This window comes from Lontra canadensis, unplaced genomic scaffold (assembly GCF_010015895.1).
Source record: "Lontra canadensis isolate GAN:19392208 unplaced genomic scaffold, GSC_riverotter_1.0 scaffold28, whole genome shotgun sequence".
Taxonomy (NCBI): Eukaryota; Metazoa; Chordata; class Mammalia; order Carnivora; family Mustelidae; genus Lontra; species Lontra canadensis.
In genome coordinates this window covers 18,797,851-18,937,554 of record NW_022631022.1, presented here as the reverse complement: position 1 = coordinate 18,937,554, position 139,704 = coordinate 18,797,851, and the positions used below count along the sequence as shown (strand labels likewise).

The window sequence follows — 139,704 nt, the reverse complement described above, 5'->3', positions numbered from 1 at the left end:
GGAGCCACCCAGGCACCCTATGTGTAAATTTTAATGCAAATACCATACTGTTTTGATTACTATAGCTTTGTAGTGTAGTTTAAAATCAGACAGCATATTAGGTTACATGTTTCTAGGAACTTATCCATTTCTTCCAGGTTCTCTGATTTCTTGGCATCTAACTGTTCATAGTTGTCTCTTATGACCCTTTGTATTTCTGTTGTATCAGTTCTAAGTCTCCTCTGGTTTTATTGATTTGAGTCTCTTTTTTTTCTTGGTGAGTCTAGCTAAAAGTTTGTCAGTTTTGTGTAGCTTTTCTTTTCTTTCTGTCTTTCTTTCTTTTTTTTTTTTTTGAAAACACACACACACACACACAAAACCAAACAGTGAGTGGACAGTCTTCTTTGTAGTACTTACCACAATTACTAATTTTCTGTATTTTTTTAACTTGTATGTCGTGTATGTGCATCTGTGTAGTGGTGTGTGTAGATTTCTTTCACTTTGTCTTTGGTGCACCAATCATAGATTTTTTAAAAAGATTTTATTTATTTATTTGACAGACAGAAATCACAAGCAGGCAGAGAGGCAGGCAGAGAGAGAGGAGGAAGAAGGCTCAATGCTGAGCAGAGAGCCCAATGTGGGGCTCGATCCCAGGACACTGGGATCATGACCTAAGGCGAAGGCAGAGGCTTAACCCACTGAGCCTTCCAGGTGCCCCTCATAGATTTTTTTGTAAAGATTGTATTTATTTATTCGACAGAGAGATTGAGAGAGACAGAGAGCACAAGTTGGGGGAATGGCAAAGGGAGAGGGAGAAGCAGGGTTCCTGTTGAGCAGGGAGCTAGATGCAGGGCTGGATCCCAGGACCCTGGGATCATAACCTGAGCCGAAGTCAGATGCTTAATGACTGAGCCACTCAGTCATCAGTCATCACTCTTTTATCCATTTTTGAATTGTTTGTTTTCTTGTTGATTTGTAGGATTTACTTGTATATTCTGGATATCAATCCCTTATCAGATATATGATTTGCAAATATTTTCTCCTATTCTGTGGCTTATGTTTTCAATCTTTTGATAGTGCCCTTTGATGAGACCTGGGCCTTTTGCAGATAACCCAAGCACTTCCTGGGAGCTTCCGCTCCCCTAGCTGTGCATGAACAAATCAAGGTCTTGTGAGAAGTCAGATGTTTTGAAGATGGGACATGAGGGATCCCCATTCCGCCATCTGGGTTTGGCCACAAGGGTGGGTCACTTCCTTCATATTCCCTACAAGTGTTCAAAGACTTGGGTCAAACAGGAAAGGAGAGAAGAGAGAGCAGTGAACAATGTACCCATCAGTGATTGAGGAAACAAACCTGGGCCTTCTTTTAGGACTCAAGAAACCAGGGTTTACTGATACATGCTACAACATGGATGAAGCTTGAAAACATTACACTAAGTGAAGAAACCACTAACAAAAGACCATTTCTTGTATAATTGCATTTGTATGACATGTCCAAAGTAGGCAAATCTATAGAGACAAAAAGTAGTTTTGTAGTTATCTAGAACTAGTGGGTTAAGGGGAAAATAGGGAGTGATTGCTAACTGGTATATGAGATTTATTTTCCAGTGGATGAGAAGGTTCTTAAATTGATTATGGTACGGTAGCACAACTCTGTTTTGATATTGTGATTTATAAGAAATATATATTCGGTCATTCAGATGACCAAACATACTTTTTTCATATATATTTGGTCTTTGCCCACAGATCCTGGCTCCTGGCTCCCCTAACCCTTGGAATTTCCTAAGTGTTGAGAATGATGAGGGGATCTTTTGTTATATTAATGAAGGTAACATTTGGATTGTACTCAGGGGCAGGAGCAGGTTGCCAGGAGATCCAACCATGTGATTTGAGTGTTGGGTCAGTCCTATTCCCTAACCTTCAGGGAGGGGAAAAGAGCTGGAGGATCAGTCAGCCAATGGCCAAAGCCTTAGTCAGTCCTGAGTATGCAATGATGCCGCCATCAAATCCCAAAAGGACTGGGATCAAGAGCTTCAGGTTGGTGAACACACAGAAAATGGGGAGAGTGGGGTGCTTGGAGAGGGCACGGAGGTCCTCTTTCCCCAGACCTCACCCTGTGTATCTCTTCATCTGGCAATTGATTCATATCTTTTGTCATATCCTTTAATAAACTGGTAAACCTAAGTGTTTCCTTGAGTTTCGTGAGCCACTCTAACAAAGTAAAGAACCTAAGGAGGAGGTCGTTGGAACCTCCAATCTGAAATTGGTTGATCAGAAGCACAGGTAACAGCCTGGGGCTTGTGACTGGCAACTGACACCAGGGGTGATGGGCAGTCTTGTAGGACTGAGTTCTTAACCTGTGAAGTGTCATATTATCTCTGGGTAGGTAGTGTCAGAATTGAGTTGAATTCTTGGACACCCTGTTGGGGTCTGAGAATTGCTTGGTGTTGTGTGTGTGTGTGGATCTCCCCCTGATGTTGAAACGGGGTCCAGGAATGCCCAAAGATCTATGCATATACTAAAAGCCATTGGAAGGTGAATTGTACGGTTGTGTATTATACCTCCATAAAGCTTTTATTTAAGAAAAAGGAAAAAAACAAGGGTTGAGGCCCCATGGATGATCCTTACCCCTCCCCCTGCCTTGGCATGCTGGTGCCTTCTTCACTTGGTGGAGAAGCGTGGCCGTGCCTGGACATGCTCACAGTGGGGGTGCTTCATGGTCAGCCCATAGATGGGGGTTAGGTCTACTTTCACACCTGCTGGCACACTGAACTCCAGCCGCTGCAGCAAGATAGCTAGGAAGAGGAAGATCTCTGACTTGGCCATGACCTCTCCTATGCACCGGCGCTTGCCCATGCTGAAGAGTATCACCTTCTCACTCAAGATCTTATTGATTGCCGTGCCATCAGCAGTAAGGAATCTCTCTGGTCGGAACTCGGATGGATCTCCCCACACCTTTCTGCGAGAGGAACAGAGGAGATGGGATTTCTGGCTGGGGTGGGGGGACACCCTAGGAAGAAAAGCCTGGGGGGAGACTTCTGTGGGCGCACAAGTGTTAGAATAGATTGAGAGTACTGAGAAGAGAGTGAGGAGAGGAACCAAACTGTATTTCAGTGCTTATTTCGTTTACAACGCTCTCTCTAAAACGATGGGTCTTGCAAATGGTGCTTTATCATATCTATTTGTAATTTAAAGAAATAACGCTTCAACTAAAAGAAATTAAAAGAAGGAAAACATTATGTCCAGCCTACTCAATATAAAGGGGAATCAGCAGTACATCCTGGTTTACGCTTTATTGTTTTCGAGTCATTGTTGACAGCATCCCTTTTCACGCTCAGAAGTGCCTCAGTTTGGATGGTAAATTATATGGTCCCCCTACCTACAGGCAAAGTGGGATTTTCCAAAGAGAGGTCGCTGGGCCATTGATATCACAATCGCCTGAGGGACTCCAGTTTGCCTACCAAAGTGGAATCCTGGGGGATGAGGTCCCCTAATCTAACTAACCTTCTGGTCATTTCCTGTGTGCAGTGTTTGAAAAACATGGACCTAAGTGTACAACAGAGTCCATATGGCAATTGAGGCCCCATTCCTCTATTTATACCCAGTTCCTAGGGGGACAAAGAGCCTTCCTGTCTGCTGAATCTCATGTAGTTTTCAGTGGGGGAGGTATACTCACGGGTCATGATTGACCTGCCACTGGTTTACAAAGACACAGCGTTCCTTGGGGATGTAGAAGCCTTTCAGTATCGTGTCCCTTGTTGTGCTGAGGAGGGAAGAGGGCTCTGTCAGGATCAGGGCAGGAACACTGGGGCATGTCTCTGGAACCTACTTCTCCTACTAACCACCCCTCCAACACCAATAGCTTGCCCACCACAGTCTCCACAGTCTCCATATCCCACACTGGGAGGAAGTATCAGGAGCAGGGGAGGGTGAAACTGTCCTCCCCCTCCCTCAGCTCCTTTTCTTCAACTTCAGCAAGTGTTTACTAAACTTTCGTTTGTGTCCAGCTGTGCTCTTGGCCATCCTTTGGAGCCGAGAAACAGGCAGCCTGGGCTAGCCCTGGGGAGTTCCCACCCAGGCTGAGGAGTCGGGCCTTTTAGTCTGGGAATAACTAGACCAACATTTGGGTAGAAGTAAATGTTCACTAACTCTCTTGACATTGTTAAAGCCCCAGGACACGATCAAGGACAAATGACTGGAAGTCCTACAGTCTATCAGAGAGTGAAGCTGTGCCAGCTGGATGAGTCAAGAGAGCCTGCCAGTGAAGGGCAGGTTTGTGTCAGGATTGACCTTGGGCAAGGATGGGATTCTGGTAGCAGAAGAGGTAAGGAGGCATTCCAGGCAGAAGGTCCAGCATAAGCAAAATTGGAGGTTGACTGCGTCTTGCCAGCCAGGTCCAGCGAGACCAGTCTGGCTGGGTTGAGAGTACTTGCAGGGAGAGAATGTGTGCAGAGGTGAAGGAGAGCTGAGGTCAGGAGTGTGACTCTCTCCTGACAGCTGGGTGGTTTGATCATGGTTGGACTGCTTAGGGACAGCCTAGAGGCTGAGGGTCTGTAAGGAACCTGGTGACACGGCCAGAACGGAGGCCAAGGTCTGAGCCAGGGCCAGGGCTAAGAAGATGGGAGGAAGAAACATGGCGAGGACTATAAAGGTGGTAGGGCAGGATAAACTGGACTTACCTGTGGGGGATGGTAAAGGGGACGAAGGAGGTATGTCGGAAGATCTCCAGGATGAAGGCCTCCAGGTAGGTCAGCTGGAGTCTGTCAGAGAGCTGGGGTTGCCGGGCCCTGCCAATCACTCTGTCTGCAGAACACAGACCAGACAAGGCTTAGGGATGCCCTGACTGCCCCTATGGCATCAAATTCCCTGTTACGTGGGAGTATGTCTGTTTTATATGTGAGGCCCGCTAACCACCCTGCCTCTAGCACGTTCTAGGCAAGGGTGGGCACCACTGTATGTCCAGCTGTGACCCACAGTAGGCACAAAACAGCCATATGTACATGGGAAAAATGACCTGGGGATCCCAAGACTTCTCTTAGCTCATGCATCTCAACCACCTACCCAACTCCTCCTGGATCTTTCTCTGTATCTCAGGGTTTGTCACAAGATACATGATGCTCCAGGAGATGGCTGTTGTGATGGTGTCAAATCCTGGCCAGCATGGCGCAAGGTGAGGAAGGGAGGAAGACAAGAACAAGAAACCAGCATTTACTAAGCATCCAGAACTTACACACCAACTGTGGTTTTCTCTGCCTCCTTCCCCCTACATTCTCCAACCCCCATGAGTTTCCTGAGGGTAGAGACCCAGTCTCCTCAACACAAATCTGAATCACTAGTTTCAAGATTAGCTGCTGGCATTACAGGGATCTAGACTTACAGGATAAAGAACCCCTTATTGCTCAGGTGGGGAAACTGAGGCCCAGAGGCAGAGAGGGGTTTAGCTGAATTTCCACTGGGAGTTTTTGAGCCCACCTGGACTCGGACCCTGAACATGGGCCAGGGGTCTATATCCCACACCATCTGCTGTGTGGTTAGCCAATGATCAGATGGACTCAGGGGTCTGGCAAGTCTGTGCGTGGACAGCGGGCACTGGTGGATGGAAAAGGCAGGGTCTGGTTCCTACCGGCCCCAAAAATGTCGTTGATAATGTTGACGATCTTCTCATGGGGGATGTGACCAGCACTAATTCTGGAGCCCTTCTCATTGTGCTTCAGGAGGGCGCCTGTGATGTCCTGAATGTTGCTCTGTGGGGACACAAGCTTGGGGCATCCTGGCACTTCCAGGTCAGACCTTGCCCTTCCCCCCATGGCACTCCCACGGGGCCTCCAGGCAGTAAGCTGGGGTTCCAGGGGTAGCTGGTAGCAGCCCTGGGTGCCCTTCCTCCCAATAACCCCGGGGTCAAATTTCAAAGGAGGGCTTTGTAGGGGAGTACTGGGAAGCTGAGTGCCACCTGAGCTGCGGATTAGCTTCTGTCTGGGTTCAGATTCCTGCAGAACAAGAGCCTTCTCCTGATAATAGCCCCCCACATTGCAGGACTCTGCCAGGGCCTCATTCACAGGCAAATATCTTTGGGGCTTTGAACAATCCTGAGAGGGAGGCAGTTGGATGAGGAAACAGAGGCCCCAGAGAGAGAGGCATTGGTGCCAGGTCAAGCAGCTGATCCAATGCATTCCAGAGCCTTCCTGGGCCTTGGCGGCCCCTCAGCTGTACCTGGAGGCTGGGTGAGAGGGGCCACCCCTAGGCCCTGCAGGGTGCCCCCTCACCACCAACACCCTGGGCTCACCTCGTCAAAGTCCCGGTAGTGCTCCTGGACAATATTCTGCAGGAACCGAACGATCTTCTGGTTGAAGGCCTTGAATTTCTGCAGGGAAGGGTTAGGCAGATATCGGAGAATGGGGAAGAAGTCCACGGGGTTCCCAGAGGAGGCCGTCTCCACAAAGTCATTGGTGCTGCTTATAAGGCTGAGCATCTCCTCACTGCTCTGAGGGAAGCGCTTCCCAAAGCACATGGCACCAATGACACTGGCCACGGACAGCATCACCTCGTTGTAGGGGTCAAAGCGCCCAGCCTCTGCCATCCTCTGCTGCAGCCTGCCGACGAGGGCCTCTGCCTCCTTGCTGACATGCTCTTCCAGGTAGCAGGTGCACGAGGAAGCCGGGTCTGATGCGATGGAGAAGCTCTTCAGGGCGTTCTGGGCCAGGCGCCTGCGTGCAGCCCACACTGGTCCAGAGTCCGGGCTAAAGGACATGCTTTGGCCATCAGTAACCAGAGTGAAGCTGTAGAGGTCAGGCCGGCCCTTGAAATCATCCCCCTGCCGCACCAGGGCCTGCCGGATGGTGTCCAGGCCGCTGAGCACCAGCACGGGTGTGGAGCCAATGTGGATTTGCAGCACATCCCCATACCGCTGGCTCAGCCTCGTTAGCGCCAAGTGTGGGGTCTTCCCCAAGGTCAGCACATTCCCCAGCAAGGGCCAGCCCCACGGCCCCGGGGGACTCTTCAGGCCTTTGGGAACCCGAGGCTGCCAGGCCCTGACCACCCAGAGCACCAAGCAGAAGACGGCAGAGACCAGGAGCAGCCCAGTAGCTATCGGGGACCAGGCCATCTGTGCTCACTGCTGGAGAAGACGGAGGAGCCAGGCTGAATGTCAAGACGGAGCCATTCATTCCTTCCTTCATTCACTCACTCAAGCAATAAGCACTGACATATGTTCGGTGCTTGGCTCCCAGATTGACACCAGAAAGGCTAGGTGACACCCACCATGGGTCCTGTGTCATAGAAGCTCACCCCGAGAGCATTGCAGAATCTGAGGCTCGGAAAAAAATCTCGAAATGCCCAACCTGAGTGTCTGCTCTTTGAGTCCTGACCCTCCCCTCTGTCCATGACCGCCGTCTCCAATTCTGAGGCTGGATGGGAGGCAAATGACACTTCAAAACAGAGACGCACACTTGCCAGCCCCTAGCTCAGGCTTATACTGGGTATTATGCCAAAGGGTCCCTGCCAAGGCTGGCTTCATGCCAATACCTCCTCCTACCCAGGGAACAGGTTGCTGCTCCCACCCAGCAACACCAAGGAGGCCAAGGTCCCACCCAGGGCTGATGCAAATGACTGGTGATGGCCCCTCTCCCAAGGCCTTCGTTACTACATCCAAGAAGAGCATCTCCTCCCCAGCCCCTCACAATCTTAGAGGCTGAGGTTGGGCTGCAACCAGAGGCATGGCTGTCCTCGTGCCGGGTGGGGACCCTTCCCCATCTCTCCATTTGAATCACGCTAAGGGTCCTTAGAGATGGCCCTGTCCAGGCTGCCAACTGAAAAATGGAGAAACAGGTCTGGACCTGGGCAGGAAGGACTAGAACTCAGACCTCCTGCACCTAACCCAGGGTCCCTTCATTCCTCCATCCCCACTGGGTCCCAGGATATACTGGGGAGGGGGACGTCCCAGGGACTGGAAAATGAGCCCGAGAAAGGTACCTGTAGAGGCAGGTGCTTGAGATGAGCAGGGTTGTGGAGGCTGATACAGAGCTTCTGGCTTCGGGGGAGGGGACCTTTTATAAATACCACCCTCTGTCAGATTGGCCTGGCCACCCTGGTCACCTGATATGAAAGTCACCAAATGAAACTGGAAGGGTCAGCCCTTGGCCTTGGGCCATGATCCCTCAGCTCCGCCTACTACCCAGGGCCCAGGGCAGCTCTTCAGGGAGAATTGCTATGTCCCTAGGGAGGAATGCCCAGCTCTTTTCAGGGTCCAAGATCAATAGACATTTCTCTCCAGGGCAGACAGGGTGCCAGGAGCAAAAGTCTCCTGGGTTGTTCCAAGCTCCTTTTCCTCTGCCCCCATGAGGAGAGACCCTGTCTGAGCCCTCAGAGCAGGCTGGTCCCCTCCTCTCATGAAGGGTGCTCTGTAGGACCCCTCTGGCCACCTGCAAAACCAGGTAGGGAACGGGCATGCTCCAGACACCTCTGAATTTCAGCCCAAGTCCTTAATCTGAAAACAAGAGATGAAAAGTACCCTGCATTCTAAAGGTGACCCCTCAGCCCTCCTCCCTCTTAGTAAGATATGAAAAGAAACTTAAAATCAAATGAAGATGGCACCTGGGTGGCTCAGTTGGTTAACCCACTGCCTTTGGCTCAGGTCATGATCCCCGAGTCCCGGGATTGAGTCCCGGGAGTCTGCTTCTCCCTCTGACCCTCTCACCTCTCATGCTCTCTCTTATTCCCTCTCTCTCAAATAACAAAAATCTTAAAAAAAAATCAAATGAAGAATATCCATGCTGTGGTCTGTTCCTCATGACAACTGACTTAGATTCTTCAAAACAGTCACTGTCATTAAAAAATAAAAAGTCCTTGGAGCCTGGTGGCTCAGTTGGTTGGGCATCTGCCTTCAGCTTAGGTTGTGCTCTCGGAGTCCCAGGATTGGGTCCCATGACAGAGCTCCCTGCTCCGTGGGGAGCCTGCTTCTCCCTCTGACCCTCCCCCCTTTCGTGTTCTCTCTCTCTCAAATAAATAAATAATAAAATCTTAATAAATAAATAAATAAATAAATAAAGTCCCTTTCTACAATGAAGAGCCTAGAGACAGAACAACCAAATGCTATATGTAAAATTTTGCTAGACCCTAGACTTTAAGAAAAAATGTTTTAAAGCTGTAAAAGACAATTTTGCTAGACCCTAGACTTCAAGAAAAAAATGTTTTAAAGCTGCAAAAGACATTTTGGCACTTGAACATTGGCAGGAGATTAGAAAATATTATGGAATTAATTAATTAATTTCTTTTAAAAAAATATTTAATTTATTTATGTGAGAGAGAGAGAAAGAGAGAGCATGTGCGCAACTGGGGAGAGGGGCAGAGTGAGAGGGAGGAGCAAAGATTGAGGGGGGTGGGTTTCCATCCCAGGACCCTGGGATCATGACCTGAGCCGAAAGGCAGACACCTAACAGGCTGAGCTACCCAGGCTGCCCTCATGTGAATTTTCTTAGGTGTGAACATAGCATTGCTGTTATGTGGGAGGATGTTGTAGGAAATCTTCTTAGGAGATCAATGTTGTAGCATGTAGGGGTAAAGTGTCATGATTTTTGCAATTTACTTTTTTTCTTTATCTGTCAGAGAGAAAGAGAAAGAGAGGGCACACAACACGGGGAGTGGCAGCAGAGGGAGAAGCAGGCTCCCCACTGAGCAGAGAGCCCACTGCCGGGGCTCAATCCCAGGACCCTGGGATCATGACCTGAGCGGAAGGCAGAGGCTTAACCGCTGAGCCACCCAGGCATCCCTCTGCAACTTACCTTTAAGTTATTCTGTTTAAAGATGAAATCAGAGAGGAAGACCAACCATAAGAGACTCTTTTTTTTTTAAAAGATTTTATTTATTTATTTGACAGACAGACATCACAAGTAGGCAGAGAGGCAGGCAGAGAGAGAGGGAAGCAGGCTCCCCGCTGAGCAGGGAGCCCGATGTGGGCTGGATCCCAGGATCCTGGGATCATGACCCGAGCTGAAGGCAGAGGCTTAACCCACTGAGCCACCCAGGCGCCCCAAGAAACTCTTAATCATAGGAGACAAACTGGGGGTTGCTGGAGGGGAAGGGGGTAAAGGGGTGGGGGTAACTGGGTGACGGGCATTAAGGAGGGCACATGATGTAATGAGCACTGGGTGTTATAGAAGACTGATGAATCACTGAACTCCACCTCTGAAACTAATAATACACTATATGTTAATTAATTGAATTTGAATTAAAAATAAATGATTCTGTTTAAAAGTGTACATCCACGTGCGTATGTATATAGAGAGGAGAGAGAGTAGATATGGCAAATGTCATCTGTCAAGGTCCTAGGGGAAGGTACACCAGTGAGCATTCAGTGAAAGTAAAGGAGCTTTAAGGTAGCAAGAGGACTGTTGCTTGGTAAGGAGTTCCATGGTGATTCTCTCTCCTCCCCTGGGGAAAGGCAGGAGGAACTCTTCATCTCAAGGAGCCAAGCGAGGAGAGGCCAGGAGACCCTATAGCTTTGAGAGCAGGATACCTGCAAAAGGGGAGAATGGCCTCCCCCTCCCAGCCAGGAGTCCAGGTGGGTTGGAGAAGGAGGAGGGGAACTGTTCATTTGCATAAATTTGCATATTCATCTCCTACTTTATAGAGCTCGATAGTCATGGGCCCATTGTTTTAAGAGCTTTACAGGTATGATCAAAAAACTTTCTCAGTAATCCTGTGGAATGGAAATTACTACTTTTTTGATATTACAACGGGGCAATAGAAACTCAGAGAAGTTGTTTAGTTTGTTCTAGGTTCCAGAGCCCTGTGTTAGTGCTGAGACCCAGACCTTCAGAAGACTACTCTAGACCAGCACGCTATGCCCCTGTTTGAAAAGCACCCCTGGACTGCGGGGAGGGTCTGACAGGATATGAGTCTCCTGAGAGCCAGGTAGACATCCTGTAGGGATAGGACATAGGACCTCACTGCAGAGAGGAGATACCTTCGGGAGTGAGCTGGGGGGAGGGGGCTGGCAAGATGTCAGCCAGGGTCCATCAGGGGACTTTGTGATGTGGAGGATAGCTGGGACTCTAAGACACTTGATGAAAAGCTGTCAGTGGAACATCTGCTACATAAAGTCATCCTTAACCCAGAGAGAAGATACGCAACATCAGCCAGATAAAAAGAGATTGGCTTTTCCTTCAGCACCCTCCCTGTTCACTCTCCCTTATGGAGAGGCCAGCAAGGTGGTGGGGGCCGTGGAAGGAAGGAGTAGAGAAACAGAGCCAATTCCTCCCCTTCCTACAGGGTCTGGTTGGGTCCCCAGGAGGCTGGGAATGCACCCTAAGTTGGATATGAGCAGCCAATTTTGATTTTGATTGGACTGGGCTCTCTAATTCCGGAAAATGAGAAAGCTGTGGGGTCAAACTAGGCTGAGGTCAAGGGGCAAGGTTGGGAAGTCTGATAGATCTGTGGAGCATGTTTGAAGACCTTGGCTGAGAGAAAGGATAACTGTTTCCTGTCTGTATCTCTACTGGGTTCAGCTCTCACAATAAAATGATTGAGGTCTGAGGCTAGGCTAAGCTTTGTTTACAGAAAACTATTTCTCTCTTTCTGTCTGTGTCTCTCTTCCCCCACCTCCTTCCCGCCCTGCCTCCCTCCTTCCTTTCCTCACCCTCGTCTCTACCTCTGTCTCTTACTCTCTCTTTCTCTCTCTCTTGCTCTCATTCTTCAATGAACTGAAGTCCTACTTTATTCAGATCTCCTTGGCTTTTGCCTGATGTCTTCTTCAGGATCCCATAAAGAAACACACCACAATATAATGAGTGGTCATGTCTCTTTAAGCTCCCCTCGGCTGTGACATTTCTCAGACTATCTTTGTTTTTGATGACCTTGACAGTTTTTAAGAGTACCCATCAAGTATTCTGTAGAATGCCCAGTACAGAATTTGTCTGTTTCTTTCATGATAAGGGTTATTGGGTTATTGGTAGGAAGACCAAGAAGTAAAGTGCCATCTTAGTCACATCATGTCAAGGCTACATATTGTCAGCCTGACTCAGGATGGGTGATGTTGGCATTGGTCACCTGGCTGAAGTAGTTATTTGTCAAGTTTCTGCATGGTGAGTCACTCCTTCCTTTCTATACTGTGCTCTTTGGAAGCAAGTTGCTGTGAGCGGTCCACACCTATGGAGTGGGGACCCCCAAGGAGGGAGGACTGCTTCCCCTCCTTGAGGATGGAGTATCTACATAAAATATTTGAACTTGTGCATGACAGACTATCTTTATTTTTAATAAAAATATTTAAACTTTTGGGGCACCTGGATGACTCAGATGGATGAACATCTGCCTTCAGCTCAGGTCATGATCCCAGGGTCCTGGGATCTAGTCCAATGTTGGGCTCCCTGCTCAGCAGGGAGTCTGCTTCTCCCTCTCCCTCTGCCTGCCGCTCCCCCTGCTTGTGCTCTCTCTCTCTCTCTCTCAAACGAATAAATAAAATCTTTAAACATAAATAAAGAAATAAAACTAATGGATTTAAAAAAATAATAAAAATAAAAATCTTAAAACTTTTAATTAAGTTATAAGATCTATTCAGAAAAGTGCAGCTATCATGCACAGCTCAATGAATTTTTACATATTCAACAAAGCCACATACCTAGCCCTCAGATCAAAACACAGAACATTACCTACACCCTAGACCCTCCCCAAGTGTAACCACAACCCCAATTTCTAATAGTGTAGATGAGTTGTGTCTGTTTCTGGTCTTTATATACATGAAATCATGCTGTGTGTACTCTTTTTTTGGTCAAGGAAATTTTTTTTTTAAGATTTTACTTACTTTTTTGTTAGAGAGAGAGAGCCCAAGCAGGGCAGTGGCAGGTAGAGGGAGAAGCAGACTTCCCATAAAGCAAGGAGCCTGATGTGGCACTCCCTCCCAGGACCCTGGGATCACGACCTGAGCCAAAGGTAGACGCTCAACCACTGAGCCACTCAGGCATCCTGGTCATGGAATATTTTTTTAATTAATAAATTTTTAAAAAAGATTTTATTTATTTATTTGAGAGAAGGAAAGAGAGACTGAGACAGAGAGATTGAGCATGTGGGGGGAGCGGCAGAGGGAGAGGGAGAAATAGGCTCCCTGCTGAGCAGATGCAAGGCTCTATCCCAGGACCCCAAGGTCATGACCTGAGCTAAAGTCAGATGCTTAACCAACTGAGCCACCCAGGCATCCCTTCCACATCTATTTGTATGTATTTCTGCTATGTATAGACCCATGAGTAGGCATGCTAGGTCATAGGCTAGACACATATCCAGTGCTAGTAGATTCTACCATAAGATTTTTCAGCGTTCTTGAATCATAGACACACTCACATATGAGGGTCCATGCCTCCCATGCTCACTACCATGGAATACATATATTTATATGTATGTATATATACATATATATTTTTTTAAGATTTTATTTATTCATGATGGAGAGAGACAGCAAGAGAGTGAACACAGGACAGGGGAGCTGGAGAGGGAGAAGCAGGCTTCCCACTGAGCAGGGAGCCCAATGCAGGGTTCGATCCCAAGACGCTGGGATCATGACCTGAGCTTAACAACTGAGCCACCCAGGCGCCCCACCATGGAATATTTTTAATATTTTTATTTTTTCCATTCTGGAATTTGTACTGACTACTTTCCTTTTTAAAATCCCTCAATGCTTCCCATAGATTTCAGGATAAAAACCAAACTCCTTTGCTTAGCACCCAAAGGCTTCAGCAGTAGCTCTTGCTCCCCTCTCTGGCTCTATTTGCCCCTGTGACCCCCTGCCCCACCCCCCATGGTCTTCTCCATATGTTGATCCCTTTGCTTGAAACTCAGTCCCCCACCGTGCGTTCTCTGGCCTGTCATTCTATACCCTGCTCAACTGTCACCACATGGCTCCTCTGAATTACCCCAGACTCCACACTGCCCTCCTTGACAGTACTGTCATGCTGCCTCCCTCTTTGGACTGTGAGCTTAAAGGTCAAGGTAGCCTCTGCTTCTCTTCTTATCTTGAGTTCCTAGCACTGGGACTGGCACACAGCATGCATTCAGAACAAGATTTGTTGAATAAGTTAGCATGCCCAAGTAAGAATGCTCACCGGCACAAGAGCTTTGTGAAGACTCTGCTTTGGACATTTCCTACGTCAGTTTTATGAAACTTGCAATAGTCCTTATGGTTAAAATTGATTGAGCACTGGCTGTGCCCTAAGCTCTGTGCTGTGTGCTTAAGGTGGGCTGTCTCTGTTTTAGCTTCATAGCAGTCTTGGCCTGAGGAGAGGATCCCAGGGGAAACAAGCAGGGCGTGGCCAAGGTTAAGGTGAGCGGAAGTGTAAAGGGCACTCCTGGGTTACTCCACGAATTTATTCAGAGCATACCCCTTGTCGGCTGCTGTTCAGGCCTCAGTAATTGATAGCCCCTTTTCTGTTCCTTGTGGGGTGAGTCCTTCTTTGTGCCTCTCATCACTCCAGTCTCTCTTCTGCCATGGCTCTGCCACAAGGAGCTTCAGTTTTGGGTTGGTCCATCGTCTAACCCAAACTTCAGCCAAGACTGTGGGCTCCTCGACAGCAGAAGCTGAATCGCATTTGTCTCTGTGCCCAGACCTGGCAGAGAAGGAGGACTTTGGTGGACACAGGTGAGTCATTAAATCTAGAGGATCTTGAATCTACGAGATATGGACCTGGAGCTTCAGTCCTGGACATTCATCCGATCACCTGTTGCATGTGTCCACCCCGAGACCCCCCCTCACAGCATCCTCGTCATGCCCAAATGAAGCACGTCACTTCTCTGCACACACACGTTCCCTCTGATCATCACCCCAGCCAGAAACCTGGGAATCCTGGAAGTCTCTTTCTATCATTCACCACCAGCACCCTTCTCAGGATTCTGTGGTTTAAATACCTCTTGGGTCTCACTCTTTCTCTCCATTGCTGTGGCACGGTCTACGGAACGCTATCAGGAATGCTTCCCACCTGGGCTTTGGCAGGAACCTCCTACTTGATCTCACCACCTGCAGGCCAGTGTTATCTGATAGAGCTTTCTGGGGGCTAGGAATGTTCTCTGTCTGTGCCATCTGATAGGGTAGTCACAAGCCACCTGTCGCTATTGAACACTTGAAATGTGGTTAGTGCAATTGAGAGCCTAAACTTGAATTCCATTTAAGTCTTTTAAAAGATTTTATTTGGGACGCCTGGGTGGCTCAGTTGGTTAAGCAGCTGCCTTCAGCTCAGGTCATGATCCCAGCGTCCTGCGATCGAGTTCCATATTGGGCTCCTTGCTTGGCGGGGAGCCTGCTTCTCCCTCTGCCTCTGTCTGCCTGTGCTTGCTCTCCCTCTCTCTCTCTGATAAATAAATAAAATCTTTAAAAAAAATTGTTTAAAAAAAGAGATTTTATTTATTTATTTGACAGAGAAAGAGAGAGAGAGAGAGAGCACAAGCAGGAAGCCTGGTGTAGGGCTTGATCCCATGACCCTGGGATTATGACCTGAGCCGAAGGCAGACGCCTAACCCAGAGCCGCCCAGGAGCCCCCAGAATTAATCTTAAATTGAAGTGGTCACATGAGGCTCCTGGCTGCCCTGTTGACCAGTGCAGTACTTGGCTCCCTCTCCAGCCCACCCCTCCCGTCCCTGCTCCACACTGCCAACCACGTGAACGTGCAGAACTGAACATCTGAGCACATCTTGGGGCACCTGGGTGCCTCAGTCAGTTCAGTGTCCGTCTTTGGCTCAGGGCACGGTCTCAGGGTCCTGGGATCTGGCCCGCATCAGGCTCTTGGCTCAGTGGGAGGTCTGTTTCTCCTTCTGGGCTCTCCCTCTCTCAAATAAATAAACAAAATAATTTTTAAAAAAATATTTTGTTTATTTATTTGACACAGAGAGAGAGATCACAAGTAGGCAGAGCAGCACACAGAGAGAGAGCGAGGGGGAAGCAGGCTCCCTGCTGAGCAGAAATCCCGATGCGGGGCTCGATCCCAGGACCCTGGGATCATGACCTGAGTTGAAGGCAGAGGCTTAACTCACTGAGCCACCCAGGCGCCCCAACAAAATAATTTTTTTAAAAAATCTGAGCGTGTCCTATCCCTACTTCAAGTCCTCAGTAGTTTCCTAAGGCATTTGAAACAAAGTTCCAACTCAGTTCAGCATGGAAGCCAATTCCTGCTCCCTTCTCTCTACATTTCCTGCCAGCCCCTCCCTCTCACACAGCTTTCCTACCAGTCAAAGAAAGCAGCTTCTCATTCCTCCAGCCTTCTGCCTCTGTGCTTTCACATATGCTGTTCCCTCTGCCTGGAACACCCTACCCTCCTCCCAACCTTCTTCCCCAGCCAACAAACACCCTCCAGGAAATGTACTGCTTCCAGATTAGGAAAGCTAACTTATATTGTGGTATTGGGATGCATTAATGACAAAGGATTCTCATCTCTCCAGGAGAGCAAATCCTCCAAAACTCAGCCCCGGGGTCCCCCTCATCTGAGGCATCCTGAGCCCTTACTCTGGTTCAGTTCCTCTGCTTTGGGGGCATGGCTCTCCCGTGATACCAACACACCAGCATCATATTGCTTGGTTTCCTTCACCCTCTCTAGACTGGACAGATTGAGGCAAACGGTGTTCTCATTCACTCAGTTCTGAGTGCCGTGCCTGTCACTAGCAGATGTTCAGCCGTATTCTTTGAGCAAAGATTGTGATGCCAGCCACTGCTTTAGGAGAAAACTTACAACAGTGAACAAGATAGGCCCTGCCTTCAGGGAGGAGACTGACAACAAGCAGGCAAACAGATGAATGAGATCATTGCTGTCTTACTGAAACTCCTCTTTGTCCTCCAGATCCAACCCTCCTTTTCTCTGTATACCGAGAGACTAACCTCTGCAGACTGTATCAGTGGGCTCCCCCATCTTCTGGCTCCTTGTTGGGTTGCGTCAATGGGAGGCATGAACATGAGACACGAGGGTGGGAAGAGAATGAGACTGGGGTACTTTTTCTCCACAGGTCCCAGCAAAGTCACTATGGTAGGCCACAGCTCCTGTCAGGCAGTCCTCCTCTCCTTAGTCTCTCTCTGGGTCTGGGAAACACTTCCTTCTTCTTGTATGTTCCAGCCTAAGAGAGTGAGGGCTTCTCTCTGTTACTAATTGTATGGTACCACACTGTCCTATGTTGGTTTCCCCAAACCCTGCCCACACCTCTGTAAGTCATCCTTATTAAACTCTCCCCAATGACCCAGTTTGAATGGATCCTGTTTCTTGCAAGGACTCTAAATGATCAGTGGGTTCTTTGTAAATCTGTGGTATACCATCCTTGGAAAACTCAGCTTTTTGCCCCAACCTGGTTCCCTCTGATCATAAGATAGCTGCTGCAGTTCCAGCCATCACATTCAGACATGACAAGGGCCACAGGGACGAGACTGCACCTCTTGCCATGTATCCATTTTCAGAGCGAAGAAGCCTTTCCCAAAAGCTGTCCCAGTTGACCCTGGCTTTCAGAATAGCTTGCCTTGAAGCATTTTTTCATTAAGGGAATTCCCCTGTCCTTCCTATGGCTTTCAGTAAATGACCACAAATGTGCTCCAGAAAGTATTTGGTCCCAGCTGTAATAAAATTGGTCTTAGTAAACAAACAAAAAAACTTTGTCAGCCAAATGTTCTTGGATGTGCTCTCACTATCTCTGCCAAGGAGGTGGTCTCTTTCAGACCTATCGGGGACAGCCTGGCTGCCCCACCAGACACTGACGGGCCACTTGACAAACTTAGGAACTCTATCCCACCTGCCCCATCACTTGTAGACACCCAATGACCATTCCTTATCTTTTAACCTGGAGAATAAAAACTCAAGCAGAATCTCAGTCTCTCTCCACCACACCGCTAGCTCTTGGCTTCTGTTTCCCTGCTGGCCACGAGGCTTTGGTGGGCCTTCTCAGGCTCTTGGGAGCCTCTGTCTTCCTGGCCAGTGCAGGCACTGTCTAGGACCCAACACCCTTAGGAAGAGCAGTGCCTTGACTTTCAGTCCCTCCCAGGCTCCTTGGCAACTGCCTCAGTTGGACCTTGTTTCACACACAAAACAACACAAACAGTCCAAAAAACATTCTTCTTTCTTTCTTTTTTTTTTAATTCTTCTTTCTTTTTGAAGGTTTTGCATGTGTTATTTCCATTAACCAGGCCTTTTTTTTTTTTAAGATTTTATTTGACAGAGAGAGAGATCACAAGTAGGCAGAGAGGCAGGCAGAGAGAGGAGGAAGCAGGCTCCCTGCTGAGCAGAGAGCCTGATGCGGGGCTCGATCCCAGGATCCTGAGATCATGACCTGAGCTGAAGGCAGAGGCTTTAACCCACTGAGCCACCCAGGCACCCCCCCGCTCTTTTCTTTTAAGATTTTATTTATTTGAGAGAGAGAGAGAGATCATGAGCAGGGGGAGAGATAGGGGGAAAAGCAAGCTTCCCGCTTAGTGGGGAGCTCGATGCGGGGCTCAATCCTAGGACCCTGGGATCATGACCTGAGCCAAAGGCAGAGGTTCAACCGAAGGCAGAGGCTTAACCGACTGAGCCACCCAGGCGCCCCTATAAAAGGACATTTCTAACTGGGAATCGGAGCGTTCCCCTGAGCATGCCCAGCACCCCCTTTAGCAGGTCAAACATTTCCCTGTGAGGCTGTTTTCACAATTCCCTGGCTTGGTAAATTTTCCCCCAATAGTAAAGGCAACTGCCAACCTGAGTGGAATTAGTCAAATTGGGACATATACTACGGGTCTAAATTAATCATATCTGTTGCTATTGAAGGAAGAAGAGACAAAGGAAAAAGAAGGTCTGCCTTCGTCTCCATTGCCACTCTCCCTCCCTCCCTAGCCTTCTCTATGCAGTTTCCCAGGTCTGCCCCTTCCCAGCCATTCCCCACCTATCAAAACATGGAGGTCTCTCGTCCCAATCCTGCAGTGCTCCCTCTGTGGAGGGCCACCCCAGAGCCTGCCCTCTGCCGATTATTGTAGAGGACCCAATTGTGGCCCCATTGAAAGGAACCAGGAGACTTTGAAACAGAAAGAAATTGAGAACTTCTGGTGACCATGACTATGTGGCCATGTCACATCTGGTGACCTTGCCCAGATGCTGGCCTTGAAGAGAAATGAAGGAGACCTAAGGTAGGATGTCTGATCTGGGGCAGGCTGAGATGAGCTTCTGAAGGCAGGATGGTGCCTGATGTCCTGTCTGCTGGGAACAGAAGGACTGACAATCCCTTAAAGAAAGGATCTGGGGTGGGAAGATCCATTTAGCTGACTACCTTGGACTTGGTGCCCTGCCTACAAAGGCCCAGAATCTCACTAGGCCTCTGCTGTTGAAAACTAGATGTGTTTTCCTATTTGGGGGTGTCACATGTTTCCATTCCCTTATGTAAGAAATATGCATTTACCATCCACAATGTGTCGGTTTGCTATTGATGAAGCATTGATCAAAACAGACAAGAGGGGGTGCCAGAGTGGCTCCATCAGTTAAGAGTCCTACTCTTGATTTTGGCTCAGGTCATGATCTCAGGATTGTGGGATCGAGGCCCTGCATTGGGCTCTGCGCTCAGCCCGGAGTCTGCTTATCCCTCTTTCTCAATTTCTGCACCTCTCCCTGTTCTCTCTCTCTCTCAAACAAATAAATATACTCTATCTCTCTCTTCTCTCTCTCTCACTCAAATAAATAAATAAAATTATTTAAGTGAGAGAGAGAAGAGACAGAGAGAGCGTACAAAAGCCGGGGGAGTGGCAGGCAGAGGGAGGAAGAGAAGCATGAAGTTTGTAAGTATACAAATTAAAACTCAAGTTGAGAGGAAAGGTAGAGTGGGGTGGGAGTCAGTGTCTAGTCTTACGTAGGATGACTAAGGAAGGTGTATTGAGAAGGTGATATATAAGGAAGTAAGACAGGAAGATTTGGGGAGAAATTTTCCATGGGGAGAGGGGAACAGCAAGTGCAAAGACCCTGAGGTAGAGTTTAGAACTCTGGCCCCTTGCTTCCTGGCCAGGATTCTACCCACCACAGTATCAATCCAGCAAAGCCTCAGGGGCCCAAAAGTGGACAGGCTGAGCCCCTGGGTTAGGGCCCCCCATTTCCCTCTACTCCTGGACAAGAGTCTGGTGCTACTAGGGTTATGGGAGGCATTGTACTTCTCATTGCCATCAGTGCCTCAGTGAACAGTCCACAAGAAAAAGGGGCCTCCGAATCACCAGGCAGAGAAGGAGGGAGGCAGGCAGGAGGTCAGAGGTCCTTGATGTGGAGCTAAACAGCCTATCCTGGGTCAAAGTTTGCATGCCTTTGCGTGAGAAGAACTTTGGCTAGGATTCCCTAGCCATCGATCCATTTGCTACCAGGAACATGGGGACAGTGGGGCAGTGGGGAGGGGAGAGGGCTCTCGGCTGAGGGTCTTGGCCCAACCAACAGTGTTTGGTCAGCACTGCTGAAGGCTGTGGTGGGCAGGAGGCAGATGGAGAGACAGTAAAACCCACAATAAACCCCTCTCCCATGGTGGGGATGGGAAGCACGCCCCAAACACAGCCTGTGCTGAATCTGGAAATGCTCCAGGAGCTGTGGAGCATTTCCAGATTCAGCACAGGCTGTGTTTGGGGCGTGCTTCCCATGTGTCCTGACATCTTGGGGTGGGGGCAGGTAAGGGGTTCTACCAGAGGGGACTCAGAAGAGTGTAAGGGGGGCATTCCAGGCTTGAGGAGAGGACATGGCAATGAAGAGGTGGATTTACCTGCTTAATGGATTATTAATACCTTGCAAAGGCTTAGCTTATCAATCTATTTCCTCCAGGTTGGTGTTTGTTCTGTGTTAGGGCATGGAGGAAGAAATGACAGGTTGGTTTGAGGTCATAGCAAGGATCAGATGCCCTAAGAGTTACTATGGAGGAGTGCTGGAAACATAGATCAGGAGACATTGAACTAGCTGTGGGGAGGACTTGGGGTGGGGTAAGGGCTTCCCAGAAGAAGTGATGTTTTAGCTGAAATTGACTGATTGATTTATTTAAAGATTTTATTTATTTGAGAGAGAGAGCACAAGCAGGGGTTGGGGGGAAAGAGGGCAAAGGGTGCAGGGGAAGCAGACTCCCCACTGATCAGGGAGCCCGATACCAGGCTCCATCCCAGGACCTCAAGATCATGACCTGAGCCAAAGGTCATGACCCTTAACTGACTGAGCCACCATGTACCCCTATTTATTATTTATTATTTTTGTTTATTTCTTTAAAAGGTTTTATTTATTTATTTGACAGAGAGAGATACAGTGAGAGAGGGAACACAAGCAGAGGGAGTGGGAGAGGGAGAAGCAGACTTCCCGCTGAGCAGGGAACCCAATGCAGGGCTCGATCCCAGGACTTTGGGATCATGACCTGAGCCAAAGGCAGATGCTTAACTACTGAGTCACCCAGGCGCGCCCCTATTTTTTTTTTAAGGAAGATTTATTTATTTATTTTAGGGAAAGAGAGAGAGGGAGAGAGAGCAAGGGCATGGGCAGTGGGGGACGAGCAGAGGGAGAGAGCAAATCTCAAGCAGACTCCCCACTCCCTCTCATGACCCTGAGATCATGACTTGAGCCGAAAATGAAGAATTGGATGCTTTAACCAACTGAGCCACCCAGGTGTCCCCTAGATGAGATTTAAAATAGGGGAGATTGGGGCGCCTGGGTGGCTCAGTGGGTTAAAGCCTCTGCCTTCGGCTCAGGTCATGATCTCAGGGTCCTGGGATTGAGCTCCACATTGGGCTCCCTGCTTAGCAGGGAGCCTGCTTCCTCCTCTCTCTCTGCCTGCCTGTCTGCCTACTTGTGATCTCTGTCTGTCAAATAAATACATAAAATATTTAAAATAAAATAAAATAGGGGAGATTAGCAGTAGAGGTGGTGGGGCTCCCTGCTCAGTGGGAAGCCTGCCCTTCACCTATGTGCTCTATCTTTCTAATAAATAAATAAAATTAAAAAAATAATAATAAAAAGTGTGACACCTTAAGATTTAAAAAAAAAAAAAAAGAGGAAGTAGAGGTGGTCAGGCCTGGTAGGTTCTGCCAAAGATTCTGGTTTCCATCTAGATGGGAGCCACTCAAGGGGCATGGTTGTGACAGAATGAGAATTTCGCACTTTTGGAAAGACACCTGTGGACGCCACAGGCTTGAGAAGGAATTGGAGGGAGCAACAGGCAAGTGGGAACCAGGTTTGGAGGCTATTTTTACTCTAGGGAGGGATGATAGGATCCCAGGGGAGGGTTCGGAAGATTTGCAGTGGGATTGGACAGCTGTCAGAGTGGGTAACCTATCCTCTGTGATCTTCCTTGCCTCAGACCCCACAATGTGTCCATCTCACACACAGGAGATGTTTCTCAACGGGGTGCTCTCTGCACCTGGGGATGGGGGCACTCCATGCTAAGAGAAATCCCCAGTCACAAGACCACTGCCATTTCCAGGGCCCCTGGTACTGTTCCTTCCCTCCGCCTCAGCCAATGACTGCCTTTAGGGGCCTTTGAACTTGCTGTCTCTTCTGCTTCCAGATACCCTGTGTGTCTGGGGTCTTGATTCCACACTCTTGCCTCTGCTTACTGTCATTTTCTCAGTGAGGCCTTCTCTAACTACCCTATTTTTTTTTTTAAAGTAGGTTCCAGACCCAACATGGGTCTTGAACTCAGAACCTCCAGATCAGGAGTCCCTCCACCAACTGAGCCAGCCAGGCGCCCCCGACCACCCACCCTATTTTGGAATTGCAATTTTCCCCTGGGGTGATTTCTACCCCTTCTCTCCTGTATTTTTCTCTAAAGCATTTTTCACCCTCTGACATTCTCTATGTGTGATCGGCACCCCGTCCCCGCCCCCCCCCCGCCCCCGTCCCGACCCCAGAGTAAGCTCTATGTGAGCGGGAGCAGGGTCAGTTTTGATCACTTGTGGATCCATCGCCAGCATGCAGAACAGTGCCTGCCACATAGTAGGCATTTGTCCAGTGTTTGAGTGGAGTGGTGAAGGGGCGGGATGAACCTCTGTTTGCCGTTGGGCCAGCGGATGGCGGTGTCGGGAAGCACGGGCGGGTTGGGCGGGTGAAATGGTTAGTTGGGGACAGGATGAGCAAGACACGCAAATGCGACTTTTCCCTCCTGCGCGTTCTACAGCCCGAGGGCTCGGCACGGGCAGCGTCCAAGGCAGCCAGCCAGGCGATCCGTGTGGCGCTGGGGCTGCGTGTCCTGCCACAGGCGTGGACCACAAATATGACACGCGCAGGCTCCTCCTTGCAGGCAAAAGCCTAGCTCCGCACGCAAGCCCGGGGCCTTTGCACCGCCCCCTCCCACCCCTACCCCCACCCCCCAATCGCGCACACGCCAGGCTTCGCGGTTCCTCTCCCTCCACCCTCACCTCCAGGCTCGCCTAGAGACTGGCGCTTTAAGAGCCCCGCCCCGACTCCCCTCCCCCTTCGCGTGACTGTGCCGGGACCCGAGGTGGGGAGTCCCGCAGCTGGGTGGCTGCGCCAGGCTCCAGGCCCTTCTCACGCGACTCCCGGGCACCGCGCGCAGGCCAGGTGGAGCGGGGATGGGCCGCGTGACCTCTGCCCCCTGGAGGGATGTACCAGACAAGTGCACGCTAGCCTGGGGAGGCTTTTGCGCTGGGCGTCCCCCTCCTCGGTCCCTGCGCCCCCTCTCCTCCCCGGTCCGAGGGTCCCCCTCTTCTCGGTCACCTAGAGCTGGCCGCACAGCCCGCTCGATTTCTCCGCCCCGCCACTAAGCTGGCAGCCCCGGAGTCAAGAGGGAACCTCGAAGGCCTGTGGGTCCCCCCTGGAGGTACCCCCAAAGTGGTCCTAGAGCTAGTGAGGGCCAGTGAGCGCTCAGCGAGACTGCGCGTTTCCATCCATTCCCGTCTATCTATCGCCTGTCTATCGGGGAGCTCAGACTTCGGCCAGTCACCCCGGCTCTGGGGGCTCTTGGGGAATGAAGCCAGCCCTTCGGCGCCTCTGGCCTTCCGGCCCCGGTGACCTCAGGGCTGGGGTCGCCGTGCTTCTCACGCGAGCCCGGACTCAGTAACCCGGGGGAAAGAGGTCATCACAAGGCAGCCCCGCCCCGCCTGCCAGGCCCCCGTCAACTAGTAGCAAGAGGGAGGCACTTGCAAGCCCAGTGTCCTGGGGATGCAAAAATTAGGGTGAGGGGTTACCGCACCCGGGTCTGGAGGGCTTCCTATACCGTGTCTTTGGGCGGTTTGGGGACTTCTTCAAATCCCCACCTCAGGTGGGGTCTGCGCTGTCCGTGGGGACCTTGGAACTGGGGTCTCAAGTATCCCCAGCCGTCACTCCTTTTCCTGCTGGCACTTGGATGAGGAGTCCCCATAGTGAGTTCTTACCTGTCCCTGAGTTCCCCCAACCCAGTCTAACCCCCACTTCCCATCTCCCGTTCCTCCCCTCTATCCCCTCTATCCTAGAGCAACCCCCTCTTCAGTCCGCCCCTCCCTCTGCCTAGCTCCAGGGGGTGTGGCCAAGCGCTCCAGCTGTTTATAAAGGTGGAAGTGCTTTTCACCCTCATCCTGAAGGTGACAGTTCCTAGGAGCCTTCCCTGATCTTCTTTGGGGTCTCTGGCTTAAGAGACCACTCGTCCCAGCTCACTTCAGTACCTCCTCACAGCGCAGGTGAGTGCTGGGGACTTCTGGCTTGCCCTTTCCCTCCCAAGAGCAAGAAAATTTTGATGCCTCTTAGGTTTTCCTAGGTGGCCGCTGACCTGGCACCTCAAAAAAGGAGGCTAAGAGCGTCCTTAGTGACCAGGCACTCCATCTCCATAGTGGGAAGACTGAGGCCGGGGGAAGAACAGGAATTAGCCAAGGTCCCACAGCTAGTGTCAGAATTCTAGATTTTCCATGGGCTCCCTTCAAGGACTCCGGGATTCAGCCTTCAGTTCCATTCCCACTGACTCTCTGAAAGCCCTCTGGGCTTCCCCATCAGGGTCACCTGATAGGCTGGAAGATGTATACCATATACCACTGCGGGAGGCAAGAATGATGTGCAGCGCCTTGTTCAAGCTTTGTGAGGAGGGGGGCTTCTCCCTGGGTGGACAGGTTGGATGGAGGGGGCAGGTTGGGCTCTTATCTGTTGTACCTTGCCTTATCTAAAAGCTACCCCTGGCTGTCTCAACCCTCACCTCCAAGGCATCGCTTGTCAGACCCAAGATGTGCTGGCTAGGACAAGAGATGCTGATCTGAACCGAAGTCCTGGGCATTGCCCAGGGCCCCTCCGTATCCCACTAACTGCCTTCTCTGTCCTGTGCTCGGGGGCAGTCTATGGGAGAGCCTACGGAGAGCTGGACTGTCAGTCCCTGAAAACTCACCAGTCACATCTTTCTTGGCCTCTTACTGTCGTACTAAGGCTGGAGGTCATCTGGGCACCCCGTGTGCCAAAGGGAAACCATGGCACCCCAAGACCTGTCCCTACGTCACTCAGGGAGTCAGGGCTTGAAGGATCCAGCTCCTCCAGGAGGCCTCCCTAGATAGATGGCTGTATAAGGTAGGACCCAGGCAATCTCCCCATCTTGGGAAGTTCTGTGGGGAAACCAGGATTCAGATGGGGAGGCTCCCCAGGTCAGATCTGGGTTTTCTCTTCTCTGAGATCTAACTGAGCCTCCTGAATCAAAGATCATATCCCCACCTCCACCCCAAGTGATATAACTGCCAGAAAGGCAAGATGACAAGTCCAAGGCCCGTGGACTTGGAATGGGGAAACCTGGAGCTCCTCATCTCCAGTCCGGGACACGTGGCAGGAGCCCCAGTCAGAAGCCCATGTCTTGAAGAGAATACTCAAGGAATTTGCACACCCTTTCTAGAACAAGCCTAGAGAAAACGTATTGTCTCCACTTCTGTTAAATTTAGATTGATTCCTAATTTCCCAAATTCCAGTCTAGTGTTTTCTTGTAGCCCTTATCTGGTGGGAGTCTTCCATTTATTCTCTGTTCTCTGGTGACTAGGAAATGGGGGAGGCCCAACTGTTCATTCATTTAGAACTGAGCCCAGTGAAAACCCTGGCCTGGATTTCTGTGATCGGGAGCCTCAATGTAGCTTGTCTCTGGTTGCTTTTAAACCCTGGGTCAGTCTGACTCAGAGAGCCTCATGAGGTGGAGTAGTGTGGCTTAGGCAGTGGCCTTGGGGTTCCCTGTCCCTTCCCTATCCTGTCCCAGGGTCTGGTCTGGCAGGATTCCCTAGACCCTGGGATGGAGATATAGAAAATGGAGAGTTCTAGGAGAGAATGTGACCACTCTTCAAAGGGAGGTAGCTGTGACAGGAGCTCCAGAACTTCCTAGGGAACTTTCCCTAAGAGGTCTGAGTCCCAGCTCTGTCACTGAGTGGTGGGTGACTTTAGTCAAGTCAGTGGCTCCTCTGGAGGTCAATGTCCCCAAATGTGAAATGAGCCAAAAGGAGCACATGATCCCTAGTTCTCCTGACATCCTTGTTTTCCCAAGTGAGGTGGATAGTACTCAAGGGGGTTGGTGGTGACGTATGTCGATTATGTGTTTGATAAACATTAGGGGGAAAAAAATCAAACCTGTACTTTGACACAGATATTTTTGTTTGGGATGATGCTATGTGGGTAGATTTAAAGTTGATTATATATATTTTTTAAGATTTTATTTATTTATTTGACAGAGATCACAAGTAGGCAGAGAGGCAGGCAGAGAGAGAAGGAAGCAGGCTCTCTGCTGAGCAGAGATCGATGTGATGTGGGGCTCAATCCCAGGACCCTGGGATCATGACCTGAGCCGAAGGCAGAGGCTTTTAACCCACTGAGCCACCCAGGCGCCCCTAAAATTAATTTTAGAAAAGCATAAAATAAGTGACAGTACAGGTGCTATATGAGAATCACAGACTGATGTGTAGAAAACCCTTTTTTAAAAAATTTATTTTGGGGCACCTGGGTGGCTCAGTTGGTTAAGCAACTGCCTTTGGCTCAGGTCACGGTCCCGGAGTCCTGGGATCGAGTCCCGTATTGGGCTCCCAGCTCCATGGGGAGTCTGCTTCTCCCTCTGACCTTCTGGCCTCTCATGCTCTCTCACTGTTTCTCTCTCAAATAAATAAGTAAAATCTTTTAAAAATTTTTTATTTTATTTTATTTTATTTTATTTTATTTTATTTTATTTCAGTTTAAGGGGGCTCCATGCTGGGCTTGAACTCACAACCCTGAGATCAAGACCTGAGCTGATATCAAGAGTCGGATGCTTAACTGACTGAGCCACCTAGGTGCCCCAAAGAAAAACCCGTTTTAGATAGGTGCAGCAGTATTCTGGAATTGGGCACTTTGGGTTGGGAGTGTGGATCCAACACTGTGTGACCTTGTGCTAGTTACTTAACCTCTCTGAGCCTCACCGTAGTCTACCTTATAGGCTGTGGCCAGGACTGAATGAATGACTGTGAAATTCTTGGCACATGGCGGCATCTCAACAAACACCTTCTCCCATCTTCTCCTCCCCTTCATGTCCAGATAGCTGTTCTGGATAGGAAATTTTCTCCTTTCTTTGACCAGCATGCTGACACTTTAGGACATTGGTTCCTCATATCCCCCCATCTGATATCTTGGTCTTTTCTCCCCACCCTGCCTCTCAGCAGTCATCTGGAGAACTCTACACTGATGATGTCCTCTGTGTCCATACTCTCCATCCCCATCTCGGCCACAGAGTTTCTTCTGGCCTCCTCCGTCTTCTGCCTAGTGCTCTGGGTGGTCAGGGCCTGGCAGCCTCGGGTTCCCAAAGGCCTGAAGAGTCCCCCGGGGCCGTGGGGTTGGCCCCTGCTGGGGAATGTGCTGACCTTGGGGAAGACCCCACACCTGGCACTAACGAGGCTGAGCCAGCGGTATGGGGACGTGCTGCAAATCCACATTGGCTCCACACCTGTGCTAGTGCTCAGCGGCCTGGACACCATCCGGCAGGCCCTGGTGCGGCAGGGGGATGATTTCAAGGGCCGGCCTGACCTCTATAGCTTCACTCTGGTTACTGATGGCCAAAGCATGACCTTCAACCCGGACTCTGGACCAGTGTGGGCTGCACGCAGGCGCCTGGCCCAGAACGCCCTGAAGAGCTTCTCCACTGCATCAGACCCGGCTTCCTCGTGCACCTGCTACCTGGAAGAGCACGTGAGCAAGGAGGCGGAGGCCCTCCTCGGCAGGCTGCAGGAGCAGATGGCAGAGGCTGGGCGCTTTGAACCCTACAGATATTTAGTGGTGTCGGTGGCTAATGTCATCTGTGCCATGTGCTTTGGCAAGCGCTATGACCATGATGACCAAGAGCTACTTAGCTTAGTGAATCTGAGTAATGAGTTTGGGGAGGCGGTTGCCTCTGGGAGCCCCATGGACTTCTTCCCCATCCTTCGTTACTTGCCCAGCCCCGCCCTGGATTCCTTCAAGGACCTGAATAAGAAGTTCTATAGCTTCATGCAAAAGCTGGTCAAGGAACACTACAGAACATTTGAGAAGGTACTGGCTGGGGAGAGGCAGGTGGCTGTGGGGAGCAATAGGGATGGGGCCGGAAGGTCAGATACAACTGGAGGAGTAGGGGGTTTGGTGGGCTCTCAGGGACTTCGCCCTGGGATTTTGAGGCGAGCGGTTGAGTGGACTCCGTCCTTGGCAGGGAAATAGAACTTTTCCTTGATTGGCCTTTCTATCCTTCCATCAGACAGCAATATTTACTGAATACCCAGTCTGTGCAGGACCCAAGGCCAGTGGTTGTGGGCAATAGAGAGTTAAAAAGCTGTTCTCCTGGCCTCATAGATGACACCTCTGTCTCTGGGGTCCCTTGAATTGGGGCTGCCAGCATTCCAAGGCAGGAGAGAGCCTTAAAGAGGCCCGAGAAGCTGGTCTGGCAACCTTGGGGTGGAAGGCTCACCTCTTGAATGAAGGTGCTAGGGATGTGCGGAACCAGGCCTCATGGAAAGGTAGGCCTGGATTTGGGATCTCGTTCACCTGTGGGCCTTCCCTACCCAGGGCCACATTCGGGATATCACAGACAGCCTGATCGAGCACTGCCAGGAGAAGAGGCTAGATGAAAATGCCAACATCCAGCTGTCTGACGAGAAGATTGTTAACGTTGTCTTGGACCTGTTTGGAGCAGGTATGAGCTACCCCTTCGTGCCTTTCCTATGCCCGGCTGCCCAGACCTGCCAACTGCTTGAGCTTTCCCTTTGTTCTTCACGGGGCAGGATTTGACACGGTCACAACTGCCATCTCCTGGAGCCTCCTGTACCTGGTGACGAACCCCAGTGTGCAGAAAAAGATCCAGGAGGAGCTGGGTAGGTGGGGGCTTCCTTTGAAGTGCTCAAGGCAGAAGGCCTGGCCAGGTTCTGGGCAGCCCCTTCATGCACATAGTCCTTTTATTTTGTTTTATTGTAAATATTTTATTTGTTTGAGACAGTGAGTGAGAGAGGAGAGCACAAGCTGGGGGGGGTAAGGGGGAGAGGGAGAGGGAGAAGCGGGCTCCCCGCTGAGCAGGGAGCCTGATGCGGGGCTCGATCCCAGGACCCCAAGATCATGACCTGAGCCGAAGGCAGAGGCTTAGCAGACTGAGCCACCCAGGCGCCCCACATGGTCCTTTATGTTCTGCAGACACAGTAATTGGCAGGGCCCGGCAGCCCCGGCTCTCCGACAGGCCCCAGCTGCCCTACATGGAGGCCTTCATCCTGGAGATATTCCGACACGCTTCCTTCGTCCCCTTTACCATCCCTCATAGGTGAGGCCCCATGGATCGACTGCTGTCCCTCCAGTCCGTGCACCCCATCAGGGCCAGTGGAAGGGACCAGTGTGGGAGGCAAGGGGATGTCCTTGTGGTCCTGAGCCTGACCGGGCTTCCTTCTTCCCCAGCACCACAAGAGACACAAGCCTCAGTGGCTTTTATATCCCTAAGGGACGTTGTGTCTTCGTGAACCAGTGGCAGATCAACCATGACCAGTAAGTTGAGAGGAGGCAAGGGCAACTCTGCCCTCTCCCGAGCTCCAAACCCTGCTGTCCTTGGGCCACTTGGCCATCCCCTGCCCTTCCAGGCCGGAGTTCAACCCACTGGATGCTTCTGAGCCCCTGGGCTACCACTTTAGCTGCTTCTCTCTGATTACAGGAAACTCTGGGGTGACCCGTCTGAGTTCCGACCAGAACGATTTCTCACTCTTGATGGCACCATCAACAAGGCACTGAGTGAGAAGGTGATTCTCTTTGGTATGGGCAAGCGGAAGTGCATCGGTGAGACCATTGCCCGCCTGGAGATCTTTCTCTTCCTGGCCATCCTGCTGCAGCAGGTGGAATTCAGTGTGCCCCAGGGCACAAGGGTGGACATGACCCCCATCTATGGGCTGGCCATGAAGCACGCTCGCTGTGAGCACTTCCAAGTGCGGGAGCGCACTTAGGGGGCTGAGAACCCTGCAGCCTAGACTCTGCCTACCTGGCCTGTCTGGGCAGCCAGGACAGGGGGCTGGCCCAGGTCCAGGGGGTGTTCTAAGCCTCAGCCAGAAACCCACAGATATTGGTCTGGCTGGATTTTGCTGTCTGGGCTGCAGGCAAGGCTGAAGGATCGTGCCTGCCCACCACCCTGTACTTGCTGCTCTGCGTACTGACCATGGACAGTGGGCACAGCAGGAGCCCCAAAGGAGCAGATGGAGCCTTCTGGAATTGTGCTTGAGCCAGGAGGCTTGGTTGGTTTGGGAGGTCCTAAGCCCCTGGAGAGCTTGAGGGAATGCACTAAAAGGCCATAAACCCAGTGGCTGGCTGGCTTTCTGTGGGGGTGGATTGGCTGGAGAAACATTTAGAGCAGGCCACACCGGGGCCTGTCCAATCCCTCTGACACTTGGGAGCTGTCACTAATGAAGGGAAGAAGCATCTTCAGATCTGCTGAGCGATCTGACCACGGGGTTCTGGGCCACTGTGATGCCTTTTGTGTTCTCCCTGTAGGCAGCAACAGGGCTGCCTCCCAGCCTTGGAGGGCCCCTGTTCCTGTCCAGGAGGGGCCGGGGACTTGGACATGTCTAAGAGGAGTAGAGAGCAGAGGGAGGGCCCAGATTCAGACACCAGAGACCAGTTCTCTATGCCCTATATAAAAATGCCTTTTAAAAATCTTTGTACGCAAGAAGCTTTTTTTTTTCGCCTGCATTTATCATACATAAGAACTTAAGAACAACTTACTGAGTGCAATAGAGAAAAAGTCTAACCCAAGTATCCAGAAATGTGTAAGAAACACCTACCTTGGGGCGCCTGGGTGGCTCAGTGGGTTAAAGCCTCTGCCTTCATCTCAGGTCATGATCCCAGGGTCCTGGGATTGAGTCCCGCATCGGGGTCTCTGCTCAGTGGGGAACCTGCTTCCTCCTCTCTCTCTGCCTGCCTCTCTGCCTACTTGTGATCTCTGTCTGTCAAATAAATAAATAAATCTTTAAAAAAAAAAAGAAGAAAGAAACACCTACCTAAGCTAAATAAAGATATTAGCCAGCACTCCTACTGTGGAAATTTTTTGATTCTTGAGTGAATCCGTCACTCCTCTACCTGCCCAGTCTGAGCCCAGTCTCATGGTGGGTTTTACTCAGGGAGGAAGAAGAGGAAGAGGAGGCGGTGAAGAGGTGAAGCCACGGCTTTCAGACGCTCAGCGTCCAGCTGGGGCCCAGGACTACCGCCTCACTGCCTTCCTCTAACTGATCACACACCGATGAAGTACATTCTCTAGACCAGGCACTGGGGGATACACAGCAAATAAGACACGGTCTTGGCCTTCAGAAGTCTCCCAGACTCGTTGGAGGAACCAACTCCTGAACACATCATCCAATTCATCACAATGAATTGGGTGATGCGTTCAGGAGTTGGTTCCAGATGCACGGAAGACGAGACCCTGAGCTGGGGCTGGGTGGCAGGGGGGGAGAGAGAGAGAGTGAGTGTGTGTGGAAGGGGATGCTGCAGATCTTGGGGATATCGATGCAGATTCTTCCTCAAAGAATGAGAGGCAGGGGACGCCTGGGTGGCTCAGTCTGTTGAGCCTCTGACTCTTGATTTTTGGCTCAAGTCATGATCTCAGGGTTGTGAGATCGATCCCTGCCTCAGGCTTTGTGCTCAGTGAGGAGTCTGCTTGAGATTTTCTCTCCCTCTCCTTCTTCCCCTCTCCCCTACTCACATTTTCCCTCTCACTGTCTAAAATAAATAAATAGATCTTAAAAAAAGAAATGAACAATACTAAACTGCAGTGTCTGGGAATACACACTTGGCAACAACTCTTACAATAAGAAGAAGGAAATGATTACTATCAGGATATAGAGAGTGGTCGCTCTGGTGGGGAGGGAGTGTGTTATAATTGAAATGGCCATGTAGAAGGCTTCCAGGATGACCGATAAAGTTCCATTTCTTCTTTTTTTCCCAAAGATTTTATTTACTTATTTGACAGAGACACAACAAGAGAGGGAACACAAGCAGGGGGAGCGGGAAAGGGGGAAGCAGGCTTCCTGCCAAGCAGGGAGCCTGATGCAGGGCTCGATCCCATGACCCTGGGATCACAACCCGAGCTGAAGGCAGACACTTAACAACTGAGCCACCCAAGCGCCCCTAAAGCTCCATTTCTTAACCTGGGTGTGGTCCAAAGATACTTGCTTTATAAAAATAAGAAAAAAAAAACCCCAAAATATCTTGTACTTCTCTTTGCTTTTTAGAAATGTAATGAATATATATGGTCAATCCCCTTCAACCAAAGACCACCAAGAACATACCTGTAGTGACACAAGCTGGGTTTATAATTCATTGCAGGCAGTGAGGGAAAACGGCCACCACAGGGAACTGTGGGGTGTCCCAATAAGAGGATGTTAGAATCTCTTACAAGATTTGGGCTTTGGCTAAGTATTTTAGGGGAAGGTTAGTTCTAGATTGGATGCTGTTAGAAAGTGGAGACAATTCTATGCTTGGGTATCTTGTGGGTAGCAAGCACTGTGACCTGGCTTTTCTCAATGCTTAGACAAAACAAAGAAGTGGCCTTATGTTTTTTTTTTTCCTATATTTTAAAAAATTTTGGTAGAATACATATAACATGAAATTTGCCATCTTGGGGCACCTGGGTGGCTCGGCCGGTTAAGAGTCTGCCTTCAGCTCAGGTCAGGATCCTGAGGTACTGGGACTGAGCTCAGGCTTTGGGCTCCCTGCCCAGAGAGGAGCTTGCCTCTCCCTTTCCCTCTGCTACTCCCACTACTTGTGCTCTCTTGCTCTCTCTCTGTCAAATAAATAAAGAAAATCTTTAAAAAAAAAAAAAGAAATTTACTGGGGGCACCTGGGTGGCTCAGTGGGTTAAAGCCTCTGCCTTCGGCTCAGGTCATGATCCCTGGGTCCTGGGACGGAGCCCTGCATCGGGCTCTCCGTTCAGCGGGTAGCCTGCTTCCTCCTCTCTCTCTCTGCCTGCCTCTCTGCGTACTTGTGATCTGTCTGTCAAATAAATAAATAAAATCTTAAAAAAAAAACAGAAAAAAAGAAATTTACCATCTTAACCATGTTTTTGTTTTTTTAAAAGATTTTCTTTATTTATTTGACAGAGAGAGACAGAGAGAGGGGAAACACAGGCAGGGGGAGTGGGAGAGGGAGAACAGGCTTCCTTACAGTGCAGGGAGCCCAATGCAGGGCTGGAGCCCCACATGGGACTCAATCCCAGTATCCTGAGATCATGACCTGAGCCAAAGGCAGATGCTTAACCCACTAAGCCACCCAGACATTCCCCATCTTTTCCTATTCAATTATTTCTAGTTTTATACCCATGCAGCTGGAAAAGATACTTAGTATTATTTCAGTATTCTTAAATTTGCCATGACTTGTTTTATGACCTATCATATGACCTATCTTGGAGAATGTTCCTTGTGCACTTGAATAAAATATGTTCTCAGCTGCTATTGGATGGAATCTCCTGTGTATCTGTGATAGGTCTATTTGGCAGTATGATTCAAGTCCAATGTTTCCTTGTTGATTTTCTCTCTGGATGATATATCTATTGTTGAAAGTGAGATTTTGAAATCCTTCACTATTATGATATTGCTGCCTACTTTTCCCTTCGGATCTGTTAGTATTTGCTTAATATATATTAGATGTTCTCGTGTTGGGTGATATATATATATATATATATATATATATATATATATATGATTATTATTTCTTGTTGATGAACTGACTCCTTTAGCATTATACAGTGACCTTCTTTGTCTTTTGTTAGTATTTTTGGCTTGAAAACCTTATTTTGTCAAAATACAGCTACTTATGCTATCTTTTTGTTTCCACTTGCATTGAGTATCTTTTTCCATCCTTTCCCTTTGAGCCTCAGTGTGTCCTGAAAACTGAAGTGTTTTTTTTTTGTTTGTTTGTTGTTTTGTTCCTTTTTGTTTGTTTTTTGGAGAGGAAGAGCGGGTGAGGACTTTGTGACCCCAGGAAAGCAGCTGCTAGGGAGCAGCACCTGGAGCCAAATGGGCTTCTGTGGGCAGGTAGGAGACGTGGCCTGGCCCTGGAAGCCCGGCTGGATCCCCGCGGCGCTCCTTCCTGTTCACGTGACCTTCACCAAGTGTTGTAAATCGTAAAAAGTAAATATCCGTCCGCGTCCGCGGAGGAGCAACAGGAGGCCTCCACAGAAGAGCTCACTAAGTGCCCGACTTCGTAAGCACGAGGCTCCCAGCAGCTCAGTTAAGCCTCATCACGGCTGCGCGCGCAGGGACTGTCACCCCCGTGTTCCACTTGAGAAAACGGAGACGCAAAGATGGTAAATACCACGTCCCGCCTGGTCCGTGGGGGCGGGGCCGTCCATACATTATTTCAAATCCTCCTTTACTTCCAGTCGGGGCACGTCGGTAGCGGCACCTGGGAGAAGGTCAGGTCAGGACTGAGGTTGGAGAACTCGGAGCACAGCTTCCTCACGCCTCCCTCTCTCCGGCTGAAACACCTGTTCTCACCCCACCCTTTTGTCACGCCCCCTGCTGGCTGGGTAGCCCCGAAGGACGTGGCCGGGGCTGCATTTCCCCTCCGGCCTCCTTCACGCGGAGAGGCTGAGAGAGGGCGGGAAGCCTGGGGTTAGGGATGAAGCCTGGGTGTGCGCTCCGTGGAGAAGCGACCTTCGTTTCCCAGCTCATGCTTGAGGCCACATGGGCCTGCAGCCTGGAGGCAACAGAGAGGAAGGGACCCGTGGGCCCCGGGGAGGTGAGTGGGGCTGACTTTGCCGGGGTGAAAGGGAAATGGTCTGTCCGGAGGCTCAGTGCAGGGGGCCCACATCAGGCGGCTGTCTGCTGCCTTCAGCCAGGCCTGCTGGGCCGCCGGGGACCTGGGAGGGAAACTGCGCAGGAAGGTGGTATGTGGGGAGCTGGGGCCTGGCTGCGGACCTTCCAGAAGAGACAGTGCTTCGCCTTGAGGAATGTGTAGGCGCTTGCTCCATATGAAAGTAGGGAAGAGCATTCCAGGGAGCGGGAACAGCATGCACAAAAGCTGCGCCACCTCAAACCCTGGCTGTGTTTAGGGAGCTGTGGAAAGCCAGGTGTGGCCGAGGCCTGGAGGGCCTGGGAGTGGGGTAGCTGCAGATGGGCCTGGAAGAGAGGCCGGGCCAGCTCATGGACACCACCGGCCTAGAGCTGGGCCTTTGGGAGTGAAAATGGACAGCAGGGGACTGGCCTGTTGAGGTATGGGCTTTGGAATGCCCTTGTGTCAGAGATTGTGGAGTTGAATGGGAAGGGGGAGATTCTAGAAGGGGGTGGGGGGAGAGGCAGAAGAAGAGCTAGCAGGAGACTGAAATACAGTTTGAACATTTATTTTATTATTTTATTTCTTAAAAAGATTTTATTTATTTATTTGACAGATCAAGGTAGGCAGAGGGGCAGGTGGGAGGCGGGGGTGGCGGGGGGAGCAGGCTCCCCGCTGAGCAGAGAGCCGGATGCAGGGCTCCATCCCAGGACCCTGAGATCATGACCTGAGCAGAAGGCAGAGGCTTAATCCACTGAGCCACCCAGACAGCCCGCAGTTTGAACATTTAGCCATTTCCTCCTCTGCTACAGGCAGTGTTAGTTGGATCTTGGTTTTTTATCCCTTCAACCACTTTATGTCTTTGGATTGGAGAATTCATTTCATTTACATTTAAAATAATTTTGGGGGCGCCTGGGTGGCTCAGTGGGTTAAGCCGCTGCCTTCAGCTCAGGTCATGATCTCAGGGTCCTGGGATAGAGTCCCGCATTGGGCTCTCTGCTCAGCAGGGAGCCTGCTTCCCTCTCTCTCTCTGCCTGCCTCTCCGTCTACTTGTGATCTCTCTCTGTCAAATAAATAAATAAAATCTTTAAAAAAATAAAAAAATAAAATAATTTTGGGAGTGCCTGGATGGCTCAGTTGGTTGAATGTGCTCTGGTCCTGGTCCCAGAGTCCTGGGATTGACCCCCACATGGGGCTCCCTGCTCAGTGGGGAGCCTGCTTCTCCCTCTCCCTCTGCAGCCCCCACTGCTTTTGCTTTCTCTCTCTGTCAAATGAGTAAATAAAATCTTGAAAAGAAAAATAATAAAATAATAATTGAGGGGTGCCTGACAGGCTCAGTTACTAGAGCATGTGACTCTTAATCTCAGGGTGGTGAGTTCAAGCCCCACCTTTGGCATGGAGGCTACCTAAAATTAAAAAAAATAATAAAATATTTAAAATAATTTTTGATAGGCGAGAACTTACTAATGCCATCTTCTTAATTGGTTTACTGGCTATTCTGTAGTTCCCTTGCGTCTTTCTTCCTCTCTCTGCCTTCCTTTGTGAATTGATGGTTTTCCATTGTGGTATGCTTTGACTCCCTTCTCTTCATCTTCTGTGAATCTACTGTAGGTTTTTGCTGTGTGGTTACCACGAGGCTTACATAAAACTTCTTCGAGATATAATCATCTCTTTTACATGGATAGCAATTTAACTTCCAATGGATACATAAACTCCATTCTTTTATGCCCTCCTTTTGTTTTTGATGTCACAATTTACATCTCTTTATATTGTGTATCCATTAATAAATTATTGTAGCTATAGCTATTGTAATCATTTTGGCCTTTAACCTATTTCTTTGTAAAATTCCGGTATAATTAAATGTAATGAGTGTTGTATAGGTTTCAGGTGTATAGTATAGTGATTCAAAAATTTTATACATTACTCAGGGCTCATCACAATAAGTGTCTGTCCTTTAACCTTTATATTAGAGTTAAGTGGTTAACACATCACCATAGAACAGTATTAGAGGGGCGCCTGGGTGGCTCAGTGGGTTAAGCCTCTGCCTTCAGCTCAGGTCATGATCTCAGGGTCCTGGGATCGAGCCCCACATTGAGCCCCACATCGAGCCCCGAATCAGGTGCTTTGCTCAGTAGCGAGCCTGCTCCCACCCCACACCCGATTCTCTGCCTGCCTCTCTGCCTACTTGTGATCTCTGTCTGTCAAATAAATGAATAAAATCTTTTAAAAAAAGAGAACAGTATTAGATTAGATTGTTAGGAACCCCCCCTTTTTTTGAATGATTTTACTTATTTATCTGACAGAAAGAGAGATCAGGAATAGGCAGAGAGGCAGGCAAAGAGAGAGAGGGAAGTAGGCTCCCTGCTGAGCAGAGAGCCCAATGTGGGCCTCGATCCCAGGACCCTGAGATCATGACCTGAGCCTAAGGCAGAAGCTTAACTCACTGAGCCACCCAGGCACCCCACTTGTTAGGAAAAGTCTTTATCTTGTACTGGGTTTAACTTAAAATAGCTGATGAAATATATGTTATTTAATATGTTCATCAAATTAATTACATTTTAAGATTAAGAATTAAAACTTTAAGTACTATTGTCATCCAACATTGTGGTATGACTAAATCTTTACATATATTAAAATAATAATGTCAGTTATCAAAAAATTTAAATATGGTAGGGAAAAAGGGACTTATAGGTAAAGGAATATTATAGGGTAGAATATAAATTTGCTCTGGATATGAAGAAACAAATAATATTCTTTGTCCTCTGTACACTCTACTCAGACCATACAATTATATTTTGCCTCACCTATGTACATATTCTCAATTCTCAAGTCTCATTTCTGTTTCCCAGCTGCTTGTTCCTATACTCCCTGGCTCTTTTATTTATTTTATTTTTTATTTTTTCCTACATTGTTCTAATAAAGCAACAAGGATTCTTTACTTCAGGAAGGATTTAAATTCTTAATGATCATTATGCTAACTTTTATTATGTTATTGTTTTAAATATTGCTATTATTATCCTGATTAATGAGGTAGCCAAGATAACATATTCCTTGCTCTTGAGGCCGGTCTGTTCCAACAATTTTTTTGACACTGCCTTTCCAAAATTCAAAGTAATGAATTTTAAATTTGTAAGTCTTTGGGATAGTGGTAGATGGTTATACAACCTTGCTAATGTACTTAATGCCATTTCATTGAACCCTTAAACATGGTTACAACAGTAAATTTCATGTTATATGCATTTTATTACAATTTTTAAAAGAACAAGAGTCTTTTGTGCCTAAATTGACTTTGAGATTTCCCAGATGGTCAGTGAGGAACCAGAGGATTTGCTGTTTCTTCTTGTCGAAGGAGGAATAATAGGTTTATTTGTTACTTTCTAGATTTTATTTAACTGAAAATATTGGATAATTCTTTTGTTTTCCAAACCCTGGATGAAATTTAATTTAATTGTCAATTAAATATGACATATCAAAAGAGTTCAGTTTTGATATTGATATAAATATGTTTTAGGGACTGTCTTATATGCATTTTAACTTGAGAATAGGCATGCTCGTGTTCACCGACAACAACTGGAACAGTAACTGCACAAAGACTGATGAGTAACTTTTCTTTCTGGGCTTAAATATCCATTTCACTTGGGAACAATCAGAAGAAAAAGTGTGGTGTGTGGCTGGGTGGGACAGTTGGTTAACTGCCTGACTTCATTTCGGCTCAGGTCATGATCTTGGGTCCCGAATTAAGCCCCATGTCAGCTCCACGCTCAGTGCAGAGTCTCTTAGGATTCTCTGGCCCTCCCACCGCGCTTTCTCTCCCTCTTTCCCTCTCTCTTTCTAAAATAAATAATCTTTTTTTTTTAAAGATTTTATTTATTCACTTGACAGACAGAAATCACAAGTAGGCGGAGAGGCAGGCAGAGAGAGGTAGGGAGAGGAACAGGCTCCCTGCTGAGCAGTGAGCCTGATGCGGGGCTTGATCCCAGGACCCTGAGATCATGACCCGAACCAAAGGCAGAGGCTTAACCCATTGAGCCACCCAGGTGCCCCTAATACAAATAATCTTAAAAAAAAAAAAAAAAAAAAAGGAAAACTTTGTGGTATAAGTGGCAGACTGAATGTGTATTATTCTCAAGAAAGCTTTCCACTTTCCTCGTTCTAGTATTGTTGATATTAAAATCGATCAGAGCCATTCAGTCTTATCATGCTCAAGTAGGTTTGTTGTTTTTTGTTTTTTTTTTTTTAAGATTTTATTTATTCGGGGCTCCTGGGTGGCTCAGAGCTTTAAATCTTTAAAAAGATTTTATTTATTCATTTGACAGAGACAGAGAGAGAGAGAGAGATCTCAAGCAGGGAAAGCAGTGGACAGAGGGAGAGAGAGAGAGAGAGAGAGGGAGAAGCAGACTCCCTGCTTCTGGGGCTGGATCCCAGGACCCTAGGATCATGACCTGAGCCCAAGGCAGACAATGGACTGAACCAAACTTTTTTTTTTTTTTTTTAATCAGTCAGAGAGAGAGAAAGAGACCACCAGTAGGGAGAGCAGGGGGAGCAGTAGGCATAGAGAAAGGGAGCCCAATGCAGGATCATGACCCAAGCCAACCATATGCCTTCTTCCTTACACTACCACAAGTTATAGATCAGAAATTGAGTTTTCTAGAAGGAACATCAAAAAGCTTCAACAATGAACCATTATGGACACTCACCAGACTATACTAAATGACCAGGTCAGGACCTTTCCGACCTTTTTAGTCCAGAAACAGGGTCTTCATGAAAGTAGACAGCTCCATCCCAAGACTTTTCAATCAAGATCAATACCCGAAAATAAGGCTAATGATTTACCTTTTAATTCTGCTAAAAGATACATTGTTAACAACTTAAACCTTTCTTTAAAAGGCAAATCTTTTGGGGTACCTGGGTGGCTCAGTTGTTAAGGGTCTGCCCTTAGCTCAGGTCATGATCCCAGGGTCCTAGAATTGAACCGTACATTGGGCTCCTTGCTCAGAGGGAAGCCTGCTTTTCCCTCTCCCACTCCCCCTGCTTGTGTTCCTTCTCTTGCTGTCTGTCCAATAAAGTCTTTAACCAAAAAAATCACAATGAGATTGCTTCATGGTCAATAGAATAACTATAATAATTATCATGTTAAAAAGGAAGATAAAAAGTGTTGTGAGGGTGCGAAAAAATCCGAACCCTTGTATATTGATAATGGGAATACAAAAAAGCAGCCACTGTGGAAAACAGTTTGTTAGTTCCTCAATAAGTTAAACATAGAATTATCATATAACCCAGCATTTGCCCTCCTAGATAGATACCCAAAAGAACTGATAACAGGTGTTTGAACAAAAACTTGTACATAAATGTTCATAGCAGCAATATTTATAGTAGCCAAAAGGAAGAAACAGCCCAAATATCTATCATGTGATAAATAGATAAACAAAATGTGGTTTGTTCATGCCGTGGAATATTATTCAGCCATAAAAAGGGATGAAGTGCTGGTACATATTACAACATGGATGAATCTCAAAAACAATATTCTAATGAAAGAAGATACAAAGTCCCTGTATTGTACTAATCCCATTTAAATGAAATATCCAGAGTCAGCAAATCCTTAGAGACAAAAGACAGATTAGTAATTGACAGGGGTTGTAGGGAGAGAAGAATGGGGAGCGACTGCTTTATGGGTGGGGTTTCCTTTGAGATGATTAAATGTTCTGGAATTAGTGGAGGTGGTTGCACAACATTGTAAATATGCTAAATGTCACTAGTGATAAATTTTATGTCATATGTATTTTACTTAAATTAAAAAAAAATGTTCAGGGGTGCGTGGGTGGCTCAGTCAGTTAAGTGTCTGCCTTTGGCTCAGGTCCTGATCCCAGGGGTTGGGATCAAGTCCTGTGTAGGGCTCCTGGCTCAGCAGGGGGTCGGCTTTTCCCTCGTCCTCTGCCCATCCCCCTCTGCTCATGCTCTGTCTCTTGCTTTCTCTAGCTCTCAAATAAATAAAAATAAAAACTTAAAAAAATTTTTTTTTAATGGAAAGAAAAAAAAACCTCATAGGGAGTGGGACCCTTGTGGAATCTTGAAGTAGCTTAGTTTGGGTCCAAGAACCAGTCAGAATCTTTTCCCGTGTCTGTTAGAGCCAATCAAAATCTCCTGCATTCACTCAGTGTAAAATCTATCAGACCTGCTCAAGCATTGCTGAGACTCTGAATGAACACAGGGCTCCCTTGCCTGGCAAGTTTAATTCATTCCTATCTTTCAGCTGGTCTTGGTATCTTATGAATAGGGCCAGCCTCAGCTATGTGATCTTCAGCAAGTGACTTCAGTTCCCTGGGTCCATGTTTTCTCAACTATGAAATGGGGTAATACTTCCTACCTATTCTATGTTGTGTACATGTTGCATATGGTAGGATGAAGTTGGTGAGGCCACAGGAGGAAACAGGAATGAGGCTTGGATGGAGGACATTTGTATTCACAGGTTCCAGAGAGGGGGTCACCGCACACCACGAAGGGCCACAAGAGAAGGGCCTTGTTACTTGCTTTGGTCAATAGAGAGAATTGCGGGGTGCCTGGGTGGCTCAGTGGGTTAAGCCTCTTTCTTTGGCTCAGGTCATGATCTCGGGGTCCTAGGATCGGGCCCTGTGTAGAGCTCTCTGCTCAGCAGGGAGTCTGCTTTCCCGCCCTCACCCCCCCCCCCCCCCTACTCCCGCTCTCTGCCTACTTGTGATCTCTTTCTGTCAAATAAATAAATAAAATCTTAAAAAACAATAGAAGGAATTGCAAGTGATGGTGTGCTAGTTCTGAGCATCCTATTGTCCTTTCTTGGGCTCCTGACACCACCAAGAGCAAACCCAGGCTAGCCTGCTAGAGAATACAAGACTGTGTGGAACAAAGAGCAGTCAAGGCCACCTTCAACCAGACAGACCCTGGCCAGCCTTCCTTGAGCAAGTCCAGCAAAGATCAGCCACTCCTAGCCCAATCAGCAGAACTATCCAACTAATCCATAATGAACTAATAAATCATTGTGGTTTTTTGTTGTTGTTGTTTTTTAAATATTTTATTTATTTATTTGACAGAGATCACAAGTAGGCAGAGAGGCAGGCTGAGAGAGAGGAGGAAGCAGCTCCCTGCTGAGCAGAGAGCCAGACGGGCTTGATCCCAGGACCCTGGGATCCTGACCTGAGCTGAAGGCAGAGGCTTTGACCCACTGAGCCACCCAGGCGCCCCTCATTGTTTTGTTTTGTTTTGTTTTGTTTTAATATTTATTTGTTTGAGACAGAGAGAGAGAGAGAGAGAGAGAAAACATGAGCGGGGGAGGGGGCAGAGGAAGAAGCAGACTCCTCGATGAGCAGGGAACCCTATCTGGGGCTCGATCCTAAGACCCCAGGATCATGACCTGAGCCAGAGGCAGGCACTTAACCGACTGAGCCACACCAGGTGCCCCAATGGTTGTTAATTTTAAACCACTAAATTGGGGGGGGAGTTTGTTACATAGCAATAAATAACTGATACAGTGTATTAATTTGGTTTCCTTGGTTCAACAATAAGCTTCTTCATGGCAGGCCTTATTTGTTGCCTCCGTCCTAGCTTTTAACACCAGGGATGAGCACAAGGTTGCCATTCCATACATCCTTGTTGATTTCTTCCCTAATAACTTTCTCTGTTGATTGGGTGAGTTGGAGTCCCTTATTTTGCTTGTCTAGGTTTACTTCTCTCTTGTTTACACCTCTGTCTGCTTTTCCACAGGCTTGGGTCATGACTAAGTGAAGATGTATATCGCCCTGTTGGGGCTTTTTCCCTGAGCATTTCTTTCTTTCTTTCTTTTCTTTTCTTTTTTCTTTTTCTTTTTTTCTTTTTTTTTTTTTTTTTTTTAAGAGAATGGAGAGGGAGCAGAGAGGGGGAGAGAATCTTCAGCAAGCTCCATGGCCAGTGCGCAGGGCCTCTCAGGGGGCCCGATCTCATGATCCTGAGATCATGATCTGAGAGGAAATCAGGAGTCTGATGTTCAGTCAGCTGAGCCACCCAGGTGTGCGAGATCCTGAGTGATGCAGGAGAGATGTTAGAGTTTAAGCCCATGGCCAAGAAAGGATTCTTGAGACGTCTTTGGTGAAAAAAGGTGGTTTTATTAAAGCATGGGACAGGACCCACGGGCAGAAAGAGGTGCACTGGGGTCATGAGGAATAGCCTATTATATACTTTCAAGTTGGGAGGGGGTTAAGGATAGCTCAAGCCTCCCAGGTATTTTGGAAACAGGTTTTCAGGATCCTGTGGGGCTAGCTATTATTAGGAAAAGGTCATTTATCACTATTTAGTAAAAACTCAATCATGAGACCCTTCAGATGTATATCAGTGGGTCATATGCTTGGAGGACGATTGCCAAAATGCATCTTGGGGGATGGAGATAAAGGAAATTTCCAAAGGAATTTTTATGTGTTAAGGCAGACTTACAGGATCCTGGGGATTGGGCCTAAGATTGCCTTTTGCCCTTAGCAAAGTATTAACATCAAAACAGCTGAGTTTCTAGAGGAATGTCACTCTGCCTGTTTCAGGGACTTGTCAGTGGGCTGCAAGTAGTAGGGAAAATTAATAATTTTTCTTCTGCCTTTGTTTCCCAAATCACTGAGCAGACTCAATCTATGAGACTCAATCTATTTAAGAAAAATGCAGACTCATGAAACAGGCCATGGAATTCTTGGGTTTATCACAAAATTTGTTTAAAGGCTCTTACCCTGCATGTGAACTATTCGTTGATTTCCCACTTGGCACTTCTCTTAAAGGGGAAATGTCAGTGATCTGAGGATGTGGTACACAGGTGAGTGGTAGTAGACAATAAGGCATCACGGAGATATACAACCTGTAGTCATCACCCATTTGGGCTGTGGGGAGCACCCAGAGGTGTCCTGAACTCAATTATTCTGCACCATGAGTTTACCCCTTGAGGTATGCTGGGGGAGGACAGCTGGCTTCTAGGTCCTCAGGAGCATAATGAAGCCGAAAGGGAGCTCACCGTCTGGGCCATCTGCCAGAATGACCTAGGAGTTTTTTTTTCCATGCAACCCCCTCCCTGCTGACCTCTGAACTTCTACTGGGTCCTGCTCTGTTCCTGTGTAGTGAGATCTTCTCTCCTGAGTACTTTAATAGCAGGCTTGCAGGTTCTGGTGAGGAGAATTGCAAACCTGTGCACCCCTGCACAACCCCTAAGGCTTGCCTGGGAACCTGTGAAGGGAAGCAGGCACCCCTGAAACTGTTTAAAACCCCAAGGCCCAAGCAGGAAATGGTAAGTTAGCAACACCATTTGAAAAGGCCAACTGTAGGGGCGCCTGGGGGACTCATTGGGTTAAGCCTCTGCCTTCAGCTCAGGTCATGATCTCAGGGTCCTGGGATCAAGTCCCACATTGGGCTCTCTGCTCCGCAGGGAGCCTGCTTCTCCCTCTCTCTGCTTGCTTCTCTGCCTACTTGTGATCTCTGTCAAATAAATAAAAAAAATCTTAAGAAAAGAAAAGGCCAACTGTAGGGGAGCCTGGGTGGCTCAGTAGTTGGGCATCTGCCTTGTGCTCAGGTCATGGTCCTGGGATCCTGGGATTGAGCCCCTGCATTGGGATCCCTGCTAAGCGGGAAGCCTGCTTCTCCCTCTCCCACTCCCTCTGCTTGTGTTTCCTCTCTTGCTGTGTGTTTTTATGTCAAATACATAAATAAAATCTTAAAATGAAAGGCAAACTGTTGTTGGGCCGGTGGACCTCCGAGGATGCAGGAGGACAAGGGGAGGGAGGACGGGAAGCTGAGCGGCTGGAGCTGGGAGCCACATCCTGGGTGAGGGGAGTCTGCGGCCTCAGCTGGGACCTTTGTCTATTCTCTTCCTGGACATCCTTTCCAACAGAAAACACACCCTCCCTTATTACCCAGCACTGTTCTACACACCCTCCCCTATTACCCAGCACAGTTCTACCTTCCCCTGGTTCTTTATGCTCATAATCTATCCCTGCCTTATTGAAAAAAAGAAAGCATTCTCTCATTTAGACATTGGGAAAGGGGGCGCCTGGGTGGCTCAGTGGGTTAAAGCCTTTGCCTTCAGCTCAGGTCATGATCTCAGGGTCCCGGGATGGAGCCCCGCATGGAACCCCGCATGGAGCACCCCCGCAGCATCTGGGCTCTCTGCTCAGCAGGGACCCTGCTTCCCTTCCTCTCTCTGCCTACTTGTGATCTCTGTCTGTCAAATAAATAAGTAAAATCTTTAAAATAGAAAAAAAGAAAAAAAAATAGACATCAGGAAAGGAGCTTGACAGAGAAGGCCAAGGAGAAGGTAAGGATCACAGGGTATGGCAAAGAGGTGTAGTGGTGATATAGTTTTGGAATACAGGTGAGGTTCGGTGGGGTGAGGTCTGGAGCCGATGACCAAGAAAGAATTCTTGATCCGTTGTTGGTGCAAAATGGTGGTTTTACGAAAGCACAGGGAGGGGATGCGTGGGCAGAAAGAGCTGCCGCCCCAGGGTGGTGAGGGGTGGCTGGTTTTATACTTGGGAATTGGGGGTGGGTAAGGAAAAGGGAGGTTTCAAAAGAACTTTCATATGCTAAAGAGGACCTACCAGATACTGGAGGCCTTGCTATTAGTCAAGCTAAGGTTGTTCTTCCCTCTAGTAAGACATTAACTTTAAGACAGTTGGGAGCTTCCTGGAGGAACGTCACACAAATCCCACCCAGGAGTGGGGGAAGGAGGTTGCTGGGTGTCAGCCTGTGTCTTGTCCTCAGCTAGCCTTTTGCTCCCTCATCCTGCCTGATTCCCTCCTGCTGTTAGCAAAGTATTGATATTAAGGCAGCTGAGTTCCTAGAGGAATGTCACTTGGCCTGTTTCAAGGACCTGTCAGTGGGCCACAGAAAGTAAGGAAATTTAATAGTTTTTCTTCTGCCTTTGTTTCCCACATCACTAAACTACTTACAGCCCATTGACAAATCCCTGAGTCAGGCAGAGTCTGACCTTCCTCAAGGAATACACAACCGCCTTAAGGTATTTATCAATGGGCTGCAAGTTGTTTTTTTTTTAAGATTTTATTTATTTATTTGACAGAGAGATCACAAGTAGGCAGAGAGGCAGACAGAGAGAGAAGGGGAAGCAGGCTCCCTGCTGAGCAGAGAGCCCGAGGCGATGCTTGATCCCAGGACCCTGGGATCCTGACCTGAGCGGAAGGCAGAGGCTTTAACCCACTGAGCTACCGAGGCTCCCCTGGGCTAATTTTATCTAAATATCTTTAGCATTTGTTCTCATCTTGGAAGCAGCCAGTCACAAAAAAACACATGCTGTGTGATTCCATTAGCGTGTCTGTAAGAGGTGACTCTGTGGAACCCCCCCACCCCTTTATGCATGGCAGCCCTTTCCCCATTTGCCCCTCCCTCCCCCAAGCCCCAGGCAAGCTCTAATTTAATTTCTGTCTCTACATTTATCTGTTCTTCTGTTGATGGACATTTAGGTTGTTTCCATCTGTGGCTATTGGAAATAATGCTACTATGACCATTTGTGTACAAAATTTTGTTCCAACACATGTTTTCAGTTCTCTGGGGTGTATACCCAGAAGTGGAATTGCTGGGTCATGTGGATATCCTGACTTTTTGAAGAACTGCCAAAGTATTTTTCACAGCCCCTGTACCATTTTATGTTCCCACCAGCAAGCTTGAGTACTTTCCTCTCCCTTTACTCTCAGGGACATTTAAAGGAGTCTTTAATTTTTTAAATTTTTAATTTTTAAAGGAGTCTTCTTTAATTTTTAAATTATTTAATAATTAATTAATTTGTGAGAGAGAGTCAAGTTTGAGTCCAAGCTGGGGGGGGGGGGGGTAGGGGCAGAGAAAGAAGCAGACTCCCTGCAGAGCAGGAAGCCTGATGGGGGGCTTGGTCCCAGGATCCCAGGATCATGACCTGAGCCCAAGGCAGAGGCTTACCCCACGGAGCCACCCAGGTGCCCCTAAGGAGTTGGCACAGTCATGTCAGTTGTTCAGGCTGTAATCGTCTAGCCTGTGGCTAATCTATTGGGAGGATTGGAAGTTAGTACCCTGGCCATGGTGGTAATATTGATGAAGTTCTAAGAACACAGGTGGGGTTCGGTGGGGTGAGGTCCGGAGCTGATAACCAAGAAAGAATTCTTGAGACATCTTTGGTACAAAATGGTGGTTTATTAAAGCATGGGGACGGGACCGTAAGCAGAAAGAGCTGCTGCCCCGGGGATGTGAGGAGTGGTCTATTATATACTTGTAAGTTAGGGAGGGGATTAGGGATGATGTAAGTCTCTAAGGAATTTTGGAAGCAAGGTTTCTAGGACCTTGAGGGGCTAGCTATTGTCTGGGGAAAAGGTTATTCTTTACCAGTAATAAAAGCTTTTTGTGAGACCCTTTAGATGTTTATCAGTGGGCCATATGCTTGGGAATAATTGTCGACACTATCTTGGAGGTTTAGAGATAAAGTTTCCAAAAGGAATTGTTAAAGTAGACTTACAGGATCCTGGTTGGGGATAGGGGTTCAGTCAGGCTAGGATTGCCCTTTGCCCTTAGCAAAGGCTTAAGGTGGGGGTAGTTGAGTCCCTAGAGGAGAGTCACTCTGCCTGTTTTAAGGGCTTGTCAGTAGGTAAGGAAATTTAATAATTTTTCTTCTGCTTCTGTTTCCCTCATCAACATGACCCAGAAATTGGTGTCCTTTCTTTATTCCTGTTCTTTTTTTTTTTTTTAAGATTTTATTTATTTATTTGACAGAGAGAGATCACAAGTAGGCAGAGAGGGAGACTGAGAGAGAGGAAGGGAAGCAGGCTCCCTGCCTAGCAGAGAGCCGGATGTGGGGCTCGATCCCAGGACTCTGGGATCATGACCTGAGCCAAATGCAGAGGCTTTAAACCACTGAGCCACCCAGGTGCCCCTATTCCTGTTCTTTTATAAAGTTGTCTTGGGCCCGGGAGAGCCACCTAAATCACCAGGACAGCTGCTAATCCTAAGATTCCTGCGTGAGTTTCCTCCTCATTGGTCTAATGTGATCCTCTCCACATCCCTGGTGTCACCTCTTCCGGCCTTGAGAACGCCACTGTGAGTCGGCTGAAACCAGTACCTGATTGAATTGAAACCCAACTAGGCACCCTTTCCAAGGAAGTTGGCTGTGAAGGCTGCATGTATTGGAATGTCGCTTAGGCCATGATGGAATTCTATCTTTACTGTTTTCTGTCAATGTCCTCTAACTACTTAAGCTACAAAACTGGGTACTTTCCTCTTGAAAAACTTTTTTTTTTTAAGTTGAAAACCTTTTCTAGTGTTTTCCATGGGTTAAAAACAGCGGGTTCTCTGTGTCCTTCACGGTGGGGCCTTCAGCAAGACTAGCCAAGCTGCAGTGCAGCCTTTACAGTAAAGCAAACTTGGTCCATACATCAGCACCCATCATAGTCTAGAATGCAATGGTTAGGGGTGCCTGGGTGACTCAGTTGTTAAGTGTCTGCCTTCGGCTCAGGTCATTATCCCGAGGTCCTGGGACCGAGCCCCACATCGGGCTCCCTGCTCGGCGGGAAGCCTGCTTCTTCCTCTCCCACTCCCCCTGATGTATTCCCTCTCTCACTGTGTCTCTCTGTGTCAAATAAATAAAAATAAAATCTTAGAATGCAATGGCGAAGCTGGGGAGCGGGGTGGGGGGCGGGCGGGGGTAGAGGTGGGCAGGCCTTCATCCTACAGACGTTTATGGCAGGTGGTGATCCCAGCAGTTTCATTTGAGGGATCCCTTGGGTCACTTTGGCACTAGGAATCTCTTGACAGTTTCATTTGAGGGATACCTTGGGTCACTTTGGCACTAGGAATCTCTGACAGAGGTGGGACTCCACCCAGGAGTTGGGAGTTGGAGGTCAAGGGTTGGGGGATGGGAGTTGGGTCGGAGTGGTGCATGTTGGGGGGTGATTTTCTTGGTAATGGACCTTTCTCATCAGTCCCCAAGCACACTCCACTAGGATGCCTATTTAACCCACTGGAAACAATTCAGGTTCCAAAACTTAAGAAGGGTACTACATGGCCTCAGTAGGATCTAGCAGTTAGATCTCTTCTGCAGGAAACAGGGCAAATAGATGGAGGTAGCCTAGGTCCTTCCAGACCTTTGGGGTTCTAAATCATCTAAATCTAAATACGTCTTGCAGAATGTGTTTGGTCATAACCAGACTAGTAAACTCCTTCCTGATATACTGGATGATAATGATCTAAACAGGCCTCTTCTGAATAAACCCAGATCGGAGGAAACACAGGCCATCCCTGACAAAGGGGATGCTGCCTCTCATTGTTCTCCTGGTAGATGTAGGGCTTCTCCCTCATTCATTTCCCGGGTTAATGACTATAATTGGAACCAACTGTCTGTTAGTTTACCCCAGGATGTGGGCTTTAAGGAATATTCCCGGGGCACCTGGGTGGCTCATTCAGTTAAGCGTCTGCCTTTGGCTCAGGTCATGATCCCAGGGTCCTGGGACTGAGCCCCATGTCAGGCTCTCTGCCTATCAGGGAGCCTGCTGCTCCCCCTGTTTGTGCTCTCCCTCTCTCTAATTAATAAATTAAAAAAAATTTTTTTAAAGGAATATTCTCAAGCAGCTGTCAAACTCCCTTTGTTTTGGAATAATTCTGTGTTCCCCAGCCAGATGTGGACTGCCTATTCCTTCTTATTGGCAGGAAAATATGGCATCTGCTCCTCTGTTGAGCTGATCGCCTCTAGAACTGGGAACCCTTTCTCTGCCTCTGGCCATACTTTGCCTCTTCAGTCTCCCCTTTCCCTTTGTGTTTCTGCATCGCCTTGGGTGCAGCCTGCATAAGTGGCTTCTAGACCGTCCTCAGTGCCTTTGGCTCCTCCTCCTCCCCTCCCTGTCCAGGAGCAGAGAGCATACTCTGGATTTAACACCACCCACTTCAATTTCTCCACCAGTGTCTCAGGTAAAAATTAACAATGGGGAGCAAACTCACGACCTTTAAAAGCGAATCCAGGTGGAACAGATTTCGGTATTTAAACTAATTTAAGTTTTTGGTTTAATTAAGGTAGCCCTGTCTTTTAGAGTTACCAGCATTAAATGTGAAACTTTCATTCTACCAAGAATTGAAGGTCAGATAAGCTTGTTATCTCTGTTGCAATTTTATTTTTATTTATTTGAGAGAGTCCGAGCTCAAGTAGGCAGAGTGGCAGGCAGAGGGAGAAGAAATGCAGGCTCCCGGGTGAGCAAAGAACCCGATGGGCTGCTGGAATGGGGGGGGAGGGGAGGGCTACTTATTACGTCCCACATCTGCAACTGATCAAGGATGGGGTCCACGTCACCATCCACTCTCTCCTCTCTAAAGCCCTCCGCTCTTCTTTGGGAATAAGCCCAAGGGGTGTAGAGGGAAAGCGGGAACTTTTCATCAGGACTACGCCAGAGAGTGGAGTCCCCCCAGGTCTCTGGGCCGGAAAGTGGGGCAGGACCCCAGCTCCAACCGAACCTCTACCCGACAATAGTAGGCGGGGCTCACAGAATGGACGCCCATGCGCAGTTTAGGAAGTCCGCAGCGCCTGCCCTCGCCATCGTCTCCCAACCTCTCAAATTTCCCGGGCGCTCCGCCCCCCAACCGTCCGCCCTGTAGTTGCCAAGGCGTCGCGCCGGAAGTGACCTCACGACGGTGGCGTGGAGACGTGGGGCGCTTCCGGCCGCCGCTGTGGGGGTGGGTTGTGGAGAAGCCCCTCAGCCTCCGGGTCTTCTCCTGTTGCGGGGTGGATTTGGCGAGGTGTGCGGAGGAGGCGGCGGCCAGACGGCGTGGAGGTGGGAGCGAGGCGGCGGCTGGGCTGTGGGTACTTGTGGGAGGGGGCTTCCGGGGTTGCTAGGTGGGTTTGTTTTTAGGCTTCGGGGTTCCAGGCCTTGTAGACTTTTATCAAGGCAGGCGCGAGCTGGGGACCAGGTCCTAGGGGTTGCGTCAGGGGGTATGGTTTGAGGTGGGAGACTGAGGGCAGCAGGGTTCTAAATGAGCCGGGAATCGTGTGAATTGTGAGGCATGAGCGGCCTAGGCTCTTGGTTTCGCCTCGTTGATGGCCGCTGCAGCTCGCCCACTGTTTGCTCCCTGCCTCAGTGTCCTTTTGCACAATGGAGTAGGGTGGCATGGAACAGCTCGGGTGCCCCAGCCGTGACCGATAGCCTGAGGACGGAGGTGAACTGGGGTCTGAAAGTGAAGGTAGTTGAGAAATTAATGATACCTGCCAGGGCGCAGCTTCCTGATTCTTTTCAGCTGTAGGTTTAAGTCTGAGCTTCTTCAAGCGTTCTTTGTGTGCTGTTGATTGAATTTATCAGTAGTTGGCTTGTTGAGTGGTTCAAGTGTTTTGGTGTGCAAGGCGTAGTCCTCGCCTGCTTGGCCAGTTTTCAGTGACTCTCCCAATTCCAGAGCTAGGAGGAGTCCTTGACAACTCTCGTGTGGTTACTGATGAGAAATCAGAATGGTTTTTGTTCTCTTCCCTAGCCAGTCTAAACTAATTTCAGTCTGCTGTCAAATAGAGGTCTTTCTACCCCATCAGAACATAAATGACTGTCTCTAAGCAGGTTAGTATTTCAGCTGGAAACCTCAGATGGATTCTAGGCTTTTTTTTTTTTTTTTTAAATGAATGGCAGATTAGGTGTACCGAGTTCAAAATTCCTGTTGGTTTCTCTGTATGAAATGAAGATGGTTACAAACATAACTTTTTGATTACTAAGAATTTCTTTGGTGGAGCTTCCTTGTGGGAGTAGGGCTGTGGGACTAGCAAAGTGTGTTTCAAACTTTTTTGATCTGGGACCCATGGTTAGATACATTTACATTATGACTTAATGTGCTCCCAGCATATGCAGAGTACACACACACAGAACCCAAAAGTTTACCCTTTCTGCATATGATCCCCTTTGACACTTTCTGTTTAATTAAAAGAAAAAAAGTTGATTGCAACTCACTAAATTGACTATATGTCTGACCGCTAAAGACCCATAGTTTGAAAAACAATGGACTAGAAAATGTTTAAGACATTTGTAATTCCTGAGATACTGTAATTAACGCAAAGTGGGAAATGTGTATTTTTCCTGTCCTTTATAGGCAGAGGAGCAAGGGTACTAGAGTTATAAATTCCATCAGAACAACAGGGCAGGACATTCAAATTGGTATCTCAAAGGAATGTAGTGATAGTGTGTCAGAATTTTAGCAAGGCATTTGGTAAGTCTTTTATGAGGACCTGGTGGGTGAGATAGGGGAAGTTGGTAGAGTGGGGTAAAATTTAGATGGAATCCTGGTTTTGAGCATCAGTGTCTGGAGGGGTTTGATTTATGGATACAACTTAATATTGGGATTCTGGTGAGTTGAGGCTGCATCACTTTCTTTATATACAGTATGTATTTAAAGTTTATCTGGAAAGTGTGCTAATTAGATTTGTTGTCTTTATGAAGTGAAGAGAGAAAATATCATCTCGTTAATCTCAAGATTTGTCCAGTGCAGTTTAATGAAATGGAAGGGTCATATACGTGTGAAAAATTCCAGTTGGGTCCAAAAAATGCAGTTATACCAGTTAATGAAGGTAGAGATATGACTTAGGGGCTCGAGTAGTCTCAGTCATCTGAATCAGTCACATGGTTGGAGCTGATGTGCCCTACAGTAGTAGATAACATTAGGAGAATGTAGAATCTAGAAGAAGAAAGGAAGGTTGACCCCAGCACTGGTTGACTCCGTCCTGGAGTATTAGGTGTATGTCTGGGTACTCTACAAAAATAAATTAACTTGGGGGTAGAAGTTAAAAGGATTTGGAATTCGTCAAATTTTCAAAAATTTTTGTGTGTGTGTGTGTGTGAAGATACGATGGAGTTGATTTGGCATGAATGATTCTTTTTCCCTTGTTACTCGGGTCTTAAAACATTTTTTAGTGTTCAGAACATTAGAAAATCTATGTATCTCTCTCACACTAAGTTGGCATTTGAAATTTTTCATCATGAATTTAAGTAGTTTAGGATGTAATTTTTGATGTGTAAATATTGGCTTTTAAAAAATAAATACAAAGGGCGCCTTGGTGGCTCAGTTGGTTAAGCGTCTGCCTTTTTTTGCCTTCTTCCACTCAGGTCATGATCCCAGGGTCCTGGGATGGAGCCCCGTGTTGGGCTCCCTGCTTAGTGGGAAGCTTGCGTCTGCCTCTCCCTCTTCTCCTCCCCCTGCTTGTGCTTGTGCCCTCTTTATCTCTGTCAAGTAAAAAATAAAGTCTCTAGAAAAAAAAAATAAAAAATACAAAGTTATCTAAATACACAATTTGATATTTTTATTTTGCTTTATTTTTTAAAGTAGCTCCATACCCAGTGTGGGGCTTGAACTCACAACCCCCAAATCAAGAGCCACATGCTGTACTGACTGAGTCAGCCAGGAGCCCCTGGATGTTTTAAAAATGTACAAATAGCTTTTTTTAAAAAAGAATTTATTTATTTGACAGAGATCACAAGTAGGCAGAGAGGCAGGCAGAGAGGAAGAGAGGAGGAAGCAAGCTTCCTGTTGAGCAGAGAGCCTGATGCGGGGTTCGATCCCAGGACTCTGGGATCATGATCTGAGCCAAAGGCAGAGGCTTTAACCCACTGAACCACCCAGGCACCCCCAAATAACCTTTTCTATATTAAAAAACTCTTCTAAGATTATGTATAAATGGTGTATTTACTTGAGTTTTGGATATTAAACCAGTCTTGTGTTCCTGGAATGAACCCCACTTAGTCACGGTGTATATATTTTTTATATGTTGCAGAATTTAGTTTGCTAAAATTTTGTTAAGGATTTTTGTGTCTGTGCTCATGAGGGATGTTGAAGTTTTCTTACTATGTCTTTGGCTTTAGTATCAGAGTGATAGTACCTTCATAACGAGTGGTGAAATGTTTCTCTTTTGTTTCCTGAAAGAGTTTGTGTAGCATTTTTTTATTTTTCTATATGTTTGATAGAATTTACCAGTGGACTCTTCGGGGCCTGGGCTTTTTTTTTTTTTTTTTTTTAAGATTTTATTTATTTATTTGACAGAGCACAAGTAAGCAGAGTGGCAAGCAGAGCGAGAGAGAAAAGCAGGCTCTCTGCTGAGCAGGGTGCCCAATGCAGGGCTTCATCCCAGAACCCTGGAATCATGACCTGAGGTGAAGGCAGCCGCTTAACCAGCTGAGCCACCCATGTGCCTTTTTTTTTTTTTTTTTAAAGATTTTATTTATTTATTTGACAGACATGGAACACAAGTAGGGGGAGCAGCAGGCAGAGGGAGAGAGAGAAGCAGGCTCCTTGTGGAGCAGGGGGCCTGATGTGGGGCTCAATCCCAGGACCCTGGGATCACGATCTGAGCCGAAGGTCGATGCTCAACTGACTGAGCCATTCAGGAGCCCCATTTAAAAAAAAAAAAATTGAGAGAGAGAGAGAAAGTAGATGCATAGGGGAAGGGGCCAAGGGAGAGGGAGAGAGAATATCAAGCCGACTCTTCACTGAGTCGGCCCACTGGAAGGGCCCCATCCCTTCACTCTGAGATCATGACTTGAGCTGAAATCAAGAGCCAGAGGCTTAAATGACTGAGCTACCCAGGCGACCCACTTTTTTTTTTTTTTTTTTAAAGATTTTATTTATTTGACTGAGAACAAGCCGGGGGAGCAGCAGGCAGAGGCTCCCCACTGAGCAGGGAGCCCAATGCGGGGCTCGATCCCAGGCCCCTGGGATCATGACCTGAGCTGCCGACAGACTCTTAACTGACTGAGCCACCCAGGTACCCCCTGCTTCTTTTTTAAGTTCGTTTGTTATAACCTCTACACCCAACATGGGGCTCGAGCTCAGGACCTCAAGATCGAGAGTCATATGCTCTACCCACTGACCCAGCCAGGCACCCCACTAATTAAGTTTCTCTACTTGATACAGGTCCATCCAGATTTTCTATTCTTGAGTCATTTTTGGTAATTTATATTATTCTGGGGATTTGTCTGTTTCATAGTTTTCCTTTTTTTCTTCTTTTCTTTTCTTCTTTTTTTTACGATTCATGTATTTTAGAGAGTGTGAGAGTGCAGGAGTGGGTGAGGGAGAGAGAATCTCAAGTGGACTCCACGCTGAGCTCACAACCCCAGCCGAAAGGGAGTCCAGGAGTCCAAGGCTCAACTGACTGAGCCATTGAGGCACTCCAAGTGTGGCTGTGTTCTGATTCACCTTAATTGGTAGTGGGGCCTATTTGGCCCATGGGCTGTAGTTTTCAGACTTGTGTCTGAAAACATATTACTTTAGGAGTAATAAATTTATGGTTAAAAATCTTTTATTGATAATCCAATTGTGTGAGCTGTTTAGGGTTATAAGAGTATGGAAATGGATTCCCTTGCTTGCATATCTTCGTGTACCCCTAAAGATGTGTGTGTTTCAGTTGAAGATTGGAACTTCATTTCCAAGATGTAGAGAATTTGTTTTTGTAGTTGCATTTTTGTAGTTTTGTTTGGGTGAGAATGGAGGTGGCCTTCATACTATGATTTTCTAGGGCCTTAACTCAAGTCCCTTATCCAGTCGATATTTCCACTAAAAGGAGACATTTGAAATAAAATTTACTAATAATAGAATATATTCTATTATATATATGCTATAATATATATCATCTCTGTGTCTCAGAACACATCCTTAATGTGGAAAAAGTGGTAGTTTAGCATTTGAGCAAATAGTCCATAATACTCTAGGACTTCCTGTGTAATATGGCCAGAATAATGGGTATGTTTGTTCCCCACAAAGACAAATACAAAAATGTTTAACTCTTTATTCTTGATAGCCCCCCAAACTGGAAATAACCCAACTGTCTATCAGTAGTAGGATGAGGGGCGCCTGGGTGGCTCAGTGGGTTAAGCCTCTGTCTTTGGCTTGGGTCGTGATCTCAGGGTCCTGGGATCGAGCCCTGCATTGGGCTCCCTGCTCAGCAGGGAGCCTGCTCCCCCCACCCCCCTGCCGCCTGCCTCTCTGCCTACTTGTGATCTCTCTCTCAAACAAATAAAATCTTTAAAAAAACCAACAACAACAACAGTAGGATGGGTTTATACATTGAAGTATACTTACAGAATACTATGTAGCCATGAGAAAGAATGAACTCTTGCTACATGCAACAACAAGGATGAATTTCACAGGTAAATATTGAGCAAAAGAAGCCAAACATTTTAAAAGAGAACCTTTATGATCCCATTTACATGAAGTTCCAAAACTGGGATCGAGCCCCTCATCAAGTTCCCTGCTCAGTAGGGAGTCTGCTTCTCCCTCTCTACTCCCCCTGCTAGTAATGTTCTTCCTCTCGCTATTTCTCTCTGTCAAATAAATAAAATCTTTTTTTTTTTAAGGATTTAATTTATTTGGCGGAGAGAGACACAGTGAGAGAGGGAACAAAAGCAGGGGGAGAGAGAGGAGCAGGCTTCCCGTTCAGCAGGGAGCCGAATGTGGGACTTGATCCCAGGACCGTGGGATCATGACCTGAACCCAAGGCAGAAGCTTAACGACTGAGCCATCCAGGCACCCCCAAATAAATAAAATCTTAAAAAAAAAAATTGTCTGTCTTGATGTAGGTGGTAGTTATATAGGTGAATTAGTATGCAATAATTCATTCAGCTGTACACTTATAATATGTAGACTTTATATATAGTATACCTTGATGGAAAGGTAGAATGTGAAAGGCATCAAAGGCTGGTCTCCTTGTGGCTCCTAAATCTCCTGCTTCAGCTGTTGTTCTTCTTTTAACATAAAGGTGTTAGCCCTATAAATTGATGAAGGCTCTTTCCTTAGTGTGTTCATCTGATTAGGAACCCGGATGGTGACACTTGTTTTAGATTCACGGTTTTCAGTTAATAGAGGAACTAACTTACTTTCTTTCTTTCTTTCTTTCTTCCTTCCTTCCTTCCTTCCTTCCTTCCCTCCTTCCTTTCTTTCTTTCGATTTTATTTATTTATTTGACAGAGATCACAAGTAGGCAGAGAAGCAGGCAGAAAGAGGGGAGGAAGCAGGCTCCCTGCTGAGCAGAGAGCCCAATGTGGGGCTTAATCCCAGGACCCTGGGATCATGACCTGAGCTGAAGGCAGAGGCTTTAATCCACTGAGCCACCCAGGCGCCCAACAGAGGAATTTTCTTTATAGAATAAACCTTTTTGATGAGTTTTGAATAATGCATTAATGTTGTATTTTACATAGAGGGAAGTTTCTGATAGTAACAAGAAAGGGCAGTTTGTTACATGTTGAGTAGTTACTTTTTTTTTTAAAGATTTTATTTATTTATTTGACAGAGATCACAAGTAGGCAGAGAGAGGAAGGTTAAGCAGGCTCCCCGCTGAGCAGAGAGCCCAATGCAGGGCTGGATCCTAGGACCCTGGGATCATGACCTGAGCCGAAGGCAGAGGCTTTAACCCACTGAGCCACCCAGGTGCCCTGAGTAGATACTTTTTAAAAAGTTTCTATTGTAGAACTGGCAATCCACGTGTTGAAGCTATTAAAAATTCTGCTCAATTATTAACAGTATAAACCTGGATGTACAATGTGTCTTTTTTTTAAGATTTAATTTATTTATTTGACAGACAGAGATCATAAGTAGGCAGAGAGGCAGGCAGAGAGAGAGAGGGAGAAGCAGGCTCTCCGCCGAGCAGAGAGCCCGATGTGGGACTTGATTCCAGGACCCTGAGACCATGACCTGAGCCGAAGGCAGAGGCACAACCCACTGAGCCACCCAGGCACCCAACATCAGTGTCTTTTTAAATTATAGTTGACATACAATGTTATATTTGTTTCAGGTATACAACACAATGATTTGACAATTCTGTACATCACACTATGCACACCATGATAAGTATATGTACCATCTGTCACTGTACACTGTTAAAATATTACTATGATTATCTTTGCTTTAAGATTTTATTTATTTTGACAGAAACAGTGAGAGAGGGAACACAAGCAGGGGGAGTAGGAGAGGGAGAAGCAGGCCTCTGTTGAGCAGGGAGCCCGATGTGGGTCTCAATCCCAGGACCCTGGGACCATGACCTGAGCCGAAGGCAGACACTTAACTACTGAGCCACCCAGGCGCCCCCGTTGTTACAATATTATGGACTATATTTCCTGTGCTGTACTTTTCATCTGTTAGTTATTTATTTTGTAAGTGGAATTTTGTAGCTCTTAATCACCTTCACTTATTTTGCCTATCCTCCCAACTCCTACCCCTCTGGCAGCCACCAGTTCTCTGATTCTTTTTCTGTTTGTTATTTGTTTTGTTTTTTAGATTCTACATGCAAGTGAAGTCATATGATACTTGTCTTTATCGGACTTATTTCATTTAGCAGAATAGCCTCTTGTCACAAATGGCAAGTTCACATGCATTTTGATGGCTGAATAATATTCCAGGGTTTGTGGTGTACATTGCATCTTATATCTTAATCTCTCAGTGTGCACTTAGGTTCATTTCCATTTCTTGGCTATTGTAAATAATGCTGCAACGAATATAGGGGTGCATGTGTCTTTCCTTTTTTTTTTTTTTAAGATTTTATTTATTTATTTGACAGAGATCACAAGTAGGCAGGGAGACAGGCAGAGAGAGAGAGAGGGGGAAGCAGGCTCCCTGCCGAGCAGAGAGCCCGATGTGGGGCTCGATCCCAGGACCCTGGGATCATGACCTGAGCCAAAGGCAGAGGCTTTAACCCGCTGAGCCACCCAGGCGCCCCACTTTCCTTTTTAAAAAATATTTATTTGACAGACAGTGAGAAAGGGAAGACAAGAAGGGGTAGAGGGAGAAGCATGCTTCCTAATGAACAGGGAGCCTGTAGTGGGGCTGGATCCCAGAACCCTGGGATCATGACCTGAGCAGAAGGCAGATGTTAACGACTGAGCCACCCAGGTACACCTCTTTTTTTTTTTTTTTTTTAAGATTTTATTTATATATTTTGAGAGAGAGCATGAGCAGGGGAGGGTCAGAGGGAGCAGTATGCTTCCTACTGAGCAGGGATCCTGATGTGGGGCTTGATTCTAGGACCTTGGGACTATGACTTGTGCCAGAGGCAGATGCTTAACTGACTGAGACACTCAGGCACCCTGCGTATATCTTTTCAAGTTGATGTTTTCATTTCTTTGGGTAAGTATCCTGTAATGGAGTTACTGGATTGTATAGTATTTATTTTTTTATCTTTTAATATTTTATTTTTGCATATGCACATGTGTGTATGTGAAAGAGAACAAATGTGTGTGCACATGAGCATTGGAGAGGGACAGAGGGATAAGCAGACTCCCCGCTGAGCAGGGAGACTCCATGCCAGGACGCAGGCAGTTGCTTAACCAACTGAGTCACCCAGGCACCCCCTGATTGTAGTTTTGATTTGTATTTCCCTTGTATTTTGATTAGTGATGTTTCATGTGTTGGCCATCTGTGTCTTCTTTGGAAAAATGTCTGTTCAGGCCCTTTGGCCATCTTTAATCAGATTATTTGTATTTGTTGTGTAAGTTCTTTATAAATTTTGGATATTAAACCTTTATTGGGTATATCATTTGCAAATATATTTTCCCAGTAGTAAGTTGCCTTTTTCTTTTGTTGGTTTCCTTTCCTGTGCAAAAGCTTTTTATTTTGGTTCAACATAAGTGCCCTTTTTTTTTTTTTTTTTTAAGAGAGAGAAAGCACTCACGTATGCAGGGAGGGGCAGAGGGAGAGGGACAAGCAGAATCCTTGCTGAGCGTGGAACATGTCACAGGGCTCGATCCCAGGACTCCAAGATCGTGACTGAGCCAAAGTCACGCTTAACCAATTGAGCTACCTAGGTACCCTTTATCATTAGTCTTGAAGATACATGTTGAATGAGGAAAAAGTAAAAGTCTTTTTCACATCTGATTAATTCTGGTATTCAAAAAAATTCTTGTTATTATGGCTTTCTTCATCTATCTAATACAGGCATCAGAGTAGGATTATGATGGAGTATAAGTGATAGGAAGTGAAATTCATACTTTTGTGATATTAAGTAGACAAAGTCTTGTTAGGACATTGGAAATAAGCCTAAAGTGTATTTTTGCCTTTTACCATCATCAGTATTGTGGAAATTGTGTTGTATTGGAAATTTACCTGATTTCTTAAATTCTTATATTGTTAATTGTAGCAGCTGAGTTATGGGTATGTGGGGCTCATTATGCTGTTCTGTCTACATTTGTATATGTTTGAAATTTTTCATAAAGTGTAAAAAAAGTCATGATTGAGTCTGCTAATGCATTATTTTCTGTTTTGTCGGCGTAGTTTTCTGATATTGCTTAGTTGGATCACTGGAAAACAACCCGAGTTTTCTCTTTAGGTTTTTGTGTTTCTGATGGGTCATACTCTCCCCCCGACAAGAGTGTTTTTTAATTTTTTCTTCATTAGACTATATTTTATGTAGGTATGTTTCTTTTTTTTTTTTATATATTTATTTTTTTGAGAGAGAGCAAGTGAGCAGGACCAGGGGTGGGTGTGTGGAGACACTGCGCTGAGCGCAGAGCCCCATGTGGGTCTCAGTCTCACTACCACAAGATCATGTCCTGAGCCCAAACCCAGAATCAGGAGCTTAACTGACTGAGTCACTCAGGCGCCCCTTATGTAGATATATTTCTGAAATTAATATTTGAAACCAGCTCGAAATGCTATTTTTTATTTTTCATGGAGAACACTAAGCAATATTTCATTTTGTACTTAATACTGTATATTTATATTCATGTGCTATCTCCTGACTTCCTTCTGTGTGTAGGGCAGTGTTTGATTCCATATCTTATATAGGATTTTGCATAAAGGGTATTATGATTTTAGAACCATTTCCAAGAAGGGCCACAACATTTAGATATAAATAGATACTCTAGATTTTCAGCGATTAACTTCTGTCAGATTTTTTTTAATATAATTTTTATTTATTTATTTATTTATTTATTTATTTGACAGAGAGATCACAAGTAGGCAGAGAGGCAGGCAGAGAGAGAGAGGAAGAAGCAGGCTCCCCGCCAAGCAGAGAGCCCGATGCGGGACTTGATCCCAGGACCCTGAGATCCTGAGCCGAAGGTAGAGGCTTAACCCACTGAGCCACACAGGCGCCCAAACTTCTGTCAGATTTATTACGTGTAATTCAGTCATTGATTGGATAAATATTTTAAGTTTTTTCTCATTGTAAGCACTCTGTTGGCTGAACAAGACAAAGTTTCTTGCCCTCATGAATCTTACATTTTAGTGGGGTGATAGAACATAAACCAAAAAGATAATTCATATAGTGACAAATTTTGAGATCATAACAGAAGGTGAGGTGTTGAAGAGTGATGGGGAGTAGTGACATTAGATTAGGGTAGCCAGGGAAGGCCTCTTTGGGGGGTGGTGACATTTTAGATACCAGAAAGACAAGATAGAATTAGCTTTTCATAGAGTTTTGTTGTAGTGTTTTTTATTCCTTTTTGTTGTTGAGTAGCATTCTGTTGTATAATACCATAACTTGTTTATCTCTTCTCCTTGTTCCCAGTTTTCCTGCTCTTATGAATAAAGCTGCTGTGTACATTTGTGTACAAGTTCTTTTGTGAATATGTTTTCATTTTTCTTAGGTAAATCCTGGGGATGAAATTTTGGGTCATAAGCATGTGTTTAATATTAAAAGAAATCACTAAACTCTTTTCCACAGTTGTATCATTTTACATGGTCAGCAGTGTAAGGGGGGGGTCCGGTTGCTCCACATCATCACACATTTGGTGTAACCTACCAGCCCTTTTAATTTTACGCCATTTTAGTGGGTGTAAATGGTATCTTACAGTGTTTTCCCCAACTTCATGGTTTTTTATTGTTGTAAAATACATATAAAAGTTACCATTTTGAGGGCACCTGGGTGGCTTAGTGAGTTAAGCCTCTGCCTTTAGCTCAGGTCATGATCTCGGGGTCCTGGTATCGAGCCCCGCATCGGGCTCTCTGCTCAGCAGGGACCCTGCTTTTCCCTCTGTCTGTGCTTGCCTCTCTGCCTACTTGTGCTCTCTGTCAAATAAATAAATAAATACATCTTTTAAAAAAAAGTTAACCATTTTTAAGTGTATAGTTCATGGCATTGAGTACACTCAAGTTGTTGTGCGACCGTCACCACCACCCATCTCTAGAACTTTTTCAGGCTCTCCCAAACTGAAATTCTGTACCCATTAAACAATAATTTACCATTCCCTGTTCACGCAGCTGTGGCAGCCACCTTCTACTGTCCGTCTCTGATTGAATAATCTCTTGTGATAAGTAGTCTCTTGACTACTCTAGGGACCTCATGCAAGTGGAATCATACACAATTTGTATTTTCGTGTCTGACTTATTTCACTTCTCATAATGTCAGGATTCATCTGTGCTGTAACATATGGTCAGAACTCCTTTTTAAGACTGAATGATACTCCTCTGTATGTGTTTACCACATTTTGTTTTTCCATTCAACCATTGTGGATATTGGAGTTGTTGCATTGTGTTTTAATTTGCATTGCCCTGATAATTAATGATGTTGAGCAGCCCTCCCTGTGTTTATTGGTCATTCAGATAACTTCTTTTGCTCATTTTATTTTTTTTTAATTTTTAAAAAGATTTTATTTATTTGACACACAGAGAGTGACCATGAGTAGGCAGAGATGCACGCAGCGGGGGAGGGGGAAGCAGGCTCCCTGCTGAGCAGAGAGCCCAATGCTGGGCTCAATCCGAGGACCCTGAGATCTTGACCTGAGCCAAAGGAAAAGGCTTAACCCACTGAGCCACCCAGGCGCCCCTGGATATAAGTCCTTTATCAGATGTATCGATTGTGAATGTTTTCTTCTTGACTTGCTCGACACTTTTTTTTCCCTCTCTTGCTTTGGGGTGGTAAGAGAAGAGGGCAGAAGTTTCTTTTTGCTTCTTGAAGTACTTCACTTGGCTGCCTGGGAGGTAGCCTCCATTGAGGTGATTTTGGGATGTGGCTAGGTAATGTAGAATACCTTCCTAAATATTTTATTACATTACTGTTATTTTGTTATTTATTTATTATTTATTTACTTACTTTTTTGTCGGGGGAGAGGGTCTCCCAATGCGGGGCTCAGTCTCACAACACTGAGATCATGACCTGAGCTGAAATCAAGGGACGCTTAACTGACTGAGTCACCCAGGTGTCCCCTTGATGAGTAGAACTTCTAGATTTTGATAAAATCTAATTCATCGGATTTTTTTTCTTTTATGATTAATACTTATTTGTGTTTTCTCTAAGAAAGCTCTCTCCTCTAAGGCCACTAAGATACTCCAATTTTTGTTTTTGTAGTAGCTTTAGTTTTACCTTTTATGTTTAGTTTGTTTCAAATTGATTTTTTGTATCTGGTGTGGGATAGGAATAGGAGGTTATTTTTCCTCATATGTCCAGTTCTAGCACCATTTTATTTTTAAGATTTTTATTTTTTTGATAGGGAGACCCAGGGAACAGCGAGAGAGGGAATGCAAGTAGGGGGAATGAGAGATGGAGAAGCAGGCTTCCGTGCTGAGCAAGGATCCCAATGCCGGGCTCGATCCCAGGACCCTGGGATCATGACCTGAGCCGAAGGCAGCCGCTTCACCACTGAGCCACCCAGGCACCCCTCTCGCACCATTTGTTGAAAAATACTTGGATTTCTTCATTGATTTATCTTGGTGCTTTGATCATTAGTCCATGTGGGTCTGTGTCTGGATACTCTTCTGTTCCATGGATCTATTCACCTATCCTTGCACCAACACCATACTGATTTCTTTCCTTTTTAAGATTTTATTTATTTGTTGGGGGGTGGTCAGGGAGAGGGACAAGCAGACTGTATTGAGCACGGAGCCCAACTTGGGGCTCAACCTCTTGACACAGAGATCCTGACCTCAGCTAAAACCAAGAGTTAGCTGTCCAGCTTAGTCACCCAGGTGCCCCAACACCTCACTGGTTTTCCAGCTTTATAGTATATCTTGAAATAAGGTGGTATAAAACATCTAGCCTTGTTTTATATTTTCATGATTATTTTGGCTAGTCTAAGTATTTTGCATTTCTGTATACAGTTTATTTTATTTTATTTTTTAAAAGATTTTATTCATTTGACAGAGACACAGCAAGAGAGGGAACACAAGCAGGGGTAGTGGGAGAGGGAGAAGCAGGCTTCCCACCAAGCAGGAGCCTGATGTGGGGCTTGATCCCAGAACCCTGGCATCATGACCTGAGCCGCAGGCAGCGGCTTAACCCACTGAGCCACCCAGGTGCCCCTCCAGCTGGAATTTTTATTGATATCTGTGTTTGATCCCTAGATCAATTTGGGGAGAATTGACAACATTATCTCTTCATTTATTTATGTCTTTTAATTTTTCTCAGGGGTCTTTTATAGTTTTCATTATAGCGTTCTGCACATTTTTCATTAGATTTATTCCTAAGTACTTGATGTTTTTAAATACTATTATAAATGATATTTTAAAATTTCATTTTCAGGGCATCTCCATGGCTCAGTTGGTTGGCTTTCTGCCTTCGTCTTCTGTCATGGTCACTGGGTCCTGGGTTTGAATGTTGCATAGGACTTCCTGCTCGGGATCATGACCTGGGCCAAAGGCAACATTGCACTGGGTAGGACGTACAGTATAGTGTTGAATAGAAGTGGAAGTGGTGAAAGTGAACATCCTTGCCATGTCTTAGTCTTTTGGAGTAAATAAGTCCTTATTTCACCATTAATATGATGTTAGCTGGAATTGTTTTGTAGATGCCACTACCCTCCCCTGTTTGATATCACGAGTGGATGTTGAATTTTGTCAGATTATCTTTCTGCATTGTGTGGTTTTTTTTTTTTTAAAGAAACATCTTTTTTTTTTTTTTAAAGATTTTATTTATTCACTTGCCAGAGATCACAAGCAGGCAGAGAGGCAGGCAGAGTGAGAGAGGAAGGGAAGCAGGCTCCCTGCTGAGCAGAGAGCCTGATGCGGGGCTCGATCCCAGGACCCTGAGACTGTGACCTGAGCTGAAGGCAGAGGCTCCAACCCACTGAGCCACCCAGGAGCCCCTGTTTTTTGTGTTTTGTTTTTAGATTTTATTTGAGCGAGATGGAGAGTGAGAGAGCATAAGCAGAGGGAGCTGCAGAGGGAGTGGCAGAGGGAGAGGGAGAAGCATACTTCTCACTGAGCAGGGAGCCTGATGCGGGGCTCTATCCCAGGACCCTGGGATCATGACCTGAACAAGGCAGATGCTTAACCGACTGAGCCACTCAGGCACCCCTATTTATTTATTTATTTATTTATGATTTATTTTTAAGTAATCTCTGCACCTAATGTGGGGCTTGAACTCACAACCCTGAGATTGAGAGTTGCATGCTCTACTGACTGAGCCAGCCAGGCATCCGTATGTTTTCCGCATTTACTGATTTTATACATGATTTCCTCATTTATTTTGTTAACGTGGTAGAAGACATTAATTTTATTTATTTATTTATTTATTTGACAGAGACACAGTGAGAGAGGGAACACAAGCAGGGGGAGTGAGAGAGGGAGAAGAAGTAGGCTTCCCGCTAAGCAGGGAGTCCAGTGCAGTGTTCAGTCCCAGCACCCTGGGGTCGTAACCTGAGCCAGAGGCAGAGGCTTAGCGACCAAGCCCCCAGGCACCTGGCATGGATTTTTTTAGTTAAACTTTTTATTTGAGATACTTGTAGATTCGTATGCACTTGTAAGGAATAATACAGAAAGATTCCATATACCCCTCCTAGTTTTTCTCATTGATAACATCTTCAAAAACTGTAATACAGTGTCACTACCAAGATACTGACATTGATGTGGTCCAGATACAGAATATTCCCATTACTATAAGGATCCCTGGTGTTGTCCTTTTTATAGCCATCCTCATTTCCCTCCTGCCTCACACCCTTCCTAAACCCTGGGAACCACTCATCTCCATGTCTGTAGCTTGTAGTTTCAAGAATGTTAACATAGATTGATTCCTGCAGAATGTAACTTTTTAACTTTTTCTCCATGGTATGGAGGTACCAGTTTGCTTACCCATTCACCCATTGAAGATCATCTGGGTTTCTAGTTTGGAGCTATTTTTGTGAACTTGACTTCCTTTCTCTGGGATGAATGACTAGTAGTACAGTTGCTCAGTCATGTAATGGTTGCATGTTCATGTTTTTTGTTTTTTTTTTGTTTTGTTTTGTTTTAAATAGATGGCCTAATTGTTTACCAAAATGGCCACATCATTTAATAGTCTCATCAGCAATGTATGAGGAATCCAGTTTTTCCACTTTCTTTCCAGGACTTGGTAGTGTCACTGTTTATTTATTTTAGCTATTCTGATGGGTGTGTAGTGATCTTCACGGGAGGAGTTTTAATTTGCCTTCCCCTAATGGTTAATGATGTTGAACATTTTTTCATGTGCTTGCTTGGTGTCTGTTTATTTTCTAGGTTGAAATGTCTTCTTGTGTTTTTTGACCTTTTTAAAAATTGGATTGTTTGGTTTTTTTAACTACCGGGTTTTGAGAGTTCTTTATACTAGATATTAGTTCTTTGTCTTTTTCAGATATGTGGTTTGTAAATGTTTTTTCCCAGCCTGTAGTTTTTGTTTTTATCTTCCTACCAGGGTCTTTACAGAACAAAAGTTTTTAGTTTACAAGAACTCCAGTGTACCAGTTTGTGTTTTTATTGATTATGCTTTTGGTATCTAAGAATCTTTTGCCTCACCCTAGATCTTGAAGGTTTCTCTTATGTTTTCCCTAAAAGTTTTATTGGTTGACATACTACATTTAAGTCTATAATCATTTTTAGTAAATGTGTAAATTATGACACTTAAGTCAAAGTTTATTTTTACTGATGAATATCCATTTGCTCCACCACCATTTGTAAAAGCTGTGTCATCTTTGTTGAATTACTTTTGCACTTTGTCAGAGTCAGTTCAGGGTTTATTTTGTGTGGGTCTATTTCTGGGTTTTCTGTTCTATTCCATTGATTTATATATCTGTCCTCCTACCTGTACCATGTAGTCTTGATTACTATACCTATATAATAAGTCTTGAAATTGAATAGACTGATTCCTCCCATTTTCTTGTCAGAATTGATTTAGCTATAAAATAGTTGCATAGTTTGTATGATTTGATGTCTAGGTAAATTTTATCTTTAGTATTTGTTCTTTAAAGCATTTATAAAATTCAATGTTATTTTTATTCACTAATATGCATGCTACTACTAAAAAAAGTAAAACAAATTTTTTTCAATTCTAGTATAGTTAACGTACAGGGTTATACTAGTTTGAGGTGTACAACATAGTAATTCATCAATTCTATACATAGAGCTTATCAAGATGAGTGTACTCTTGATCCCTTCACCTATGTCACCCATCTCCCACCCACTTCCTATTTGGCAACCGTCTGTTTGTTCTCTATAGTTAAGAGTCTATTTTTTATCTGATCTCTCCCCCCCACACCCTGCTTTCCTTGTTTGTTTTGTTTTTTAAATTGCATATATGGGGGCACCTGGGTTAAAGCCTCTGCCTTCAGCTCAGGTCATGATCCCAGGGTCCTGGGATTGAGCCCCGCATCGGGCTCTCTGCTCAGCGGGGAGCCTGCTTCCTCCTCTCTCTCTGCCTGCTTCTCTGCCTGCTTGTGATCTCTGTCTGTCAAATAAATAAATAAAAATCTTAAAAAAAATAAATTGCATATATGAAATCATATAGTAATTGTCTTTCTCTGACTGGCTTATCTTTTTTTTTTAAGATTTTATTTATTTATTAGCAAGAGAGAGCAATGGGTTAGGGAGGGCAGAGGGAGAGGAACAAGCAGACTCCCTGCTCAGCGAGGAGCCAGACAGGGGCCTCAATCCCAGAACTTTGGGATCGTGATCTGAGCTGAAGGCAGACACTTAACCAGCTGAGCCACCCAGGTGCCCCATGACTGGTTTATTTTGTTTAGCATTATACATTCTAGCTCCATCCATGTTGTTGCAAATGGCATGATTTCAGTTTTTTTTGGTGTGTGTGGCCAAGTAATATTCTGTGTGTGTGTGTGTGTGTGTGTGTAAACACCATACCTACTCTTTGAGTAAATACCCAGTAGTGCAATTACTGGATCATAGATAGGTTAGTTCTGTTTTTAATTTTTTGACGAACCTCCTTGCTGTTTTCCAGTGGCTACACCAGTTTGCATTTTCATCGAAAGTTTTACTTTATTTATTTATCTATTTATTTAAAGATTTTATTTACTTAACAGAGAGAAAGTGCACAGCAGGAGAAGCAGTAGGCAGAGGGAGAGGGAGAAGCAGGCTTGTCTAACGGGGGGGGGGGGCACATGCAGGGCTTGATCTCAGGACCCCAGGATCATGACCTGAGCCGAAGGCAGACGCTTAATGACTTAGCCACCCAGATGCCCCAAAAGTCTTATTTTTTATACTTTACTACTTCAGTTAAGGATGTGACAGAATATGCAGTGGTTTTTTTTGTTTTTTTTTTTAAAGATTTATGTGTTAGGGCACCTGGGTCGCTCAGTCAGTTAAGCATCTGCCTTTGGCTCCGGTCATGATGATCCCAGAACTGGGATCAAGCCCTGTCTCAGGCTCCCTGCTCAGTGGGGAGTCTGCTTCTCCCTCTCCCTCTGCCCCACCCCCCAGTCATGCGTGCGTGTGCATGCCCCCCCAAATCTTTAAAATAAATAAGAAGATTTATGTATTAGCGTGCATGCACACAGAAAGGGGGGCCGGGCGGGGAGGGATAGAGGGGGAAGGAAAGAATCCCAAGCGGACTCCCCACTGAATGCAGGGTCCTATCTCATGACCCTGGGTTCTATCCCACAACCTGAGCCAAAATCAAGAGTCGGATGCCTAATGGACTGAGCCCAGGTGCCCCCAGAATATGTATTATTAAGTTTCAGATCCTGACATAATATTTGCTGAGTTTAATGAAAGGTTTCTCTGTTTCTCAAGATTTGCATGACTCCTTCTCTCTACAGTGGTCTTACATCAGAAACATGGCTACAGATTGGCTGGGCAGTATTGTGTCCATCAACTGCGGAGATAGCTTGGGTGTCTATCAGGGAAGAGTGTCAGCCGTGGATCAGATCAGCCAGACCATTTCTCTCACCCGGCCTTTCCACAATGGAGTGAAGTGCCTCGTGCCAGAAGTCACCTTCAGGTGAGTGTCCTGACTGATTTCTTTAAATCTAGCCTGGTGGTCTGTGGAGCTTGAATCTAGGTCTAGTTGCCCACATTCTCTTAGATAGGGCTGCTTTTGATTAGTGTCTTGTCAGGGGTGAGACTTTGCAGTCTTAAACCTCATAGTCTAGCTGTTGTTTCAGTATAGACTTTGTGTGGTAATTAGCTTTCAGCTACGAATCAGGGTTTGTGAAACCTTTTTCTTAGCTCTGTCAAGCCCTCAATATTCTTATTTAAATGGGTCAAATTTGGAATAAGCTTTCTATTTTCTTTGGCTTTTGTTATTTGTGTTTTCTAAGGCCATATCTAAGGCCTTTACTGATCTCCCCACCCCCACATTAATGTACCTCTCTTTGTAGATTTGTGTCTTAATTTATCTCTAGAAGCACACTGTCACCAATAGCTGATGTCCTTAGTTACAGGAACATGTGTTTTTTAGTGTTTGTCTGCAGGGACGCCTGGGTGGCTTGGTTGGTTAGGCAGCTGCCTTCGGCTCGGGTCATGATCCCAGCGTCCTGGGATCAAATCCCACATCGGGCTCCTTGCTCGGCGGAGAGCCTGCTTCTCCCTCTGCCTCTGCCTGTCATTCTGTCTGCCTGTGCTCGCTCTCTCTCCCTCTCTCTCTGACAAATAAATAAAATCTAAAAAAAAAAAAAAAAAAAATCTCCATTCTTAGGTTAAAATGGCAACAAAAACAACAACAAAACAGTCAGGCAAGAACTTCCTTGACTTTCTGAACAATACCTTCACTTAATCTTTTCTCTAGGAGTATCCATTCTTAATGTCTTAGCCCTTCTGAAGACTCAGTAGAAGGCATGCCCTCTGTGTTTAGGGCTACCCTTATCCCATATGCTTTATATACTTACTATCCTTTTCTGTCTCCTTTGACACTGTTCTCTGTCTCTTTTGTGTCTTCATTTTCAACCTTCATACCTCATTTTCCTCTTTGCATTCTAACGTTCCCAGCCTTCCCCCACAGGTCACACCCTCCTGCACACCCACATCCACTTACACACACGCACACCCACACACCTGCCACATCTTGGTGTTTGCCATTAGGTGCTGCCCTGTCATTTCCCTGCTCTTTATACCCACAGTTCTTTTCAGAGCAAAACAGTCTGCTTTCATTTCCTTTGTGGCCTCATTCTCTAGTCCTTCCTTAACCCCACATTTATCTTTCTTCTAACTTTATCATCTTGCTGAATGAGCTCTTGCCAAGGTTACAAATGACCAAATAGCCAAATTCAGTGGCAGTGTTTTAATGCTAACCTTAGTCAGATGCTCCCTAAGTGTTGAAGTGCCCTCTTTAATTTCTCTGTCACCCCTTTGGGTTTTCTTTCCATGTATTCCTCCATTCCTTTACATCCCCCCGGCACCAGATTCCTTTTCTTCTCACTTTTTAAGATTGGTTTATTCAGTTCGGTTTATTTTTTATTCTTTTCTTAGTCTGTAATCTCCCTAGATCATTTCATGTGTACTTCTTACACATTAATGAAACTCCAGATCTTTTTTTTTTTTTTTTTTGAGAGAGATCACAAGTAGGCAGAGAGGGGGAAGCAGGCTCCCTGCTGGGCAGAGAGCCTGACTCGGGACTCAATCCCAGGACCCTGAAATCATGACCTGAGCCGAAGGCGGAGGCTTAACCCACTGAGCCACCCAGGCATCCGGAGACTCCAGGTCTTTAATTAAGACCCATTATCTGAACTCCAGACACTTACTTTGTCTATTGGCCATTTCTAGGTGGATATCCCAGAGAATATCTTACATTTAAGAATTTCAAAGCTGAGCTCATTATATCACCTACAGGTTTCTTCTTCCAAAGGTCTGCCCTTAATTGGTGGCTAATGACAGCTTTCCAAATTAGAAACTTAGAATCATTGTAAATCCTTCTTTCTCTTTGTTCATCATATTCAATTAGTCACCAAACCCTGTGGATTCCAAATGTCTCTTGGGTTCATCCTCTCCTCTCCCTTTGCACTGTCACTTGTCTTGTTTATCCTCTCTTATTTCTTGCCTGGTCTCCTATTGGGTGCTTTTCCCTCTAGTTTTTCCACCTTTTCTATAGTCACCAGAAAAGTCTAATGTGATTATGATTTGTCCCTGATTACCTCCACAGCTTTACCTCTTGGTGGCTTTCCACAAGCATCTTTCCCGTTAGTAACAACATGATGTTGGCATTTTCTCAGGTGGGCCACATTTTCTCAGTCTCTGATCGCACCCCCCCGCTACACTGCTGGGCCAGCTCTTATATTCCCTCCCTGCTCAGGCTTTGTTTAAATGTTTCATCTATTTCTGCCAGAGTAGCTTACATATTTTGCTTTTGGGTTCTTTGGCCCCCTATACACGCCTCTGTCACAGTATTTAACACTTTTGATTATCTACTTGTTTTTTTCCACTGACCAGACTCTTCGTTTTGGACATGTGTTGGTTTTCGTCTCTATCTAGTTCATTCCTAGCACAGGGCAGACCATATAGTAAGTGCTGTATATACACTTATTGAATGACAAAGTGAGTGAATGAATGAAGAAAACGCTATTAGGCATTCTGAAAATCTAAGATGCTGGTGATAGTTTTGTGATTAATAATAGGTCTCTTTAAAGGCCAGTGCTGTCACTTGACTGTTGTTGCTGAGCCTTGTCTTTAAGTATTCTACTACTTTTCCTCACTTTTGCCTCTGATACTTCAATGAAATGGAGCCCTGGATTAAGAGGTACAGATTTCCAGTTACAAGTAAGTCATAGGAATGTAAAGTACAGCATATAAAATAACTTTATATGGTGACAAATGGTCATTAGGCTTACTGTGGTGATTATTTCATGGTATATATAAATATCAGATCACTATGTTGTACACCTGGAACTAATGCAATATTGTATATTAACTATACTTCAGTTGGGAAAAAAACAAAAACACTGGTCTGCAAAAGTGTAGCTGGTTTCTGTTGATCCCAGTTTCATAATTTTTATTACTGTTAGACTTTGTGTGTGTGTGTGTGTGTGTGTGTGTGTGTGTGTGTTTTACACTGCCTGTATTATTTTTTAATGTGGTAAGGTAGCCACAACATAAAATTTACCATTTTAACCACTTTTCAGTGTACAATTCAGTGGCATTAAGTACATTCACATAATGGGCAACTGTCACCACTCTCCATCTCGAACTTTTCCATCCTCCCACACTGAAACTTCATACCCTGTAAACTAACTACAGTCCCCCTTCCTCTGGCCCTAATAATCACCTTTTTACTTTCTTTCGCTATGACTTTGATGGTTCTAGATATCTCATATAAGTGGGATCATTTAATCACTGTCCTTTTGTGATGGCTTATTTTACTTAGAAATAGTGTCTTCAAGGTTCATCCATATTGTAGCATGTGTCAAAATTTCCCTCCTTTTAAAGGCTGAGTAAATATTTCACTGTGTGTTTGTACCGTATTTTGTTTAGCCATTCATCTTATGGGGGGACTTGGGTTTGTACCTTTTGGTTATTGTGAAGTATGTTCTCATGAACATTGGTTGTGACACCATTACAGTTTTGAGACTTGGATTCTTTTGTGTATTTCAGGGCAGGTGACATTACGGAATTAAAAATTCTGGAGATACCAGGTCCTGGAGAAAACCAACATTTCGGAGACCTTCATCAGACAGAATTAGGCCAGTCTGGTGTTGGGTACCAAGTGGGTATCAATCAGAATGGCACGGGCAAGCTGGTGAAGAAGCCAGCTTCTTCCAGCAGTGCCCCTCAGAATATCCCTAAGAGGACAGACGTGAAGAGTCAGGATGTTGCCATTTCCCCACAGCAGCAACAGTGCTCAAAGAGCTACGTGGACAGGCACACGGAGTCCCTGAGTCAGTCCAAAAGTTTCCGCCGTCGGCACAACTCTTGTAAGTTGGATCAAGCTGATGTTTCTTCTTAACCTTGTGTTTCAGGCCTATAAGCTCTTATCCACTGCTGTTCTTTAAAGAAATTCTTTCTTACCCTCATAAAAAAGGATGCTGGCAGAGCTTCACAAAAATACAGCATGATCAACTTCATGCAGGGCTAGTCCCTCAGAATATTAAGGGAAAGAAAATAAATAAATTAAATAAATAAATAAATAAATAATCCTTTTAAAAAAAAAAAAAGACAGGAAGGGATTGGCCTATGCCTCTCTGTGATCAGACAGTTTCTAACAGACTACAGTTTTAAATTTGCTGTATTCCCTGTCCTTACTGACACATCAAGGAGGAAATGCACAGGTGTATTGATTGCCCAGTTTTGTTTGGCACTAACAAATTGTTGAATGCCATTTAATCACTATGGAACCATAGGTAATTCACTAGAATGTGGTTTGCTCTTTAGCATATTCAGTTATGTTATATGTAATGTTATAAAAAGTGAAGTATAGGGGGACCTGGGTGGGTCAGTCCTTAAGTGTCTGCCTTCGGCTCGGGTCATGATCCCAGGGTCCTGGGATCAAGCCCCGCATTGGGCTATCTGCTTGGCGGGAAGCCTACTTCTCCCTCTCCCACTCCCCCTGCTTGTGTTCCCTTTCTCGCTATGTCTCTCTCTGTCAAATAAATAAATAAAATCTTAAAAAAAAAAAGTGAAGTATAACATTCACCAAAATCTGTATGGCGTCTGTCTTAGGGGCCGACAGTTTCAAGTTTTGAAGATGCCTTGATTTTGTGAACAAGCTATTGAAATTTTGGAAATTAAGGGGCGCCTGGGTGGCTCAGTGGGTTCAGGTCATGATCCCAGGGTACTGGGGATCGAGCCCCACGTCAGGCTCTCTGCTCAGCGGGGAGCCTGCTTTCCTTCCTCTTTCTCTGTCTGCCTCTCTGCCTACTTGTGATCTTTGTGTCAAATAAATAAAAATCTTAAAAAAAAATTTTGGAAATTTAAAAAAAAAAAATTTCTGGACATTTTCCTTCATTGCTTAGGTAACTCTGAATCAGGGCACCTAGGTGGCTTAGTCAGTTACGTGTCTGCAGTTGGCCCAGGTCATGATCCTGGGGTCCTAGGATCAAGCTCCACATGGGCTCCCCACCCAGTGGGGAATCTGCCTCTCCCTTTCCCCCTCCCCACTGCTTTTGCATGTGCTCTCTCGCTCTCACAAATGAATATAATCTTAAAAACAAAACAACTGTCTAAATTGACAATAATTGAAAACCTGAGAGTGAAATTGAATTGTTACTTTGGTATCCTTGGAAAAAACTGTAGAATGCTTGGATAGAAAATTTGTTCTTTCCATTTCAACTTTAACCCTCACTACTTTGCTTTACTCTCCCTTTCTGATTTTTAAAAAACGTGTATTTATTTATTTATTTTAGAGAGTGAGCTTGCACGTGCCACGTGCCTGTGTGTACAGGATGAGAGGAAGGAGGAGCCAGAGGGAGAGAATCTTTTTTTTTTTTTGTAATTTTATTTTTTTCAATGTTCCAAGATTCATTGTTTATGCACCACACCCAGTGCTCCATGCAACACTTGTGCTCCATAATACCCACCACCAGGCTCACCCAACCCCCCACCCCTTCCCCTACAAAACCCTCAGTTTGTTTCTCAGAGTCCACAGTCTCTTATGGTTCGTCTGAGAGGGAGAGAATCTTAAGCAGGCTTCATGCCCAGAATTCGGACTCTGAGATCATGACCTGACCTGAACAGAAACCAAGAGGCGGGTGCTCAACTGACTGAGCCACCTAGGTGCCCCTACTCTCGTTTTAAAAAGCTCTTTTTCTTGGGTTGCCTGGGTGGCTCAGTGGGTTAAAGCCTCTGCCTTCGGTTCAGGTCATGATCTCAGGGTCCTGGGATCGAGCCCCGCATCAGGTTCTCTCTGCTCAGTGGGGAGCCTGCTTCCCCCTCTCTCTCTGCCTGTTGTGATCTCTGATAAATAAATAAAATCTTAAAAAAAAAACAAAACTCTTTTTCTTTACCAAAAACATGGACTGTTTGTTTAAAGTTCAAATATTCAAGCAGTTTATAGTCTCATGTACTTGGAGACAACCTTCATTAGCAATTTTTTCCTAAATATTTTTTCCTCCTGTTATTAACATCTTACATCACTAAGGTAGATTTGTTATAATTAATGAACCAATGTTGATATATTATTATTAATTAAAATCAGTATTTCATTCTTATTACCTGTTCTCATTGTAGACTTCTGTCCCACACACCGCCTTACATTTAGTAGTCAATCTCCTCTTGCTTCTGACGGTTTCTCAGACTCTAGTTGGTTTTGGTGACCTAGACTATTTTGATAAGTACTGGTCAGGTATTTTGTAGAATAGCCCTTCATTGGTATTTGATGTTTTTCTCATGATTAGATTGGGTTATGTGTTTGGGGGAGGAAGACCAAGGTGATAAGTTATAAGTTATTTTCATCACATCGTATTAAGGGCATGTGATATCAGTATGGTTTATGACTTGATGTTGACCTTGATATCCGGGCTGAGGGAATGTGTGTGTCAAATTTCTCCTCTGTAGAGGTTTTCCCACCCCCTACCATATTGAAAGGACGTCTGTGTGTGCAGTCCATACCTAAGGAGTAGAAAGATATGCAGCGTATCTGCATAAATTATTCGGAATTCTTCTACATCAGAGATTTGTCTCTTCTCCCCTGTTTACTCAGTTATGTATTTTTTATCAGTAAGGACTCGTAGTTATCTTCTACCTTGGGTTATAATTCATCACTGCTTTATTTTAGTGCTCAAATTGTTTCTGTTTTTGCAACTGGTAGCTGTTTTAGTTAGCTCCTGTGTTCCTTTGACATTCCCCCATTCTTGTGTGTGTGTGGGGGGTGTTCCCTACTACTTCTCTACTTTCTGGCAGTACAAGATGCTCCAGGTTTATCTTCTTTATTTCCTACCCTACCCTAGAATTAACCATGTCTCCAGGGAGCCCTGTTTCTTTTATTGGAGAATGGTATTACAAGCCACTATCTGGGTGCTAGATGTGCTCATTGCTACTAAGTGTTGCCTTTTGGCTGACAGAGCAAGGAAATAGGTATCTGTATACATGTATAGACGTGTATCTATTATTATTTTCTATATGACTTTCTGTACTATATTAAGTTAATGTGAGTTCATACGGTTGTGTCCAACTCTAACCCATTACCATGTCGCATCATTCTAGCTGCCTCCTTTTTTTATGTGTAATTTCTCGCTCTAGCAATGAGAGACCTGTCTCCTACTATCTGCCATCCATTGGCTTAAGTGATTCCATTCTGCATGGATATAGCACTATCAGAGATAACAATCTGCACCCACACTCCCTTCATTGACTTTTTTTTTTTTTCAAAAGATTTTATTAATTTATTTGACAGAGAGAGATCACAAGTAGGTAGATAGGCAGGCAGAGAGAGAGAGGAGAAAGCAGGCTCCCTGCCAAGCAGAGAGCCCAATGCGGGACTCGATCCCAGGACCCTGAGATCATGACCTGAGCTGAAGTCAGAGGCTCAACTCACTTAGCCATCCAGGTGCGCCCCCTTCATTGACTTTTTTTGCTACAAATGTAGCAGATTGTTTTGTCCCCTTCTGCCGTCTGTCTTGGTATCCTCCCACCGTCTGTCTTGGTATCCTTCCACCTCCTCAATGGTATTTTAAAAATTGCCATACACTAAGGCTAATTCTTTTTTAAAGATTTTATTTATTTGAGAGGGAAAGTGAGAGAGAAAGAGAGCATCAGCTGGGGAAGGAGGAGAGGGAGAAGCAGACTCTGCACTGAGTAGGGAGCCTGGGGAGGGATTTCGCTTAACCAGCTGAGACCCAGGTGCCCCATGGGCTTATTCTTTGTGCTCTTAAGTTCTTTGGGTTTTAACAAATACAGTGCCTTGTATCCATCATTACAGTATTGTACAGGATCCCTGTTTCACCATTTCAGTCCTTTCCCGTTATCCTCCACGACCTCTCCCCGACCTCAGCAACTGCTGATCCTTTCACCATTTCTCCAGTTTTGCCTTTTCCAGAATATCACATAATTAAAATCATGCAGTATGTAGCTTTTTGAGACAGGCTTCTTTCACTTATTATCTGTATAAGATTCATTCATGTTTTTTGGTGGCTGGATAGCTCATTTCCTTTTATTGCTGAACAATATTCCACTGTATGGATGTGTCCAAGTTTGCCTATCTATTTATCTATCAAAGGGCATCTTAGTTGCTTCCAGCTTTTGGTGATTATGAATAAAACTGACATAAACATTTGTGTGTGGGTTTTGTGTGGACTTAAGTTTTCAGATCAGTTGGGTAAATACCTAGGAGTGTGGTTGCTGGATGTTATGGTAAGAGTGTCTTTCTAATTTTCCCCCCTTACCAACAATTATACCAGCTCTCTTGAAAGAGTGCAGTTAAGTTCAAAACAATTTATTTGATCTTTACTAAGTCATTGGTAAAAAAGTGGGATCACTCTCAAAAGCATTCCCTGGTAGATGTTTCTTCTGCTTTTGCTGGTTGGTATTCAAGTGCACATAAATAAGGTAAAGAGGTCATGGCACTAAGATGTTATTCTAATTCAGAGAACTTCTTTTGAATCCAGGTTGGTGTGGAAAATGTCTGTGGCCTGGGAATCTGATGATGAGATGTGGCTCAGAATTGGTTTATTTTGGAAGGTAGAGTTGCCTTTATTTGTTCAGTGAACCCTGAGTTCACTTAGTAGACTGGTCTGCCAGAGACTTTGCATTTTATGTGGCATTTTAAGGATTCCAAGAAAAGAGAGTGGTTTCTTCCCACAGTAGTTGTAATGTAGATTATCAGTGTTTTTCTCATCAATGAGTGAAGGAATGGAGGTTAAGAATTTTTCTCATTAGAGATATGTAAGTAGAATTTTCTCTGGTGTATGTGCATTGATATTGAGACTAGTAGATTGATAAAGTGTAGGAATATAATAATCTCTCTGGTTTTTAGTGTTCTTTCAAGGTTAATGATGGGTTGTGGAGGATTTGTTGGTTCTGGTTACCTAATCCAACATTGATGAGAGATTTAGCCCAAGCAGATATTAATCTCTTCTTTAGGTTGTGTGTATATGTGTGGTGGTTATGGAGGATACTTCCTGTGACCTTGGCCATTGAACTGAGCACTGAGTATATTTGTCATGTAGCTGAATGGAACATGAATGCTGTGGAGTAGAGGGAAAACCATTTGAGACCAGCTAAGGATACAGGTCTGTGTATAGTGTGTTCATTGTTAACAGCGACCACACCATCTGAGGTTAGAAAGTTTTTATGGCCCTACTGAGGTCCTACTGTGACTTGACTCCTTGGGTGTGCTTCATCCAACAGGCTTGAAAACCCTGGTGCTGCTGCTGGAGCCCAAGAAGTTGACTGATTACTAAGGCCTGGAATTTGGGGAGTTGAAAAGAAGGTCCCAGATGCTCTCAGTCACTTCCTCGTGAAGCCTGTTGAGTCTGACATGAAAACATTTGCAGTTTGACCTTCAGGTGCCCTTTAGCGTGCTAACTGCAGGACAAAGTTCTCCTTCACAATATGTGTGTGACAAAAACCAATAAATAAGTGGCAGTGAGGGTTACACAACAATGGGTTTGTTGTTAAGTTATCCTGGCCAAAGGGCTTTTGTGCCAGAGGCTGGCAGCAAAATGGCACAGGAAGGCGGCCAGCCTCTAGTCTTAACACATATTTGGCCCTTGTAATTGAAAGGTAAAGAAATCTGCAAAGCGCTGTTTATCTTTTCCAAGGGAAGTGCTTTTCTCTCTTAGTGGCCAGAGGCCATTTTAAATACAGAGCCAAGACCTTTGGGCTGAGTAACCCAAGTATCGAGACCACTTATTCACCCAGGACTTCCTAATATTTGTATTCACTGTGAGCAAGAGGAAGAATAGGAAGACAACTAAGCATATTGGCCTGCCTTTCGTTTATTTTGTCTTCTCTTTTTCTTGCTGACCTACGATGTCAGTATTTCCTCTTGGAGGTTTTTTTCCACTGTCTGCTTTCCGGACAGTATTTGGAACATAGCTGGTCCTTAGTGTATATTTGTCAAACGAGTGAATGTAAGTTCTGTCTTTAGACAGAGCATGAGGAAAAACACCTGGTACTTTGTAAAGGCACAACTCTGGTTTGGTTGGAAGTGGTGTTTGTAGAGCCTTTAGGCTGAGCCAAAAATGGCTTCCCATTTTGCTGCTTTTACCCTGCCTTCTCTTAAATTGATTGCTTATTTTCATCTGTTGTTGTGATAGATCGGGATAGTTCATCGTCACTTCCTAGTGGGCACAGCTGAACTCCTTTCCTCTGAAGCCCCTGCCTTATGCTCCCTCTTGTATTACTGTTGACAACTTCATCTTCCTGCCCTTTTCAGTCACGCACAGTTTTGATAGATCCCTTTCTTTCCCATAGTTAATCTCAAGATGGCTTTTCTTTTGTGACCTCCTTAGACTCCTAACTTTTGTTGTTTTTTGGGGGTGTTTTTTTGGTTTGTGTGTGTGTGTGTTTTGATATAGCTGTTTTTATTCAGAGATTTGTGTATTTATGGTGGGCTGGGCATAGAATTGTGTGACGGTCTGAAAGACATGGTTCTGCCCTCTGCTGGCTTACGGTGTCCTTGGGGAGTAAGAACACAGATAACTGCAGAATAAAGTAGGTGGTATAAGGCAAGTGCCAGCTGAACGGCACCTGAACCACTGCAGGCGGTCCAGTGGGGATTATCTTTCAGCTGCAGCGATCAGGGTGGTGTGTTTGGGCTGAGTCTGTAACAATATGAGTGAGAAATAGCGTAAAAACTCAGCAGTAGGGATGGTGTAGATCAATAGGGTATAACCTATAAAAAAAACATATAAAAAGATATTTGGAGAAATCTTTCATGAAACAGAACTAAGCTCTTAAGCAAGAAAGCAAGGTATAAAATTTCGTAAGATGGATGCATATTGGGGCACCTGGGTGGCTCAGTGGGTTAAAGCCTCTGCCTTCAGCTCAGGTCATGATCTCAGGGTCCTGGGATCGAGCCCCAAGTCGGGCTCTCTGCTCAGTAGGGAGCCTGCTTCCCTATCTCTCTGCCTGCCTCTCTGTCTACTTGTGATCTCTGTCTGTCAAACAAATAAATAAAATCTTTAAAAAAAAAAAAAGATGGATGCATATTTTTGACTAAAAGGAAACATGTCAAAATGTTAAGTGAGTATCTGGAATTTTCTATATATTTTATGCATTACTGTGAACATTGGTTAACAAAAAGTTATTTTTTTAAAAAAATTTTTAAAAAGGATTTTATTTATTTGACAGATCACAAGTAGGGCAGAGAGGCAGGCAGAGAGAGGGGGGAAACAGGCTTCCCGCTGAGCAGAGAGCCCGATGTGACGCGGGTCTCATCTCGATCCCGGGACCCTGAGACCATGACCTGAGCCGCCGAAGGCAGAGGCTTAACCCATTGAGCCACCCGGGCGCCCCCAAAAAGTTATTTTTAAAAAAGGAATGCTTGTTTCCTGTTCCTTTTGAATTCCTTTTTAGCCTTGTTCTATACTGAAGAAGTTTTTTGCCTTTACCTTATGTGCTCATTTTCTAGACGTGATCGTCTGTTTGTTCTTTTAACTTTGCCGGGGTCTATCAGAGTTTTATGGTTTCCCTACTTGTTTCCACAAATGGCGTGGAATTTGGAATCTGACAGCTCAGAGTTCAAAACCCAACTCAGACATTTATTAGCCCTATCAGTTTGGAGCATCCTTAGTTTCTTCATTTGTCAAATGCTGATTTTAATCAGGTTGTTTGGAAGACAGATTGAGAAAATGTGTCTGTCAAAGCCTAAGATGGTGCCAGGTACTTAGGCTCTGCAAGATGACAAGTGGAGTGAGTCCTTAGTGTCTTCCTCTGCTCTTGGCTAGTAAATAGAGACAGTAATAACCATCTTAACTATTTTCTCGCCTTTCTAATACCTTAACGATACTTTAAGTGTAACAATGAAGTCATCTTTGGGAAAAAGCTCGTGGTAAATGTTCATGTACAGCGGATTATATCAGGGTGCTCTGATTTAGTAATAGAAACCCTACTTCATGGCTCAGATAACAGAGAAATTATGTCATAGGTGAAGTCCAGAGTTGGGACGTTTCCGGGGATGGTATAATCAGGCCTTCAGTCTTGTTTCTCTGAAGCTCTCCTCTGTGTGTTGGCTTTGTCCTCAGACTGAAACTAGCTGGGTCCAGTGGTTGTGTGTGTCTCATCCAGATTCTTTAGAAGGAGAGAAGACACTGTCTCTTCCAGGGTATCCTCTTTAGCAGGGCTTCTTAACCTCAGTACTCTTGATATTTTGGGCCAGATAATTGTTGTTGTTGTTGTGGGAGACTGTCCTGTGCAGTTGTCGAATGTTTAGCAGCATCCGTGGACTCTACCTTCTAGATGCCGGGAGCACTCCCCAACCACCACCAGTTGTCATAACCAAAAATGTCTCTAGACATTGTCAGATATCTCATGGGGGTAATATTGCCCCTGATTGAGAATCAGAAGTTCTTTAGGAGTGAGAAAACCTTTATCGGAAACTGCTGGGATGCTGGGATGCTAAGTCAGTGAAGTGTCTGCGTTCGGCTCAGGTCACGATCGCAGGGCCCTGGGACCCAGCACCCCATCGGGCTCCCTGCTCAGTGGGGAATCTGCTTCTCCCTTCCCATTGCTTGTGCGCTCGCTCTCTCTCTGACATAATAAGTAAAATGTTAAAAAAAAAAAAAAAAAGACAAAACAAAAAACCTGCTGCAAGAGCTACCCTTTGCCCTTCCCCCAATCCTGTCTTCTTGACCAGTATTCTTCTCGTGCCTGTGCTTAAATCAGTTGTTGGCATGAGCACCACATGATTGATTCAGAAACTAATCCATTCCTTCACCTTAGAGGAGGGCATTGTATCTATCTGAACAAAAATGGGTTTTGTTTTGAGGGTAGAGGAGTATGGATGTTGGGTAGACAACAGCAGGGTATGCTTACAGGGCAAAACTCTAAAATTGCTTATCTGTGGCAAGGGCCTACTGAAAGTCCATGGTGGAAGATGTAAGCAGTTTGACTGTCGGGTCTCAGAAGTGATTGGGGGTGATCGTGAGGGGGGTTGAGTGTAACAGGAGAGGACTGGGGTCACATCATATTGTTCACCATAGACTCTCTGGCACTTGGCACAGATCCTGGTGGACAGCAGATGCTTAATGAATATTTTTGAACAAATATAGAAAAATGCTGATCAGAATTTTCTCCTGAGTGAAATTTGGCCCCCCATTAATTAATTAATTAATTAATTAATTTGACAGACTGTGAGAGAGGGAACACAAGTGGGGGAAGTGGGAGAGGGAGAAACAGGCTTCCCGCTGAGCAGGGAGCCCAATGTGGGGCTCAGTCCTAGGACCCTGGGATCGTGACCTGAGCTGAAGGCAGATGCTTAATGACCTAGCCACGCAGGTGCCCCATGAAATGTGTTTTGGATTCAGTAAGCAGTGATATGATTATAGGTGCAGTTCGCTGAAATGAAGATACTCATGGAGACCCCCCCCCCATTTGTGTCTTTCAGATAAACTATATTCAGCTTCAAACAAATTACGCTTTGGCCTATATAGTGCGTTAAAATAAACATGAAGTGGGGACATCTGGGTGGCTCAGTTGGTTAAGTAGCTGCTTTCGGCTCAGGTCATGATTCTAGGGTCCTGGGATTGAGCCCCACATCGGGGTCCCTGCTCAGCAGAGAGCCTGCTTCTCCTTCTCCCTCTGCCTGCTGTTCTGCCTACTTGTGCTCTTTCTCTCTAAATAAATAAAATCTTTAAAAAAAAAAAGCATGAAATATTTGACTCATAATATTATTTCATTAGGTTTCTTGTACTTCCTCTTTTAAAACTAAACATTCCTGTGACATTGACAACTCTTAAGTGGCTCATCAATTTATTGTTTTCGGTCATACATACATACTATATGTATATATCAGATAGAAGACACAAAAGGACAAATTAAAAAGGACTAGATAAACACGGAGTAAACCTTTACAGTGATATTGGTTTAAATTTGGCTCAATGGTTCAAAATGTTTTGCTTATTAAAAAATTAATATTTAGTTAGAACAGTGAATTACTGTGAGTCATTGACTTTTTGGGGGGTGATGGGAGGTGATGGATAGGTTTATTACTGTGATTGCGGGCATGGTATAGCGAGTGTTTGAATTATGTCCAAATTTCTAAAATTGTATACATGAAGTATGTGCAGGTTTTTGTATACTGATTATACTTCGGTAAAGCTGTAAAAATGAAAATCAGTGCTGCACTTCTGAGCAGCTCAAGCCTGGCTGCATCTTTTCTTGGTTCCCAGGGATGAATCCAGAGCCACAGTAGACTCTGACTTTGTGTTTCTTTAGTATTTTCCCCTTTGTCTAATTTTGTGTTTTTCTTCGTTTTTTGTTTGTTTATAACTAAGCTGTTCCCCCTCATTGGTAGCAGCGGTGATCAGGGGTTTGCCTTTATGGTTTGATCACTTGACCTCTGTTAGGGGATTAATGTTTCTAGATATCTACTTTGTTGAATTAGAGACTGTTAACAGAGAATTAGGTTAGTCTTTTTTAATCTTTTCTATTTGTCTATTTGTCTACTTTGAGTTCCAGTCAATTAAGACTTCCTTCCACACTGGGAGAAGATGGGCTCTTTAACCTCTAGACTGGTCTGTGTTAACTCTTGGCCCATGTCTGAGACTTTAGAATTGGAGTTGTAAGTGCTATTTCTCTGTATGTATGTCTGTCTGTAATTCAGAAAGTTCTTTACCTTTACAAATTAAAAAGGATTAAATAATTTTTGAAGTAATATTTTATTAATGGTTCAGAACTTTTTTGCTCATTAAACATTAACATTTGGTTAGAAGAGTAATTAGCTCTGAGTCATTAATTTTTTAGATCTTGATATACCACTAAAGAAAATAGTAACCATGCTAGTTATTTCAGACGAAATTTAATAGAATTGGTTAAGTAGGTGTCAGAAGACCAAAGAAGCAAAAGGAGACATTGAGGGAGAGGAAGCCAGGAAGAGGTTGCTGTTGTCAGAACGTGGACATTCAGAGAACGGGCTTCCCAGAGCCACTGGCGGTTCTTCCAGGGAGTTGCAGTGAAGCTTGTTCTGTCTACACCAGCCGAAAAGAAAAACTGGAGACTGGAACCAGCTGGCAGGGCAGTGCTGGTGCAGATAGCAAGCAAACGAGGAGGAAGTCCTTTCTCATTCCTCCTTCCTTTCTCCTTCCATTCTCTTCAGGTAACTACTGCTGGTAGTGGAAGCTAACCGGCAACCAGCTAAGGAAAGAAAATTGTAGTTTTAGAGTTCCAGTCTGGCACTGTGAAGATTGAGTGTAGAGTTGAAAGACAGTAGTTTAGGGACACTTGGGTGGCTCAGTCGGTTAAGTTTCCAACTCTTGATTGGGTCTCAGGTCATGCTCTCAGGGTTGAGCACCCCACATTGAGGTCCCCACATTGGGCTCTGCATTCAGCTGAGAGTCTGATTGTCCCTCTCCCCGTTCCTCCCCCAGCCTGTGCTCATGCACTGTCTCTCAAATAAAATCTTAACAAAAGACAGTAGTTTAGTGACACACTTACTATTATTATTCTTACTAATTATTATTATTGAAACAGAGGTTCAAAGAACTGATCCTGGGCTCAGTTAATTAAAAAATTTAAAATTTTGATGCCTGAAGAGTCATTAGCTGAAAAAAAGAAACTTATAGTAACCAAAAAGAATACCTCTGAGAGGCATGATGGAGAGCAGGACGAATGAACTTCTGTAAAAGGTCAGATGTTAAACACTTTAGGCTTCGCAGGTCATAAGGTCTCTGTCTTAAGTACTTTTTGTTGCTTTTGTAGCACAGAGGTAGCCTTAGACAATATGTAAACAAATGAGTGTGGCTGTTCCAGTAAAACTTACTTACAGAAGCAGGCAGTGGACTGGATTCGTCAGAGTCCGAATAGTTCGTAGACTCCTGATGTACAATATTCACTTACTGTGAGGTTGGTCAGTGATAGGCCATATGCATTCATGTTTGGAATAACCTTAATACTTTTTAATTTGGGAGACCATCTTCTTTAGATCTGATGAATTTTGTAAGAACTTCATCCTAGCTAAAGAATGCCTGTAAGAGGAACAGGGGAAGTGTTAGCTCTGCCATGCGCTTGTTCAGTTGTGATTGCATTATTAGTATTATTTTAATAACATTGTTTCTTTATAGGAATCTTTTTAAGCTGCTTATTTTATTAAGCTCTAGTAGCTACAAATTAATACAGTTGCACAACAGTGTGCATGTACTTACTGCTGCTGGGCTTCCTGTTATGTATATTTTACCATGATGAAAAGGAATTGATGTTACATCCACTTGCATGGACGTCACTCTTTCCTCTGATACCTTGAATACTGGCAGTGATGAGCTGGCATGAAACCTCATAAGGGTGCCATTTTCTGTCCATACATTAAATTCATAAATCTTAATTTTCCTACTCTTTTTAGTTAAAAACTAAAGAGAAGTCAGCGTCTTTTCCCTGCATCCTGGTGGATCATCTTTTACGCTCCTGGGTTTGCACACACCCACTGGAGAGAGACCACTGGGCTAGAGACTGTTTTCTAATAAGATGCCTTGATTTCGTATTGAGGCAGAACATTCAGCCTATGCACTGGACTTTTTTTCTGGTTGTTCCCCTCCCTGCTTATATTGCTGATGGTTTTATCCTGACCTATGTTTTCCTGCCTGTTCTCCCATTCCTAATTCAGTTCTGCTTTCTCATCCACATTTCTAGGATACTTGATATAAAGTTATAGTATAATTCTTACCATGTTGTATTTCAGTTATTAGCTGATATAGCTCTCCTCCTTCCTTTTTGAGTAGCATGTCTTGGTTTATCCAGCATATTCCTAGCACCTAGCTGTGGCACACAGCATGCTTTCACTAAATGTTTTTGTCAGATTTTTGGAACTAGAACTTAACCCAGATTTTGACAAGCTTGTCATTGTTTCATAATTCAGGCTGTTTCTGGTGGCTCAGCTAGATTTTCCTCTACTTTATAATTTTGGCCAGCCTTAGTTTTTTTCAGAGGTCTAAATCTCATCCTCTAGCTCAGCCCTTTTCTATACCAATATTTGACATTAGGAAGACTGGGATGCGAGTTCTATTTACATGGTACACATCTTTCTTTTTTACTTTCTTTCTTTCTTCCTTTCTCCTCCTCCTCCTCCTCCTCCTCCTCCTCCTCCTCCTCCTCCTCCTCCTCCTCCTCTTCTTCTTCTTCTTCTTCTTCTTCTTCTTCTTCTTCTTCTTCTATTTAAGATTTTATTTATTTGACAGAGTGTAAGCAGTGGGAACAGCAGGTAGAGGGAGAAGCAGACTCCCTGCCTGAGCAGAGAGCCCAATGCGGGACTTGATCCCAGGACCCTGGGATCCTGACCTGAGCCAAAGGCAGATGCTTAACCAGCTAAGCCACCCAGGTGTCCAGTACACATCTTTCAGAATAGTTATTGTAATTAATTTTGTCAATGTTGATGAATTTGTTAAATATTTATTGACTGCTCACTATGTGCTAGGAACTGTGCTGGGGATATAACAGTGAGTATTTTACATACAAGGAGATTGAAAGGTTGAATGACAGGTGTAAGAAAATGTGGTAATGAGAACTGCAGCTAGATCCTAGGTCTCCTGGCTGGTCTCTAGGGCAGAAGGGAGTTGCTGTGAGAAGCTACTATAGTGTAGTTGGAATGATATGAGTGTGGGGGTGAGGGGGTTTGCTCGTGATCATTCTAACCTCTAACCTTAATAATTGAGGAGCTCAGTCTTTCAAAAGGAAGCACATTACATTTATTTAAATCATATTGGAGGTTCCATTTGACCTACCAGTAACCTGGTCTACCCTTTCAGGGTGGTCGTATTGGGTCAGAGCATAAAGTCAGTTCAGGGTTCTCTGGGAATGGATGGTTTGTAGAGTTCTGTGGGGTGGTCTGTCTTGGCTGCCAGAAGACTCGTTAACTGATGTGTGGTGGCCATGTGGAGGGTAGCTGCTTTTGGTGCTGGTGTGCATCTTGGTGTGGTCACGACAGAATCAGGTCAGTGTGGTCCTCGTCATATTTGATGGTTCAGAAATTGCTTACCGACAAGTGTTAAGTTCTGAGAAGAGAGATCACATGAACTAAGAGATCTAAAAACAGGTTTATAAATCAAAATACCAACTTAGAGTGATAGATATATGCTTGGCTCAAGATCTGGAATCTCTTTAAACCAGAGATTGTCTCCGGCTGGTGTCTAGGCTGAGATCAAATTAAAAATCAGAAGGTTGCTTGCTTGGTAAGCAGAGAATTAGGAGTTAGTTGAGTATTCTCTTCCTTTGAGCTTCAGGTTATGAGGAGTTGGCCTTATTTTACAGTGAGGGGGTGGGTATTTCTCTGTTCACTGCTGCTAGACAGTCAAGATCAAACCATCCAGACTTGTGGGAAGCTGCTGTACTCTTGCCCTTCCACTTTTTTGTTATTCAGTTGCCAAAAAAGCCTCTGTCATTACTAATTTCCTTATGAAGGATAGAACTGGTAAGATTTCCAGGAGTTGTACTTATTTTATCTTCACTGTTACTTGATTAATATATGAAATCTATTATTCCATGAGATTTGTGGTAGTTTGTGCTACTTAATATGATCTAGTATAATATGATCTAATATAATCATCTTCACTTTGATTCCTTTAACACTTTCCATAAAAGACTAATGTATTTTCCATTTCTACTGAGTGCTTCCTGTGGGCACATTTACCTTAGTCCCTGTCTTTTCTCTAGGGTCATCTAGTAGCAGACACCCAAATCAGGCAACTCCAAAGAAAAGTGGCTTAAAGAATGGCCAAATGAAGAATAAAGATGACGAGTGCTTTGGGGATGATATTGAAGAGATCCCAGACACAGATTTTGATTTTGAAGGGAATCTGGCCCTCTTTGACAAGGCAGCTGTGTTCGAGGAGATTGATACCTATGAGAGGAGAAGCGGTACCCGTTCCCGGGGCATCCCAAACGAAAGGCCAACTCGGTACCGCCATGATGAGAACATCCTGGAGTCAGAGCCCATTGTCTATCGGCGGATCACAGTGCCCCACAACGTGAGCAAGGAGTTCTGCACGGGTGAGTTGTACCAGCCCATCTCACTGGTTCTCTCTGCTTTCTGTTAATGCTTGAAAGAGAATGACCTAAATTCTGAATCGGAGTGTTGCGGTAGGAATTCACTAAACTCACTAAAGTGGCTTTGTGGTTGGCTATTATTATTGTCTCTTGGGAATTGTGGTTACTATGGCATCCTAGCTACCACGGGGATGTGGGGGTGTGGCGTAGGGGGCTGATTTCATGTCTGTTTGTATCTCATATCTGACAGGTTCTGGTCTGCTCTTTATTTAGTGTGTCATGATTAGCAATGAAAGGCAAAGGAGCCATCTGCCTAGAGTCACATAATCAGATCTTTGGCTTTTCACTGTGGCTTGCCTGTTACGACCTGTACATTTCACCAGAAGTTTCTAGTTGTTCGTTGGGGTAAAAAACAGAGATGGACGGTTGAAACCACTGGCTAAAATTGGGGTTTCCATAAATTGTTTACTACAGTGTCCTCATCTTCTCCTGTCCCTGAGAGGGTTTGGCTAGTCCCATTTCTCACATAACAAAGTAGTGCCTTGGTATTTCCGTCGGCCATTGTATAGGATAGTCTAGTCTATTACCTCAGTGGTTTTTAAGCTTCTTTTTTTAACATTAGGATCTTTTCTTCAAACATGGCATTAGAGGGGCACCTGGGTGGCTAGGTCAATGAAGCATCTACCCTGGGCTCAGGTCATGATCCCAGTGTCCGGGGATGGAGCCCCGCCTTGGGCTCCCTGCTCAGTGGGGAGTCTCCTTCTTTCTCTGACCCTCCCCCCTCTCATGCGCACTCTTTTTCTCACACTCTCTCTCACTCTCTGTCTCTCAAATAAAATCTTAAAAAACAAAAAACCCATGCACAAAAAAAGACATGGCATTAGAGGCAGATAAAACCAGCTATGGGGGGGCACCTGGGTGGCTCAGTGGGTTAAAGCCTCTGTCTTTGGCTCAGGTCATGATCCCAGGGTCCTGGGATCGAGCCCCGCATTGGGCTCTCTGCTCAGCAGGGAGCCTGCTTCCCCCGCCCCCCACCTCTGCCTGCCTCTCTGCCTACTTGTGATCTCTGTCTGTCAAATAAATAAAATCTTAAAAAAAAAACAAAACAGCTATGGGAGAGGTGGCCTACCTCATCCTTGTCCCTGTCCTTTCCCACTAAACCACATTATTACCTGAGCTGCTTCAAATACAGTTTGAAAACAATTCTTACTGAACGATCTTAAAGAGCTGAAGGAGGAATCGTAATCATTTTAATTAAGTAGAAAGGAACTAAGTACAATATTCGTTTTGGTTTGAGGGTTTGAATATAGGGAATATAAATTTAGAACAGTAGTAGCAGTTATAGAAAGTGTTATGGAGATGGCTTAATTACATTTGGAAGAAAATCAGATATGGTGTGGCTTTTTTATAGGCAGCAGTAAGGCTGTTCTGTATTTAGTTTGCTGAATATAGAAGTTTGCACGTGCTTTCCATGTGGAAAAAAAATAAGACTGTCAGGCTAAGAGTACCAAATTATTTTTCCATCGTTCACTGGGGGACTCGTGGGGATACCTCTTTACCAAGGTAGTTTCCCTAAGTGGCACTGACAGTGTGACTTCCTCTGATTTTTACCACCTGTGTGTAGGCAAACAGCCCGACTCAGAGTCAGGCTTCATTTCAGTTGCCAGGTGTTTAGCTTTTCAGAGGCATCCATTGTCCAGCAGGTCTGGTAGCACACTCAGTTCCTGTCATTCATTTGCCCCACAGCTCCCCTCTTTTACTATACTCATTTGCAAAATAAGCTGCTTCTGCGGGAGCTCTTGAGCTGAGGTGGTCCAGTATGCAGCAGTCGTTTCCCTGAAATTCCTCAACTTGGGGAGATACAGCCTGCCTTGGATGTGGCTACAGGGAAGGAAAGAGAAGAGAAGAGAAGAGTAGACTCAAGAAAGAGTCTCAGATCTAAAAGAGCCCGGAGAAAACATTGCTAAAGTAGACAAAGGGGAGGGTGGGAATTTTTTCCTACTACACACTCCACCTCCCCAACTTTTCACACCTTGTTTAATTTAACGACATAAGTAAAAAGTCCCCTTCTCTCGCATGAAACCATTTTTCCAGAATTGCCATTAACAAGCGTACAGCAGACCGCATGAGCTGGTCCTCAGCCAAGCATTCAGGTACGGCGGCTTGTGTGCTGGTGACCAGTTGCACTTCATTGAGGCATGACAGGGGATGGGAGGCCCTGCAGCTTCATGCCATCTGGTTTTCCTCTTTGTCCGCAGAAGTGGTAGGAGTGCAGATGAAGCCCTTTTTCCAAGCAGGGTCTGTGCTGGAAATAGAGCAAGTAATCCGTTGCCTTGCTGAGTAACTTCTCCTACATCGTTTTTATCTCTGCTCCAGCAACAAGACACAAGCCTCAAAGTCGGTTTCTACTCCTACCTAGAGAGTGTCTGGCTGGGGACACTTTTCCACTTGGATCTTCTATGCAGATGTTACAGTCAGAGTAAGGCAAACTATCTAGAATACGGGGGGAAACAACCTAAGACCATCAAATGTTAGTGTTAGGTTACTCGATCACTTAGTATGATTTTTCTCGTTCTGCAGATGAGGACATTGAAGCCCAGAGAGATAATGACTCTCACAAACCTTCTTTATCACATTTCCTTCCACCTTCGGAAGGTGGCTAAGTTGAAGAGGAGGAAGGACGTAGGATCAGAGGAGAAGGATAGTGTAATGGCACAACAGACCACAGTCATTTCTCTTTAGTGTCCTCAGAAACGGATCAGCTTAGATCAGCACTTGTGGAGGCTAGCTTGGATAGCTTCCCAGCTTGCTTTTTGGCATTCATGTCCTAGAACCCCAAAACCTTATTTTCTCCTAATCCCCAGGGTAGCAAAAGAACAACATGTTTACTACCCATGTGGTGTGATGGCTTGGGTCTCAGGATTCTGACAGCTTGCTGCTGCTATCCAGCACGTCGACTGCATGCTAAGTGGTGTCAACAGTTTCTAAGCCAATATGCTGTAATTGCTCACACTCCTCTTGGCAGTACTCTACCAACTTTGTGTGTGTGTGTGTGTGTGTGTTATGGGGGCAGTCTTATAAAAGGTCTTTTGATTGGGAAAACACATTCAGGAAGCAACTAAATTCAGCTCTTTGTTTAACACAAATCTTTTCTCTCTGGAAAGCCTTTTTGAGTCCTTTGACAGTGCTGCTGTCTCCAACAATTGTGGATTGTCAGACATTCCTCCAGCTTGGATTTAGCCTGCTGAATAATATCCAGTGGTCACATACTTGTTTATTAAGTTTGGCTGTAAAATGTGAGATGTGTGTGAGCACTCCATTCAGTGGGTAAGAGCTTCTCAAAGAACACTGGTTAGGAGAGAGGTAAGGCTTCAAAGAAGAATCTTTGTTCAACATTCATATTCTTCTAAAACAAATAGGTTAGTCTAAATACTGTTGCTTATTTTGTGTAAGTCACTCTAAGATCTTGTATTTGTTATTCAGGTGTATTAGGAAGGGGTGCCTGGGTGACTCAGGTAAGCATCTGAGTCTTGATTTTGGCTCTGATCTTAGGATTGAGCCTTACATGGCGCTCTGTGCTCAGCGGGGCATCTGCTTGAGGACCCCCCCACCGCCTGCCATGCGCATGTGCACAGGTGCGCTCTCTCTCAAATAAATAATTTTTTTTTTAAAGTCTTAAAAAGATGTATTAGGAAGCGGCATATATGTACCATATATGCCTGGAGTCCAGTGAGTGTGAACATTATTTGCACTGAATGTTGAGAGGCAGAAGAGGTCCTGAAGGCTGGACTGATCAGGAACGGCTTCACAAAGGGAGCAGGACAGAAGCCTTGAAGCATGGGCAGGATTTCACCAGACAGAGAGGAAGAGGGAATATGTGGATAGGCTGGTAGGTGCTGGTGAATAGTGAGAGTAAAGGGCCTTGTGGGAAATTGGCCATCAGCCGGTTTGGCCAGGCTAGAGTGTTTGTTTGGGGGAGTAGCAGGAATTAAATAAGCTTTGGACCACAAGAACGCAGAGCCTTGTGTGTGTATGTTATCCTTGTCCTGTGCCATAGGGAACAACTGAAGAATTCTGAAAATGACATGATCCCAATCTCATTTAGGAAGACTTAGAGACTTTTTTTTTTTTTAATAAAGATTCTATCTATGCATTTGACAGAAAGAGAAAAAAAACACAAGAAAGGGGAGTGGCAGGCAGAGTGAGGGAGAAGCAGCCTGATGTAGGGCTTGATCCCAGGATCCTGGGATCACGACCTGAGCCGAAGGCAGACACTTAACCGACTGAGCCACCCAAGTGCCCCAGGAAGATTTAGAGTCTCTCTCTCTTTTTTTTAAATTAACATATAATGTATTATTTGCTTCAGGGGTACAGGTCTGTGAATCATCAGTCTTACACAATTCACAGCGCTCACCATATCACAGACCCTCCACAATGTCCATCACCCAGCCATCCTGTCCCTCCCCGCCCCAGATTTAGAGTCTTGAGGAAGACTGGCCTCATGATAGATTTCAGGGTGGAATGAGAGGAGAGAGACCGGAGTAGGAAGACTAGGTTCATGACGTAACTAATGTACCAGAGGTTTGGACTGCTGAATGGAAAGGAAGAAAAGGTGTTGAAGGAAATGACAAAGGGAATTGATAGTTGAGAGCAGTTGGAAAAGGGTTGAGTGAGCGGAGGACTCAAAGGCATTGAACCTGTGGGGCAGGAAGAATGGCGGTGAGAGTCTGGTTGTCATTAGATTGCCTGAGTCTGTAGTGGGCCAAGTCTGCATGGTTTTGTGATTTCCCTCCTGTGGTGCTCTGCGGTTAAGCTCGGAGAAAGCAAATAGTAGAGTTACCACACTGAGAGAGAGGTCAGGGAGCTATTAAAAGGTTCAATGAGGAAGCTTCTGTAGAATCAGAGAATGGAGTTATATATATAGCCAAATGAGGGCTACTGAGCCTGTTTCCTTATCTGTAAAGTGGGATAAAATTGTAAATTAAATGAGATCATGTGGAAAAGCAGCTAGTGCAATGCCCAGTTTATGATTGTTAGTTTTTGAGTTCAAATATGAATTGCAGAATCGGCCTCAGTAAGGTTATTTCAAAGCATCTACATTTGTAAAATGTCTACTGTGTGTGAGGTAGCATTCTAGATCCTCTGGATAAGTCATTGTCATCCCAGGAGCCTTACAGAGGAGCCAGATGTTACAGAGTAATTTTACAGAGTACTCTGTAACCAAATTATAGCAGTGTGTACAGGGTTTGGAGGTGGCAGCAAGGGGATGGTGGGAGCCTGGTTCAGGAGAAGCAACATTATCACGATTAGTGTCATAGCATTGAAAGTTCTTTGGATATTTACTGTGTCACGGGCACCATTCTAAGCACTTCACGTTTGTCAGTTTTCATGGTACATCTATGAGATTGCACTGTTCTCCCCATTTTGTTATTATCCCTGTTTTGTTGGCATTAAGTGATCCAGACCAGGAGTGACTTTAAAAAGTGTCTCAAATTGTTCGTTTCCTGAATGCTAATAAATTCTTCTTAGGTATATTTATTCAAGAACCCTTCCTATTGGGTTGAATGCTTATTTAACTTTTGCCATTTATGTTCCACTGTGTAGCCTCCTTCTGCCTCCAAGTGTTCAAAAGCCCAGATGGGAGGCAGCAGGGTGCTGTTGATGTAGACAGTGAGTGTCTGCGGTTGTCCCATTTGCTTTGCCCGAAGGCTGTTCTTTTGCCCCCATACTGTCTGCCTGCTGAGATTTGGGGAGCAGCAAGTATATGAGGAGGATGAGCTGAGGTAGAGTTACTGTTTACTGTCTTGCCAAAGGGTCAAGTCCGGGTTTGAGTGAGGCACTCTGGTCTGAGCTCCCTTTGAGTCTGGCATCACTTAAACATGCCCATTTCTCTTGGTAAGAGCAGTCATGGTTCCTTCTCTGGAGGGAGTTGCTGGTGAAGCCACGGTTGGTTTATTCCTGCTGCTTTATGGCTTCCCTCTTTACTCTTCCCACCTTGGCTAGCTAAAATTTTGAGCTTCAGTGGGGATGTGTCTTGCCCTCAGGACAAGCTTGACCTTCATTCACATTTGAGGCTGGCAGTTGTCTTCCACAGCTAGTGTTCCATTTCTTCAGATTATGAGACTGACGTGCTGCCTACTGCGCTAAGAAGGCACTTAGTGTTCCATTTCTGCCTCTGAACTCTGGCTGCCTTCTTTTGCTTCTTGTCAAGAGTCCCTTAAGAAGTATTCAGATGCTTTTAAGACCAGCAATGTTCGTATCTCTTGAAGAACAGATAATCAGGAAATCTGCTTTGGGTTTGTATGTATGTTCAACAGGAATTCAGGAAGAAATAAATCTTTGAGTTTAGAAGTGGCCAATGAAGAATTTTACCCTCAGGTGGTGAGACCTCCTTCAGCAGTCGTGCTCCTGAGAGCCACAGGGATGCATCAGGAGGTAAATTCTAGGAGATGGTCTGGATCAGAACATCTGCCCTGTCACACTTGTGCTGGAGCAGGTTCCGATGTAACTTTTCACAGAACAGAGGTAAAGAACCGAGTTTCTGAAATGGTGTCTTTAGGCAAAATTCCTTGACAGTGACTTGGTTGATTTGAGGAACCTCAGGTTCTAAGCAGATCTCCCAGTGCCAGGAGTTGAGGGAGTAGACAGTCCCTTTAATGTGGTGTCCTTTGGAGTTTCTGGGCCTGGATAATCAGATGGATACTTGTAGACCTGAAGGTCTTGGTTGAACTCATTGGCAGTCTTATGAGGTTTTAGAGCTGCATTGGTAAGACAGGTGTCTTGGGAGGTGCCTGGGTGGCTCAGTGGGTTAAGCCTCTGCCTTCAGCTCAGGTCATAATCCCAGGGTCCTGGGATCAAGCCCCGCATCAGGCTCTCTGCTCGGCAGGGAACCTGCTTCCCCCTCTCTCTCTGCCTGACTCTCTGCCTACTTGTGATCTCTGCCTGTCAAATAAATAAATAAAATCTTAAAAAAAAAAAAAAGAAGATAGGTGCCTTGGGTAGGCTCTTGCCCTAGCAATGAATGTTTGTGCTTCCTCCAGTCTTTGCATGGGACAAGGTCTCATGGCAACGTGTTGTTAGAGATTTAATTTAAGAATTTAAATTCAGGGGCGCCTGGGTGGCTCAGTGGGTTAAAGCCTCTGCCTTCGGCTCAGGTCATGATCTCAGGGTCCTGGGATTGAGCCCCGCATCGGGCTCTCAGCTTGGTGGGGAGCCTGCTTCCCCCTCTCTCTCTCTGCCTGCCTCTCTGCCTACTTGTGATCTCTGTCTGTCAAATAAATAAATAAAATCTTTAAAAAAAATGTTTTTTAAAGATTTAAAAAAATATTTAAAAAAAAATTTAAATTCAAATTAAGGGCAGGAGGGTGTGGAGCCTTGGTACATTATGGCCTGACACCTGAGAGAGAGAGAGAGAGAGAGAGAGTGTTTTCTTTTTAAAGAGAGGACACTCGAAGGGCAGAGTGAAGGGCAGAGGGAGAGGGAGAAAGAGAATTTCAGCAGGCTCCTTGCTCGGGCTCAGTGCTGCTGAACCCGATGCAGGGCTCGATCTCATAACCCTGAGGTCATGACCTGAGCCGAAATTAAGAGTCAGACATTTAATTGTCTGAGCCACCCAGGTGCTGCCTCCCCCACCTGAGTTTTTGATAAAACTCTAAATGGGACCACTTTGCCCTTATGTATCATCTTGCCATTTCAGAACCACAGGTGTCTAGCCAGGGTGAGGATGAGGAAAGAGTTTGATTTCAGTGTACTCACCATCCTCCTTAAATTCGACACACTGCAGCTAAGTCAGTCAGCACCCCACCCCCCGCCCCGCCAATTCTAGCAGTGTTCTTGCCTCTTTGCATTCTTGTTTCTTTCAGTGCAGTCACCATTGTTAAGGTGTCTGGCGTAAAGCTTTGCAGCCACCTTACCTTTTCCTTCTCATATAAATTCATGCCATGTGCAGAGCCTCACTTTCGATGTGACCGGAGCTTTGGAAGCTTGGCCTACCCTATGTCCTCCTAAACTGGACCTTTTGAGGCTTGTGTAGAGTTCCTAGCAGGGGAGTGCAGCTACTCGTGTACCCTTGACAGAAGAACAGTCCTCCTCTATTGGGGACGGTTTCCTCTTTGACCAGCAGGCAGCTTTAGGAGGGACACCCACGGAATGGTGAGGGAGGAAGGCGACACCCACTTGGCCAGTCAGACCAGCCGAATGAACCCTGGTGATCAGTGGGGTGACAGATGCCACAGCCAGATTGCCCTGACCTCCTTTTTTTCTAATTTCATAGCAGATATGTGATTCCTTCTGTAACAGCCCTGGCAAGGAGTTTCCTTTATCCTCTGTTCATTCTGGCTTGGGGCTCTCTAACTCCTTACTTGGTCACCATTGAAATACTCATGATTTTTTAGTTTCTCCTGCTACCCTATGGGTTCCCTATGTCCCTTGACATCCGTTCTACCTAATCTTTTTGTCTTCATTTTCTAGCCCAGTCAGCATAGCCTTCACGTCAGCCTCCGGGCTCCAGCAGGGAATTTGCATCTGCACAGTCACCCAGATTCTAGCCTGTGGAACTTTGTTCATTGTTCCTCCCACCCCCACCTGGAGGGCTCTCTCTCCCTCCTGTCCTTCTGACTACAGTCCTGCCTGTCTTTCCAAGCACCATTCAGTTTGAGAATTTGAACACTGCTTCGAGCTCCTGGGGATAACAGTTTACTGTGTGTATTTTCTGGTATTTGCACATATATATTTTCTGTTTTCAGCTAGATTGTAAGACTGTGGGAAACAGGGTCGGGTTTTGTATTTTTTTTTTTTAAGATTTTATTTATTTGACGGAAAGAGACATAGAGAGGGAACACAAGCAGGGCAAGTGGGAGAGGGAGAGGGAAGAGCAGGCTTCCCAATAAGCGGGAGCCCAGTGAGGGGCTTGATCCCAGGATCCCGGGATATGACCTGAGACAAAGGCAGATGCTTAATGACTGAGCCACCCAGGTGCCCCCCCCTTTTTTTTATATCGAAGACAATTTTACACTTTAAGTTGCTAGAATAGTATAATGAATACCATGCACTCTCCACTTAGATTCATCTATTAATATTTTGCCACATTTACTTTTAAATACACACAGGAGCACACCTGAGGCACCTGAGGGTTCATTGCTCTCGTCACGTTCCTGTACAGGCCGCAGGGTGTTGCTCTTACAGCCACGCAGTAAGACTGCCCTCAGGAGATGTACAGCTAGCACAAAGTGTTATCTAACACACACTCCGTATCCATGGCTCTCCGGTTGTTCCAGCTGTGTCCTTTATAGCTGTATTTTTAGTCGACAGTTGTGTATCACATCGAATGAGATGTAGTCGAGACAGCTGTCTCTCTTTTGTTCCTTTAACCAGGAGAGTTCCCACAACTTCTGTCATCTCTTGTGACAAATTTATGAAGAGTCTAGGCCAGTTGATTTGCAGAATGCGCCTTAGTTTTATTTACTGATTGTTCCTTTTGATTCATGTGATTCATGTTCCAGGTGATTCATGCTAAACATGTTTCCCAAGATTTTGGTGGGGGCTCTCTGTCTCAGGGTATCACATCATAAAAATATACAGTGTCGTTTTGCCTCACCATTGGGGCTGAGTTAATCACTTGGTAAGGCTTTGTCCACTGGGTTTCTCCTTTGTAAAGATGCTTCTCCCTTTCATAATTAGTAAGTCTTCTTGTCAGCAGGTCCTTCACCCCTTGAGTCCACAGCTTGTTCCAGTGGAGCTTTAACCTGAAGGAATAAAGTTCAGGGTGGACAGGGGCTTTGTCTAGTTGTCACAAACAGGGGAAGGAAAAGGTGGGAAAGCATTCTGAAACCTCTCCCTCACCGTTACCTCTGGGTGTAGCAGGCCTTTTACCCAGCGGCCGAATGGAGCGCGCTGAGGCAGTTTTATCCGTTTTCTTCCCATTCGTTCACTAATTGCACCTGTACTTATGTAGACCACCCAGGCCCTTCGCTGACACTGAAGGCACCGTGGTGAAGCACGGGGAGAGCCGTGAACAAGACAGACACGGTCACTACCTTTGTGGAGTTTGCAGTCTGGCAAAGTAGATAGTCCAAAAAGAAAAACCGTTATTTACAAGTTGTGTTCAGTACAGTGAAGAAAATCATCAGCGTGCTAAGACTGAGGAGTATTTAAGAAGAGGGACAGAAGAAGAATGAGGGACCAGCCGTGAGTGTGGGTAGAGCACTGGAAGAGAGAAGAGAGTCCCAGGAGAGGGGACATGCTTCCTGAGGCCAGCAGGGACTTGGAGTGTTTAGGAACCAGGAGGCAGCCAAGGTCCCTTAGAGCATGGTGGGATTTGGGGTTCAAGGTAAAGGGGGAGAAGTAAACAGGGGCCAGATCATGGGGGCCTTGTAGGCCCTAATAAAGAGTATTGAGTATTTAGGCTTCTTGTAACAAATCCTTCTTTCAGAGATAGACTTGACACCAAATTTCATTTTGTGTAGCTTTCATGTAAATCTACAGTGTGGATCTGAGGATATGAACTGGGATCTGATTAACCTCAGGGTATCAATGTGTTTAACTATAGAGAGCAAACTGATGGTTACCAAAGGGGAGTAGGGCGGGGGGGGGGGGGGGGGAGGAGGGGAGGGGAAATTAAGGAGGGTAAGGGCCCGTTCGGTTACGCGCCAGGTAATTAAAAAAAATAAAAAAAAAAAAAAGAGTGTGATATCTCCCTGCAATGGTGTGACTCTCCACAGAATAGAATTGGAATTCATAGCCCTAGAGAACTCAACATGCCCTCATTGAGGCATTGAGCCTTCAGTGAGCTATGCTCCTTGTTGGGGTGCGCACAGCCTTTCTAACTAAAGGGCTATGTCTGTGTGAGGATTGAGTTTAGATCTGAGCTGACGCTTTGTTGTGGGAGTCTTTTTTTTTTTTTTTTTTAATTTGACACAGAGAGAGGCAGAGACAGTGAGAGAGGGAACACAAGCAGGGGGAATGGGAGAGGGAGAAGCAGGCTTCCCGCTGAGCAGGGAGCCCGATGCGGTGGTGGGAGGGTGGGGCTGGATACTAGGACCATGGGATCATGACCTGAGCTGAAGGCAGATGCTTAACAACTGAGCCCACCCAGGCACCCCAAATTCCATTGTGGGAGTCTTGTCACACAACCAAAAGGCTGGGAGGTTTAAGGGACAGGGAGGGATATACACTCAGAGACTGCCAGAGAAGGTTTGGACATAGTGCTGCTTGAGGGTGTGAGAACGTGTATAAATGTCCATACGAGAGGTGGAGTCCTTAAGTCGTATGTGCTGGAAGGAGCTGTGTGGCCCTGAGAAAGATTAGAGAGGTCGAAGCCGCAGCAGGCACTGTGGTGGCTGGCCTGTGAGCTTGCCTGGCCACGGCCTCCTGCTGTGGAGTGCACTGTGTGGGGAGGAGTCTTACCTCCCAGCCCATACAGAGTGTGCTTAAGCTGTTTTCCTGGATACCCTGAGGTTAATCAGATCCCAAGATGTGCTCTGCTTGTCACGAACTGACTGGAATTCTATCTTCCTTTCTTGTTCCACTGACAGCTGTAAAATACATACTGAGAGAAACCCTACCGACTGATTTTACTGCCTTGGATCCAGAACAATAAAGATCTACCTTCCAGCTCAAACATAATTAAGCTTGGCTCATGTTCAGGCTTTGGCAATGTTATTGTTTGCCATTTACACGCTATGTTCTTGGTTCCCTTCCTTTGGGGTTTATTTTATCCCCTCTGCCTGTTTCTGATAAGCAGTCTGACTGGTGGAACTTTGTGTGTAAATGTTGAAAAGGAACATTTTGTGGTGCTTGCACATTCCTTCCAGAGAAACTGAGTAGGTGCAGTGGAGTCCTGTAGCTGTCAGGCTGGGAAGAAAGGGTGCAGCCTTGTCTGGCCTTGGGCTGTAGAGTGTGCGGGTTCATCAGCGTGCCCCTGCCACCAGTGAGGGGCTGGTGACAGATACCCAGCTCCCAGATGTAGCAGCCCGCCAGCCAGGGTGTGGGGTCTGCTCTCCTCTCCCTGTACTGCGAGTTTTGTACCCTGCAGGACTGTGAGGAGAAAGGTAGCAGAAAACGCTCAGCCTGCCTCCAGAGAGCTGTCCGAATGGGAGAGGGGCGTGCCTCTACCTACAGCACAAGATGTAGACCCACAAAGAATGCTTGCTTTGTAGGGTGGTATGCTCAGGACTCCCTGCCTGGATTTGTTTCAGATTCAACAGAAAGCAGATAAATGGGTGAAGAAATGCACAGGGTCAAGGGAACGCGCTCTGTCGCGTGACTCTGCAGAGAAAGAGGGTTTGGAAGTAGGCATGACTTGTCTGACAGGTTTAGGGTTGTTAGTGGCTTAGGACTCCTGAGAATTCCTTTGGCCTTTTCACACTGCTATCAATGATTCCTAATTAGTTCTGATGATATGTGCGTGTCTGGAGCAGGCCATAAAAATGGCTGTGTGAATCAGCCGTTGACATGCAAGGTCAGGCTGCAGCCTCCAGCGTCGGCGCCTAGGACTGGCATTTCAGAAAGAGAGAGGAGACCTTGTTCCTGATGGCACTGTTTGTGCCAGGGTGGGACTAGGACTCTGGTAGGTAGAAGGCTTCAGTTAAGCAACAAGATAGTGTTAATTTTGATGTGTAGACGTCTTTTATTGTCATTGTTACAGTAAGTCCTTACTTCGCCTTCCTTTGAGAGGATGTGTACCTTGGTGTTTTCGGTTCAGTCTTTGTGCTTGGATTTCTGTTGTTCAGATGTACTACCGTAGCCTTGTTCTGTGTGGTTTTAAGAGTCCGTGTAGGCGGGACTGGATATCTGATAGAACTTCAAGAAATTATTCCTGAAATGATAAAAGAGGAAGACAGGTTTTTCTAGACAGGGCTTTACAAACACTAGGATAAATGAGGAACTTCTGAAAACTTCTGCCACAGAGTCAGGCCAGACCAGAAATAGCACCAGGTTTGCATCATTTATGTGTTTGAGGACTTGGTGAGAGCTCACCTCTGTTGATAAATGTAGTTGAAGCAGGTTGAGGAGATGGGGGCCAAAGGACTAAAAGGTTTACTTCCCTGCTCAGAGGAGTGTACAGTCCAGTATAGACGAAGACGCAGGATCTGAGAAGGTGTCGGATCCAACCTGACAAAACCCGTTAGGTGCGGTCCCGCGCCAGCTTGCTGATTGGAGTCTGTGTGCGTTGGTCTGTCAGCCAGTGAGGCCAGGTGGGGCTCATGCATAAAGGTCTCTCTTGGGGCCAGTCCAGTGGCTTCTGATATTTGTAAGATGGCATTGGTTGTCAAGACGAGCTGCTCGTTACAGATCACAATTTTTTACTTTGGCATTTCTTTCCTGTCCTGGTTTTCTGGCCCTGAAATGGCCCCGGTGTGTTGGTGCTGATGCGTATGAGAGTCTTGCCTGTGTCCCAGCTGCTGCAGACTTTGGCCTTACGAAACCCAAGTATTTTCCATGCTGTACTTTCAGCAACTGGCTCTCCCTAACCTTTACAGAGTTCCTTTCTCTATGGCAAATAAAATATTCAAGATTCTTCTGAGCGGGCTGCTTTCCATGTGCTCTTGCCCTGAGGTTTGAGTATTAGGTTACATTCACCCCCGATGTGGGGAGAAGATGATAAATTATTTGAGAAAACAAGTTGCTAATTAAATTTTTTAAGCACAGAGGAAGGGCTGAGTAGAAGAGAAGAGGAAAAAGAGGAAGCGGGGAGCAGACGGGATCAACACGTCATCCAGCCAGGACCTGAGGGTCAGGAGGCTTAGTCAGCGTCTGTTCCACTTGCAGGGAAGGCAGAGGAGTCTGCTCCTGAGGACGGTGCCACTGCCAGGGATGTAATTTCCCCCACTTTGGGAAAAGCATGGTCTCTTCTGACATGGCCCACAAGTTGCTGTTCCACGCTGTGCCGGCCCTCTCTCTGTAATAACCAAATAGATCTTGGTAGATTTGGCTTTTGTGGTCTAGAGCTGAACTGTTAGGAGAGTAGCGCCTGGGTGGTTGAGTCAGTTAAGTGACTTCATTCAGCTCGGGGCATGATCCCAGGGTCCTGGGATTGAGCTGTGTGTTTGGCTCCCTGCTCAGCGGGGATTCTGTTCATCCCTTTCCCTCTGCCCCCTACCCCACTCCTGCTCGTGGGTGCCTGCGCTCATATAAAGAAAACCTGAAAGAATAAAGTGCTCAGAGAGCTTAAGCTAGCCCCTGCTCTTTGGTAATGAGCACAAGGTGTTACTTCCTCAGCTGCTACTGTGGAGGGCTCCATGGTACACCTCCATCCCACCGTAGGCAGCTAGGCCAGGGGAGGGCCAGTCTTAGAGTCTTGGCTGTCACAGAATCCCGGATCGAGTATGTCCATTTGTTGGTCTGGTTTCCTGTCACCTCTTTCCCTTTCTCTCTTGACCTCCTTTTGAACTGCAGACTCTGGCCTGGTTGTCCCAAGTGTTTCCTATGAACTGCACAAAAAGCTCTTATCTGTGGCTGAGAAGCACGGGTTGACTCTGGAGCGGAGACTGGAGATGACAGGAGTGTGCGCCAGCCAGATGGCCCTGACCCTGCTCGGAGGACCCAACAGGTAAACGCCTCTGGACTGGCGGGGGCTGTGGGTAGGGAGGTGCTGCCCTGCCGAGGCGCCACCGCGCCCCCACCAGAGGAGTCTGTCAGTGTGAAGTCCCTTCCCGGGGTGCTCTGAGGGTATTGTTTGCCCCTCTTACCCTCTCCCAGAAGTCCTCATTCTTCTCTAGGCAAGCTGCCCTTTCACCCTTTCTTTCCTGATAAAAGCTGGCTTTGACCTTCCTGCTGGGTCCCAGAGGCCTGCCTTCTAAGAGCCTTCAGAGACTCAGCCTTTGGCACTTGTCCTTCACTCTGAGGGGCTGGGATACAGATCAGCCAAAGTTCCATACCCGAGCACTGCTAGAACCACCCTGACAACTGGGTTGGGAGAGCTGGAGGTCGGTGCGTTCCTACCTTCCTTCTGGGTCCCTGTGTCAAGAGCAGTGCTTAATTTTATTTGTGGTCACTTGTGTCATGTGCCAGTCCATGTGCTAGAACTAGGCACACAAAGAAGAGTAGAATACTGCGCCTGCCCTCTGGAAGGCTAGTGAAGTGTCCAGAAGGTACACCGTGGCGGGAGAGGAAGCAGGATCGCCCAGGAGGCCGCAGTAGCATCCACATGGTGTCCTGCGGGGGCTGCTGAGGGGGCATTAACAGGCCAGCGGGCAGGGCGGGGAGTCCAGGTCTGGGGAGTAGCCTGCGCTGAGGGCGGACAGAACCGAGAGCGTGGTCGTGGCTGGGATCTGTGATGTCCTTCTGTGGGGCTGGGAAGTCGGGCTTTGCAGCAGCTGCGCAGTAGGGAGCTGAGCTGACAATGGGATTTCAGAAACAGCCTTGTGGGGGCAGAATGTGAATGTCCTCACCCCATCACAGCGCCCTCTAGCCGGCTTCCTGGGGCCAGCTGTCCATGGGCCTGGCTTTTCTTGCCGCCTCTGACCTCTCCAAAGGGCCATCTCCTGCAGCCCCTTTGAGAAGGGTTGCCACAGCTAGTAATCTTCCTCATGTGTGTCCGGTCCCGTGCAGTTCTCACTGTGCTCACAGCCGTGTTCAGTTTGAGCCTCATGGCTTCACCTTGAAGGTGAATAGTAGCCTGATGTTTGAGGATGAGCCCGCTGAGGCTCTGAGAGCGGAAAGGCTTGCCCAACTTGGTGCCGCCGCTATGTGGTGGAGCCAGGTCTCCCGTCCAGACAGGAGTGTTTCCAGTGTCTGGTCCCTGCCCCTTGCTGTCGGCTGTGTGATGCCAGGGTCTGTATCCTCCGACCGCGGTGCCTCTGTGAGAGCAGGAGTCTTCAGGAGCAGCCGTGGGTGAGGCAGCCGCCACGACGCAGCAGCGTCTGTGTGAGGGGAGAGGCGCTGATCGTATTTCCTTCAGATGCACACGTAGTGGGGGAAATGAGTGGTTTGGTATATATGCAGAGTACATTGCTAAAGGCCCCCAAATTTACTTGGAGCATAGGGGCTTCCTCTCTGACTGGAACAGCATCTGTCATCTGCCTCCTTTTGGGAGACTAGTAAGTGACTGTCACTGCTAGGGACGGACCTAAGCCCGTTTCTTGCTGTCCATCTCCCCCTGCCTTCTGCCCCTGAGGCAGGCCGTAGCGCCTGTGAGTTGGGAACAGCTCCAGAGTCAATCCGGACCTCCTGTGGCTCAGCTTTGAAGGACAGGAGCTGGAAGTGACTTCATCAGGACGTGGGTAGCCAAGGAAGCTGCCGGCGTAGGAGCCCAGGAAGGCCTGCCTGCTGCCTCCTTGACCTGCGATGTAGTCCTGTTCTGAGTGCTGTCCGTGCGTGGACACACAGCATCCTGTGGAAAAGGTCTTGTTCATATCTGGTGTTGCCCTTATCCCACTTATTGGCGGCTCAGTGAGGAGCACTTGGCCTGGCACCTGATTGAGGACGATTTAGAACGGTCCTGTTTGCTGCTGCTGCTGAGTTTCTTAGGAGCTGAGCCAGAGTAACCCTGGAAGAGGTGAGGCTTGAGCTGGATTCCAGAGAAAGGGTGGGTCAGAGTTTGCCAAGTGAAGGGCTTTCTGAGCAGGGGACCTCATCTGAGGAGAAGCAAGGAAGAGCCTTTCGGAAAGAGTTCTGTGTTTCTGGTCGGAGAGCAGTGTTCTGGCAGCAGTGTTGTATGGCTCAAGATGTGGGTGAGCTGCCTTGTGAGAGGACCCAGTAGATGAAGTGACACCGGGGTGTGGGACCATGGGAATGCCACCCTGTAGCCCTGGGGTGCATGGCTTTTCACCCCCTCTGGGACCTGGGACTGTCAAGAACTCAGCACTCATCTGGTTTATGGTGCGAGGGATTGGCAGGTCTGCAGCTGATGATGCTTATTTGCCTTCTGTTCCAGGTTGAATCCCAAAAATGTTCACCAGAGGCCCACAGTGGCCCTGCTGTGTGGCCCCCATGTGAAAGGGGCTCAGGGGATCAGCTGTGGAAGGCACCTGGCTAACCATGATGTCCAGGTCATTCTCTTCCTGCCCAACTTTGTCAAGATGCTGGAGTCCATCACCAACGAGCTATCTCTCTTCAGCAAGACCCAAGGCCAACAAGTATCTAACCTCAAAGGTGAGCACTTGCCTAGGGCAGGCCTGCGCCCTCCTCCTGTAGTTCTATGGTCCGGTGCTGCCGCCCAGTGGCGACAGGTGGAACATCACAGATGTAAGGCGTGCTCTGCCTGCTGGAGTCTTTGTACACAGAGGAAATATTTTGGGCGTTGACTTGCTTACTTCCCACCCCTTCACTGTTCTCCCTCTCTGATTACTCAGACGGAGAGCTGGGGGCCCACTTGTTCACTTTACAAACGTTTACAGAACAGGCACCACTGCTGACACTGAGAATGTGGCAGTAGATTGTTTTTTTGATCCGTACTTCCATGGAGCTTACACTCTATTTAGGACAGAGAAGAGACAGAAAAGTAACCTTTCTGTTAGGCCAGATGGTGATGTTATGAGACAAAGGAGGGAAGGGCGCTAGAGAGGTTCAGAGGGGGTTGTGTTGGGGAGGTGCAGGTGGTACAGTGCCTGCGGGTCGCTGTAAGGGTTTGACTTTCACACCCGCTGTGATGGAGAGTCATTGGGGGAAGAAGCAAAGGAAGGCAGAGGCCAGCTCAGATTCCTGATGATCCCCTGGCTGCTGCTTGGGAGTAAACTAGAGATTTACAAAGAGAAGTGTTAAGAGGCTGTTGTGCTGGGGCGCCTGGGTGGCTCAGTGGGTTAAGCCTCTGCCTTCGGCTCAGGTCATGATCTCAGGGTCCTGGGATGGAGTCCCGCATCGGGCTCTCTACTTGGTGGGGAGCCTGCTTCACCCTTTCTCTCTGCCTGCCTCTCTGCCTACTTGTCATCTCTCTCTCTTCAAATAAATGAAATCTTAAAAAAAAAAAAAAAAAGGCTGTTGCGTGACATTGGAAGGGGATGTTGGTGGCTGAGACAGTGATAGTGGTAGAGGAGGTAAAGAGGGGGTTAGGTTTTTTATTTTTTAAGATTTTATTTACTTATTTGACAGAGGTCACAGGCAGGCAGAGAGGCAGGCAGAGAGATTGACGTGGGGAAGCAGGCTCCCCACCGAGCAGAGAGCCCCATGCAGGGCTCTATCCCAGGACTCTGAGATCATGACCTGAGCTGATGGCAGAGGCTTAACCCACTAGGCCACCCAGGTGCCCCAGGGAGTTAGTTTCTAAGTAGTTTTGGAGCTAGAGGCTGCAGAGTGGATATAAGGGATGTGACAGGGAAAGGTTAAGAACAACTCCAAGGTGTTTGGCCTGAGTGACCAGAAGGATGAAGGTGCCATCCTGAGCTGGGAAGACTTGCGGGAGGATGTTTGGGGAGGAAGGTGCCTGTTGAATATGCACGTAGAAATGTTGACTGATGCAGATGAGTCTGCAGGTAGGGGAAGGGGTCTGGTCTGGGTGCTGAGGGTGTAGGTGGGAATGAGCCCTAATAAACCTGGATAAGTTATCTTCTAGGAAGAGGTAGGGAAGTTGTTAAGTCTAAGTTCTTTGTTTAAAAGTCAGGGAGTTGAGAGAGCAGCTCAGGAGACGGGGTGGGAGAAGGAGAAGCAGGGGAGCCTGGCACCTGGAAGGCAAGTGAAGAGGGAGGTATGGTGTGGTCAGCTCTGCCAGCAAGCCGCTCTGAGTTAGGCTCAGATGAAGGCTGAGAATCGACCACTGGATCTGTGTGGGTGCCCTGTGATGATCTCAACCAGAGCAGTTTCAGTGGGGATGTATGGAGGGGGGCAGTACGAAGTGATTAGAGTGGGTTTTAGTGAGAGCAGGGGAGAAGAGAGAAGAAATATGAAGGAAGGGTCTTGCCAGGGGTCAGATGGCAAGTTGGGGCCAGATCCTGGGCCAGAACCTCAGGCTCCTGTGTATGTGTAGAAGCTAAGACCCCATTCTTACTCTTGAGAGCCTACTGGCCCCCAGCAACACCCCCCAACCCCCTCGTCATGGTGGTCAGATCTAAGTACGGAAGCCCTGAGTCCCTAATTGAGAACTAGCAGTACTGGAGCTGGGAGGCAGGCCTGTTCTGGGTTCCCCTGCTTGAGATCTGTAACATGATGCTCTGTTTTAGGCAGTTCTTCCTCTGGCTACCTAAAAGCCTTCCAATTTCAACTCCAGGAGCCAAGTCTGAGGATGCTGACCTTGAATTTGGTCTGATTTCTCCTATTCTCAAGTTACTTTCTTAGGCTGGTCAAGGCTTACGTAGCTGTTGAGACATCTGTTCTTCTGCTGTCCCAGAGGCTTGGTTTGAACAGAAAAACTTTTTAAAGTGTCTGAAGAAGTGATCAGTTCCCTCTCCATCCTTCAGATTGGGCTGTAAGGAGAGCCTGTTTTCATGAGATGGATGTGGGGCAGGATGCAGCAAGGCCAGGCTGGCTCAGGTCGGGTGAGGAGGCTAGCCCAAGGTTCTGGCCAGCTTGCTGCTGTTGGGCTAGTCGCACGTGGCCGTCAGCCCGTTTCTGCTGGGGTGTGGGCAGAGCTCCCTGTGAGGGCTAACTCAGTGGCAGTCAGCTCCCCCTTCTCAGATCTCCTAGTGTACCCCGTGTGTTAGTTGGATGTGTGTCTGCTGTCCCTGGAGACAGCCTGTACCGTCCGCAGCACAGGGCTTCGGCCTCGGGGACTCCATGAGGACATTGGTCCATCGGGCTGACATGCCCTTTTTCTCTGGTGCCCAGCCCAGCCTGGCCTTGGAAGTACTGGGACTGGTGCTGCCTTGAGAAAGCCAGCCTGTGGTGAGGCCACAGAGTGGTGTCAGAACAAGACCCCCCTTGGGGCCATCTGGGTCCTAGTCCCCACCTGGGCTGCTCTCTCCTTATAGTGATTCCCATGTGGCGATCTTCCCACCTGCAGATCTGCCCTCTAGTCCTGTGGACCTGGTGATCAACTGCCTGGACTGCCCCGAGAATGCCTTCCTGCGGGACCAGCCCTGGTACAAGGCAGCCGTGGCCTGGGCCAACCGGAACCGGGCGCCGGTGCTCAGCATTGACCCTCCCGTGCATGAAGGCGAACAGGGTATCGACGCCAAGTGGTCGCTGGCTCTGGGCCTGCCTCTGCCCCTGGGGGAGCGCGCGGGCCGCGTCTACTTGTGCGACATCGGCCTCCCCCAGCAGGTATTCCAGGAGGTAGGAATCAGCTACCACTCACCCTTTGGCTGCAAGTTTGTCATTCCATTACACTCTGCCTAGAGGGGCTCTGGGCGAGTTGGACTCTGCAGTCCCCTGCTGCTCTGGACACACTGAACTTGACAACGAACGCCTTAAGGATGTGAAGCTTCATGGACCTTCAGTTTTTTCACTTTTGGATTTGTTACTTCTGTGAGAGAACAGATCATATTTAAAAATGACCTGTCACCTGCCAGTAGCCAGGGAAGGCTTTCCCACTGGGTGTCCTGGGTGGGCGGCAGGCCAAGTGGCTCTAGGCATCTCTACACTTGGCCCCTGTGTGGCTGGGTGGGGCTTTGTTTACAGACTTAGGCAGCTCACAGACTGTGTTTCAGGTTTACAGTCACTGGGGCCTGGGCAAGCACCTTGCGGGGTGGGGCGGGTCCTGTTTGGGGGCCTGTACTTGCTTTGGCTCCGTGTCCTCTGCTCTCCACACCCCCAGCCCTTCTGATCATGTCGAACTGGCTGTGCTGCAGCCGCCCGCCAGAGGGCAGACTCGCACTCTGTTCCTTGCCAGAGCTCTGAGGAGGCCTTCCCAGAGCCCCACCACAAGTTGGTTTGGGGGCTTTTGACCCTTTCTCCTGAGCTGATGCAAACTGTATGCTGGGATTTTTCTCAAGGGTCCTTCTTCCTTTCCACTCCATCATTCTGAGAGGCAGGGAAGGGGGCGGCATCAGGATGGTTTTACTGTATGGGGATTTTATATTGTTTTTCTGTTTTCAGCATAGGTAGTATAAGGTCACGTTACTGTAGAACCACAGTGCCCATCTTGCCAGCAGTGCCCCCTGCCCCATACCCTCTCCAGCTGGGGCCGGAGCCCTCAGGGTGCAGCTTTAATGTTCAGTATTGGGAAGGTCCCTGAGGGAGCCTGGTGCTGAGCCAGAAGAGGCTCCCTGGTGCTTCTGTCTTAGGCCACTACCATCCCGTTCCTGCCTCCTTGCCTGCCCATGTACCCTCCTTTCTTCTGTCCCCGCCCTTCCCGCTCCAACGGTCCTCTGCAGCTGTCGTCCCAGAGCAGGGCGCATGTCCCTCCCCTGTCTGGGCTCCACCCCAGTTCTTACAGTGTCTGGGCTTTGAACCCTTTATGGTTGTCCACTCGAGATGAGTAGGCTTGGGGTCAGCGCCCGATCTCAGAAGATGCCAAAATGCGGCTAGTTCTAGATGAGCTGCTGTCAGGGCTCAGCCACGGGAGCACGAGGCTGCTCAGACCCTACGGCGGAAAGTCCTCAGGCCTCACAGGCTTGGCCTTGGAGGCTGCTTTCAGAGCAGGAGCCAAGCCCTGGGGTCCTTCACAGGGACTCTTGCAGAAAGTTCATGCTTTAAAGCCTTTTTCAGGCCTTTAGGCTTAGCTTCTGCTCTCTGCGCACCCACTCTGGTTAAGGGGGTGAGTGTGACGGCTTGCCAGGGATCATGGACACAGGATAGGCCCTGCTGCCATGGGTTTCAGGCTGCTTATTGCTTTTCTTATAGGAACATAGCCAGGAGAAGAGGGAGGCAGAGGGCTGGTCCCTCCTTCCCTCCCATCCTCCCTGAAGGTCTGATCGTCTCCAGCAGTGGGAGGAGGCCAGAGGCCCAGGGCCTTGTGTGTATCCTCCCTGAGCTTCTGCTCACTCAGGGCCGTAGTCTGAGGAGCAGTGCTGGGTCGTAGGCATTTTAATAAGCAACCACTGCATAGTTTCTGGGTACCTGCCTGGCCACGCAGTAAGGCCCCCCCCCAGTTGGGTACGGTAGGGGAGCAGCTTTCGGAGCCCTGGCGCCACAGACTGCTGGCTTGGGTGAGCTGCAGCTGCCCTGGGGGTGAGGGCCTTGTGGAGGGGCACTGGGAGCTTGTGCCTGAGCCTGGCTTCTCCCCGAAGGGGGCTCTGGAGCAGCTTCCTGCCCTCAGCATGGGCCTTCCCTGGGTGGTATTCACATCAGCATGATTCCTCTGCCTTCAGCTCCTTCCAGAGGCATCCTGTCCTCAGGGGGCCCCAGTCAGGGGGTCGGGACTGTCACTCATGCAGCTCTTGGGGAACCAAAAACCAGCACTTAAAATAAAGCTGAATGACAGAGTCCTGGGCTCTGTGGTAAATGTAAATCGCTCTGTAGGCTGCACAGTGAGGTGCCCCCCACCCTGCCCCAGGAGCCTAGCAGAGTCTGCTCACAGTTGCCCACCTAGTCAGGTGGTTGGGCAGGTGCGGCCTGAAGTGGCAGGTGGTGATGGGGCCAGAGGCAGAGGTCTACTCAGCTGCTGACTGGCCAGGGATTCCATGGGCGCCAAGGGAAACTTGCATTCTCAGGCCTGCCACCTGTGGGCTCTTCTCTGTGGCCCAGAGGGACACGTGGCTTCTGTCTGGTCACTGGCTAGCCCTTCCGTGCCAGCCCAGTTCACACTTAGCTCTCCACAAGCTGAACTGCTAAGAAAGTCTTTATTAATAAGGTGGGAAGGGAAGGCAAGGAGCCTGGAGACGGACACACCGGTACCAGGGGTTACAAACAGTAAGAAACACTTTATTATAACTTTACAACATATAAATAGCTTGGGTCAAATCTGTGCTTTCTGGCAGCTGGGCATCCAGTCTTGTCCCCCGCAGGCTTGGGCCTTCCTTCACATTGCACTGTTCGCTGGGTGGCTCTGGCCCTGGGGCCTGGTGGTGGAGGGTGGAGAGAAAGCTGGGCAGCCCCGCACCACTGTCCAGCTCCCAGAGGGGGCGCCCCGCCTGTCATCTGCTTGGGTTGCGGCTGGTGTGGAAGGACCGCTCCTCAGGGGTCAGGCCAGCAAAGAAGGGGTGCAGCAGGGCCTCCGCCAGTGTGATGCGCTGGGCAGGGTCGAATTCTAACATCTTCCTCATCAGGTCAAACAGCTGCACGTGCTCCAAGGCATCCTCGAGCATGTAGCTCTGCTCAGGGACACAAGGTGCCGCAGTGTGACGGCGGGGCCGGGGGGCCACCGCGGGTCCCCGAGCCTCTGGGAGGCCTTGCTGCAGGGCTCGAGGAGCCAGTGCTTGCCCCCCGGAGGACCACTTCTGCCCTCCTGGACCGCGAGCGGCTCTGCTCCTTGCATGCCCGCGTAGAGCTTTTGGCTCTGAGCGTCTCGCTGGCTTGGTGCCTCTGCCCCTGCATGCAACGTCCCGACAGGTGGGCAGTGTCCCCTCTGTAGAATTCACTGGTCCGGGCACCAGATGCCGTCGACAGAGGATTTCAGGCCATGTCTACATCTTCCCTCCCCCTCACCTCAGTCCTGCCTAGTTCTTCCCAAAACTGAGAGAAGAGGAGCACCGGAGGCAGCAAGGTCTCTGACATCGGGCTCTTCTGGTGCTCCCCCATTACATCCATGGCCACCCTGTGGGGGAGGGACGGGGCTAAGGGCCCCTCGGGGGGCGGTTGGCAAGCAGCCCCATGGCCCGCACCCAGCAGCCTCGGGTGTGGCCTCCCACAGAGCCGGAGCGAGGAGGCAGCCTGTAGCTGCCAGGCCGGTCTCTGCTGTGTGTCTGCCCAGTGCCTGGGGCCTCCTTGGCAGGAGCCGAGCTGGGGGAAGCCAGAAACTGACCTTCAGAGGTTTGCAGTTCTCCTTCACATACCGGCCATCAGAGCTGTTCTCATCCCAAACCAGGCCCCCTTTGTAGAAATATTTCTGTTTCCTGGAAGCGAAGGAAAGAAGGGGTCAAGCCTCAGGGGTTGGGGGAGACATGGCAGTCTGGGGAATGACCGCAGAGCCACCGGGGATGCTAACTGGCCCAGAGCCACAGGGGAGGAAGGTCTGGGCAAATGTCTGCCAGCTCGGAGTGCGGTACGGGAGGGAAGGCCGCTAGGAGCCGTGTCCTGGAAGACCGGCTTGTGACCCAAGGCCAAGATGGGAGAGGCCCCCATGGCCACCCCTGAAGGCGTCTCCACGGCTGCTTACCTGGTACGGTGGATCATGTGTGAGGGGATGGGCCCTAGGATCTTCTCCATCATCACCAAATGTTCTCGGTTTTCGTGGGTCTATTAGAAGGTCAGGAATAGAGCAAGCAAGAGTCAGTACCAGCCTCTGCCCCCTCAAAAAAATAAGGGACCCAAAAAGATGGGCAGGTGCCTTCCTTGCCCCAAGAGATGTGAACCCACCCGTGAATAGTAATCCCGGCCTCTGATATGGTGGCAGCCTGCCAGACAGTTCTCTCAAGGTCAAGTTCACTCTCCTCAGCCTTTCGGGTGGACTTAACCATCACCGCACACCTCTCTCCAATGACTTCCCTCACTCTTTCCAAAATGTGCCCGACCTCAGCCCCTCTCTGCCCCCTCCCCCCTCAGGCTGTGCTCCTGCCTCAAATGCTTGCTCCTCTTGCTATGGTCCTCCACGCTGAGGCCGAGCACGAGTATCCCTGGGCGCTCCACTCCTCGACCTCAGAAGCCCGAGTGTCCCAGCGTGCGGACGCGGGGTGGTCACAGGGCTCTCCCACGCCAGCCCCTGCAGCCTGCCCAGGGAGCAGTGCTCAAGCGAGCCCCATGATGCAGGAGGCCTTACCTGGAAGAGTGTGAAGCCCCGGTAGTACTCAAAGAGAATGCAGCCGATGCTCCAGACATCGCAGGGCTGTGCCCAGCCCAGCTCTGAAAGCCAACATGGGAGGAGACCGTGACACTCCGCTCCCTGCTCCCAGCCCAGATGTCAAAGGACAGCTGCCACTCTGGCAGGCGGGACCCTAGCCCAAACCCCAACACAAGGCCCTTTCTCAGGTAAGGCCAAGTGAGCCGCCACAGTGACACCGGCCCCTGGGGGCAGGCACATCCCCGCCCCTAGTCCTCCCTTCCCGACGACAGTCCGCTTTATCAGGGGCTGGGGGCTAGCCAGTCACTCACCAAGGATCACCTCAGGTGGGCGGTAGTGACGGGTGGCCACAATGGTCGTGTGGTGCTCATGGTCAAAGGTGGCACTGCCGAAGTCAGCCACTCGAATGCTGGTGTTCTTCACTGCCTTCTCCTCACAGCTCTGAGGCAAGGAGGGCGCGCAGGTCAGGAGCCTGTCCCAGTGGGTGACCTACCACAGAGCACGGCCTTGCCCTCTCCCGACCCCTACCTTGTGCTCATTGTAGAGAGTTTCAAACTCTGAATTCACAAACAAGATGTTCTCTGGCTTCAAGTCTGTATGGGTCAGTTGGTTTTCATGTAGAACTGGGGAAGCAGGAAACAACCTTGAGAACCCCGGCTGCTTCTCGGGCCCCACTGCCGGCACGAGAGGAGACTGCAACCCCACAGCTGGTCTGCCGGCCACCCTCATCCCCCACCAGCCTCTGCAGGGGGCACAGCGGACTCTGCCTCCACGCTGGCCTTCCGCGTGAGTGCTCGGTGCTTGGGGCCGTGGCCAGTTCTGATACTTAACAACAGGGCCGGGGACACTTCTATCTAGTATAGAAAACCTCCTTCCTCCTCCTCAGCTTGTCTCTGGCCAAGGCTGCAGCATCAGCCTGGGGGCTCCTTCTCCCCAGCACCGGCTGCATGATTTGCAGGCCGGGGACAAGATGAACATACAGGTCCCCTCACTCAGGAGTCACAAAGAATGTTAAGGTGGCAGCGAGCAAACAATAACCACAGGGCCGCCCCTGAAACACAACCTGAGGCCGGCCCTGCCTCTTCCTATCCCTCAGCCTGGGAGGAGACCTCTACCTTCTCCTTCCAGCTCCTGTCCCACCAATGCACCTTCTGACTCCACACTCCCAGCTGGTGGTCAAGATCCGGCGTGTAGCATGACCCACCTCTCTCCAGCCTGGGCCCTGCTTCCTCAGAGGGAGTTTCAGCACATCGTGGGGTCTGGGGCCCCCAGGCCCCCCCGCCCCTCCACCATCTGTGCAGACCCGAAGAGCCTTGCTCTAGGCTCCTCCCTGGAGGGGAACCAAGCCTCTCCTTCCTCCCAGACAGTCCTCCCTAAGGCCTTTCAGCCAAAGGGGACCCAGTGCCTCTGGGGCCAGGGATGATGGTTGGTAGCGCACTGGTGTGAGTGCAGGAGGCCACCAGGCGCGGGCACAGACACTTACATCGGAGGGCGTGGCAGAGCTGGTAGGCCATGTGCCGCACGTGCGGCAGCGGGTAAGGCTGGAAGTTATTCTCCTTCAGGAATTCAAAGGTGTTCTTGCCCAGGAGCTCAAAGGCGATGCACATGTGCCCATGGAAGTTGAACCAGTCGGACATCAAGACACACAGGCTAGAGGAGAAGATGGGGGGGGGGGGTGTCAGTCTCTGCCCCTCCCTCAGATGAGGCTGGTCCCCACCCCCAGACCACTGGGTCACCCATGCCCATAAAGAAAAACCCTCAATTACAAAGCGCATGTCTCCCATCAGAGACCACCCTGATCAGCTCAGGGCAAGGACTAGACTTCCTGCTGCCACAGGGGAAGTTCTGGCCCAAGGCGTCCTGCCCCGTCTACTTAAGACGTGGCCATAATCCCTGCACCTCGGAAAGAGATGGAATCGTGCCTGCCTTTCTCCAGCTCCCCTAACTGAGCTTCCCAAGTCCGCGGGGCTCAGCGCCGGGCTGATGGGAGAGGAACTGCTCCGTGTGGGTACACCGGGGCGGCTCGACTTGGGAGTCCTCCAGCTGTGTAAGCGCTGCAGCAGCTGCGGGGCTGTGTCTGGTCTGACCCCCGCCATGACCCACAAGGCCCTCACTTACGGAAGCGGGCCCCGGAGGCCGCCTCGGAGCACAGAACCCTTGGGGTGGAGCCTGCACTGCGACCCCAGGGCTCCTCCAGTGGGACTCACGGGGCCTGGGCGCGCTGCTCTGCACGCCAACTGGGTGACAGGCCTCGGCTCCGCCGGGGGTCCGGGCAACTGCAGCCGGAGCGGACACCGTCCCCACAAAAAGCTTCCCTCTCATTCCCTGAGACACTCACAACTTATTCTCTTTGTCCTTCTCCTTGATTTTTTTGAGAACGTTGATTTCTAGCCGGGCGGCCTCCCGGTACTTGCCCACGTTGCGAATGATCTTTAGGGCCACCTGAGACTTCCCTCTGGGAGCCGGGGAAGAAGCAGAGGTTCTCAGAAGTGCCCTAGCCCTTCCCCGCCCCCCGCCCTCCACCCCAATCTCGCAGCTCCTGGCAAACCGTGCTCAGGACTCAAGGAACAGGACCTGCTCCAGAGGGCCCAGACGCCTGGCCCCCAGCCTGTCTCCAGGCAACGCCGCCCCGCCCCGCCAGCTCTCCTGGCATCTGTGAGTTAGTGTGTCAGGGCCAGCCTGGACCTCTCTGATGCCAGCCACTGCCAGCTCCCCAGACAGCAAGCAAAGGAGTAGAGGCCCAGCCTGCTGGCCAGCACCAACACCAGCTCCCTCAGTAACCTGACCTGTAGGCCAGCCAGCCCTGACCCTGGCCAGGCCATCCCAGCTAGAACCGTCCTACAGCACCTCCTGACCTTCCTAAAACACATCTCCAGGTCTGGGCAAATGGCTCCACCTGGGGTGGGGGTTCCAGGATGAGAAAAAGCTTTGGCAAGAGGGTAAGGGTGCCAGCAGTAGGGGCCCCGGGTTGCTCCCTTTACTACACTCCCTCTAGCTGCCTGCCAACCAACCAGCCACAGCGTTTCTCGGAGACCCCCGAGTGCCCCGAGGCCTCTTCAGCGTCTAGTAAGGATTTGAAGAATCCCTGCTCTGTGCTTCCCATCCGCCAGCCCCGCCCCACAGGCTGCCTGTAGGACGCCCGCAGAGCAGGGACCATGCTGAGGTTCGAACACCAGGCTCAGCGGCCAGCGGGAAGGGCCAGCCAGACTTCAGAAGCCCGGGGGGAACGAGAGTGAGATGGCGCTGGCCCACAAGAATGTGGCCTCCTGAGGCCCCTGGGAGGCTAGCTTGGTGCCTGAGGAAAAAGTTCACAAGCCCCAGGGCAAAGGCATCTTCTGGAAAATAACCTGTTTTTCTCTCCCTATCCCACTTTCCCAGATTTTCAGGGCAGGGAAAGACCTCAGAGGAAAGGCCACTCACTCCAGGCTCCTAGGGCCGGATCCCTCAATGGCATTCTCACCTTCAGCAGAGAGCTCATAGCTCCCGCAGGCAGCCACAGCCCGGGCTGGATGGCGCTGGGGATCAGGCCCTTCCTTCGGCCGAGGTCAATTTACCCCCCTCATTACCACCCTGCTGGCCAACTACCTTTGGATCCCCTAAAAGTCCCCCAAGCGTTGTGGCTGCCCCTTAGTGATTTCAGAGACTCATTTCCCCTCCACCTACTCGGGGTGGGGGGACACGGCCCAGACAGCTTAGCTGCCCCCACGTGTCACAGCTCGCAGATCTGCCTCCCACATCTCAGGTCCCAGTATGGTCTACATGTCCTTCCCTCTGCCCAACGACCCCAGCCCTAACCTCGGGGGCCACACTGGGTCTGAGGGGTGTTTAAATGGGAACTGGGAGCCCAGGGAGATTTCCTGTCAGTCACTGTCACTACCTTATATGGAAGGCCACCAGGCTAGCTGGATGGCTAGGTCTAACTGTCCTTTCTGAGTGCCCAGTACCATGGCGGCCTGGTGCCAGGGGTGCCAGGGGAGCATGGGTCCTATTTCTTCACCCCGAGCATAGTGGGAAGAGCATGATGGGCAGCACATGGCTCAGCGGGACAGGAGAGACAGGGCACCTGGTAGCTAAGGCATCAGACCAATGAGAGTGCCCTCAGAGGGGAGGCAGCGGGCTCCCGGGAGGTGGCCTCCCAGCCTAAGGCAGAGGGGCACAAGTTCTGGTCTGCCAGAATGGCGAGGGAACAGAAGTGTTTCACTGTGCAGCCTGGAAGGCAGCACGGCTCCCCAGAGGCCCCCAAACACACACCGGAGGAGCCCCGTTCTACCTGCATGCACCCAGAGGGACACACAGTCCGGCCTGGCCATGTGGGAGAGGGCAGCACCCGGCAGGGTCAGAGAGCCCGAATCTGGTTCCTCTCAACCCAGCCATGCACCAGGTTTAGGGGGTCCAAAGGGAGTTGGCCAGCGGAGTGGACAGCCGGGTGGCCAACGTCTCAGACAGACCTCCTGAGCCAGGGAGGGGTTGCTCAGGCGGGGCTCTGCAGTATTCCCAACCTGCCTCCCAGCCCCAACCTGACACAAGATGGCAGGAAGCGGGCCCAGACCACAGAAGGGCCAGGGCCTTGGCCATGTGCCGACAGCCACCACAGAGTCCTGGGGCCAAAGGGCCACCAGAGCTGCACCCCTCGCCAGCCAGCAGTTTGTGGGCAGGGAGGCCACCTGGCTGCGGAGCCCTGGGAACGGCTCCCTATCTCAGGGGATCAGCAGAAGCCCCGCACTCGCAGGCCGGCCCCCTGCCATGAGCCCGCTCGGACGCCCACCGCCCACCCCGCAGAGCCGCTCACCGGGCATGGTCTAAGCACTCCACCACCTTGCCGAACGTGCCTTCGCCCAAGTTCCCCACGATCTCATCTAGGAGAGAAAAGAAGCAGTGCATGAGGGCCTGCAGGGCAGAGGGCCGGCAGCTCCTGCAAGTTCACAGCATTCAAATTCTCAAAAACAAAAAAGGTTTCTTTCTCACGGCTACACTCTTAAAAACAGAAGTTGCTAGCGTCTGCGTCATTCAGGCAATTACTGGTGGCCCCGCTAAGGCACCACGAGCACTAGAAGCCCCTCCGGGCAGGAGAGGTCTCGTCTAACAGGGGGGAGGAAGTAGAGAGGTAAAGTTTTACGAAAGGTGGCTGTACATCGCTCCTGGAGCCAATCGCCGGTCCGACACACCAGGTGGCCCTCCTTGTCATCTTCCACACTCCGGCTGCTGCGCTTACTGCTCTGTTGGCTTCTCTGCATGCACCGCCCCCCGAAACGCCATCCGACCCATCGCATGGTAGGCGGTTCCGATTGACAGATTGAGGTGTCAGTCAAAGGCAGAGGTGGAGACGGTGAGGAGCCGGCGGGTTGGTTGGTTGGATTTTCCAGATCCCAGCATTTCATAAGGCACACAGCATATATAACGATAGGGATATTGCAAGGGACACGTCAAGACACAAACTGACTTCAAAAACAGAAAAGTAAAAACAGCTACAGGTATGTAAGGAAAACTCGGACATTATCTAAGAGAAGGGCGCCGCCAGCGCTCAGAAAGACCACGGAGCCTCTGCTGCCAAGGGGCCGGGCCGCGCGAGAGCCACAGCCCCGACTCCCTTCGCCACCGCACGTCCCCCTCCCGGGCCCTCCCGAGATGGCCCCTGGCGGGCTGAAGCCGTGCTGAGGACGGCGCAAGAAGGCGGCCAGCTCTGCACACGGCCGGTTGTGCGGAAGGGCCAGAGGCCACTCCGGCCTGAGTGGCAGGACGCCCGGCCCGCCCCTGCCTGCCTCTCTGCGCACACGCAGCCCTGCACGGGCCCGACAGCTGCCACTCAGAGCCACGCCTGCCACCTGCCCCCAGACGACACCTGCAGCCAGACGTCACGTCACTACCACAAACGGCCTGCTGCCGGCGGCCCTTGTGCCGCCGGCCTGGAGCGGGGAAGGAGCCCGGGTACCGCTGGGCCAGGCGGCCTCCTACCACGACGGCCCCCGCGGGCCCCACGCCAGCTCCTGCCCTGGCCTCGGCGCCCAGGCTCTCACGGCCTCATGATGACATAGGGCACCAGAAAGAGAAGAAGCAGAGCCCCAGCCCTGCACTGCCATCCTGCAGCAGTGTGTGGCTGCGGGCACAGAGGCCACCAGGCCGTGCTCAGTGGTCGCGGTCAACCCTCAACCTGTGGCCACTCAAGGAAGTCGCAGGAAAGCTGAGCAGAAGAGATGCCTGGCCCCCTGCACTGGGTCCGCCACTAATCCTCAGGGGCCTCCTGGCCGGCGGGAGGGAAGAGGGACGGGGAGGAGAAGAGAAGACAGCAGGTCCCCTGACAAGCGCACGAGGGGCCCGAGTGCCGCGTGGGCTCCCGGCCTCGGCCGAGATCGAGACCGCCTCCACGGCCAACACCACGGCCAGGGGCCGCACCTGGCGCCTGGCCAGCAAGCAGAAGAGGCCTGGGCCGCAGGCCTTTCTGCCATTCGTCCATGCGCCCCATCACATGGGCAGCCTGTCCCCTCATCTTGACCGCCCCTCCCAGGAAGAGGCGAGGCTGCGGAGGGCCCAGCTGGAGATCAAGGTCAGAGGGGCAGCTCCCGGTCTGCGCTGACGGGCAGACCTCCCCTACCCGTGGGCACTCCGGCCTCCGGGCCTCTGCGGAGGGCTGCGGACCCCAGAGACCGGGCCACACATCGCCAGACCACACACCAGCAGCCCTATCAGGTTCCCTAAATGTCCCCAGCCACGCACATCACGTGGTCTGGAGCAGCGCAGAGACACAGACAGGTGGGGGGGGCGGTATCGCTGGAGCCAGAGCCCCTCTCGCCACCAGCACAGTGGCCCGAAGATGGAGGGGCCGGGCCTCTGGCTCAGCCCTGCACCTGGACCAGACGACACAGACACACACACAGGCACACACACCCAGTGCGCGGGCACAGGGCTGGCGGTACTCACCCGGACCTGCCAGCCTGAGAGAAGGCTAGAAAGCCACAGGGCCCTGAGGCCCCAGCCAGCACACCCCGGCCACCACTCACCGAGGAGGCGCTGCTACAAGACCTGGTGCGGCGTTTGTGGCAGTGGTGGGCATGCTTGCGGGGCCGGTATGGCTCCCTGTCCCGCGACCGCCGCCGGTGGTGGGAACGCGAAGACCCGTAGCAGTCCTCCCCGAAGGACGGGCTCCGCTCTTCACACCGGTATGTGTCGCTGTCCCGGCGCTCCCGGTACCTCCTCTGGTAGGGCAGGCGGTCATGGCTGCCGGGAGGGGGTGAGGACACCAGTAAGATGGGAAGCTTCCTCCCACCAGCCCAGTTTCGCTTCTGGGCAAAAGGCGTGTGGCGAGGCCCCCACAAAAAGCTCATGGGGCAGCCCGCTGGAGCAGAGGCATCCAGATGGGGGTGGAAGGCATGTACACGAAGTCCCACCTCCAGAACCCGGGCTGCTGGCAGCACCCCTCCAGGACAGGAGGCAGAGCACGGGGGAAGGCGAGCAGGGTGAAGGGCCTTGGAGGGTCCTATCACCCCAAGACTCCCTATGGCTGCTAACACAGGATGAGGAGCCAACCTCCGGAAAGGACAGAGGCTGTGTTATGAGTCCCACTGAAGGAGGCTCAGAAGTCAGCAGGGGAGATGCTGGCCTGGAAATAGGGAACCAGTCTGGAGAAGGAAGACTCAAGGACAGAGAAAGGGGCAGCAGGATGGCAGCGAACACGGAGGCCCGGGAACACAGCTGAGATTAGGGGGGCAGAGGCGGCAGGCCCGGAAGGAGCCCAGGGCCGCCCCAAGCCTCCACACTGTCTCCCCAGCCCTGCCCAGGGATGGAGCCCCTTCCTCCCACCTAGCCCCCTGTCACCTTCTGGACCGAGATCTCCGGGGCGGAGGCTCCCTTCGAGACGGGTACCGCAGTCTCCCTTCATGCTCCCGACTGTAAGACCTCCTCCTCTTCCATCGGTAGCTCAGGTACGGGTCTGGCTCAGGGGAGCGGTATCGCTTACAGTGATGCATCTAGGCCACGGGAAAGGGAGCCCCGCTCAGTGGGCAGCCAGGCAGCCAGTCACCTCCGGCCACTCGGGGCACCCAGGCGCTCCTGAAGAAGAGGCCCATTGTTGTGTTTGGGAGCAGCCCCTCCCAGGGGTTTATGAAGCAAAAAAGAGCTCTGAGGTCACACTGGTCCAACAGCACACAACGGGCAACACCCTTCTGTGCCACTGAACAAACACACAGCTGCCTCCCCAGCCCAGCATCCCGAGCACTCAGGTCACCCGGCCAGCCCGCACAGGTGCAGCGACAGAATGGGTGGGGGGGTGGCGCTGCTGAGCACCATCCCAGAAAACCAAGGCCAAGGAGAGAGGAGAGCCTCCTGGCCGCCATTCTCTCCTGTCTGTGGGCTTCTATGAAGTGACTGGCCTATCAAGCCAGAGGCCCAAGGGCTGCTGGCAGGGAACACACACACAGGAGCAAAGGGTGAAAGCCCTCAAGTTTGAGGCCAGGTTGCCTGACTGAGGCCCTGAACTGGACCCCACTCGAGGGAGCAAAGGCCACACCTCCATATCAGGGGCCATGGGCAGAAGCGAGAAGGCCAGCCTTTAGAGAAGGAGGTCCACAGGGTCTTACAAACATTCCCCAGTCGATCCAACGGGCTGACCAAACAGACCTGGGGGTCTGTCCAGCCCCTGCTGCTCCATACTCTGTCTCAGCACCAGTAAACTGACAGCAGCCTCCTCAGAGCAGCGAGTCTCTCACCAAGACCCCTGGGGCACCCTCCGACCACCTGCAGTGCCTCGCCTCCAACTGTGCCACCACTGCCCCCTCTGCTAGATCCCCTGCTAGATATGCTAGATCCTACCTCGAAGTTCCAGTCCCCTCTCCTATGCTCATCTCGGGAGAAGCCGGAGGACTGAGTGTCTGGCAGCCTGTGTGCTTGGAGAGGCCTGCCCAAAGGGCCCTACCTCACCGTGCCTGTTTGGCAGGGACTTAAAACCCACCACAGGTAACCACCAGGCTGGATCAGACACGAGCTTAGGAAGAAGGCTATGTGAGGCCAGCTCCCGGTTCCACCCACCCAGAACCCGGACACTGCCTCCGCTGGAAGGCTGGGCCAGAGATCGTGGCCAGCCTTCCTCCCAACCCTTTACTTGGCTTTCACCAGCCTTCAGTGGTCAGTGCCGGGCTCGCCTTACTCAGCACATTTGGACAAACCCACCGAGGCTGCCCCAGCTCACGAGAAGGGTCCATCAGGAGAGAAGAGTGAACCAGCTCCTGTGTACGGGCAGGGCAGCCGGGCCTATCTGACTAAACCCCTGGAAAACCTGAGAAATCCTCTGTTCCCGATCTCCCCACCAGCAGGTTTCTCCCCATATCTACCTCGAAGCCCAGGCCCCAGCAACCCTCGGAGGTAAACACCAACTGCTCCTCGAGAGCTTAAACTGCTGTTCTATTTTGACAATCAGCTGACTAATGAATGTTTCACGGTTTTCCTGCAATTACCCGGGTCAGGTGTCCAAATTATGGAATGAAGGCAGTATGTCACATCTCCCTAAGCGACAGCGAAGATGCTCTGGTGGCCAGGCAGGCAAAGCTCCAGAGCTGGACGATGTGGTCTGGTCCACGCCAGGCCAACTCCTCCAGGGACCCGGAGGGTTCTCATGCCCATCCCTGTACTCGAGTGGGCGGAGCAGAGGTTCAGAGTTGACAGATGTTGAGTCCCAACACTGCCACTTCTAGCTGTGTGCCTTCAGGCAAGTTATTGACCTTCAACTTCCTCTTGCAACAAGGGAATAATAATCTCTTATAAGGCTCTGTGAGGATTAAATTACGCCACTCCTTTAATAATGCCCAGCACATGCCTTTGGGTCATTTCATTAACAAGGTTAAAAAGATTCCAGGTAATACCTCTGGGTCTAAGTTAGGACACAAAGGATATTTTATAAGTCCCTTCCAAGGGGGGGTGAGAGCCCTAGGTAGAAAATCCCAAACTAAATCCCAGTGCTCCACTTACTGGCCTCATGACTCTAGGTCGCCATACCTGAAAATTGCAAAAAACACCTTCCAGCCAACTTGGCAACGGAGATGACAAGGATGAGAGCTACAGAGTACCATGCAAGGTAATCAGAGAGGAGATAACCTCTGCTTCAACACTTTCTAGACAGGGGAAATATTGGGGAATACCAGATGTTCCTCATTATCTTCCCAGCCAGGGCTCTAGATCCCATTTCTCACCAATTAGCTCTGAAGCTCTGAGACCCCAGCAAATAGGTTATTTAAGGAAGCTAAGGGTCACAATTATGTTCAAGAAGGCTCTGCTCTTACACAGCGAAGAAAGAGATAATGTAGAGGAAACCAGGCCAAGGATGCCAGCTTTTCTGTGCAGGGGCCTAGTCGGCTTCTCATCTGCAGCTCCTGGCCAGAGAACTGGGCTGACAAGAGCAGCCAGCCAGGTCAGCGTCTGCACTACCGGATCCCAGCCACTCCAGCGCCCCATGGTTATTTTTGGCTGACACGGCCCCACCGCTGCAACCTCAAACCTGCCACCTTACAAGCCACCACCGGGTGAAACGCTCCTCCTTTTCAAGGGCATGAGGAGGGAAGCTGGAAGGCCGCCAACTCCGCCTCGATGGGGGCCTGGCTCAGGCAACTCCCACCCCAGCTCCACACCAGGGCACCCACACCCGGAACTAAAGCACACAGACTCCCCCGGACCAGGGAGCAGCCCGGGCATTTGTAGTGTCAGCTTGACTCGGCCCCTCCCCCGGGCTGGAGAGGCTCCATCAACACAACAAAACAGGCTGAAGGCCTGCGGCCCTCGCTCGCGTCCCTTCCTGACGCGCCTTGGGTCTCAGAGATCCAAGCCCCTTCCCCCATAACCGCCGCCAGCGGCGGCGAGGGGCTACCCGGGGGACAGGCGGATGGCCAGGCTGAGCTAGAATCAAACTTCAGGCCGCGCGTGGAGGAGTCTGCAGGCCTCAAGCAGAGGGTATGGGAGGGGTCTGCAGGCCCCTCCAGGCTCTCCCAGGTAGGACCCCGACCCCACTCCGCGGGAGATGCAGGGCTGAATGTGGATCCCTGCAGGGGCCTCAGGCGCAGCTCAGACTCCGACACCGGGGGATCGAGAGGTCGGGGTCTGCGGTGACCGCCCCTCCGGGGGAGAAGCGGCGGGTCAGGGGTGAGAGGTCGGGGCCGCGACCAGAGGCGGGCCGAGGTAGAGAAAGAGACTAGACCGAGACGGAACCGAGAGCCCGGAGACCGGCACCCACTGTGCCCGCCCTGCCGACTCACCCCCCGCCGCTGCCGCCGCCGCCGCCGCCGCCGTGGGCCTGGGCCCACACTCACCGTCTCCCAGGATCCGGCTGCGGCTAGGCCCCACTCCCCACTCCGAGCGCCTCTTCCGCTTCCGGCTCCGGCCTCCGCCCGCGGCGGCCCCGCCCCTCGCGTGACGCAGCCGTCCCCAGTCCCTGCTCGACCGGGCTCGGTGGCCTGGCCGCTCTAGCCCCCGACTCCAAGGCTCTGGAGGACCCACCTTCGCCGCTCCGGTCCGGGCGGCAGCAGTGGAGACTGGTTCCGGGAGGGCAGAGGGGACGTCCCCCGCCGCGACCCGCCCCTGCCGTATCGCGCCGCACGTAGACCTCAAGACTCGACCGGGGTGCAGGCCCTAGCCGCGGGCGCCCGGAGGTGGACCCCCGACCAGGCCCGGGGACCCTGCCTGCTCTGCAGACCCGACCCCGCCCGTGCCCGCCAACCCTTTCCTGCTCGCGGAGGGGCGGGCATTGTTTCGCTTTTGCCTCAGTGAAAACCGGGCGGGCCTTGAGCGTCCCCTTGGCCCCGGGACCCCGGAGGGCGCCACAGATGACGGAAGCTGGTGTCGCTAGGCTTGGGAAGGCAGCTGCCACTCCCGGTTTCGGCGAAGACGCAAATGAGACCTTACTCTCTGTGTGGGGCTCTGTTAAAGATCTGCGGCACGTCCCTGTTCCCGTGTGCGTCCAGAACGGTTTCGGGGAAGATACCCGAGAGCCACGTCGGCGGGTTTCTGGAGGGACGCGGTCTGGGGGCAAGGGAGTCCCCTCTTCCCTGAGCAGCGCCGGACGCAGACCGGCACTGTGTCACAGTTCATGAACCCCAGGCTCTCGCGGTCAGGCCGCGCGGGCCATTCCTCCCAGCCACTCGACGCCCCTTTTGCCGAGGCTGCGCGGGTGGGATCACCGGAGCCCGTCCCGCCCCTGGCCCGGACGAGATAACGAGATCCCACTTTCCACAGGAGAAAGCCAAGGTCGGGTCCTTTGCGGGAACCTCAGGGATTGTGAGCGTTTCACGCCCCACGGCTCTCGCTGGTACCACCAGGCTACGCCGCGGGGAGCGGGAGTGGGAAGCCGGGGTACCCTCCCGGGACCGCTCTGTGGGGGGCGGGCCGCCCACTCCCCCAATGAGGGCTGGGCACGCCCCCGACGCGAAACGTCCTCTCCCGGCCCCGGCTGGCGCGCTGCGAGCCCATCCGCTCCCTCCGGACTTGTGGCGGTTCCCTCGGTGTTTGGTCTCTGGCTCTCGCTTAAACTGAGGTCCGACGGCGTGGCCTGAGCGGGATGCTTAGTACCCCCCGACCCCCAGTTCTCTGTTAGCTCCACCACGCCACCCGAAGTAACCAAGCGAAGCTAAGGCAACACGGAGGCTTTCTATGCTAATGCGGCCTCAAGAACGGATCCCGGTCCCTTCCCAACCAAATGCACCCGCGTCCCAAATTCAGAAGGCGCTTCCAGTATGCTGTGGGTGACCGAGAACCCGGCTGTCCCCACCCCTCGGTCCCGCTCCCTTAGGATCCTGTCTCCGGGGTCAGAGGTAATGAGTTGCCATTCTTGGCCCGGGGCGCCGTGCGTGGCCTGTGGCCACTGCCTGCATTAGCCTGGTTTCATTTCGGGGTTTCACCCACACAGACAAAATGAAAGGTGTCTCCCCCCACTTCACCCCAAGCGTCATGGCTCCTAGAAGCCGGGGCTGCGTAGGTAGCTGAGGGTGGAGGAGCTCGGGGAGGCTCCTGTCTTCCAGCCATGCACTGGGCGCCGGGCTCCGAGGGGGCAAGTCAGGCGCATCTTCCCACATCGGGAACCCAGGAGCCCCTGCCTCCGGCTAAGGAAGCCGCTCTCCTCCTCTGAAATGGGGCAGGAGCCATCTCCCAGGCCCCTCTCCAAAAGCAGTTCCATAGCTGTCCGGTGCCTCAGATTCTACCATTAGAGCTTCCTTCTTTTGTCTTTTTTGTTCCTGAAAGAACTCACACCTAGAAGAAAAAGAGGCAGAGTATCAGATAGGCACTTGGAAAAAGATCTAACCTGAGGTCAGGTACAGGTACCCCCCCCCCCCATCTCATTACCGCCACTGCTGGAAGGCTGTAACTTTGACAGCTCTTAGCTGGGGAGTTCAAATGGTGAGCCACCTTCAGAGGATCCTTGCTCCACATACCCAGCCCCTTGGGACCCACCATTTTCCCCAGGTCTCTACCCTTGTACCCACCAAGCCTTTGCTGTGTGGGCTGAGAACTGCAACACAGTTCCAGGGCACCAGGGAAATGCCCCTGCCCTGTGCCCTGCTCCCAGCCACCTGAGACCCACCGCAGCTTCCATCCCTCTTGATCTCCCTTTTGCCCTGCTGGGCTCCTGGCTCAGCTAGATGCCTTCTCCAGACCCCAGGTCCTCTGATCCCTTCCTTGTCCTGCTGCCCTTGCTCTCTCTAGTCTGCCACATCCATCTTTGGCTTCTCTGGGGCAGTTAATTCACCTTTGAGCTTCAGCTCCAGGGGCAGGTTAGCCTTCCTGGGCGCTCCAAGGGAGAACCGGACTCCCTGCCCCTGTGCTCCTGCAGCGTTGGGGGCTGTCCCTTCCTCTCTGCACAGGCTCTGTGAATTCAACATCTGGCTGGTGCCACTCCCCACTCCCACAGACCAGCGGACCAGGAGCCCTCCCACACCCAAGTTAGGTAGAGTCTGGGTTCTCAGTAAGCGCTGGGGCCGTCTGTGGGGAGGACCTGTTTTTAATGGGAAGACTGAGCTCCCAGCCAGAGTGGAGTTGTGGTGGCTGCGCCAGGGCTTGGGAGATGGAGGCAGCAGACTGTCATCATAGTCCATCTTGGAGAGGCCTTGCATGGTGGTGAAATGTGGAGAGGGAAGTTCGGAAGTGGCTGCAAGAATGTGGGCCTGGAGTCCAAAGAGGAGAGTGTCAAGGTGTCTGCAGGGAGAGGGCTGGTGGGTGGTAGTGCCATCCTGAGCTGGGAGCGGGTCTGGGAATGTGAGGAGTGAACAAGTCAGTTAGGGGTCCGGGGGAGCTCAGCCCAGTAGCTCAGTAGGTATCTTCTCCCTGTGCCCACACAGAGCTGGGGCAGGGTGCCTGGTGCCCACGTGCGTGGGTGGGAAGACAGTGGTAGGATTCTGAGGCTCAGTCCCTGGAGGTTAAGTGGGTGGGGCCTAGGGCTCAGGTCCTCCATCTTCCAGCTAAAGCTATGGAAGCCAAAGGGGAACTGAAGCAGTAACTTGGTTTAAGGGTTTCTGACCTCTTACGCTGGAGCTAATCTACAGTGTCCCCCAAAGGTTCCCCTGTCCCCTGCAATTTCCAGACTCCCATACTGGGAAGGGGAGCTGCAGGGGTTGGGGAGTGTGGGCCCAGTTTGCAGTGGGCCCCCTTCATGACCTGGGACAACTGACATCCCCTTCAGGCTTCTGTGGCCCCTCCCGAAGCCGGGGAGGGCCAGGCGAGCTTGGCTGTTCAGCAGGTGGCTGGGCCAGAGTCAGCACCGAAGCTCATGGCAGTTGTTGGAACTGAGAACTGTTCGGCGGGGTTGGGGCGGACGTTCATCTGAAATCTGAATCACCAGGGAAGATCCTGAGCCAGGGTGTTGTCGGGTTTGTGCAGGCTCAGCGCCAGGGCCTCAGTTTCCCCATCTGAAGAGGGGCCTCGGAAGCTGGTGCCCTAGCTCCAGGGTCTCCCATCTGTCCTGCTCTCAGGAACTGCACTGTGCAGGAACCCCATGGACCTGCCTCCCCTCCTGCCCCTACCGCGCTCCTGTCACTTTTGGCCACTGGACTGTGCCTGCTCGATGAGCGCCACTGGAGGGTGCAGGTGAGTGTGGGAAAGGTGGGCATGGCAGCTCCTGAGGCCCACGCTGAAACCTGGCTCCTCTTTCCTGGCAGGTGCTCAGAGAGAGCCCTGGAGCAGGTTGGGAGGCTCTCAGAGAAGGCCCTGTGTAGGTACAGCTAGCAGAGAGCTGGGGGCATTGGGCCAAGCTGGCTGGCCACCTGGGGGCATCGCTGGAGGCTGTGTGAAGCAAGCACAGGTGCTGCGGAGGTAGGGATGTGAGCTGGGACTCTCCAGGGCCCCGGGCAACCTCCTCATGCAGGAGCAGAAAGTGAGGGTTAGGGTCCCATCATCCTCTCCCTGATCCTCCTTGATTATCTGTAGCCTCAGGGAGGTCCCCTAAGCTAGCAAGGTCCTCTTCCCAGACTGAGAGCTCCAGAAGGCTCGGGGCTGGTGCTCACATCTGGGGTCATGTTCTCGGGAAGGCTTGTCAAAGTCTGGGGCATCCAAGGAGGACAGATGGGAAGTGGGTTCCCAACAAGGCTGCTGTGCTTAAGTGTCATCTCTGTGAATGGCGCCCTCTGCAGTTGCACAGTGCATTGCTTGGTGTGGCTAGAGGCGCTGATTGGAGGCGAAGGAAGGGCCTGGGTCCCTGCGGCTCCCCAGGAAGTCACAGGGAGGGAGGGGCTGGTTTTAGCTCAGCGGACAGAGGAGTTTCCTTCAAGGGCCATTTGCCCCTGGTGAAAAGCTGCAGTCCCCAGGGAGAGAGGAAGGCAATGGTTCATGCAAGCTGAGGGTTCTAGGGGAGGTATCCAGCACCCCTGCCCCATGTGAGGATGTGGCAGGCAGGGCCACCCTGTGATGGTCTAGGTACCTGAGCCTTTAGTGACCTGGGGGTCTCAGCCCACAGCTGCCCCTCCTAGAGCTCCTGCTCCTTACAGTGCCTGGAGTGACTCTGGGGACTCACCTGACAGCCTGTCTTCTCCTGCCTGACAGCTCTCTGTCATTCCACGACAGGTCCTCCTGCTGGGGCTCTAAAGCCATCAGCAACTGGTATGTCCTAGGTCCAGCTGGAGGTGGAGGGTCACACATCTGGAGCCCGTAGTGGTAATAGTTGGGCACCCCCTGGGAGCTGTGTCCCTTGTGCACAAGCCAGGACATGGGTCCGTGCTGGGCTGGCAGGTGGGCCCCTGGTGGGCTTATCGCAGTGGGTGGGAGCCAGCAGGGCCTGGTGGAGTCAGCCTGCTTTATCAGAATCTGCAGGCACTGCTGTGCTAGGGGCAGGGACGGCCCTCTCCAGGGGCTCAGCACTGCCTTCAGCCCTCCCCACAGCAGGAGGAATGCTTCCTGGCCCACCTGGAACAGGGACAGCAGTGGAGGCCAAACCAGGACGCAGAAGACAAACCAGGGCGCCAGTCGTGCAGGAGGGGCCTAGTGGCAAGAGGTCGGGCAGGATTCTGCTGTTGCAGATAGAAGTAGAAAAGGCCAGCTGTGTTTGGACCAGAGGAGCCAACAGCCCCTTGGCCTAGAGCCTCCTCTAAGTGGGTGCATGGGCAGGGCCCCGAAGACTGGCCCTACCTTTACTTCATTCTCTGGTCTTCATTCTTGGAGCAGCAGCTGGGGAGGGAGGGAGGGAGGGACATGCAAAGATTTCTGTGCAGCCCAGAGAGGGACAACCCTGCCCCCATCATTTGGGAAGACCCTGCCGTTACCCAGCCAACTCCCCTCCTGGTTCAGATGGGAAAACAAAGCCCCAAGGATGGGGAAGAACTCATTCAGGGTCAAAACAGTGTGGTCTGGAGGCTGTGAGGACACCCTGGGATCCTGGACTGAGCGGACCTACAGGAGATGCTGGTGTCAGGCCTGCAGGGGTGGGTTGGGGACAGGGCCCAGGCACTTTGGGGCCCTGGTGGAGTCTTAACCACTGCCTAGGCTCAGGACATGATCCTCCCGCAGAGCAACTGCTGATGCTTGCCCCAGAGGCCCGAGACAGCTGGCACGGTCAGCCCCAGGGGTATCCAGGGTGCCAACTGAGCCAGCCTGTGTCCACCTGTAGCAGGGGGCAGAGAAGCACGGGAGTCTGGGCCCTGTCCTTGGGGGATTCCAAAGTCAGGGGAGGGACCCTAGGGACAGCATGGAAAAGAGAGTGTCCAGGAGGGACAGGCTGGAGCAGGGCCTTGACATAGTACTACTCTAGCACGCACCACTCACATCCCGGAAAGAGAGCGCCCTTCGGTACTGTGTGTCTTGGTACCGTCCAGCCTTAAATCATCTGGTCCAGAACTAAAGCCTGGAGTTCAGAGAAGCCTCTAGGGGCTGGGTTCAGAGGAGGCCTTCTGGAAGAGCCCCACAGCCCCGGTGGATGCTAAGCCATGACTGGGTGGAGTGGGAGGTCTTCACAGGTGAACAGGAGACTCAGAAGAGCTAGGCAGAAGTGCCAGTGACCAGTGGTCTGTTCACAGCAGCCGTCCTGGCCGCCTCAAGGACAGCAGGAGTCAGAGGGCCCTGGGCAGGCCCCGGGGGCAGAGCACCAAGGCCACGTGTGGGGAGGGCAGTGTGGCTGGCAGTACTGGAGGTGGCCCCTGGCCAGGAGACCCGGCAAGTGGCTGCTCAGGCCACCGCCCCAAGATTGTCCAAGCTGGAGTGGGTGTCCTGCTCCCCACTGGGTGAGATGACCCTGTAGGCAGGAGGTGGGCCAGCCTCTGTCTCCAGCTGCAACAATACTGAGCCCCAAATCCTGAACCATGTGGCCAAAGCCAGCCTCCCTTCCCCCAGGTATCAACACTCCTGCTTGTCCCATTCTGGCTCTTTTTGGGGGAGCGTGTGGGAAATCTTTCAGCTCCAACAAGTCCTGTCTCTGCCACACGTGGCCAAGACTCTGCTGCTGACCCAGAGCCAGGCTGGAGGGTGGGGGGCAGGGAGGCAAGATGACCTTCGCTGCAGGGTTCAAGTCAGGAGGCTTGGGAGTGGGAGTGCCCAGGACAGACTCTGTGTGTGTAGGGGCCTCGGAGGAGGCGTCTCTGCCCCAGTCCCCATCCCAGCCCCCACCCCACCCCATCCACATAGTGAGGACATCTCTGCAACTTGTAAAGAAACCATTAAAATCTCGCCAGCTGGGGGCCCCCCCGTCTGCCTTCCCATCCCTTCCCACAGGCCCCTCCTCCTCGCTCTCTTGCCCATTGCCCAGGCCTCCCTACTGCCGGTGAGCTAGTCTCTTCCTGCTCTTAGGACGCCCGATAGCTTTACCCTACACTTCCTCCCCTTCTCCTGCAGCTTCCTTGTTCTATTCTACCCAGCCGCCCACTCATCCATTCGTCCGTCCGTCTGTCCATCCATCCATCATACGTTCACTGAACATCCACTTCTGGCCTCTTCTGTGCACAGGAGAACTGAAGTCAGATCAGCCCACTCCTTGTCCCCAAAAGCTTGTGGTTTGGCTCTGCACAATCGTCAAGGGGGCAGTTACGATTTAATATGCCTGCTCAGGGGACAGGCGCTGTGGGAGTTGGGGGGATGCGCAGCAGATCGGTAAGTCCTCCATATCGAGGGGATTTCTGAGCCTCTGAACCGTCACGGAAGGATGGACAGGCATCCTCAGCAAAGACAAGATGGGCGGAGCACATGCAAAGGCCCAAAGACAAGAGGCATGAAGGTGGCGGTGCTGTGAACAGTCCCTGCCCCAACTGAGAAGCCGAGCGGGTAAGGGGGTGAAATGTGCATCAGGGGCCAGAGCAAGGGCTGGGGTGCCCCGGGCCCTGTCCACCAGACTTGAACTCATTTAGTGACTGCCTCCTTCCGGCTGGTGCCCTCCCTTAGTCTCCAGGGCAAACGTTTATGTGCACAAGCAGACAGACTGGTGGACACACACCTGCCCCCCACCCCAGAGACACACACCTGTTCCCAGATGCACGTACACAGACACAGAGAAACAGAGGCAGCAAGGAGGTGGCTGGGAGAAGCAGAGATGCAGAGCCCCAGGTTGGGGGCGCGCTCTGCCGCAGTGGGGCTGATCTGTTGGTCCAGCTGGAAGGAGCATGAGAGAGGGTCTCGGCAGCCCTGCTTAGTTGGCCTTGAGCCTCATAAAATGTGGGGTTGGTCTGAATCAGTGTATCTCAAGCTGGGGTCTGGAGCTTTGCTCTGACAGGGCTGTTCATTCCACAAGGCAGCATATTTGCTGTGATTGTCTGCAACCGTGATTGTGTATTTATACAGACAGTGACTGTGAATTTGTATGGAAAGAAATCTCAAGTTTTTGTCTGTTTCTTGATCCAGACCCCTGAGGATGGAAGTGTCTCCCCAGGGCCTGGAGAGAGAGTCTACACTTTCTGGGGGTGCATGCTGGTCAAGATGGGGGTCTGCAGTGGATGACGTCAGTGAGAAAGCAGGGCACACAGTGCCAGGGGGCTGGGCCCTTGGGCAGATTCAGGTGCCTGGAAGGAAGCGGTGTGTGGGGGGGCCCTATGCAAACAACATGCAAAGGACCCCCAAACCAGTGTCCACGTGGCCCCAACTCTAGGGCCTTCCAGTCCTCTGCTTCTCAGGGACAGCGTAGGCCATTTTTCTCCAGTGCCCAGGGAGGCCTGCCCAGGACTCATCCTCTGTGAGCAAGCGGGTGTCCTGGGCTCTGCGCCTGTCCAGGGAGGGTGGCCTAGGATTCTGCCCTGGGTCATCGGCAGGGGTACCATGGGGAGCAACCAAATGGCCAAAGTCACAGCAGGGCGGAGGCCCTGAGGGAGAGTGGGCAACAGCTGGCTGGCAAGAGGGTGTGAGGGGCTCCCAGGGCCACCAACACTCTCCACCTCCATCCATCCCAACCTCAAGCTCCTTCTACCCCGACCCTTTCCTGGGCTCTACCTCAGTCTGTCTTCCTCTGCTCAATCCCAAGATTCTCTGCTCTTTGCTGTTCCCAAATTAGTGGTTGATGGTGGGCTCTGGAGCCTGAATACTGGGCACAAACCATGTCTTCACAGTGCACTCACCACGTGACCTTGGGCAAGTCACTCTCCCTCTCTGGGCTCATCTGTAAACAAAGAAGCAGACACCGAGAGCAGCTGCAGTTCTCCATCAGCGGTGTATGAGGGTTCCGGCCGGCAAGCGTGGAAAAGGCTTTCATGGCTCGCAGTCACAGAAGCGTTGCTCCCGTCAGTCCGCGCTTCACGCCACCGCACGCGTGGCTGCCCAGAGGGGAGAGGCCCCCTTCCAGTCAGGGTCCTGCTGGGGCCAGGGAGCTGCCGCACGGGGTTCCATCTCACCCCCCTCTGTGGTAGTGTGCTAGGGCTGCCCTGACAAAGACCGAACCCAGGGGTGTGTGTGTCCAAACTTTCCTTCTAGAAGAACACCAGACAGATTAGATTAGGGCGCTCTCTAATGGCTTCGTGTTACCTTGATTACCTTGCAAAGACCTTATCTCTAAAGAAGGTCACATTTTGAGATACTAGGGGTTAGAACACAAACATAGCTTTTTGGTGGGAGTATAGAGTTCAACCCGCAACGCCTCCCAATTTGCTTCCTGTTACCTTCCTGTTGGGTGGGTTGGATCTGACTGGAGATCTGGGGGACCCAGCTGTTCTGTTTTGCTCTTGCCCTCACTTAACGCCAGGCCCCTGACACGGCTGTAGAAAGACCGTAGGGGCCGCAGGACGGGCCGTGGGCCCTGCTCAGTGAGCCCCCGGGCAGACTAGGGTCCAGGCTGGACACTGGACTCCTGTCTGCAGGCCAGGCCCTGCCCAGACCCAAGAGCCTGCGTGTGTGTTTCTGGGCACAAGAGGATGGGGTCCCCTCAGATGGACCAGCCACAGCAAGAGGAGGGCCTGGGGAAGAAAAATCAGATGCCTGCCGGGATCCAGAGGTGGAAGGTGGGGAGGAGCTGGAGGCTGCCTGGGGTACCCTCATGTCAGTGTGGCCTGGGACTGCCCTGAGCCCAGAACAAGAAGGAGAACCTGGACAGTCCAGTCAGCCTGGAAGGGAGGCCAGTGTCCCTGAGTCCTAACGGCCCACCCTCTTCCTACAGGTGCAGGCCATGGCAGAGCCCCCCCGCCAGCCCCCAGAGTCTGCACAGGGCAGGTGAGCTCCGCATCCCCTCAGCCCCCTGCGGAGGTCTGGGGACAAGACTGGCACGTGCTGAGTAGGCACCAGCCAAGCCTACTCCCCAGCCTGTGGGGGAGGGCCCTGGGGAGTCCTCCCTGGACCTCTCAGGCGGGGAGGACAGGACTCCTAAGCACACGGATGAGGCAGTGGCCTGGTAGCCCTGGCTGTCGTGGCTCAGCTCTTCCTCTGTACAAAGTGCATCAGGGCTAAGCCTCTGCAGGCCGGGCCTGGTGCCCAGGGACCTCACTCAGGGAGACGGGGGAGGGTTTGGGGACCTGGCCTGCTCTCAGAGAGCCCCCAGGCTGGGCGGTGTAGCGTCTAGGGAGCACTGAGGGAGTATCACCATTCGTATTTTTGGATTCGGGGGACTCTGTAGTCACCTGTACAGAGTAGAGGAGTGGAATGAGGCCATCCTGCTCCCTCCCGCGAGGGCTGTTCTGTCAGCCTCTCCCAGCACCTGACGGCCATTATGCCCCTTATTTGGGTCAAGGCGGAGTTCCCAGGCAGGCCCCCATGAGAATAGGCCTCCGAGAGCAGGGTGGGGTGATGTCCTGCAGCACCAGATCAGGTTAGGAGCCAGTGACCCCCTCTCTCCACACCCTTCCCCAGACTTCCCTATAGGATGGGCTGGAGCTGGCCTGGATGTGTGCTGAGCTCCAGAAAATCTGGGACCCAGAGCTGGAGGGGCTCAGCGGCCAGCCCCAGAAGGTGCCCAGAACCCGGTGTTTGGCACCCCTCCACCTCTGTGCCTCTGCCGGGCCTGCACGCCCAGGGAGCCCACAGTCCCCTATGCCCAATCCCCCGTGCCCCTGACCTGCCCTTCCCAGACTCACTCAAACCCCTCCCCGCCACTCACTGCCCGCTGCCCTCCTCCCCAAGGTGGCAGAGAGCCCTCGCCAAGAAGCTGGGGTTAGAGCAGCAGCTGGTAGAAAAGTGAGGACCATGGAGTGAGGGCACCCGGATCTGAGGGGCTCTGCAGGGAGAAATCCCCTTCCCTCACAGAGGTGCTCACACTTCCTCCCTTCCCGTAAGGATCTGGGATAGACAGGTGAGGACATCTGGGGACATGCTAAGAGAGCCCTCTCATCCCTGGGGGGGGCGCTGGGGGGGGAGCGGAACAGTTCCAGGCCTGGGACTTGATGTATCATCTCCTGGTCTGCCTTCTCTCTGGGGAGGGGGGCACAGGGGAAGAAGCAGGAGAGGCATGGCTAGGTGGGCTCTGGAGGCACAGGGAGTTAGGACATCTGGGTTCCTGGGCCTGGGGTCACGAATGAAAGGAGAGTGGCCTTCAGAGCCAAGAAGTCCTGTGCTCGCGTCAGCTCCATCACTGACCAGCTCAGTGGGCAATGAGCAAGTCTGCCTTCTCGAGGCCTCAGTCTCCGCATCTGTTAAATGGGGATACCACCTTGCCTACCTCAGAGGTTGGCGTGAGGATTACATGAGACGGTGCCCCTGGCTCAGTGCCTGTTGCCTCGTTCCCCTGAGTCTCCCCCGGGGTCCAGTTAGGGGGAGTCAGAACTAAGGTCATAAAACCATGGATGTGTGCCCAAGACCACCTGCACAGAGGGCTTTAGTCACAATGTCTGTTTATCCAGTATTTCGTCCACAAGTCATTATTTACAGTTAATAAACTCAGGAAACCATGTGCTGTCACGTGCAGCTGCCAGTGATGGACAATGTAGCAAGTTCCAGTGCCCGGGACAGTCCTGTCTTACACTTGCATACCAGGGAGGGCCTCGTCTTTCTCACTCCGCATGAAGGGGCCTCGTGGGGTGGGGATTCCTATCTTTTGCCTCAGCTGCTCTCCGGGGACCCCTAGAGAATGGGGTCCTACCTGCAGGTGGGACCTGGGAGACGCCAAGAGTTCTGACCCTGAGGTTGAGAACTGGGTCCCTAGAGGGCGGGAGCTGGAGCTGTGAGCATCAGCACTCCAGCACAGGGAGGGCAGGGACCTCCAGCCACCTCTCAGCGCCTGAAGGTAAGAGCTGGGGACTCTCCAGAGGGGCAGGCGGAGTGAGCCCTGCCTTCCTAGGGGACCCAGGCCCAGTTACTCTATCCGCCTTCATCTCCCCATCTGCAAGGTTGGGGCGGGGAAGGCCCAAAGGGTCCTTCCAGTTGGGCCTTTGCTGGTTCTGGAAGGACTCCTCAGTTCGCCTCCCCTCCCTGGGAAGAGCTGGAGTTACTCCTCACTGGTACCCGGCCTGCCTCTCTGCCCTCTGTGGGGTCAGCTGCTGCTTCTTCTGTCCCCAGATGTCAGACAAAGCCCAAGAGCCATTGAAGAGAGGTCTGAGAAAAGCTGGCAACCGGGGCACTGCCCTGACTGGGGGAGAAAGGTGGTGTGGAGACTGAGGCTCACAGCCTCACTCTGCCACACAAGACACTGAGGTCAGCCCTTTGTCCCCAGTGAGGTGACAGTGGACTGATAGGCTTCAGGAACCAGGGTGGGCAAGGACTCCCTGGGGAGAGGGCAGGCCTGTAAGGCTATGCCTTTATCCCCTCATGCTGGGGTTTCTGTCAGGCCTGAGCAGTGGGACCTGTCACAGGTGGCTGTAGTCAGAGGTCTCCCTGTCCCCTGCCTGCCACAGGGCCTGAAATGCCCATGTTGACACAAGGCCCCTGACTGCCAGTGCATGAGGCCCCTTGCCCTTTCCCAGGAGGACCCTGTGGCTAGGAGCTGGGCAGGGAGTGGCTAGTGGGGTGCTGGTGTCCTTGTGGGGCTTTGTTGGTCCATTCACTGCTCTGGTGTCAGCAGAATGATAACCACAGACCTTCTGCTTTCTGGTGAAGGCCTTGGGCACTGGGCTTTAGACTTTTCAAAGTGAGTTCTGATTCACTTGTGACTCAGATCACTCTATAGTCCCCATTTTACAAAAGGGAAACTGCCCAAACAAGGGCAGTAAATTGCCCAAAGTCACTTAGCAGAACAGCAGCTAAGACCCCTGGTTCCCCTAATCTGTCCCAGAAAGGTGGTTTCTCGGTTCCAAGCTTGAAAGAATGGCCATCTTCAATGGCCACAAGCAAGGCCGGCCTAGAGTTAACCTCCCTTGAGGTCACCTGGTCATTTTCTCTTTCTCTCTCTCTTTCTTTCAAGATTTTATTTACTTATTTGACAGAGATCACAAACAGGCAGAGAGGCAGGCGGAGAGAGGGGGAAGCAGGCTCCCTGCGGAGCAGAGAGCCCAATATGGGGCTTGATCCCATAGAGGCTTAACCCACTGAGCCACCCAGGCGCCCCTCATATTCTTTTTCTGAACTTCCTTCCCCACCTTGCTGTGTGTTTCCTTGCCCTATGGAGCTCTGTAAGCTGGGCCATGTGCTTCCAGAATCCAAACCCTACTCAACTCTGTTGCTCTACACTCTCTCCATCTACTGACTTAACTGAAGCAGAGTTTTGCAGAGGGGGACTCTGGCAGGGTGGAAGGACAGAATACCTCTGAGATTGCTTCTCCAGTGTCCTCTTCTGCAAAATGTTCTCTGCCCTCCCTGCCATTCACACCACTGCTGTGGGGGCAGCCAAGTTCTCAGTGGATGTGTCCAGCTGAGCCAATGGCCCCTTCCTGATCACTAGACTTGAGACAAGATCTTAGTTCTCACCAGGGCTGAAGACTGGACACAGAAGTTGGGAAGTGTCAACCGCTCTTTTTCACAGTGGAAAAAGCTGAATTTCAGTGACAGCAAATGGAGCCGACAATTTCCAGGAAGTGGAATTGGGATGGAGATATTCTGGTTCAGCCCAGGAGGTCTCCTGTACAGAGCAGACATAAACCTGACCTTTGGCACGGTCATGTCATGTTGCCCTGGGGCCTGGGCAGCAAGGTGGGCTGGTCTTCAGGAGAGGAGTACCTTCCATGGGCAGCCCAGGTCCCGCTGTCCTTGGGCTCCTCCACACCCTGAAAATAAATCCCTCTCCTTTCTGTTTACATGGGCCCGAGTGGTTTGGGTCCCCTGCCAAGGACCCAGCGCGCTCCAGAGCGCGGCGCTCCTGGACATCCCTCCCTCCGGCCAGGAACCCACCCTGCACCGGCTCACCGCCGCAGAACGGCTCCTGTTTGCTTCCGGGCGCAAGCGCGACCCCGCCCCGGCCTTCCTGTCGGTCCCTGTGTCCCAGCAGCCGGCTTTGTACCTGTTTCCAAGCATAGCAGGGCCCCCACTCGTCCCGGTCCTGCTTCTCTGGTCTGCTCCTTCTTCCCTTCCCTCTGGTGGTGATTCCGAACCTTCCTCCAGAAGCCGCAAGCCACCGACTCCCCTTTCCTTCTGGGCAGGGACCCGCAGGCTAAGGTGCAGCGGGCGTCCGGGCTTCCCTCCCTGTCCCGCCCCCTCGCCCCCACTGGCTATGTGGAGGACACGTGACCAATTCTAGCCAATGAGATGGGGGAGTTTGCGGCGCGGAATCCGGCCGCTGCTCTTGGGGAACGTTGGGGCTGTTAGTGGCCGACAGGCGACTCCCGGCTGTGCAGAGCAAGGGGCACGTGGGCAGAACGGAGACTTGGGACACCTAGACCCCCCCCCGCCCCAACCTCTGCTTTCTTCTGTCCCCGGGCTGGCTTGCCCCTGCCCCTCACTGAAGAGAGGAACCTGCAGGAGGAGTTAGGGCAGCTGATCAGAGTCCATTCCCCGCCCAGCTATTCACCAGATGTGTGACTTTGGCCAAATTTCTGCTCTTCAGTTTCTTCATCTGTAAAATGAACCAACTCACTGCCTCATAAGGGTGTGGGTGGAGTGGAAATGAGACAATGCGGATAGAAAGCTTAGCCGTTCCTGGGAGGGCAGGCTCTGGGCGCTGTCACCACTGAATTATAACCCCTCTACAAGCTCTTCTCACTAGCTAAAGGACCTCATGCTAGTTACTCAACTTCTCCATACCTCAGTCTTCTGCTCTGTAAAATGGGAACAATAGTCCCATCTCATAAATGTGTAGAGGATCCAAGTAGATAATTCATGCAAACAGCTTTTTTATTTTTTATAGATTTTATTTATTTAAGACAGAGAACAGACAGAGAGAGACAGACAGAGACAGCACAAGCCAGGGGAAAGGGTGAAGAAGCAGACACCCCCCCCCCCCCCCCCGAGCAAGGAGCCTGATGTGGGGCTCAATGCCAGGACCCTGGGATCATGACCCAAGCAGAAGGCAGATGTGTAATCGACTGAGCCACCCAGGTGCCCCTCATTCAAAGAATTTAAACAGCACACACGTCTTCAGAAATTTGCTGTCAGGTCTCCTGGGGCACCCTTGGAGTTCCTTTGGGGTATGAAACTAGGAGCAGAATTGCTGGGCATGTCACTTTACTAGGTAATGCTAAAGTGTTTTCCAACGTGGTTAGACTAATCTACACTCCCTGGCAGTCTGTGAGAGTTTCCATTACTCCCCATCCTTGCCAAGACCTGGTATTGTAAAACTAAAGTTTGTGCCAATCTGATGGCATGGAATGGTTTTCTGTGGATTTCCTTGATCACAATGAAGTCCAGACATTTTTATTTCCTCTTCTAAAAAACACCTGTTCATGACTTTGCCCCCTCTCACCAGCCCTTCTTTTTGCCCACCCCCGCCCTTTAAATGATTTTATTTATTTGACAGAGAGAGCACAGCAGGGGGAGCAGCAGGCAGAGGGAGAAGTAGGCTCGCTTAGCAGGGAACCAGATTCCGGGCTCCATCCCAAGACCCTGGGATCATGACCTGAGCCAAAGGCAGATGCTTAAAGACGAAGC

The 139,704-nt window shown here is 49.2% G+C and overlaps 4 protein-coding genes and 1 long non-coding RNA gene across 8 annotated transcripts; 2 read left to right on the top strand and 3 right to left on the bottom strand.

The window, feature by feature from the left end:
* Window positions 1-2,522: 2,522 nt before the first annotated feature.
* On the bottom strand, window positions 2,523-7,966 carry LOC116872038 (cytochrome P450 1A2). 2 transcript variants are annotated; one of them, XM_032865055.1, is made up of 7 exons: window positions 7,948-7,966; window positions 6,263-7,090; window positions 5,603-5,723; window positions 5,041-5,130; window positions 4,659-4,782; window positions 3,656-3,742; window positions 2,523-2,938 (listed from the first exon to the last, which is right to left on the bottom strand). In XM_032865055.1, the coding sequence occupies exons 2-7, from the start codon at window positions 7,079-7,081 to the stop codon at window positions 2,641-2,643; spliced, it is 1,539 nt and encodes a 512-aa protein (XP_032720946.1). In that variant the 5' UTR covers window positions 7,082-7,090; window positions 7,948-7,966; the 3' UTR covers window positions 2,523-2,640. The 2 variants fall into 2 exon arrangements, with proteins under 2 accessions (XP_032720946.1, XP_032720945.1); XM_032865054.1 differs by lacking the exon at window positions 7,948-7,966 and having other exon boundaries at window positions 6,263-7,210.
* Window positions 7,967-24,423: 16,457 nt separating this feature from the next.
* LOC116872037 (cytochrome P450 1A1) lies at window positions 24,424-31,002 on the top strand. Of its 2 annotated transcripts, none has more exons than XM_032865053.1 (7): window positions 24,424-24,562; window positions 27,521-28,382; window positions 28,890-29,016; window positions 29,105-29,194; window positions 29,508-29,631; window positions 29,763-29,849; window positions 30,013-31,002. In XM_032865053.1, exons 2-7 carry the CDS (start codon window positions 27,543-27,545, stop codon window positions 30,296-30,298), a joined length of 1,554 nt encoding a protein of 517 aa, XP_032720944.1. In that variant the 5' UTR covers window positions 24,424-24,562; window positions 27,521-27,542; the 3' UTR covers window positions 30,299-31,002. The 2 variants fall into 2 exon arrangements, with proteins under 2 accessions (XP_032720944.1, XP_032720943.1); XM_032865052.1 differs by having other exon boundaries at window positions 24,425-24,562; window positions 27,518-28,382.
* A 19,733-nt stretch (window positions 31,003-50,735) lies between these two features.
* Window positions 50,736-109,374, top strand: EDC3 (enhancer of mRNA decapping 3). The gene is made up of 7 exons (XM_032865050.1): window positions 50,736-50,875; window positions 68,987-69,168; window positions 72,750-73,069; window positions 87,891-88,226; window positions 102,618-102,771; window positions 105,097-105,314; window positions 108,094-109,374. Exons 2-7 carry the CDS (start codon window positions 69,005-69,007, stop codon window positions 108,426-108,428), a joined length of 1,527 nt encoding a protein of 508 aa, XP_032720941.1. The 5' UTR covers window positions 50,736-50,875; window positions 68,987-69,004; the 3' UTR covers window positions 108,429-109,374.
* A 1,421-nt stretch (window positions 109,375-110,795) lies between these two features.
* On the bottom strand, window positions 110,796-120,869 carry CLK3 (CDC like kinase 3). Of its 2 annotated transcripts, XM_032865049.1 has the most exons (12): window positions 120,718-120,869; window positions 119,904-120,120; window positions 118,040-118,136; window positions 117,698-117,764; window positions 115,247-115,363; window positions 114,392-114,558; window positions 113,437-113,531; window positions 113,220-113,349; window positions 112,888-112,970; window positions 112,288-112,367; window positions 111,934-112,024; window positions 110,796-111,283 (listed from the first exon to the last, which is right to left on the bottom strand). In XM_032865049.1, exons 1-12 carry the CDS (start codon window positions 120,867-120,869, stop codon window positions 111,107-111,109), a joined length of 1,473 nt encoding a protein of 490 aa, XP_032720940.1. In that variant the 3' UTR covers window positions 110,796-111,106. The 2 variants fall into 2 exon arrangements, with proteins under 2 accessions (XP_032720940.1, XP_032720939.1); XM_032865048.1 differs by having other exon boundaries at window positions 111,166-112,024.
* An 8,064-nt stretch (window positions 120,870-128,933) lies between these two features.
* LOC116872035 lies at window positions 128,934-138,277 on the bottom strand. The gene is made up of 3 exons (XR_004383583.1): window positions 138,122-138,277; window positions 134,241-134,244; window positions 128,934-129,528 (listed from the first exon to the last, which is right to left on the bottom strand). It is a non-coding gene; the product is annotated as an uncharacterized LOC116872035 (long non-coding RNA).
* Window positions 138,278-139,704: the final 1,427 nt, after the last annotated feature.

Bases quoted from the DNA above. Each gene is read 5' to 3' on its own strand.
- LOC116872038 (XM_032865055.1), bottom strand. From the start codon at position 7,081: ATGGCCTGGTCCCCGATAGCTACTGGGCTGCTCCTGGTCTCTGCCGTC. The intron at 5,724-6,262 runs GTGAGCCCAGGG...GTGTCCCCACAG, and splicing joins ACTACCGGGACTTTGACGAG to AGCAACATTCAGGACATCAC. The intron at 4,783-5,040 runs GTAGGTGGTTGA...TGTGTTCTGCAG, and splicing joins AAAGATCCAGGAGGAGTTGG to ACAGAGTGATTGGCAGGGCC.
- EDC3 (XM_032865050.1), top strand. From the start codon at position 69,005: ATGGCTACAGATTGGCTGGGCAGTATTGTGTCCATCAACTGCGGAGAT. The intron at 73,070-87,890 runs GTAAGTTGGATC...TCTTTTCTCTAG, and splicing joins CCGCCGTCGGCACAACTCTT to GGTCATCTAGTAGCAGACAC. The intron at 102,772-105,096 runs GTAAACGCCTCT...CTTCTGTTCCAG, and splicing joins CTGCTCGGAGGACCCAACAG to GTTGAATCCCAAAAATGTTC.
- CLK3 (XM_032865048.1), bottom strand. From the start codon at position 120,869: ATGCATCACTGTAAGCGATACCGCTCCCCTGAGCCAGACCCGTACCTG. The intron at 118,137-119,903 runs GTGAGTGGTGGC...CGGTGCATGCAG, and splicing joins CTTGTAGCAGCGCCTCCTCG to AGAAGCCAACAGAGCAGTAA. The intron at 117,765-118,039 runs GTACAGCCACCT...TTTCTCTCCTAG, and splicing joins CGATTGGCTCCAGGAGCGAT to ATGAGATCGTGGGGAACTTG.
- LOC116872037 (XM_032865053.1), top strand. From the start codon at position 27,543: ATGATGTCCTCTGTGTCCATACTCTCCATCCCCATCTCGGCCACAGAG. The intron at 28,383-28,889 runs GTACTGGCTGGG...TTCCCTACCCAG, and splicing joins ACTACAGAACATTTGAGAAG to GGCCACATTCGGGATATCAC. The intron at 29,017-29,104 runs GTATGAGCTACC...TTCACGGGGCAG, and splicing joins CTTGGACCTGTTTGGAGCAG to GATTTGACACGGTCACAACT.